The 144,179-nt window shown below is 38.8% G+C and overlaps 1 protein-coding gene and 1 long non-coding RNA gene across 2 annotated transcripts; one reads left to right on the top strand and one right to left on the bottom strand.

Annotated features, from left to right (window-relative positions):
• Positions 1-47,255: 47,255 nt before the first annotated feature.
• On the bottom strand, positions 47,256-75,664 carry LOC132513018 (uncharacterized). Its single transcript, XR_009538415.1, has 6 exons — positions 75,271-75,664; positions 74,989-75,171; positions 73,394-73,476; positions 61,206-61,318; positions 49,778-49,868; positions 47,256-49,577 (listed from the first exon to the last, which is right to left on the bottom strand). It is a non-coding gene; the product is annotated as an uncharacterized LOC132513018 (long non-coding RNA).
• On the top strand, positions 75,310-109,847 carry ZMAT1 (zinc finger matrin-type 1). The gene is made up of 6 exons (XM_060137230.1): positions 75,310-75,595; positions 89,711-89,817; positions 93,902-94,076; positions 95,686-95,970; positions 106,005-106,104; positions 107,658-109,847. The coding sequence occupies exons 1-6, from the start codon at positions 75,310-75,312 to the stop codon at positions 108,970-108,972; spliced, it is 2,268 nt and encodes a 755-aa protein (XP_059993213.1). The 3' UTR covers positions 108,973-109,847.
• The last annotated feature ends 34,332 nt before the right edge of the window (positions 109,848-144,179 follow it).

Here is a 144,179-nt window from a genome sequence, read left to right on the forward strand (position 1 = left end):
TACTTCAAATATATTTCTCCCCCCCGCTCTCCCCTATTGCAACTCCTATTGCTTGTTAAACTTCATAATGTTCTTCAGTTCTCTGAAACTATTAATTTTTTATCATTCTTTTTCTCTCTGTTCTTTGGAGTGGATAATTTCTCATGATGTCACCCCTTTTTGGTGTTATGATTATTGTTTTTGCCATTTCAAATATGCTATTGAGCTTCTAGTGAAATTTCATTTCATTTATTATACTTTACAACTTCAAAGAACCAAATGGAAATTTGGTTATTTTATTTCTTTCTCTTTATTGGGGATCTCTATTTGTTGATTGATTGTTGCCACACTTTTGTATAATTATTTTTAAGTGCTTTCTTTAGCTCTTTGAACATATTTTTAATCACTGCTTTGAAGTGTTTATCTGCTAAATCCAATATCTGGGGACCCTCAAAGACAGTTTCTTTTGGCTTTTTTTTCCATGAAAATGTGTCACAAATTCTTGTTTCTTTGCATGTCTTGTAATATTTTGTTGAAAACTGGAAATTTTCGATAATATATTTTCAACTCTAGTAGTTGTTATTTTCATTGTTTAGTAACAAGCCCAGGCTAAAACTGTCTCAGCTGTGATATTTGGCAACTGATGTCTTTGTTCAATTGTGTATTTGTACGTGTGTGTGTTTGTGTGTGTGTATACACACATTTGTTTCTATTTATAAGGTGAGCTATGTAGGAGTAGCCCCTGGTCTCTGTAGCTTAATGGTCAAACAAGATTGGATACAGTTTGTGCTCAAATATCTCAAGCCAGTAAGGTTTCTGACCCCCGTCATTGTATCTATGTGTGAGTAGAGGAACACATTCAAAGTTCTGGCCATTTTCAAGTCTATATTTTCTGGCTTTACTTTTTCTTTAAAGAATGTCTACAGAGTATTATTCATTATACCCCAGGGTAAAAACTCCCAAATGCCTCCCATATACCTCCTTCCTATACAAGGAAGGCCAGAAGTACAGTGGGCTTCTGGGTTGGTTGAGTCATTAGGTCAGTGATATAATCAAAGGCCCAGATTTTGTCCACTTCTTTGATCTGCTGTCTTAAGTGTTGACTCCACCTGCAGTCTGGAAACAAGAAAGAGGAGAAGTTCCAGCATCACCTCCAGACACCTGGGGGTGGCAGGTGAGAGGCGGCTGGGAATGTTGTTTCTTTAAGTGGATGCTGGTTACACAGTGTGTTCATTTTATGAAAATTATTTAAGCTGCACACTTAAGATGTATGTACCTTTCTGTGTATATAATATACTCAGGAAAAAGTTCTATAAAGTGAAGCAATTTATGGAAAATATTAGCAAAGCAATACAACTGATGGTGTATGATTATGTGGTACTGGTGTATGATTATGTGAAGGTGTTCAAGAATAACTGATACCTGGGAATCTGCCTTATACCATCAATAGTGTCATGCCTGTTTTTGATGGATGGAATTAAATAAGCAGTAAATACCCATTGTTGATAATTCAGACTAAGAGAAGAGGCTTAGGAGAACAGACCCTTCATAAAGAGTACTATTTGCTTAGCTAATATTTCATTTAGCCTCAGATGGAAATAAATCTATTTGCACTTGTTGGGGTGGCCACTTGACTTCCCCTCTCTTTGGAATAAGACTTGGGAAAGACAGACCCAGTCTCAGCAAATATTAGGAATATGCACTATTCTCTCATCTTCTATACCCAAGGCAGGCATTGCTAATTGATCCCAGCACTGTTGCCCATCGTTTCCAGATAAAATCTTGAATTATTTGAAATACAGTGTCAAAGGCAGTTGCTGCCAACAATTGAAGCTGGCACTTGAATGACATTTACTTGACATTTTAGACCTAAACCTCCATCCTTGTCTTAATCTGGAAGGTGCCAAGATATGGATCCCACCTTTGCCAGGGGCACACCCAGAAGACTTGCTATGCCCAGAAGAGGGCACAGAAGAGAAGAGGGTGACAGCTTCTGTCCAAAACTAGAGCTCAACACTCCATGTCTTCTAGACACCATGTCTGTGATCTCAATCCCACCTGCCCTGATTACAGCTGGCTTCTCTGAACCCCAACTGTTCCTCTCCTCAGCAATATCAAAGTCTCAGGAGCATGGCCTTTACTTCTAGATGGAAGGGGCTTGCCAGGATCCACCTGCATAGCCCAAGCATAACAGCACATAAAAGCAGATTCCACAAAAGCACCTTCTAATTTTTATGGCCCAAAGTACAGTTGACTCTTGAACAACACAGGCCCACCTATATGCAGTTGTTTTTCAATAAATACATTGGAAAATATTTAGGAGATTTGTGACAATTTGAAAGCACTAGAAGATGAATTGTGTATCCTAGAAATATCAATAAATAAATTAAGAAAAAGTTTGGTATGTCATGAATGCATAAAATATATGTAGATACTATTTTATATTAACTACCATACATATACAAATATCTATTATAAAAAGTTAAAATTATTAGAGAAATGTAAATCAAAACTACAATGAGATATCACCTCACATCAGTCAGAATGGCCATAATTAAAAACTCTACAAATAACAAATGCTGGAGAAGGTGTGGAGAAAAGGGAACCCTCCTACACTGTTGGTGGGAATGTAAATTGGTGCAGCCACTATGGAAAACAGTATGGATGTTCCTTAAAAAACTAAAAATAGAGCTGCCATATGATCCAGCAATCCCACTCCTGGGCATATATTCAGAGAAAACTCGAATTTGAAAAGATACATGCACCCCAATGTTCATAGCAGCACTGTTTACAATAGCCAAGACAAGGAATGTCCATCAACAGAGGAATAGATAAAGAAGATGTGGTATGCATATATATATATATATATATATATATATATACAATGGAATATTACTCAGTCACACAAGGAATGAAATTCTGCCACTTGCAACAACATAGATGTACCTTGAAGGTATTATGCTTAGTGAAATAAGTCAGACAGAGAAAGACAGATACTCTGCTGTCATTTACATATGGAATCTAAAAAACAAAACCAATGAGTGAATATAACACAACAGTAACAGACTCACAGATACTGAGAACAAACTAGTGGTTGCCAGTGGGGAGAAGAGTGAGGGAAGTGGAAAGATAAGTGAAGGGAATTAAGAGGTAAAAAAAAAAGAAACAAAGAAACACAGATCTTATTAATAATAAAAAAAAACTACTAGGTATATAATAAATAAGATACAAGTTTGTAACGTACAGTACAGGGAATATAGACAATATTTTATAATAGCGTTAAATGGAGTATAATCTATAAAAATATGGAATCACTATGTTTTACACCTGAAACTAATATAATATTGTAAATCAACTGTATTTCAATAAAATTTTTAAATAAAATGTCTATGCAGCTTATAAGTAGACAAAAAATTACTAGAGTAAATTGCTTAAAAACACATGAGTTAAGAATAAGCATTCTGGCTTTACTTTTTGATGGGCCTTTTCACACCTCCTCTGTCCCTTCACACAATCTCAGTATCGGACAGGAGTGTGTGACTAGCTTGGCCCTTCCTATTTTCTGCTTTGAATTCACATATATACAAACATGATAGCAATGTTGGTAGGATTCAGGTAGATTTTGTTTTCCTTTCCTGTATTTCATAGTTTTCCTACAAAATAATTCACATCATTCGTGCAGTTAGAAATAATGATAACTTGATGGAAATAAAAATACCCATTCACTGTGATAGAAAAGTAACTCAATCCATAAAGAAGAAGACCTCTAAGTCCACAGACAAATTGAGGAACAGTATATTGACAGAGAAGTGCTGGTTTACTCATCTCATTGACTTCTACCAACAAAATGTCCCAAGTGTGCAAATTAAAATATCATACAAACTTCTGCCTCTGGAGAGATGGAGTACAAGTACTGTTCTTTATTCCTCTCCCTAAATTCAACTAAAAATTAAGGACATTATATACAATACAAACTTAAGAAGAGTCTGAAAGGTGGAAAGGAGAAGAGAGACTGACTAAGACCTCAGGACCCAAGGAATGACATCATGGTGAGTTCCTTGGGTTCTCTTTTTATCTCATGAAGGAAATATAAAAATAAGACAAGTAATTATTTAAGTTGAAAACAAAAACAATAGAGAAAATCAAACAAATAGCTGGTTCTTTGAAAAGTTTGATAATATTGACAAACCTCTAGCAAGAATGACAAAACAAAAAGAAGACATTTATCAAGAGTGAAACAGGAGACAGAGTTTCAAAACCTGCAGACATCAAAATAATAAGAGAAATATTGAAACTGTACACACAGAAATTTTACTACTTAGATGAAAGTGACAAATTCCTCCAAAAGCACCAACTACCACAAGTCACCCAATATGAAATAAATAATTTGAAAAGCCATATAACTGCTAAGAAAATGGAATTTTTAATTTAACAACTCTCCAAAAACAAAATCTGCAGGCAAAGATGATTTCTCTGGAAGATTCTCACAAATATTTAAAGAATAATTAACACCAATTCTACACAATCTCTTCCAGAAAGAAAAGGGTGGAAGACTTTCAATTCACTTTATGAAGCTAGAATTACTCTGATGCCAAAACCAGGCAAAGAGCACACACACAAAAAAAGAAAATACAGAGTGATAGGAAGTCCAGAGATAAACCCACACACCTATGGCCACCTAATCTATGACAAAGGAGGCAAGAATATACAATGGAGAAAAGACAGTCTATTCAATAAGTGGTGCTGGGAAAACTGGACAACTACATGTAAAAGAATTAAATCAGAACACTCCCTAACACCATACACAAAAATAAACTCAAAGTGGATTAAAGACCTAAATGTAAGGCTGGATATTATAAACCTCTTAGAGGAAAATATAGGCAGAACACTCTTTGACATAAATCACAGCAAGATCTTTTCTAATCCACTGCCTAGAGTAATGAAAATAAAACCAAAAATAAACAAATGGGACCTAATTAAACGTAAATGCTTCTGCACAGCAAAGGATAACATAAACAAAATGAAAAGACAACCCTCAGAATGGGAGAAAATATTTGCAAATGTAGCAACTGACAAGGGATTAATCTCCAAAATATACAAACAGCTCATGAAGCTCAATATCAAAAAAACAAACAACCCAATCAAAAAATAGGTGGAAGACCTAAATAAACATTTCTCCAAAGAAGGCATACAGATGGCCAACAAGCACATGAAAAGATGCTCAACATCACTAATTATTAGAGAAATGTAAATCAAAACTACAATGAGATATCCCCTCACACCAGTCAGAATGGCCATCATCAAAAATTCTACAAACAATAAATGCCGGAGAGGGTGTGGAGAAAAGGGAATCCTTGTACACTGTTAGTGGGAATATAAATTGGTACAGCCACTATGGAGAACAGTATGGAGGTTCCTTAAAAAACTTAAAATGGAGCTACCTTACGACCCGGCAATCCCACTCCTAGGCATATATCTGGAGAAAACCATAATTCAAAAGGATGCATGCACCCCGATGTTCACTGCAGCACTATTTACAATAGACAGGACATGGAAGCAACCTAAATGTCCATCAACAGAGGAATGAATAAAGAATATATGGTACATATACATACAATGGAATATTAGCCATAAAAAGGAATGAAATAGTAAATACCATTTGCAGAGATGTGGATGGACCTAGAGACTGTCATACAGAGTGAAGTAAATCAGAAAGAGGAAAACAAATATCATATATTAACACATATATGTGGAATCTAGAAAAGTAGTACAGATGAACTTATTTTCAAAGCAGAAATAGAGACACAGATGTAGAGAACAAACTTATGGATACCAAGGGGAGAAGCGGGGATGGGACAGATGGGGAGATTGGGATTGACATATATATATATATATATATATATATACTACTATGTATAAAATAGATAACTAATGAGAACCTACTGTATAGCACAGGGAACTCTACTCAATGCTCTGTGGTGACCTAAATGGGAAGGAAATCAAAAACAGAGTGGATATATGTATACATATGACTGATTCACTTTGCTGTACAGCAAGAAAATAACACAACATTGTAAAGCAACTATACTCAAATAAAAATTAATTTAAAAACAGAAAAAATATATAGAGCAATACCTCTCATGAATATAGATTCAGAAATGCTTAACAAAATATTAGAAAATGGAATTCAGCAATATATAAAATGAATTATACATCATGACAAAGTGGAGTTTATTCCAAGGATGCAAGACTAATACAACATTTGAAAATCAATCATTAGTAGTCTACAGAAGAAAAATAATGTGATCAATCAGTGTAGAAATAGTATTTCATAAAGTTCAACACCCACTCATGACAAAAGCTCTCAGAAAACTAGGAATAGATGGAACTTCCTCAACTTGGCAAAAGGCATCTACAGATAACATTATGCTTAATGCAAAACAGAATGCCTTTCTCCTAAGATCAGGAATAAGACAAGGATGTCTGCTCTTGTCTTATTCAATGTACATTCTTATTCAATGTACTATTGAAATTGCCCCTAATTGCACAAGACATAGTTTTTACATAGAAAATCCCAAGGAATATAAAATTTTAAATGTTTAGAGCTAACAGGGGAAGTACACAAAAATGTATTCACATTCACATATTCTTTTTCTATATTGCAATCTCATCCAGGATTTTTATTCTCAGGATTTTAATTTGCATTTCATTAACTAATGTGTTTCGGAATACCTTCAGATATTTATTGGGCATGAATATTGATTATTCTTTAAATGGATATCCTGTTCTTATCATCTGCCGATCTCTTCCTGTTTAATAGTAAGCATGCTTTATAAACTATTGATATAAACCCTACATTGTTTGCAGACGTTTTCTCTTGGATTTTCAGTCAACTGTTACTTATTTTTCCAAACAGAAAATGTTCAAAAATTTTCATTAATTTGTTGATTTTAAAGCAATACAGATCATTGTAATAGAAACTGAGCAATACCCTAGCCATCATCGATTACCCACATTAGAGCATTCAAAGCTCTGGAGCCTTCAGAACACAACGGAAAAGCGTTAGAGTAATTCCAGTTTTAACTACTGCACAAGCATTTACAAGGCTGTTTCCCTGATTTATTTAACCATCTCCTAACTGCTATAATCTGATCTGAAAAACGGGAATAATCACTGGCAGTGTGAATAGCTGCTAAGATTAAGGCAGATAAAATGTAAAATATATCTTGCTTAAAGAAGTACTGTGACTTTTTTTTTTTTTTTTTTTGCGGTACGCGGGCCTCTCACTGTTGTGGCCTCTCCTGTTGCGGAGCACAGGCTCCGGACGCGCAGGCTCAGCAGCCATGGCTCACGGGCCTAGCTGCTCCGTGGCATGTGGGATCTTCCTGGACCGGGGCACGAACCTGTGTCCCCTGCATCGGCAGGCGGACTCTCAACCACTGCACCACCAGGGAAGCCCTATCGTTTTTTAATAGCTGCATAGTGTGTGTACTATAGTTTATTCAACTAATATCCTTTATTTGGGCATTTAGATTGTATTCTGGTGTTTTGTAACTGTAAATAATGCTACAATGAATAACCTTTTGTATATGTGTTTTCATATTGCTAAAATTTTATCTTTAGGGTAAAAATCCAATAAATGGAATTGCTGGGTCTAAGGGTAAATGCAAGGAATGAACTACTGATACATGTAACAACTATGATGGTTTTCCAGGGAATTATCCTGAGTGAAAAAAGCTGATCTCAAAACTTTCCACACTGTATGATTCCATTTATGTAACATTCTTGAAATGACAAAACTTTAGAAATGGAGACAATTTAGTGGTAGCCAGAGGTGAACGAAGTGGGAATAGGAGTACAAGGTTAAGAAGTTGTAGCCAAAAACAAAAAACACCCTAAACAACAAAAAAAGCAACAAGTAAGATCCTTGTGTAGTGGAATTGTTCAGTATCTTGGCTATATCTGTTTCCTGTTTGTAAGAGGTTACCATTGGGGGAAACTTGGTAAGTGGTACATGGATTTCTTTGTATTATTTCGTACAACTGCTTGTGAATTTGTAATCATCTCAAAAGAAAGTTTAATTTTAAAAGTTTAATCTTTAAAAAAAGGATTTTGCAGGTGCCTGGGAGAAGGAAAAGTATGTGACTCAAATAGGTCTTTTATTCTATAGGCAAATAAGTACTTTCCTGCTTCCTGGATGTTTGAAGAGTATCATGAGAGGTGTTTAATAATGAGTCTCCAAACAGATGCAAATTGATGCCCTTGAAAGGAAATCACACTTATATCTAATGATCCATTTTGTTATTCAAGCTGTCATTGTATTAGTTAAGGCTGCCAAAACAAAATACCACGGACTAGGTGGCTTAAACAATACGAATTTGTTTCCCACAGTTTTGGAGGCTGAGAAGTCCAAGATCAAGATGCCAGTGATTCAGTTTCCCAGTGAGCTCTCACTTCTTTTTCAGATGTCATCTTATTGCTGTGTCCTCACATGGTGGAGAGAGAGAGAGAGAGAGAGAGAGAGAGAGAGAGAGAGAGAGAGAGAGAGAGAGAGAGAGAAGCAAATTCTCTGGTATCTCTTCTTAAAAGGGCACTAATCCCATTATACAGATCCCACTCTTATGACTTCATCTCAACTGCACAAAGGCCCCATTTCCAAATACCATCATATTGAAAGTTAGGGCTTCAACATATGAATTGGGGGTGGGGGAGCAGGGACACAATTCAGCTCACAGCAGTCATCATTGCAGTTTCAGAACAAACAAAAGAATTCAGGTAATTGTTTGTACAAAGGACAACTCACTGCCCTCTCTCAGTCTCTCCTACCTCAAGATGGTTGAGCTCAGGTCCCAGGTGCACAAGTGTTACATAGTAACAATGTGAATAAAAGATATTTTTTTAAACCCTGATGCAAAACAACATGGATGACTCTCACAAGAATAATGTTGGTCAAAAGAAGCAAGGCACAAAAGATGCATACATTATAAGATGCCAATTATATAAAGTTCAAATTCAGGCAAAACTAATGTATGGTGTTAGATGGCATGACAGTGGTTACCTGCTTAGGATGGGCCAGTAGTGATGGGGGAGGGAGAGCTCATAAGTGGCTTCTGGATTTGAATATAGTGTTCTGTTTTGTGATCTGGTTGCTGATTACACAGGTGTGTTCACTTTATGAAAATTCATTGAACTGTACTCCTATGATTTGTGTACTTTTCTATATGCATGTGACATATCAATAAAAATTTATAAAAGAAGGTCTGAATGAATGGAAATCTATACCACATTTGGGATACATTGTTGAGGCATCATTTTACACTGGAAAACTTCAGAAACTTGAGCTCAAATAGCTAAAATATTGAGTAAAATTCTTAATTTAGTTTCCTAATACTTAATATAAGTTCCTGTGATACTCACAGCATATGAGCTAAGAGAATGGATGTTTGTGAATTTTAGAAATATCTAAGAAGGAATACCATACGTAGAAGTACATTCTTGTGAGGTATTGTTTACTTCCTTTCCTTTTGTTTTTCTCATTTCCTACCCCTTTTTCAGTAGGAAGCTTCAGCGTGGCATTGTGGCAGGGATGGAAGCAGAAGTGCTTACAGTCAGTGAGTCATCCTATTATCTGTAACTCATTGAATACATTTTGTGTCCCTCGATTGCAAGGGAGAACCTTGGAGGATACTCTTCCATCTCAAGACCAGTGGTGGCTCTAGGTGTGTCTAGGGAGACTGGGCAGCCAGTCTTGCCAATGATTCACCAACCTGGAGTGTGGAACTGAAAGAATAAGGTCACATGACCCAAACACATGCCAGCCAAGTTAAGGTTTATCTCTAAACTATTTGGCAAGAGAGTTGATAACAGCAGGGAAAGGTACAGGATTCAGTGCTAGATAAACCCAACAGTATTGATTCAGATCAGATAGCCTATCAGCTTGGCAGGAATGAGTTTCAGATTATTTTCAGTTCATTTGAAAGCCTTCTCTGATCACTTTGACCCATACAATTTGGAATCAATTGTATTTCCCTTTGTTTTTCCACATGATTTCACTTGTTGCTACAGAGGATAGTGCATATTTCCTACTGTGTGGCTAAGGACCCATTCCCATGGCTTATGACTATGTATGTGCACCAGAGTGTGCTTGAGTCCAGTGTGTGTGTGTGTGTGTGTGTGTGTGTGTGTGTGTGTGTGTGCGTGCGAGAGAGAGAGAGAGAGAGAGAGAGAGAGAGAGAGAGAGCTGAATGAATAAATGTTTTAGACTATATCCTTTGAGGGTTTAAGTGGAAATATAAACCAAGACAATCAGGTTGAAAATATTTATACAAATAAGATTTTGGTAAATTTATATTAATAAACATTTATATTCTTATATATGAAAATTCTTATTTTATCAATACACTGATGGTAATACACATAAAATTTGTCATTCAGCTCTGTTTTATTCCTATAGAATGCAAGGTGTCAGAGAGGGATTTGGCACAACGTATTCTGATGATTGAGAGAAAGACATGATGTTTCCCTGTTTTATAGATGAGGACAGCAACAGGGGAGAGACTTACCCAAATTCCCAGAGCTAGTGATGAACAGGCACCAGCACCCAGATCTCTTGATTCCCTTTCAATGCTTTGACCAGAAGCTCAATTATTATGCTTAGATTCTTTTCACAGGAACTTCTTATCAAGGGTACATTTGTCTTCCAGGGACTCAAAATTATTTATAGATATGCAGTTCATAAACTTTCTGATAACCTAAAGCACGAAACGAATCAGACAAGAAAGCACAATGATTAAATGGCAGGATTATTAAGCAGAGTATCAGGAAAAATCACAAAAGTGTTTTCTGCTTTGGGTCCTGCCACTCTTTTGGCTAATAACTAATCTAGCCTCTCAGAGCTTCAGATTATCTTAAACTGAAGTTGGTGGATCAGATAACCTCTAAGACCATTACATTTCTTACAATCATAAGCAGATGAAAAACTTGGCTATTAAGAAGTTTTTGTCATCTATAAGATGAGCAAAAATTTCCTGGTGCTAACACAGATGGAACTTTCCTCACTACACGTTGGAGGAGGTTTGAGGCTGACCCTGTAAACTGTCACATATGGCTTCAGCATTAGCCACAGGCATTTAATCATCTAGATACTATAAACATAGTTGTGTACTAATCACCCATCTAGTCCTAGTGTTATGTCGATGAAAATTCAATTAACTATCAAGTTAAGAAGAAAAATAAGGGAATTTTATTTGAGCCAAACTGAAGATTATAACCCAGGAAGCAGAATCTCAGAAAGCTCTGAGAACTGTTCCTCCCATTAGAAGTTGAAGGCACAGTCATATACGTTTTCAATACAAAGGATTGTACATCAAAATGACATACTGATATTTTATGTAAAGTTCACCAAGAATACACAGTCCAGGTAAGCATATACAAAGCAAGGAGCAAGTCACTATGACCCCCTACAGAGTTGGGAAAGAATGCTATTCTTTTAAGAAGCTACATTACTAGCGTCAGAAGAAAGAAAAACAAACAATCACGCAGAGAAAGTATTTTATGTTTATTTTTTCTTATCTTGCCTTAAAATATAAATTTTATTTCATCAATTAGAAGTAGAGTATGAAGTGAAGGGGAAAATGACAACAGTTGAATACAAATGCTGTATTGGGCACCTTATATTGATTGTTTCTTTAGCTACTCACAATAATTCACTTATATAAGAATCATTGCTCACATTTTACAAATAAGTAAATAGGTACAGAGAGGTTAAGGGCATTTTTACAGTAACAGTATTAAAGTGCAAAAGCACTTTGTATATACTTACCTCATCACGCAGAATATTAAACATACATATGCTCAATGGTTCAGCTCTGATAAAATTAATTTTAACTGCTTCATGTAGGATATTCTTCAGTGAAGTATTTTTGTTTTCTTTTTCTTCCTTTTACTATGAATATGTGCAGTTGAAGAATTAATGAATGCTAATACAGTGTGATGACACAGCTTTGATTCTTGCTCAGGTGTCTTTTCCACTGTTTGGATATTTGCATTGATGATGCAAAAGAATGGTTGGTAAAACTGGAAATCAGGTTGCCAATAAATTTGGCAGTTTATATAAAATGGGAAAAATTCCTTGAAAAACAAAACTATCTACATGGATCCAAGAGGAAACAGAAAATCTGAATAGTCTCATACGTATTAAAGAAATTGAATCTTTAAATAAGAACCTATCCAAAAAGAAATCTCCAGGACCATATAGCTTCACTGGTGAATTCTTCCAAACATTTCAAAAACAAATGATACAGACGAGGGGAAGATGGCGGAAGAGTAAGACGCGGAGATCACCTTCCCCCCCACAGATACACCAGAAATACATGTACATGTGGAACAACACCTACAGAAAACCTACTGAACGCTGGCAGAAGACCTCAGACCTCCCAAAAGGCAAGAAATTCCCCACGTACCTGGGTAGGGCAAAAGAAAAAACAGAGACAAAAGAATAGGGACGGGACCTGCACCAGTGGGAGGGAGCTGTGACGGAGGAAAGGTTTCCACACACTAGGAAGCCCCTTCCCGGGCGGAGACTGCGGGTGGCGGAGGGGGGAAACTTCGGAGCCGCAGAGGAGAGCACAGCAACAGGGGTGGGGAGGGCAAAGTGGAGAGATTCCCACACAGACGATTGGTGCCGGCACTCACCAGCCCGAGAGGCTTGTTTGCTCACCCGCCGGGGTGGGTGGGGCTGGGAGCTGAGGCTCGGGATTCTGTCGGGAGCGCAGGGAGAGGTCTGGCGGCGTGAAAACAGCCTGTAGGGGGTTAGTGCACCACGGCTAGCCTGGAGGGAGTCCAGGGAAAAGTCTGAACCTGCCAAAGAGGCAGACATTTTCTTCCCTCTTTGTTTCCTGGTGCACGAGGAGAGGGGATTAAGAGCGCTGCATAAAGGAGCTCCAGAGACGAGCATGAGCCGCGGCTAACAGCGCAGATCCCAGAGACGGGCATGAGACGCTAAGGCTGCTGCTGCCGCCGCCAAGAAGCCTGTGTGCAAGCACAGATCACTATCCACACCCCTCTTACGGGGAGCCTGTGCAGCTCGCCACTGCCAGAGTCCCGGAATCCAGGGACAACTTCCCCAAGAGAACGCATGGCGCACCTCAGGCTGCTGCAATGTCACGTCGTCCTCTGCTGCCACAGGCTCACCCTGCACTCCGTACCTCTCCCTCGCCCCAGCCTGAGTGAGCCAGAGTCCCCAAAGCAGCTGCTCCTTTGACCCAGTCCTGTCTGAGCGAAGAACAGACGCTGTCCTGCGACCTACATGCAGAGGCGGAGCCAAATCTAAAACTGAGCCCTGGGAGCTGTGAGAACAAAGAAGAGAAAGGGAAATCTCTCCCAGCAGCCTCAGAAGCAGCGGATTAAAGCTCCACAATCAACTTGATGTACCCTGCATCTGTGGAATACATGAATAGACAACAAATCATCCCAAATTGAGGAGGTGGACTTTGAGAGCAAGATTTATGATTTTTTCCCCTTTTCCGCTTCTTGTGAGTGTGTGTGTGTGTATGCTTATGTGGGAGATTTGTCTGTATAGCTTTGCTTTCACCATTTGTCCTAAGGTTCTATCTGTCTGGTTTTTTTTTATTGTTTTTGTTTTTTGGGTTTTTTTTGTTTTGTTTGTTTTTTGTTTTAAAAATATATATTTTTTCTTAATAATTATTTATTTGAATAACTTTATTTTATTTTATCTTACTTTATTTTATCTTCTTCTTTCTTTCTTTCCTTTTTTCCCTCCTTCCTTCCTTCCTTCCTCCCTCACTCCTTTCTTTATATCTTTCTTTCTTCCTTGCTTTCTTTCTTTCTTTCTTTCTTTCTTTCTTTCTTTCTTTCTTTCGTTCTACATTTTCTCCCTTTTATTCTGAGCCATGTGGATGAAAGGCACTTGGTGCTGCAGCCAGGAGTCAGTGCTGTGATTCTGAGGTGGGAGAGCCAACTTCAGGACACTGGTCCACAAGAGACCTCCCAGGTCCATATAATATCAAATGGCAAAAATCTCCCAGATATCTCCATCTCAACACCAGCACCGAGCTTCACTCAATGACCAGCAAGCTACAGTGCTGGACACCCTATGCCAAACAACTAGCAAAACAGGAACACAACCACACCCATTAGCAGCAAGGCTGCCTAAAGTCATAATAAGTCCACAGAAACCCCAAAACACACCACCAGATGTGGACCTGCCCAACAGAAATACAAGACCCAGCCTCATCCACCAGAACACAGGCACTAGTCCCCTCCACCAGGAAGCCTACACAACCCACTGAAGCAACCTTAGCCACTGGGGGCAGACACCAAAAACAACGGGAGATACAAACCTGCAGACTGCAAAAAGGAGACCCCAAACACAGTAAGATAAGCAAAATGAGAAGACAGAAAAACACACAGCAGATGAAGGAGCAAGATAAAAACCCACCAGACCTAACAAATGAAGCAGAAATACGCAGTCTACCTGAAAAAGAATTCAGAATAATGATAGTAAAGATGATCCAAAATCTTGGAAATAGAATAGACAAAATGCAATAAACATTTAACAAGGACCTAGAAGAACTAAAGATGAAACAAGCATGATGAACAACAAAATAAATGAAATTAAAAATACTCTAGATGGGATCAATAGCAGAATAACTGAGGCAGAAGAATGGATAAGTGACCTGGAAGATAAAATATTGGAAATAACTACTGCAGAGCAGAATAAAGAGTTTCTGCTGAAAGATCAGCTGTTAACCTTATGGGGATTTCCTTGTATGTTATTTGTTGTTTTTTCCCTTGCTGCTTTTAATATTTTTCCTTTGTATTTAATTTTTGATAGTTTGATTAATATGTGTCTTGGTGTGTTTCTCCTTGGATTTATCCTGTATGGGACTCTCTTTGCTTCCTGGACTTGATTAACTCTTTCTTTTCCCTTATTAGGGAAGTTTTCAACTATAACCTCTTGATACATCTTCTCAGTCCCTTTCTTTTTCTCTTCTTCTTCTGGAAACCCTATAATTCGAATGTTGGTGTGTTTAATATTGTCCCAGAGGTCTCTGAGACTGTCCTCAGTTCTTTTCATTCTTTTTTCTTTATTCTGCTCTGCAGTAGTTATTTCCACTATTTTATCTTCCAGGTCACTTATCCGTTATTATGCCTCAGTTATTCTGCTATTGATCCCATCTAGAGTATTTTTCATTTCATTTATTGTGTTGCTCATCGTTGTTTGTTTCATGTTTAGTTCTTCTAGGTCCTTGTTAAATGTTACTTGCATTTTGTCTATTCTATTTCCAAAATTTTGTATCACCTTTACTATCATTATTCTGAATTGTTTTTCAGGTAGACTGCCTATTTCCTCTTCATTTGTTAGGTCTGGTGGGTTTTAATCTTGCTCCTTCATCTGCTGTATGTTTTTCTATCTTCTCATTTTGCTTATCTTACTGTGTTTGGGGTCTCCTTTTTGCAGGCTGCAGGTTCGTATTTCCCGTTGATTTTGGTGTCTGTCCCCAGTGGCTAAGGTTGCTTCAGTGGGTTGTGTAGGCTTCCTGGTGGAGGAAACTAGTGCCTGTGTTCTGGTGGATGAGGCTGGATATTGTCTCTCTGGTGGGCATGTCCACGTCTGGTGGTGTGTTTTGGGGTGTCTGTGGACTTATTATGATTTTAGGGAGCCTCTCTGCTAATGGGTGGGTTTGTGTTCCTGTCTTGCTTTTTGTTTGGCATAGGATGTCTAGCACTGTAGCTTGCTGGTCATTGAGTGAAGCTGGGTGCTGGTGTTGAGATGGAGATCTCTGGGAGATTTTTGCCATTTGATATTATGTGGAGCTGGGAGGTCTCTTCTGGACCAGTGTCCTGAAGTTGACTCTCCTACCTCAGAGGCACAGGACTGACTCCTGCCTGCAGCACCAAGATCCTTTCATCCACACCACTCAGAATAAAAGGGAGAAAAATTAGAAAGAAAGAAAGAAAGAAAGAAAGAAAGAAAGAAAGAAAGAAAGAAAGAAAGAAAGAAAGAAAGGAAGGAAGGAAGGAAGAAAGAAGGGAGGGAGGGAGGGAAGGAGGGAGGGAGGAAGGAAGGAAAGAAGGAGGGAAGGAAGGAAAAAAGAAAGAAAGAAGATAATTAAAATATAATAAAGTAAGATAAAATATAATAAAGTTATTAAAATATAATTATTAAGAGAAAAAGAAAACGGATGGATAGAACTCTAGGACAAATGTTGGAAGCAAAGCTCTACAGACAAACTCTCACACAGAAGCATACATATACACACTCACAAAAAGAGGAAAAGGGGAAAACATCATAAGTCTTGCTCTCAAAGTCCACCTCCACAATTTGGGATGATTCGTTGTCTAAAGGAGGGAAGGAAGGAAAGAAAGAATGAAGATAAAGTACAATAAAATGAAGTCATTAAAATAAAAAGTAATTATTAAGAAAAAAATTAAAAAACAAAACAGATGGAGAGAACCCTGGACAAATGGTGGAAGCAAATCTATACAGACAAAATCTCACACAGAAACATACACATACACACTCACAAAAAGAGGAGAAGGGGAAGAAATCTTAAATCTTGCTTTCAAAGTCCACCTCCTTAATTTGGGATGATTTGTTGTCTATTCATGTATTCCACAGATGCTGGGTACATCACATTGATTGTGGAGCTTTAATCCGCTGCTTCTGAGGCTGCTGGGAGAGATTTCCTTTTCTCTTCTTTGTTCTCACAGCTCCCAGGGGCTCAGCTTTGGATTTGGCCCCACCTCTGCGTGTAGGTCGCTGGAGGGCGTATGTTCTTCGCTCAGACAGGACGGGGTTAAAGGAGCCACTGATTCCGGGGCTCTGCCTCACTCAGGCCGGGCAGAGGCAGGGGCACGGAGTGCGGGGTGAGCCTGCAGTGGCAGAGGCCGGTGTGATGTTGCACCAGCCTGAGGCACGCCGTGCGTTCTTCCGGGGGAGTTGTCCCTGGATCCCGGGACCGTGGCAGTGGCGGGCTGCACAGGCTCCCTGCAAGGGGTGTGTGGATAGTGACCTGTGCTCGCACAGAGGCTTCTTGGTGGTGGCAGCAGCAGCCTTAGCATCTCATGCCTGTCTCTGGGATCTGCGCTTTTAGCCGTGCCTCGCGCCCGTCTCTGGAGCTTCTTTAAGCAGCGTTCTTAATCCCCTCTCCTCGCGCACCAGGAAACAAAGAGGGAAGAAAAAGTCTCTTGTCTCTTCAGCAGGTCCAGACTTTCCCCCGGACTCCCTCCCCACCAGCCGTGGCGCACTAGTCCCCTGCAGGCTGTGTTCACACTGCCAACCCCAGTTCTCTCCCTGTGCTCCGACCGAAGCCCAAGCCTCAGCTACCAGCCCTGCCCGCCCCAGATGGGAAGCAGACAAGACTCTCGGTCTGGTGAGTGCCGGTCAGCACTGATCCTCTGTGCGGGAATCTCTCCGCTTTGCCCCCCACACTGCTGTTGCTGTGCTCTCCTCCCCGGCTCCGAAGCTTTCCCTCACCACCACCCACAGTCTCTGCCCGCGAAGGGGCTTCCTACTGTGGGAAACCTTTCCTCCTTCACAGCTCCGTCCCACTGGTGCAGGTCCCGTCTCTATCCTTTTGTCTCTGTTTATTCTTTTCTCTTTTGCCCTACCCAGGTACGTGGAGGGTTTCTTGCCTTTTGGGAGGTCTGAGGTCTTCTGCCAGCATTCAGTAGGTGTTCTGTAGGAGTTGTTCCACGTGTAGATGTATTTCTGGTGCATTTGTGGGGAGGAAGGTGATCGCATCTTACTCTTCTGCCATCTTCCCCTGGGCTACTGTCCTCAATTCTTTTCATTCTTTTTTCTTTATTCTGCTCTGCAGTAGTTTTTTCCACTATTTTATCTTCCAGGTCACTTATCCGTTCTTTTGCCTCAGTTATTCTGCTATTGTTCCCTTCCAGAGAATTTTTAATTTCATTTATTGTGTTGTTCATTATTGTTTGTTTGCTCTTTAGTTCTTCTAGGTCCTTGTTAAATGTTTCTTGTATTTTCTCCATTCTATTTCCACGATTTTGGATCTTCTTTACTATCATTATTCTGAATTCTCTTTCAGGTAGACTGCCTGTTTCCTCTTCATTTGTTAGTTCTGGTGGGTTTTTACCTTGCTCCTTTATCTGCTGTGTGTTTCTTTGTCTTGTCATTTTGCTTAACTTACTGTATTTGGGGTCTGCTTTCACAGGCTGCAGGTTCGTAGTTCCCATTGTTTTTGGTGTCTGCCCCCAGTGGCTAAGGTTGGTTCAGTGGGTTGTGTAGGTTTCCTGGTGGAGGGGACTAGTGCCAGTGTTCTGATGGATGAAGATGGATCTTTTCTTTCTGGTCGGCAGGTCCCTGTCTGGCGGTGTGTTTTGGGGTGTCTGTGACCTTATTATTTTAGGCCACCTCTCTAGTAATGGGGGGGGATTGCATTCCTGTACTCCCTTTCCTTTTTTGAAGTATATAATATAGTATTATTACCTATAGGTACTTTGATAAGATCAGAGGCAGTGACTGGTCAGCAAGGTCCCTGGTTTTCCAGAACCACTATGTTTCCCCAAGTCAGAGAGTTCATTTTTAAGCCAAGGTGGCCCCATACTGAGACAACAGTGGGATTCTGGATCAGAGGACAAGTGTCCCAAATGTAGCCAGTGTCAATCCTCTGGCATTATGAGTTATAGAGGTCATACTTTTTCAAGGGCTGAAGCTGACATCTCTATAGTGTTGGTGCTATAGGGGCATCATTTCAAAGTTCTTTTGGTGGAGTCCACAGGAATCTCCTAGGCTTCTTGCCTTTTAATTGGCTCACCACAATTAGGGGGACTATCTTGTCACATCTAACGTGGTGTGGTTTATTGATGGGCTTTCCTGCATAGCATTTTATCCAATTGAATTATTATGTTCACCCAAGACCTCATTTGAATGTGGGGCCTATATATGAGACCCATCCTATCACTAAGAGTCATTCTCTTTTTTCCAAGGCACTGGAAAGACATTACCAACATGCCTGAGCTTTCTACTAACTTTTCTGTTTAGCAATAAATGTTCCAAGAAAGCTACCTCTAAAACCCAGTAAAAGAGAAAAAAGTGAATGAGATGCTGAGTTACTCCACCTATGTCTACAAGATTCCGAAGCATGTTTGCTTTGACATTGGCATTTCATCAAAGGCCATGAACATCATGAATTCTTTCCTTTACTACATACTCAAGTGCGTCTCAGACAAGGCCTCCTACCTTGCCTGTAGCACAAGTTGCACAAATGTCAACTCCAGGGAGATATAAACAGCCTTGTGCCTGCTACCCATAAAGGTGGTTGATTACACTGGGTCTGAAGATACCAAGGCCATCACCAAGTACATCAGCCACAGACTTACTGCCCTCAGGAGGATTTGAGTAACAAACACCAAAGGCTTTTTTCAGCTCCACATATTTTTTTAAAAAATAGTAATAACTATAGCCCAGTAAATTTGGATCTATTTTAATTTTTGGTCTTGTGGCATTATGCTGATTTTAAGATGTCATTCTTATAATGAGCTAAATATTATCTGATCTCAAGTTTAATGTATCTGTAGTGAAATTTGTTCAGAAGAAAATAGTGGATTGTGTCCAATAATATTCCATTTTACTGCTTTACTAAAAGGGCAGTTCTGGCAGTTATTTTTCTAGGTAAGCCTTTAAGGGGTTCTGTAAGGTCAAAACTATTTTTCATAATGATGTTATTGTTTTTCCACACCCATCCTTCCATGGGTATACAGTGGAATTTCCAGAAGTGTATTATGTGTGTGATGTCAAATAAGTCAAAATCAAACAGAAAAACAGACATCTCAAGTTAATGATTTTACTGCTTTTCTATGAATGGGAAGATGCAAGAATCTGGGCCCATTGAAATTATTCCTTAGATATGCATCTTAACTATCTAGGGCCAGTATCCAGAGCACAGAATGTTTCATTTTCTCCATCCTGAATTCCCCTCCGGGCACACCTGTAGGGTGTTGCAAGTGGCTGATGGCTTGATGGCTGATAACTTTTGTTGTTTACTGGAATGGTAGGCAGCAATTTTTGTCCACACATTTTTTATATGAACTTGCATTTTAGGTTATCATGTAATTAGTTTGCCAGACTTAGCAAATAAAAATACAGAATGCCCAGTGAAATTTGAACTTCAGATAAACGATGAATAATTTTTTAGCATTAGTACGTTGCATGCAATATTTGGGCTAAATATTGTTACTGAACAAAATTGGGTCTGCTCACCCACGGGCAATAAAGCCAATCTGCTGACACTGGGTTGTGGTGAAACAAAGTGCAGCATTTATTGCAAGGCAGGAGTCCAGGGCAGCTAATGTTCAAAAAAACCTGAACTCCTTGATGGGTTTCAGGGAAGCATTTTTAAAGGCCAGGTGAGGGAGGGGAGTTGCAAGGTATGTGATCAGCTCATGCACAATGATCTGATTTGTTGATGGTGAGGTAAAAGGAAGGTGTCACAGGGGTTAACATTATCAATCCCCAGGCTCCAGTAGGTCTGGGGGCAATGTGCTCACAATCATCAAGTAGTTAATGTCTTCCATTTGGTGGGGTTTTAGCATCTGTAAAACAACTCGGGAAATGTGCAGCAGATACTGTTATCTAGGAGCTAAAGATTCTGTGACTGCCATATGACTGATTTACTGTTAAAATTCCTACCAGTCCTCCTGGACCAACTGCTACTTTTGCTTTTATATGGTCACATCCTTTCAGTCATTCATTCTTGAGCCAGGTTTTTGTTACTCAGGGTAAGTGTGGGAGACTACAGCTTTTCTACAAACAAGAGAAAAGCAGAGGATATTGAAGGCGGGGTCTGTCTTGCGAAGGCCCCATAGGGTCACGCTCGGTTACATTTTCAGTTGATCCACTTGCACTGCAACTAAGTAAATAGCTGGAATTTTTTTTTTTGTCCTTCAGCGGTCAAACCTTTTTAAACTTCACTTTCCTAATGTTTTGTATACTCTCAAATAGTAATGCTAGTGTAAAATTTTCTTGTCACATTGACTCTAAGAGTGATGACATTAGCATTACTTCAGCAAACATGATATTGGGCTTTTTTGAGGTCTAACAGTTCAAAATAACATTTTTATATTTCTAAGCATCTTAGGTACTATAAAAAAACATCAAACATTAACACATGCCCTTTTAGTAATGTGTAAGATGAAATTTTTTTATCTTTTACTTTATTCAAATAAATTACACTTATTGTATTCCAATATAAAATCATCCTAGCATTCTTGGAATGAAATCCCTTATTAGGAGGCACTTGAAGAAATGGAGGTATATTGTGATTTGCATGCTAAATGGATGACATCATTTAAGCCTGCCATACAATCAGAGGTGTCTTGGAAGTTGCAAGTTTGTCTGACATCTGCCATTGCTTTTTTTTTTTTCTAATTTAAAAAAATTTTTAAATGTCTTTATTGGAGTATAACTGCTCTACAATGGTGTGTTAGTTTCTGCTTTATAACAAAGTGAATCACACATACATGAGGATACATATATCCCCATATCTCTTCCCTCTTGCATCTCCCTCCCACCCACCCTATCCTATCCCTCTAGGTGGTTACAGAGCACCCAGCTGATCTCTCTGTGCTATGCCGCTGCTTCCCACTAGCTATCCATTTTATATTTGGTAGTGTATATATGTCCCTGCCACTTTCTCACTTCGTCCCAGCTTACCCTTCCCCCTCCCCGTGTTCTCAAGTTCATTCCCTACGTCTGCGTCTGTATTCCTGTCCTGCCCCTAGGTTCTTCAGAACCATATATATATTTTTAGATTCCATATATATGTGTTAGCATACGGTATTTCTTTTTCTCTATCTGAATTACTTCACTCTGTATGACAGACTCTAGGTCCATCCACCTCACTACAAATAACTAAGTTTCGCTTCTTTTCATGGCTGAGTAACATTCCATTGTATATATGTGCCACATCTTCTTTATCCATTCTTCTGTCGATGGACACTTAGGTTGCTTCCATGTCCTGGCCATGTAAATAGTGCTGCAATGAACATTGCGGTACATGACTCTTTTTGAATTATGGTCTTCTCAGGGTATATGCCCTGTAGTGAGATTGCTGGGCTGTATGCTAGTTCTATATTTAGTGTTTTTAAGAAACCTCCATACTGTTCTCCATAGTGGCTGTATCAATTTACTTTCCCACCAAAAGTGCAAAAGGGTTCCCTTTTCCCGACACCCTTTCCAGCATTTATTGTTTCTCGATTTTTGAGGATGGCCATTTTGACTGGTGTGAGGTGATGCCTCATGGCAGTTTTGATTTGCAATTTTCTAATGATTAGTGCTATTGAGCCTCCTTTCATGTGTTTGTTGGCAATCTGTATATCTTCTTTGGAGAAATGTCTATTTAGGTGTTCTGCCCATTTTTGGATTGGGTTGTTTGTTTTTTTGATATTAAGCTGCATGAGCTGCTTGTAAATTTTGGAGATTAATCCTTTGTCAGTTGCTTCATTTGCAAATATATTCTCCCATTCTATGGGCTGTATTTTTGTCTTGTTTATCATTTCCTTTTCTGTGCAAAAGCTTTTAAGTTTCATTAGGTCCCATTTGTTTATTTTTGTTTTTATTTCCATTTCTGTAGGAGGTCAGTCAAAAAGGATCTTGCTGAGATTTATGTCACAGAGCATTCTTCCTATGTTTTCCTCTAAGAGTTTTATAGTGTCTGGCCTTATATTTAGGTCTTTAATCCATTTTGAGTTTATTTTTGTGTATGGTGTTAGGGAGTGTTCTAATTTCATTCTTTTACATGTAGCTGTTCAGTTTTCCCAGCACCACTTGTCGAAGGGACTGTCTTTTTCTCCATTGTATATCCTTACCTCCTTTGTCATAGATTAGTTAACCATAGGGGCATGGGTTTATCTCTGGGCTTTCTATCCTGTTCCATTAATCTATATTTCTGTTTTTGTGCCAGTACCATACTGTCTTGATTACTGTAGTACTGTAGCTTTGTAGTATAGTCTGAAGTCTGGGAGCCTGATTCCTCCAGCTCCGTTTTTCTTTCTCAGGATTGCTTCAGCTATTCAGGGTCTTTTGTGTTTCCATACAAACTGAGATTTTTTGTTCTAGTTCTGTGAAAAATGCAAGTGGTAGTTTCATAGGGATTGCATTGAATCTGTAGATTGTTTTGTGTACTATACTCATTTTCACAATGTTGATTCTTCCAATCCAAAGACATGGTATATCTCTCCATCTCTTTGTATCATCTTTAATTTCATTCATCAGTGTCTTATAGTTTTCTGCGTACAGGTCTTTTTTCTCCTTAGGTACATTTATTCCTAGGTATTTTATTCTTTTATGTTGCAATGGTAAATGGGAGTGTTTCCTTAATTTCACTTTCAGATTTTTCATCATTAGTGTATAAGAATGCAAGAGATTTCTGTGCATTAATTTTCTATCGTGTTACTCTACCAAATTCATTGATTAGCTCTAGTAGTTTTCTGGTAGCATCTTTAGGATTCTCTATGTATAATATCATGTCATCTGCAAACAGTGACAGCTTTACTTCTTCTTTCCAACTTGGATTCCTTTTATTTCTTTTTCTTCTCTGATTACTGTGGCTAAAACTTCCAAAACTATGTTGAATAATAGTGGTGAGAGTGGGCAACCTTGTCTTGTTCCTGATCTTAGAGGAAATGGTTCAATTTTTCACCATTGACAATGAGGTTGGCTGTGGTTTTGTCATATATGGCCTTTATTATGTTGAGGTAAGTTCCCTCTATGCCTAATTTCTGGAGGGTTTTTATCATAAATGGGTGTTGAATTTTTTCGAAAGCTTCTCCTGCATCTATTGAGATGATCATATGGTTTTCCTCCTTCAATTTATTAATATGGTGTATCATATTGATTGACTTGCATATATTGAAGAATCCTTGCATTCCTGGGATAAACCCCACTTGATCATGGTGTATGATCCTTTTAATGTACGGTTGGATTCTGTTTGCTAGTATTTTGTTGAGGAATTTTGCATCTATGTTCATCAGTGATATTGGCCTGTAGCCTTCTTTCTTTGTGACATCTTTATCTGGTTTTGGTATCAGGGTGATGGTGGCCTCGTAGAATGAGGTTTGGGAGTGTTCCTCCCTCTGCTATATTTTGGAAGAGTTTGAGAAGGACAGGTGTTAGCTCTTCTCTAAATGTTTGATAGAATTCGCCTGTGAAGCCATCTGGTCCTGGGCTTCTGTTTGTTGCAAAATTTTTAATCACAGTCTCAATTTCTCTGCTTGTGACTGGTCTGTTTATGTTTTCTATTTCTTTCTTGTTCAGTCTCGGAAGGTTGTGCTTTTCTAAGAATTTGCCCATTTCTTCCAGGTTGTCCATTTTATTGGCATATAGTTGCTTGTAGTAATCTCTCATGATCCTTTGTATTTCTGCAGTGTCAGTTGTTACTTATCCTTTTTCATTTCTAATTCTATTGATTTGAGTCTTCTCCCTTTTTTTTTGATGAGTCTGGCTAATGGTTTATCAATTTTGTTTATCTTCTTAAGAACCAGCTTTTAGTTTTATTGATCTTTGCTGTTGTTTCCTTCATTTCTTTTTCATTAATTTCTGATCTGAAATTTATGATTTTTTTCCTTCTGCTAACTGGGGCTTTCTTGTTCTTCTTTCTCTAATTGCTTTAGTTGTAAGTTTAGGTTTTTTATTTAAGACGTTTCTTGTTTCTTGCAAAATCTCACTCAGATTTGATGGAGAAATTAAAACCTTTACAGACAAGCAGAAGCTAAGAGAATTCAGCACCACAAAACCAGCTTTACAACAAATGCTAAAGGATATTCTTTAGGCAGGAAACACAATAGAAGGAAAAGACCTACAATAACAAACCCAAAACAATTAAGAAATTAGTAATAGGAGCATACATATCGATAACTGCCTTAAATGCAAATGGAATATATGCTCCGACCAAAAGACATAGACTGGCTTAATGGATACAAAAACAAGACCCATAAATATGCTGTCTATAAGAAATCCACTTCAGACCTAGGGACACATACAGGCTGAAAGTGAGGGGATAGAAAAATATATTCCATGCACATGGAAACCAAAAGAAAGCTGGGGTAGCAATTCTCATATTAGACAAAATAGACTTTAAAACAAAGAATATTACAAGAGACATAGAAGGACACTACATAATGATCAAGGTATCAATCCAAGAAGAAGATATAACAATTATAAATATTTATGCACCCAAGATAGGAGCACCTCAAAGCATAAGGGAAATGCTAACAGCCATAAAAGGGGAAATTGACAGTAACACAATCATAGTAGGGTACTTTAACACCCCACTTTCTCCAATGGACAGATCATCCAAAATGAAAATAAATAAGGAAACACAAGCTTTAAATGATACATTAAAGAAGATGGACTTAATTGATATTTATAGGAAATTCCACCCCAAAACAAGAGAATACACATTTTTCTCAAGTGTTCATGGAACATTCTCCAGGATAGATCATATCTTGGGTCACAAATCAAGCCTTGGTAAATTTAAGAAAATTGAAATTGTATCAAGTATCTTTTCCTACCACAACGCTATGAGACTAGATATCAATTACAGGAAAAGACCTGTAAAAAATACAAACACATGGAGGCTAAACAATACACTACTAAATAACCAAGAGATCACTGAGGAAATCAAAGAGGAAATCAAAAAATACCTAGAGACAAGTGACAACGAAAACACCATGACCCAGGCTTCCCTGGTGGTGCAGTGGTTGAGAGTCCACCTGCTGATGCAGGGGACACGGGTTCGTGCCCCAGTCCGGGAAGATCCCACATGCTGCGGAGTGGCTGGGCCCGTGAGCCATGGCCGCTGAGCCTGCACGTCCGGAGCCTGTACTCTGCAATGGGAGAGGCCACAACATTGAGAGGCTCGCATAGAGCAAAAAAAGAACCAAAAAATCACCACGACCCAAAACCTATGGGATGCAGCACAACATTTCTAACAGGGAGGTTTCTAGCAATACAATCCAACCTCAAAAAGCAAGAAACATTTTAAATAAACAACCTAACCTGCCATTGCTTTTAAGGCAGTCAGTGTTCACATCTATTTCTGAGGCTCATTTGAATACAATCTGTATATAATCATCCTCCCTCGTTCTCCAACTCACACCTCTTTTTCAAAATGAGTTTGTCATAATGTCTTGAGATATGATTTTGCTTCTCCCAAGAAGGGCCTAAAATGCCTTACCAAGACAAAGTATGTCAATGTGTTGCTTGGGGCCTGCTAGGACAGTTGTTCTACCTACCTGTAGAAGGATCCTCTGCCTTCTCCATTCTGCTCTTGAGCCCATTCACTGAGATTTTTTGCTTTGCTGACATGTTACTAAGAAGATTCAGCTCAGTAACAGCCTCCCCTCTGAAACTATGACCATCATGTGTACCACTGTCAGTGACATTCTCCACTATTAGGGAGAACCCAGTCAATAGATCCAAAGATTTTTTTGAGTCCTATGAGTGTATGAAATAATGGTTGTGATAAATTGAAGTGCCTGTTTTTACTGGCACTCTACAAATGTTAAATCGCAGAGTGAGCCCACATGGTTCTCTCTCTTTCTTTTTCCATTTTGTTAGACACATGCTCTAAAATTATTTTTTTGCCCAAATATTACCTGATAAGATTTGTATTTATTCAAATTAGACTCAACATGATTTCAAAAGGTTGCTTGTCTTTAGATATTTTCTCACTTTATTTTCCATTTTCATCATATACTACATATACCTTACTTTATAATTTATTTACCAAATCTGTTAGTTCATTTCTTTTTTATACATTTTCAGAATTTTTCTGCTTCCCTTTGATAGTGTTCCAAGTAAGTTTCAGATTGTTTTCTGTTTTTTTCAAATTAGAAAAGAAATACCAGTCTAGAAATTTTCTAATAGGAAAATCTTTGGGGGATTGCTTTGATTTTACAGATTTATTTAGGGGCAAATTCACATTTGAGTGTTCCTACCCAAGAAGGCTTGTTGCTGACTCTATTCATACTTCCATTTGAAACTCCAAACAGATTTATATTTTTCTTCATTATAGTTCATACACATTTTTCACTGAGCTCATCTCTAGTGTTTATTAAAGGATAAATAAAGGATAATTTTCAAAAAAAGTAAAATCGTGATTCTCATAGAATTATAAAATGAACGCATCTTAATGACTTTATTGTATTCATAATGAGGAAGTTGGGTAGGTGTTATAACTTGTTTAAAAGAGAATCCAAAACACAGACATATTTATAAATCAAGAATATTGAAATAAACCTTTAGATGAAAACAAAACCAGCTTTTTCCACTGGAAAAGAGGATTATTCTCTCCAGGATAAAACTCACTTTCATATCTATAAACAAAACTTATTTTTTATTACTGTATGTTTTCAGGTTGTAAAATAACTCCCGTAGAAGCAGAATGAGACAATGTAGAAATTGTACTATAGACAATGCATAGTTTTCCTTTGAAGCATAATTTTTTCTGTATAGTCTCCTCTTGCTGATAAAATTAATCTCAAAGAAAGATTATTCTTGATCACAGAATAAGGCTGGTCTCATTAGACTTGCTCTGATTATTTTTTATAGGTGCAGGAAGAAATTTAATTTACCAGACAGGCCTCCTTTAGTTTGCTTTGCCAAAATCTTCATAAGGATTGTCAAAATGCACTTTTAAAAGCCTTTTATTATTTCCTTATCCTGAGGCTAGGAATCATATCCAAGAACATCTCCTTACCAGATTTTATCTGCAGTACGTTTAAATTGGATGATTTCTTCTTTTCTTGAGTACACCAAAATATACCAAGGCAAGGCCTTGGTTGCGTAAACAATTATTCCAATTATGTCCCAATAAAAGGAGAAAGCCTTTCAATGAGCCATGGCTATGTCCTCATTTTAACTTGATTACCTCTATAAAGTCCTTATCTCCAAATAAGGTCACATTCTAAGGTACTGGGGGTTATGACTCCAGCATATTTTGGTGGGGGACAAAATCAATGCTTAACAAGGAATGAGTATCAGATCCTAGATCATAAAATGCTGAATGGGTAAAAACAACCTGATGACACAGGCCATCTCCCTAATCTTTACATATGAGGAAAACCAAGCTCATTAGTGGGAGGAAAGGAACATAGACCCAGGTCTCTAGAACTTAAAATGAGTATTCTGGTGATACCATGCCATAGAACAATAGGAGAACATCTCCCTCTCCTAGACCTGTAATGGACAGCTAAGGGACTAAGGGGTGGAGACCGGGACAGGTGTTTAGGATGAGAGCCTTTGTACCAATCTCAGGTTTCCCACTGAAGGATCTTAGAAAAGCCTGTAGGATCTTAGAAAAGAGCTTTATAGCTTTGACTCTTACAGAATGGAGATGCTATTTCCATATCCCAGAAGACTGTGGTGAAGTATCTGTAGAAACCTACATCAGGCACACACTTAGAATTCCCAGGTTCCTGACAAAGCAGATACCTGATAAACAGCCCCTGTTTTGGAGGCTTGTATCAATGGACTTTTATAAAATTAGTTATGATAATAACATTGACTATAATGTTTAGGTCAAGTTTAAGTTAATTTTTAATTGATCAAAACATTTAAACAGTACTATCAGTATCAATTCATAGTCATTCTTTTCAGTTTGCCAAATCCAAAATTATAATTTACCCCTACAGTTTTTTTCTAATAGTTTTATAATTTTAGCTCTTATATTTAGGTTGTTGATCCATTTTGAGTTAATTTTTATATATGGTACAAGGTAAGGGTCCAACTTCATTATTTCACATGTGGATATCCAGTCGTTCCAGTGCCATTTGTTAAAGAGAATGCTCTTTCCTCATTAAATGAACTTGCACCCTTATCAAAAATCAATTGGGCATAGATGTATAGATTTATTTCTGAAATCTCAATTGTATTCCATTGGTCTATATGTCTCTCATGCCAATACCACACTGCTTTGATTACAGTAGCTGTGTAGTTAAGTTTTGAAATTGGGAAGTATGCATCCTCCAACTTTATACTTTTTCAAGACTGTCTTCACTGTTTGGGGCTCCTTGCAATATCATATGAATTTGAGGATTGGCTCTTCCATTTCTGAAAAAACAATTGTTGGAATTTGATAAAGATTTCATTGAATCTGTAGATCGCTTTGGTAGTGTTTCCACCATAGCAGTATTAAGTTTCTAATCCACGAACATGGAATGTCTTTCCATTTATTTCGGTCTTCTTTAATTTCATTCACAAATGTTTTATAGTTTTCAGTGTACAAGTCTTTCACCTCCTTGGTTAAATTTATTCCTATGTTTTATTCTTTTGGATGCTATTATAAATGAAACTTTTCTTAATTTCCTTTTTGGATTGTTCATTTCTGGTGTATAGAAACACAGTGGATTGTTGAGTGTTGATCTTGTACCTTGCAAATTTGCTGAATTTATTAGCTCTAGTAGACTTTTTGTGGATGCTTTGCAATTTTCTACATATAGGGTCATGTCATCTGTGAGTATAGGTAATTTTACTTTTCTTCTTCCCAATTTGGACCACTTTTATTTATTTTTCTTGCTTAATTGCTCTGGCTAGAACTTCTACTACAATATCCAGTAGCAGTCGAAAAAGTGGGTGTATTTATCTTGTCCTGATCTTAGGGGGAAAGCTTTCAGTCTTTCACCATTTATTATGATGTTAGTTGTATTGAACTGTATTTAAATGTTAGGAATGATGTAGGGGAAGTATAGTCTTTCCCATGCTGTTAGTGGGAATTTAAATAGATATAAATATTTTAATGTTATTTATTGGCAAAAATCTTGGAATGTAAATAAATGCATATACTTTGCCTGCAAAATTCAACTTTTATTAATTTATCTTCAGGAAAAGCTGGAAATAAACACAAAGAATGTATTCATGTTTATGTCCATAGTGCCATGATTTTCTTTTATTTATTTATATTTTCAGGGGTTAGTGTGGTGGAATTATGAGCCTCTTCCATTTTTACTACTATAATAATGTTTTTTAAATGCTCTAAGAGATGATGCTTTCAATACTGAAAGGAAAACAATACATAATAATAGTTCCCGCTTCCACAGTACCTAGCTTTCATTTCAAAGGCCCAGGGAATACAGAATTCAGGCTTCTCAAGGCATGACACTGATAGTGGAGATTTTGGCTATAGAGACACCATCCAGGCAGACAGGTACTCTGTCTAGGACTCACATTTTTCCTGAAAGGAAGAATCAATAACTCTTGGTTGCCTCAAGTTCTTCCTAATGCATCATTTAAATTAAGCAGTGGGTGTGGTGGCTTGTCCCTGGTTAAGGAATCAAGTGATGGGTTCAAGTCTTTCTTAGGTCCCTGATTTGCTATGTAATACTTGCATCACTTTTCTCATCTGTGAAAAGCGTAGGTCTAAAATGGCTTTGGAATGGATATAGAAAAGTATTGATGGCAACAGGAACTTTCATGCATAGCTGGTGGCAATACAAAATGGAACAGCTATTTTGCAAGACAGTTTGGCAGTTTCTTACAAAACTAAACATACTCTTACCATATAATCCAGCAATCACACTCCTTGATGTTTACCCAAAGGAGTTGAAAACTTTTGTCTACCATAAAAACCCAAAAAAGCAAACAAAAAAAACAACCTGCACAAGGATTTTTATAGCAGCTTTATTCATAATTGCCAAAACTTGGAAGCAAACAAGATGTCCTTCAGTAGGTTAATAAATAAACTGTGGTACATCCAGACGATGGAATATTGTTCAGTGCTAACTAGAAATGAGCTATCAAGCCATGAAAAGCTACGGAGAAACCTTAAATGCATATTACTAAGTGAAAGAAGCCCATCTGAAAGACTATATACTGTATGATTCCAACTATATGACATTATGAAAAAGGCAAAACTATGGAGATTTGCCACAAAGATCAGTGGCTTCCAGGGGTATGTGTCAGGGGAAGTGATGAAAAGCCAGAGCACAGGATTTTTAGGGCAGTGAAAATACTCCATATGATATTATAATGATGGATACATGTCACTATACTTTTGTCCAAAGCCATAGAATGTACAACACCAAGAGTGAACCCTAAGGTAAACCATGGACTTTGGGTGATTATAATTTGTCAATGTAGACGCATCCTTTTAAAAAACAAAATTAGCGAGTGATGTTAATAATGAGGGACACTATGCATATGTGGGGGCAGGGGTATACTTCCCTCTCAATTTTGTTGTAAGCTTAAAACTGCTCTGAAAAAAAAAGCTGTTTTTTAAAAAAAACTACAAACGTGAGCTGCAGGCACGCCAAAGAACCATTCTGTTCTGTTGACTTAAATCAGAAGACCCTCTGTCCTTGGTCTCTGTGAGGCATACTTGGGAAGCACTTATACTTATGATGAAAGCCTGTCTACTGCATTGTTCCTAACAGAATCTGCATGTCAGAATTGAAGGGGCTCTCAACCCTGTAGAGCCCATTAAAATCATATTCCTGGGCCCCATCACAGACCCGTTCAGATTATCTGAAGATTCTGCTAAGGATCCCAGATGATTCTGATGTGGCAAGACTTTCAGTATTTGAGAACCATTCATCTAAGCCATGGTCTTCATATGCTAGGGCTTTTGGAGACTTCAGTGGAGCCAAAGAAGGGGCTGGACAGAGTATATGTTCATGAAAGACAAGTTATTATTGAAGAATAATATTTCATTGTATGGACATAGCAGTTTGTTTATCCATTCATCAGTTGATGGACATTTGGATTGTTTCCAAATTTGGAAAATTATAAATAAAGCCATTATAAACTTTTGTGTATAAAATTTTATGTATTTACCTTGTATCTCCCTAACCAGAGAAGAGACACCAAAACCACTGCTAAATTTAAGAGATGCATTGGGAAGAACTTGCTGAAAGAGACAACCCAAGAGGGCTATTGATTCTTCCTCCCAGGCAAAGTTTAACTCTAGGTTTAGTATTTAGTGGAACTGCCAAAATATTTTCCAAAGTGGCTATCATTTTACATTCCCACTAGCAATATGTAAGGGTTTCATTTCCTCTACATCCTCACCTATACAAACAATAGTCTAACTTTTTTATTACAGCCATTCTAGTGGGTGTAAAGTGGTATCTCATTGTGGTTTTGATTTGCACTTCTCTGATGACTAAAGATGTTGAGCATCTTTTCATGTGTTCACTGGCCATTTGTATTTATTTGGAGTGATGTCTCTTCAAACCCTTTGCCCATTTGTAAATGGGTTATTTTTTTTTTTTACTGTTGAGGTATAAGAGGTTTTTATACATTGTGGTTTTATATATTGTGGTTTTTATACATTGTGATTGCTTGTTCCTTATCAGATATATGATTTCCAAAATTTGCTCTTAATCTGTGTATTGTCTTTTCATTTACCTGTGGTGTCCTATGCAACACAAAATATTTTGATTTTGATGTCCAATTTAACTATTTCTTTTTGGTTTTTTGCTTAGTGTCATGACTAAGATGCCTTTCTGAGAGTTTTATAGTTGTTGATCTTAAATTTAGGTTGATGGGTTTATAAACTATTTTGAGTTCATTTTTGTATATGATATGAGGTAGGTTCCAACTTAATTCTTTAACACGAGGATATTCAGTTATTGCAATATTGTTATCGAGTCCAAGCTTGTTCTGCTCGCTGCACGACAGGCCAATAAATCGGAGACACGGTGTTGAGGCAGGGAATACGACTTTATTCGGAAAGCTGGCAGACTGAGAAGATGGCAAACTAATGTCTCAAAATAACCATCTTATCGGGGTTTGGATGCCAGTTTCTTTTATAGCATAGAGAGGGTGAGGAGATGAGGAAGTAAAGTAAAAAGGCCATAAGTTTTGCAAATATCCCCTGGAATGGCCAGCCTACAAGAGGGGATGTGTTAATTTCTTCTTTCTTGCAGCCATCCACAGGTGGACAGGGTCCAGATGTTTCCCTGAACAAAGGCACTTTGGTTTAACATTCAGGCAGAAGGGCAGGGTTCCCTGGGTTAGGCCATTATGTATAGACATAGACAGTATCCTTTTAATGAACAAAAGCCATGGGAAGCAAAGTTTAAAGTAAAAGAAACAGATCCAACATGTAGTCAGATTTGGCTCTTCCCTGTTACAATATCATTTGTTGAAAAGACTATTCTTTCCCATTTAATAGTCTTGACAGCCTTGTTGGAAAATCAATTGATCATAAATGTAAGGATTTATTTCTGGACTCTTAATCTATTCCATTGATCTGTATGTCTGTATTTATGCCAATACCACAAAATCTTTATTAATGTAGCTTTGTAGTAAGTTTTGAAATATAGGAAATGTGAACTCTCCATCTTTGTTCTTTTTCAATATTGTTTTGGTTATTCTGGGTCCCCTGTATTTGCATGTGAATTTTAAGGTTACCTTGTCAATTTCTACATAAACATCCGTTGGGATCTTGGTAGGGATCGTGATGAATCTATAGATTGCTTTGGGTAATAGTGCCATCTTAACAATATTAAGCCTTTCAATCCATGAACATGGTTTTTTTTTCAATTTTTATTGAAAGAGAAAGCAAATTCTTTTTCTCAGCCACCTGTCTGGTGGGAAATTGTAAGATAATAACTTACTATGTACTATAGTAAGTACCATAGTAAGTAAATACTTACTGTGTACCAAAGATTATTCTAAGAAATTTATATGTATTAATCAAATGTGTCCTCGTGAACTCCTATGAAGTAGAATTATTATTATCCCTATTTTGCAGATGAAGAATCTGTGGCAAAGGAAATCAAGCAATTTGCCTGAAGTCACACAGCCAAAACATGGTAGAGCCAGGGTTTTTTTTTTTTTTTTTTTTTTTTTTTGCGGTACGCAGGCCTCTCACTGTTGCGGTCTCTCCTGTTGCGGAGCGCAGGCTCCGGAAGCTCAGGCTCCGCGGCCATGGCTCACGGGCTCAGCTGCTCCGCGGCATGTGAGACCTTCCCAGACCAGGGTACGAACCCGTGTTGTTTGCATCAGCAGGCAGACTCTCAACCACTGCACCACCAGGGAAGCCCGAGAGCCAGGGCTTGAATCCAAGCATTTTGACTCTAGAGTACATGCTCTTAAACTACTATACACTACTGCCTATTACCAAGCGTCAGGAGCTTTTCATGGTAGGCATGTTTCTTTAGAGATAAAAAAGTGAGACCAACCCACAATGGTGGCAGGTGTAAGAGACAAATAAAGTGAAACCTGACTGTACCTCTTTCTAAGAGCTAGCAGGATCTTTGCCCTTCCAGAGTATTATCTCAAGTGTCTGGTTAAGAAACAAATCACTCAAAGGTATTTTAGGTAGAGAGGGATTTAATGCAGAGAACTGTTTGCAGAGATGTTACAAAGGGCTATTGTGGCAAAAAGGAGAAAGGGGTGTTACCCAGAGATAAGGAAGCTGTTACCACTCTTGTTGAGCTCTGGATGTGTCCTACCACTGCTGCCAAGCAGGAGCTTCCTCTACCAAGTACCCCATGACCTCATCCCATGACCTTATTTTTCTGTTGTTTCAACACAACATGTTTCACTATTTCACATTTTATAATTTCTTTATACTTATTAGCTTATTTCTGTTATCTATTATTCACTTATCTCTTTTATCTATAAAAATTACCAAATTATTAGTTTAATTTTCTGTTGTCTATTCTTTACCTCCATCTACAGTAACATGGATTCCATGAAGACAATGACTTTATCTGTTTTATTCACTGCTATATCCCTATGTCTAGAGGAGTCCCTGACACAAAGCAAGCTGTTATAATTTTGTATAAGAGAATGATAGATTTAATAAAATTTATATCTGTATTTTACAGCAAGTATGTTAACACAAATCTTGCTTGTAACAATTAATAAGTGATATATACTCTTTATCTTGAATGAAGCCACTGAACAAATGAATCTTCCTTGGTATCCCTATCAAGGTCTAACAAATCAGCTAGTTTGATGTGTTAATTAAGAGAGTTGGTTTCAGGAGATGGAAACCAACTTGAACTGGGTGTAGTCAGGATATATTCTCTCCATTGACCCAGTTTGAGGGGCTCAGCTCTCTGTAATCCAACATCCAAGGTTCAGAGCTCAGTCTTACTACTTCGCCAGGTGTCTAAATATCCCCTTTGATCTGAGACTTGTCCTGAAGACCTTGAGAAAACCCCTTTTTGTGAAAACCAGATGGACATAGGCAAAGGCATTGGCTGGACAGGGTACTGGATGCATATATGGTACATTCCTGTGAAGACAGGCAGGACCTATGTTACAGACCACGTGAGGTCTCCAGTCATGTGAAAACTAGAAAGTAGGTGGCAGGGATTCTGATCCATCTGACACTGTTGCTGGTACTTAAGCTTATTGCATGAATTTGATTCAGTAGGGAGCAAACAGAAAGCAACTTTATTCTTTCTCTCATTGAACCTTTAAATCTGCTTAAGGGAATTATTTCCTCCTCTTTAAGAAATCTTGGAGAAATCTCACAGCTTTGGGTGCTCCTTTCACATGTAACAACAGTTTGATTTCTGTCACAAAAATTTACATCAAGTGTAATATGAAAACTCAAACTTTTACTTTGAAACTACACTCTCTTAGCTCTGGCCTGCTTCAGGCTGAGAAACCCATGACTGATGCGAGAAGTAACATTGGCCTCTTTACTCTTTCCTTTCTCCACTTTCTGCCCTACTCACTAAGTACTCCTTTGAGCACCTACAGTAATGGAGAGGAAAGAGGAAGGAGAATTAAAAGCAGAACAGGGCTTGCTGGCTGGTATGGTTGCCATCTGACATCAGGACCTTCAACATAGTGGATAAAAAGTTGGTGACCCTTCTCACAGGATGTTTTGACAGGTTCTTTGGTGATCCCTCACTGGAAACATCTGACTATGGGCCATGCCCCTTCAGCTGTTATTTCTGAGTCCTCCCTCAGACACTGAGCTTCTGATGGTCTTCTTTGCTGACGGAATCTTGGTGCTTTCTGGATAGTCTTCTTGGATGGGGTCCATTGTAAGATGACCACAGAAGAGTCCCCTTCTGTTGGAATCAGACTGTGTCCTGCTTTCATGGAAAGTGCAGTTTGTTCCCAACATAGCCATAGTATCATTTTGGCACCAGGCTGAGGCCACTTTAGTCACAGCTTCTTCCCTTCCATCTTCCACAGGCAGGACTCAAGTACTGATCTCTTTTAGCCCTCAAACTCCAGAGATATGGGTTAAGATTTTCAGGTGTTTTTTATGAAATCTGCCCTGTGGTGAGGCATGGATGTCCAGAACACTGAAAACTCTCCCTACCAGCGCACATTGCAAGCCTTTTTATCTCCATTTTCTCACATCCTTGAGGTGCATGATTAGCTAAAAATGCTGGGGAATCAATATTACCATCTGCACATCCTGTACTAGTGTCTAGAATCTCCTAGAGGGAGTGGTCATACTTGGTAACCATAGTATTATTCTCAGCCCAGGTAGGTATGCTCAGCTGAAATGTAACATCCATGCTCCTTCTCATCTTATCTGGCATCTCCTAAGCACTGCCCAAGCTTTGCTGGCCCAGGTACCCCTACCTTAAGCTGCTCCATCTTCTTCCCTTTTTCTCATTTTCTCTGATTTCCATTACCCAGACACACAAAAGAAAGATCCTGGATGCTTTAACACTACAAATCATTAATAACCACATCTCCCTCTTTTTTGAGGGAAAGAAGGTTCCTCTACTGATACTTGATTGCCCAGCTTAGGTCGGGTCAAGTCAGCCCTGACTAGGTAGGCAGAGCTATTTAGTGTGCATAGCACTTCTCAGGGGCCCATTACACTGAGAGGTGAGGGTCAGATATCAGATAAAGAGAAGGGTCATAGATTGGACACTATAGTGGGCCATAGATAATAACCAAAGGGGAACTTCTAATTTCCATAGCTACCTCCTTATTTCAAATTGCTTGTCCCTCCTTCACAAGGAAGCAATTTATATCATATTTAGTCTTTCACTCCTTCACTCCTGCTCTCAGCCTATCTTTTTCGATATAATAAAATCACAAAGCAAGGAGTCCTGGGGAAGATGGTAGAATCCCAGATGTGGAAGGAATCTTAGACTGCATCTAAAGCCGAGTTTCCTGACCTAAAGTATATTATGACTAAGTTATCTCAGTACTCTGACTTGTACTCTAGGAAAACATAAGACTAAGGTGGAGACAAGAATGTTTGAGCTTCAAACTGCAGAGAATAAGCAAAGAATTAGGGGAGAGGGTAAATCTATGTTACTGTACACCCTTCATGAATCCCAGGCATACTTGGAGATACTGCAGGTTCTGTTCCAGACCACTACAATAAAATGAATATCACAATAAAGCAAGTCACAGGAAGTTTTTGGTTTCTCAGTGCATATTAAAGTTATACTTACACTATACTGTAGTGTAGTGGCTGATGGCTTGATGGCAGGCAACATTAGTTGCTTACAGAAATGGAAGGCAACATTTTTTGTCTGCATATCTCTTCATTTTGGACCTCAGTTCTCATTCATAAAAGGAGAAAGTTGGACTAACTTATTATTGGTTCCTTCAGACAATGACAATCTATTATGTCATCAGTTGCCTTTCTTATTCTTATGATTTATCCCACCCTGATAATGCCATTAGAATGCAAACCTTGGAGATTGGTTCAAGATGGTGGAATAGAAGGACATGCTCTCACTCCCTCTTTCAAGAACAACGGAATCACAACTAACTGCTGAACAATCATCGACAGGAAAACACTGGAACTCACCAAAAAAGATACCTCCACATGCAAAGACAAAGGAGAAGCCAAAATGAGACGATAGGAGGGGGTGCTATCACAATAAAATCAAATCCCATAACTGCTGGGTGGGTGACTCAAAAACTGGAGAACACTTATTCCACAGAAGTCCACCCACTGGAGTGAAGGTTCTGAGCCACACGTCAGGCTTCCCAACCTGGGGGCCTGGCAACAGGAGGAGGAATTCCTAGAGAATCAGACTTTGAAGACTAGCAGGATTTGATTGTAGGATTTCAACAGGACTGGGGGAAACAGAGACTCCACACTTGGAGGGCACACACAAATTAGTGTATACATCGGGACCCAGGGGAAGGAGCAGTGACAACACAGGAGACTGAACCAGACCTACCTGCTAGTGTTGGAGGTTCTCCTGCAGAGGTGGGGGGCAGCTGTGGCTCACCAAGGGACAAGGACACTGGCAGCAGAAGTTCTGGGAAGTGCTCCTTGGAGTGAGCCCTCCCAGAGTCCACCATTAGCCCCAACAAAGAGCCCCAGGAGGCTTCAGTGTTGGGTCGTCTCAGGCCAAACTACCAACAGGGAGGGATCCCAGCCCGACCCATCAGCAGACAGGCACATTAAAGTTATACTGAGCTCTGCCCACCACAGAAACAACCAGCTCTACCATCCACCAGTCCCTCCTATCAGGAAACTTCCACAAGCCTCTTAGATAGCCTCATCCACCAGAGGGCAGAGAGCAGAAGCAAGAAGAACTACAATCCTGCAGCCTGTGGAACAAAAACCACATTCACAGAAAGATAGACAAGATGAAAAGGCAGAAGGCTATGTACCAGATGAAGGAAAAATATAAAACCCCAGAAAAACAATTAAATGAAATTGAGATAGGCAATCATCCAGAAAAAGAATTCAGATTAATGATAGGGAAGATGATCCAGGACCTCAGGAAAAAAATGGAGGCAAAGATCAAGAAGATGCAAGAAATGTTTAACAAAGATCTAGAAAAATTAAAGAAAAAACAAACAGAGATGGACAATACAATAACTGAAATGAAAACTACACTACAAGGAATCAATAGCAGAATAACTGAGGCAGAAGAATGGATAAGTGACCTGGAAGACAGAATGGTGGAATTCACTGCTGCAGAACAGAATAAAGAAAAAAAGAATGAAGAAAAATGAAGAGAGCCTAAGAGACCTCTGGGACAACCTTAAATGCAACAACATTCGCATTATAGGGGTCCCAGAAGGAGAAGAGAGAGAGAAAGGGCTCGAGAAAATAGTTGAAGAGATTATAGTCGAAAACTTCCCTAACATGGGAAAGGAAATAGCCACCCAAGTCCAGGAAGCACAGAGAGTCCCATACAGGGTAAACCCCAGGAGAAACATGCTGAGACACATAGTAATCAAATTGACAAAATTTACAGACAAAGTAAAATTATTGAAAGTAGCAAGGGAAAAATGACAAATAACATACAAGGGAACTCCCATAAGGTTAACAGCTGATTTCTCAGCAGAAACTCTACAAACCAGAAGGGAGTGGCATGATATACTTAAAATGATGAAAGGGAAGAACCTACAACCAAGATTACTCTACCCAGCAAGGATCTCATTCAGATTCGAAGGCGAAATCAAAATCTTTAGAGACAAACAAAAGCAAAGAGAACTCAGCACCACCAAACCAGCTCTACAACAAATGCTAAAGGAACTTCTCTAAGTGGGAAACACAAGAGAAGAAAAGAACCTACAAAAACAAACCCCCCCAAAATTAAGAAAATAATAATACTAACATACATATCGATAATTACCTTAAATGTGAATGGATTAAAAGCTCCAACCAAAAGACACAGGCTTGCTGAATGGACACAAAAACAAAACCCATATATATGCTGTCTACAAGAGACCCACTTCAGACCTAGGGACACATACAGACTGAAAGTGAGGGGATGGAAAAAGGTATTCCATGCAAATGGAAATCAAAAGAAAGCTGGAGTAGCTATACTCATATCAGATAAAATAGACTTTAAAATAACGAATGTTACAAGAGACAAAGAAGGACACTACGTAATGATCAAGGGATCAATCCAAGAAGAAGATATAACAATTATAAATATATATGCACCCAACATAGGAGAACCACAATACATAAGGCAACTGCTAACAGCTATAAAAGAGGAAATCGACAGTAACACAATAATAGTGGGGGACCTTAACACCTCACTTACACCAATGGACAGATCATCCAAACAGAAAATTAATAAGGAAACACAAGCTTTAAATTACACAATAGACCAGTTAGATTTAATTGATATTTATAGGACATTCCATCATAAAACAGCAGATTACACTTTCTTCTTAAGTGTGCATGGAACATTCTCCAGGATAAATCACATCTTGGGTCACAAATCAAGCCTCAGTAAATTTAAGAAAATTGAAATCATACCAAGCATCTTTCCTGGCCACAACGCTATGAGATTAGAAATGAATTACAGGGAAAAAATGTACAAAACACAAACACATGGAGGCTAAACAATATGTTACTAAATAACCAAAAAATCACTAAAGACATCAAAGAGGAAATCAAAAAATACCTGGAGACAAATGACAATGAAAACACGATGATCCAAAATCTATGGGATGCAACAAAAGCAGTTCTAAGCAGGAAGTTTATAGTGATACAAGCCTACCTCAAGAAACAAGAAAAATTTCAAATAAACAATCTAATGTTACAGCTAAAGCAACTAGAGAAAGAAGAAAAAACAAAACCCAAAGTTAACAGAAGGAAAGAAATCATAAAGATCACAGCAGAAATAACTGAAAGAGAAACAAAGAAAACAATAGCAAAGATCAATAAAACTAAAAGCTCGTTCTTTGAGAAGATAAACAAATTGATAAACCATTAGCCAGACTCATCAAGAAGAAGAGGGAGAGGACTCAAATCAATAAAATTAGAAATGAAAAAGGAGAAGGTACAACAGACACCGCAGAAATACAAAGCATCCTAAGAGACTACTACAAGCAACTTTATGCCAATAAAATGGACAACCTGGAAGAAATGGATAAATTCTTAGAAAGGTATAACCTTCCAAGACTGAACCAGGAAGAAATAGAAAATATGAACAGACCAATCACAAGCACTGAAATTGAGTCTGTGATTAAAAATTTTCAAACAAACAAAAGCCCAGGACCAGATGGCTTCACAAGTGAATTCCATCAAACATTTAGAGCAGAGCTAACACCCATCCTTCTCAAACTCTTCTAAAAAATGGCAGAGGAAGGAACACTCCCAAACTCATTTTATGAGGCCACCATCACTCTGATACCAAAACCAGACAAAGATACAACAAAAAAAAAAGAAAATTACAGACCAATATCACTGATGAATATAGATGCAAAAAATCCTCAAGAAAATACTAGCAAACGGATTCCAACAACACATTAAAAGGATCATACAGCATGATCAAGTGGGATTTATCTCAGAGGTGCAAGGGCTCTTCAATATATGCAAATCAATCAATGTGATACACCATATAAACAAATTGAAGAATAAAAACCATATGATCATGTCAATAGATGCAGAAAAAGCTGTTAACAAAATTCAACACCAATTTATGATAAAACCTCTCCAGAAAGTGGGCATATAGGGAACCTACTTCAACATAATAAAGGCCATATATGACACACCCACAGCAAACATCATTCTCAATGGTGAAACACTGAAAGCATTTGCTCTAACATCAAGAACAAGACAAGGATGTCCACTCTCACCACTCTTATTCAACATAGTTTTGGAAGTCCTAGCCATGGCAATCAGAGAAGAAAAAGAAATAAAAGGAATACAAATTAGAAAAGAAGATATAAAACTCTCAGTGTTTGCAGATGCCATGATACTATACATAGAGAATCCTAAAGATGCCACCAGAAAACTACTAGAGCTAATCAATGAATTTGGTAAACTTGCAGGATACAAAATTAATGCACAGAAATCTCTTGCATTCCTATACACTAATGATGAAAAATCTGAAAGTGAAATTAAGGAAACACTCCCATTTACCATTGCAAGAAAAAGAATAAAATACCTAGGGATAAACCTAGGGAGACAAAAGTCCTGTATGCAGAAAACTATAAGACACTTATGAAAGAAATTAAAGATGATACCAACAGATGGAGAGATATACCATGTTCTTGGATTGGAAGAATCAACATTGTGAAAATGACTGTACTACCCAAAGCAATCTACAGATTCAATGCAATCCCTATCAATTTACCAATGGCATTTTTCACAGAACTAGAATTAAAATTCTTAAAATTTGTATGGAGACACAAAAGACTCCGAATAGCCAAAGCAGTCTTGAGGGAAAAAAACAGAGCTGGAGGAATCAGGCTCATGGACTTCAGACTATACTACAAAGCTACAGTCATCAAGACAGTATGGTACTGGCACAAAAACAGAAATATAGATCAATGGAACAGGAGAGAAAGCCCAGAGATAAAACCACACACCTATGGTCAACTAATCTATGACAAATGAGGCAAGGATATACAATGGAGAAAAGACAGTCTCTTCAATAAGTGGTGCTGAGAAAACTGGACAGCTACATGTAAAAGAATGAAATTAGAACACTCCCTAACACCATACACAAAAATAAACTCAAAATGGATTAGAGACCTAAATATAAGACTGGACACCATAAAACTCTTAGAGGAAAACATAGGTAGAACACTCTTTGACATAAATCATCACAAGATTTTTTTTGATCCACCTCCTAGAGTAATGGAAATAAAAACAAAAATAAACAAATTGGACCTAATGAAACTTAAAAGCTTTTTCACAGCAAAGGAAACCATAAACAAGATGAAAAGACAACCCTCAGAATGGGAGAAAATACTTGCAAATGAATCATCAGACAAAGGATTAATTTCTGAAATATATAAACAGCTCATGCAGCTCAATATTTAAAAGACAAAAACCCAATCCAAAAATGGGCAGAAGACCTAAATAGACATTTCTCCTTAAAGACATACAGATGAATAAGAAGCACATGAAAAGCTGCTCAACATCACTAATTATTAGAGAAATGTAAATCAAAACTACAATAAGGTATCACCTCACATCAATTAGAATGGGCATCATCATAAAATCTGCAAACAACAAATGCCGGAGAGGGTGTGGAGAAATGGGAACCCTCTTGCACTGTTGGTGGGAATGTAACTTAATACAGCCACTATGGAGAACAGTATAGAGGTTCCTTAAAGAACTAAAAATAGAATTACCATATGACCCAGCAATCCCACTACTGGGCATATACCCAGAGAAAACCATAATTGAAAAAGACACATGCACCCCAGTGTTCATTGCAGCACTATTTACAATAGCTAGGTCATGGAAGCAGCCTAAATGCCCATCAATAGACGGATGGATAAAGATGTGGCACATATATACTATGGAATATTACTCAGCCATAAAACGGAACAAAACTGGGTCATTTGTTGAGACGTGGATGGATCTAGAGACTGTCATACAGAGTGAAGTAAGTCAGAAAGAGAAAAACAAATATCGTATATTAACACATATATGTGGAACCTAGAAAATGGTACAGGTGAACCCGTTTGCAGAGCAGAAATTGAGACACAGAAGTAGAGAACAAACATTTGGACACCAAGCAGGTAAAGCGCCGGGGGGTGGGGTTTATGGTGTGATGAATTGGGAGATTGGGATTGACATGTATACACTCATGTGTATAAGATGGATGACTAATAAGTAAATAAAAAATAAATAAAAAGAAAAAAAGAATGCAAACCTCTCTGACTCATTCGAAATTTTAAATTGGCATCAATTTTTCCCTGAACTCCTTTATATATGTACATGTAAATACAGATATGGTAAATAATTTTAGTTTGTCCTCTGTGTGTTAAGGGCATTTATGGGTTTTTTTCTATTTGTTTCTAGCTTCCACCCATGCATTCCACATTGGAGATATTTGCCAACTCCTCAAATTTGAGAAAACAACCTTCTTCCTCCTTCTTTGGCTCCTCCCCCTCTCCCCCTTGATCCCAGTTCCCATCTCCCTGTTTTCCTTCTATTAGTTTTGAGGCATCTGATCAGAGTCCAGTTATCACTGCCTGAGCCCTTTAAATCATGTCCGTGCATCAGAAGAAATGTAAGCCTTCACTCTTGTTCAAACCTGGAGCAAACTATAGGAACCCTCTCTTCTCAGAGGAGGAGCCTGTTTTGTATAATCTATGTAAAGTATGCTTATTAATCTGTTAATTGCAACCACTCAGTTAGGTTGTTTGAAAATGTTGACCATTGACTTAAAACTGTGATTCACTTCCAGAGCTCGAAGTGATATGTTCTCTTGCAACAAATTTGAGCAAGATCTGTATTAATGACCTGAGTGCATGGCCAAGAGGTTCATTAAGAATTTTGAGATCTGAAGATGATGAGACTAGCAACCAGTAATCATAAATAAGAGTGATTTCTGAGATCTAGTACTTGGGTTACAAGGAGATGTTGTATTAAAGTAAACATGCAGACTGTCAGATGTGAAGAGCATGTCTGGAATACCAACCATAACACTCTGCATGACCTCTTCTGACAAATAGCCTTGGTACAAATGAACTTAAGAAAGCAAAAACACTCATTGAAAAGACTTGTCTGAAACAAAGAAATGATCCAAGTTAACAGAAGGCTAAATCATTACTCTATTGAGTGAATTTAGTTTTTCTCTGTAGACATTAGCCAGTTTCTAGTAGTTGGTTGTCTTAGGAGCATGAATTAATTCTCTAATACTGGTAGAAAGTAGGCAGCTCCTAGACTTGTGTGCTCCGGGATGCTGTTGGAGAATTTAGGAGCAATCTTAGTTTACTAGTGCTCAGTGAGTTAATATGAGATCTGGAAGATAAGGTTTCCTGAGTCTTTTCAGCTCTATACTGCCTTTTAGGAAGCTCCCATAACTGCTCTTTGGGTCTGAATTCCCAGTATTGTCAAAGACAGAGCTAACTGTACGAGTAGATAAAAATAATTGTTTCTGTTTTTAATGGGCAAATAGATCATTTGCCCTCTCCTTCTAAGACTCTTTGGGAAACCCAATTCAACCAGAGTCTGTAATCTAACCTTTTGGAATGTAAATAACTCTCTTCAAGGGTCTGGATTTCATCCCCTTTGAAATGTAAACACCTAGCAAAGTCTTCCTGGCACTTGATAGCTTAACCAGCTTTGTCTTAGGCTGTAACCATTTGCTTATAGAGGAGGTAAGAGAGGATTTTCTATTCCTATGGGAAGGTAATTAACTAGAACAAATACCTATCTCAATTCTCAACTGAACTTAGGATGAACTATATGAAAAAATATATATATATACAAATTGTCCTGTTAAGTCCTCTTATAGGAGACACAAGGATACCATAAAACCTGAAGAGTATGTGTTATGTATGGCTGCAATCTATCTATATAAATGTATGTGAAAATGCCCTGACTTTATAGTTTTATATTACAAACTGCCTATGCACACATAACTTGGATGCTTATTAAAAATGAAACATCAATCTTTCTACACTTTGTGGTGAATACTCTGCATTGTTAGCAGGATTTTTATTTACACAATACTACAGACATCCACAGGTTTGAGACATGGTAAAGAATGGGCTAGAAATCAAGGGTACAGGCAATGGTGATCCAGGCAGGGAAATAGCTGGAAACCTGAAATCAAACCCAAACCAAAGGTCAAGGCAAAGATCAAATCAGAAACCAAGCCTGCAAGCAAAAGACATGGGATTGATAGACGCATGTGATGGGGAAATCCTGAGGTCAGGCACAGGTAGGCATGCTGAAGAAATTCAAGGAGGACCAAAATACAGAAAGACAAGGTAAAGAGGGTAGTCAAAAGTTCAAGCACAGTCAGGAACTTTATAGAAGCCAAAATGGGTGGCATGAGCTGAAAAGCAAATATATTGTCCCCTACATTCAGAGACCTGGCCCCAAAGCAAGCTGTCCTGACCAGAGGATTCATATATTTTCTGCAAGATGAATGCCAATTATAGGGCTGGCCTACAGCAGCTAGCAAAAATGTGAGGGAAGATTTTGATTTCCTCTACAAAGTAAGATTGTTTCTATTCTATTGGAACTAATGCCTGCTCTTTTGTTACTTTTTGGTAGTCTGGGGAGACTGAATTTATAAAACAATGTGTGCAGCGAATCTAAAGAGCTGTTGAGTCCAATTCTAATAAGAAAAAAAAAAGAACATAGGGAACTGGTTAAATAAAGTATGCCAACTCCATAAGTGAGAAATGATATAGCTATTAAAAAGTATAATGTAGATCTCTTTTATTGACATGGAAAATATCTACAATATATATTAATGTGTGTATATATATAATTTTAAAAATTCAACCAGTATACACTGGTAAGGCAACAAAATAGTTATTGTTTATGACCAGTGTCTGTTCTGTTTGGTAACTGCCCTATACTGTTTGTTTCATATTTTAAGTATCGTTTTTCTGTATATGCATAGAATGTTCACCAAAAGTCTAACTGTGGTCATCTCTGGGCAGGGGCAGGTTTGAGAGATTCTACTTTATTCTCCTTTAGACAAAGAAACATGCTAATTCATTTTGCCCACTTGCAGCAGAGTGTAGTAAAGTTAATCTCAAACCTCACAGTGTATCAGAACCACTAGACACTTTTAAAACCTACAAATGCTACAGTCCCATTCCCAGAGATTTGTTTTACTTGGTCTTGGGTAGGGATATGAATATATTTTAATGGCTCTCTGGGTGAGTTTAATTTGTACTCAGGATTGGGAATCAGTCAAGGTTAGGAACACAGGCTGGGGAGCTGGACTGCCTGGGTTTAAATCCTGGCTGTGTCACTTATTCTTCCTGTGATAGTGAGCAAAATAATTAATTTCTTTGTGCTTTAGTTTTCGCACCTGTAAAAAAATGAGAATTTTAGTAACATCTAATTCTTAGGGTTGTTGTGGGATTACCACACACACACAACACTTTTATAAAGTAGTACAAGTATGCTTTATAGAGTTTGTTATTATTATAATGCCAATTTATTTTTTAAAACATTGCATTTATCATATCTCTCAGAAGTCATTCCATATTTGCATACGGGACTACATGAAAACTCCTCACCCTGGTATGTCAGCTTTATCTCTCCTTTTACTTCACCTACACTATATCTTAGTTAAATATGAGTAGGGATTTCCAAATCCTTTCAGAACATTCCCACATGTAAAACAAAATGAGTGCTCCATGTCATCATGATGCTCAAATATGCTCAAATAATCATCTGCCCTCAAGCAATAGGAGACAAGACTGATGACTCATCTGGGTTGTGAAATTATGTTAGAAGTGCCTGTAGACAGAGGAGCCAGCATTTTCCCACACAAACATCTACATGCTACCTATTCTGAGCATTGTTCCTGAGGTCTTTTCCTACCTCCAGGCATTGAGAAGGTCTCAGTCTATGACAAGAGGATGATGGATGTGTTTGTGAAAATAATCAATAAACAATCAATAATAAGAATAGAAAAGAGTTTTATTTGAGCCAAACTGAGAGCTAACCTGGAATCCTGCTTCTTAGATTACTCTGAGAAACTGATCCAGAGAAGCAGGGTTTTTAGCACAGTTTTATATCTTGTCAGAACAAAGAACATTAAACAAGTCAGAGATACATTTCTTCAATGTTTAAAAAAAACAGACAAGCACATACACATACAGCACAGCACGTACAGTATGGCCTTGGCAGCTAGGAAGGAAGTCTTATCATCAAAGCAGTACCAGAATTAGCATCCCAGAAAGAAGGGCATTTAATCTTTATTTTTAACGTGGACATTCTTTACTTCTTGTCAGTGTGCCCTTTTCTTTAATAATTAAAGCAGATGTACAGCGTATGTTTGATAGGCCACAAACAGGCATAAAATTCAAGTTAAATCATGCATAAGCCAGAAAGACTTCACTATATCTCAGTATGTAAAAATTTCTTTTATCAGATGGTTACATATACGTTATGATCATAGGTCCTGGACAGTCACTTATAAGTGTGTCTATCCCAGATACAGCAACTATATGGCATCCGTATAACCACTTCTTCCTACACCCATAGTAGCATCAATAATTGAACGTGGTTTTCTTTACCACTGAGTCTTTTTACCACAGTGCTCTGAACAGCTAGACCAAGTGAATCAGATATGGTGCCAGAAATTATGGCAAACCATCCTTTGACTTTTCAAAATCTGAAGCTCATCTATCATTTTGGTAGCATCTTCTGCTTTGATTACTTTAAAGTGAGATCCAGCTTAATTTTAAGGGGTTGGAAAAGTTTCTTCTCCCCTTAACAATCACATAGAAAGCCCTTTCATTTTCTAGAGACAACATAAAGCAATAGTACTTGCTTTTGGTTAAAAAACATGAGCTGTCAGCCAGCAACAGTTATACATTGTAAAATGCAGCACTCATGTCTTCTCTCTTCCATTTTCCTCTGTTGCATTATGTATTCACATTGGCATGTGAGCTTGCATTCTGGCCAAAGGTGTTAGTTAATATGAGAAGGTTCATTTCTTTGAGAGTTTATTAGATAAAGAGCTAAAAGAAAGCACTACCAAGATAGCACTGAGAAGGTAAAAACACAAATCTGGCGCCTCTTTTCCATAAAGATTTCATCTGAATTTGGAAACAGTATGTTGGGAGCTCTCAGAAGCATCTTAGCCCTCTCCCTAGAATATTTTCAGGAAAAACAATTGAAATTCAGGGGAAAAATAACCTGAATATCTTTCTCAGGATAGAATTGTGTTTTCACCTGCTTAGCACCAACTAAGTGATTGAAACAGGATTCAAGTCCTGTCTGGAGGCTCTGACGTCCATTCTCTTTCCAGTGTAAGACACAGCCTGCTGTTAGACACAACACTGCCTGCCCTGATATATCTCAAAATATTTTCAAGAATGTAAATACAGGAGGAAAATAAAAATAAAGCTAACAGGGCTTCCCTGGTGGTGCAGTGGTTGAGAGTCCGCTTGCCGATGAAGGGGACACGGGTTCGTGCCCCGGTCTGGGAAGATCCCACATGCCGCAGAGTGGCTGGGCCCGTGAGCCATGGCTGCTGAGCCTGCGTGTCCGGAGCCTGTGCTCCGCAACGGGAGAGGCCACAACAGTGACAGGCCCGCGTACCACAAAATAAATAAATAAATAAAGCTAACATTTATTAAATGCCTACTAGGCAGGCTCTGTAGGAACTACTTTACATAAAGCACTTTGTAAATAGCAAAGCATTTTTGAAATTTTATTCATTATAGTAAAGGGTAAGTGAGATTTGTTTTTACCACCTGCGAGTACTTTCCTTTATCAGCACCCCAGTACTCCCTTTAGTACTTCTTTAGATTTCATTTCTCCAGTTATTCAGTGTCCTTCTTCTGTTCCCTTACTTCTGAGGCAGAAACTCTTGTGTCTGCACTGGCCTGCCTTTCTCTAGTTGTAGATCTTTCCTTTCTTCCTCCTCCTCATTAAAAATGACTTTCCTATGTCTCATCAACTAATTGCTTAGCTAATACATTTTATAGCAGGATTTCTCTTGGTGCAAATGAGTGATGGAGACAGATGGTTTAAATACCTGAAACTAACACAACATTGTAAATCAACTATACTTCAATAAAAGAAAAAAAGACGGCTTAACACAAAACCTATAGCAAAGGAAGTTACTATTGATGGACTTGCACTCACTGCAGTAGGCCACTGGAGGAAACACCTTGTGGATGGTAGTGAGATTTTGCAGTAAGAAAGACATGGGTTAGATTCTCAGTTCTGTCACTAATGAGCTCTATGTTATTGGGCTAGTCACTTTTCCTCTGGCAATCTCATTTTCTCTGTCTGTAAAAGGAGTGACAAAAAAGGATTGTTACCATCTATTTTTGCACTAAAATTGTGTGATTTTATTAGTAATGCATCTTCTTAACAAAAAGTTATAAGGAGAAAGAGCATTATAAACAGTATATTATGCTGTCTTTTTGCAATTCCCATTAAAAGCAGGTTTAAAAGTCACAGTTGTACAGTGATTTAGGAGCTACAACCTGGATATCTGCATGATAATCTTGGCTCCATCACTTAATAGTGCCACTTAGCTGTGTGGCTTTGGGAAAATTGATCTCTCAGCTTCCACATCTGAAAAAATGGGGATAACATTAGTATTTTTGAATTAAATTGTTGTGTGATATAATTAATGTATGGGAAGCCCCTAACAAACACTAGCTATTACTGTTATAAAGCTCTGTATAAGTCCCAGTATCTTAATCTGTTACAAGAATTCTTGAGAAAAGTAGAAACAACCATCAGAGAGAGGTAGTGTGGAAAAGAAGGTGTATTAATGTTTGTGTTGGGTGGAGGGGCAGATATTAAGTAGTAGTAATCCATGAGCTGAAAGTGACAGGGTAACGATAAGTCCAGATTCTCATCCATATCTTGTGTGTATTTAATGGACTGCTGGTCTTTCCTGTCTTTTACTCGTTTTCCTTTGCCAGTCTCTGTTTTGATTTGCAAGTCACAGAGCCTTGCGCAGCAGGATGGATGATGTCTAATTTCCTTAGATTAACATGGAGTTATGATGAGGGGGTTGTTTTGTGCCATTTAGGTTTTGCTAAGAGTACTGAAACCTTTTCTAAGTGAGGCTTTGGCAGAAGTGAGTGGGTGCTCATCCTAATCTTCCAGAAGATTCATTTTAAAGTCTAGATCTCAAAAATAATTCCAGAAATATCACTTGAAGCAAGATATTGTCTCCCCACACCCACCTTTTCCATCAAGCTTTGTGGGTTTTTAAAAATTATATGAGAGCTATTTGGACACTTTTCATATCTAAGACTCTTCTGCAGACTGCCTTGGATGATTATGGGTCTGATCAGGGGTGAAGCTGAAGGAAAACCTTAGAAGTACACATGTATGATGATTAAGGGTACCAGTTGAGGCAGCAGAGTTGACTTTCCGGGGTTTTATAAGATTATGTATCCCAAGGTGGGCTTTATCATTTTAGCCCATATCATAGGTCGCCAACAAAGTTCAGTGTTTCCATTGAACAAATATTACTTCTAGGGGGAAGCTTTGGAGCCACACAGGAGAGCGCAGCAACAGGGGTGCAGTGGGCAAAGTGGAGAGATTCCCCCGCACAGAGGATCAGTGCCGACTAGCACGCGCAAGCCCGAGAGGCTTGTCAGCTCATCCGCCTGGGTGGGTGGGGGCTGGGAGCTGAGGCTCGGGCTTTGGTCGGATCCCAGGAAGAAGACTGGGGTTGGCTGCGTGAACACAGCCTGAAGGGGACTAGTGCGCCACAGCTAGCCAGGAGGGAGTCCGAGAAAAAGTCTGTACCTGCCGAAGAGGCAAGAGGCTTTTTCTTGCCTCTTTGTTTCGGGATGCGTGAGGAGAGGGGATTAAGAGCTCCAGAGACGGGCCGGAGCCGCGGCTATTAGCAGGGACCCCAGAGACGGGGGCATGAAATGATGAGGCTGCTGCTGCCGCCACCAAGAAACCTGTGTGCAAGCACAGGTCACTCTCCACACCTCGCCTCCCGGGAGCCTGTGCAGCCCGCCACTGCCAGGCTCCCCTGATCCAGGGACAATTTCCCCAGGGGAACACACGGCACGCCTCAGGCTGTTGCAGTGTCACACCGGCCCCTGTCACAGGCTTGCCCCGCATTCTATACCCCTCCCTCCCCCCAGCCTGAGTGAGCCAGAGCCCCGGAATCAGCTGCTACTTTAACCTCGTGCTGTCTGAGCGAAGAACAGACGCCCTCAGGCGACCTACATGCAGAGGCGGGTCCAAATCCAAAGCTGAACCCCAGGAGCTGTACAAACAAAGAAGAGAAAGGGAAATCTCTCCCAGCAGCCTCAGGGGCAGCGGACTAAATCTCCACAATCAACCTGATGTACCCTGCATCTGTGGAATACCTGAATAGGCAACAAATCACCCCAATTTGAGGTGGTGGATTTGGGAGCAACGATATATATATTGTTTTCTGTTTCTTTTTTTGTGAGTGTGTATGTGTATGCTTCTGCGTGAAATTATGTCTCTATAGCTTTGCTTTTACAATTTGTCCTAGCGTTCTGTCTGCCCGGTTTTTTTTGTTCTCTTTTGTTTTTAGTATAGTTTTTAGCACTTCATATCATTGGTGGATTAGTTTTTTGGTTTAGTTGCTCTCTTCTTTCTTTCTTGTTTTTTATTACTTTTTAATTTTTTTATTTTTAATAATTATTTTTTATTTTAATAACTTTTAATTTAATTTTATTTATTTTTCTTTCTTTCTATCTTTTTTCTCCCTTTTATTCTGAGCCATGTGGATGACAGGATCTTGATGCTTTGGCCGGATGTCAGGCCTGTGCCTCTGAGGTGGGAGAGCCGAATTCAGGATATTAGTCCACCAGAGATCTCCCAGCTCCACATAATATCAAACGGCAAAAATCTCCCAGAGATCTCCATCTCAACACCAAGACCCAACTCCACTCAACGACCAGCAATTTACAGTGCTGGACACGCTATGCTAAACAACTGGCAAGACAGGAACACAACCCCACCCATTAGCAGAGAGGCTGCCTAAAATCATACTAAGGTGACACACACCCCAAAACACACCACCGAATTTAGACCTGCCCACCAGAAAGATGAGATCCAGCCCCATGTACCAGGACACAGGCACTAGTCCCCTCCACCAGGAAGCCTACACAACCCACTGAACCAACATAAGCCACTGGGGGAAGACACCAAAAACAAGGGGAATTATGAACCTGCAGCCTGCAAAAAGAAGACCCCAAACAGAGTAAGTTAAGCAACATGAAAAGACAGAGAAACACAGAGCAGATGAAAGAGCAAGTTAAAAGCCCACCAGACCAAACAAATGAAGAGGAAATAGGCAGTCTACCTGAAAAAGTATTCAGAGTAATGATAGTAAAGATGATCCAAAATCTTGGAAATAGAATGGAGAAAATACAAGAAATGTTTAACAAGGACCTAGAAGGACTAAAAAGTAAACAAACAATGATGAACAACAAAATAAATGACATTAAAAATTCTCCAGAAAGAATCAATAGCAGAATAACTGAGGCAGAAGAATGGATAAGTGACCTGGAAGATAAAACAGTGGCAATAACTACTTCAGAGAAAAATAAAGAAAAAAGAGTGAAAGGAATTAAGGACAGTCTCAGAGACCTGTGGGACAATATTAAATGCACCAACATTCGAATTATAGGGGTCCCAGAAGAAGAAGAGAAAAAGAAAGGGAATGAGAAAAAAATTGAAGAGATTATAGTTGAAAACTTCCCTAATATGGGAGAGAAAATAGCAAATCAATCCAGGAAGTGCAGAGAGTCCCATACACGATACATCCAAGGAGAAACGTGACAAGACACATATTATTCAAACTATCAAAAATTAAATACAAATATAAAAAACAGCAAGGGAAAAACAACAAATAACATACAAGGGAATCCCCATAAGGTTAACAGCTGATCTTTCAGCAGAAACTCTGCAAGCCAGAAGGGAGTGGCAGGACATATTTAAAGTGAAGAAAAGGAAGAAACTACAACCAAGATTACTCTACCCAGCAAGGATCTCATTCAGATTCGAAGGAGAAATTAAAAGCTTTAGAGACAAGCAAAAGCTAAGTGAACTCAGCACCACCAAACCAGCTTTACAACAAATGGTAAAGGAACTTCGCTAGGCAGGAAACACAAAAGAAGGAAAAGACCTACAATAACAAACCCAAAATAATTAAGAAAATGGTAATAGGAACATACATATTGATAACTACCTTAAATACAAATGGATTAAATGCTCCAACCAAAAGATATAGACTGGCTGAATGGATTAAAAAAAACAATACCCGTATATATACTGTCTACAAGAAACCCACTTCAGACCTAGGGACACATACAGACTGAAAGTGAGGGGATGGAAAAGACATTCCATGCAAATGGAAATCAACAGAAAGCGGGAGTAGCAATTCTTATATCAGAAAAAGTAGACTTTAAAATTAACACTATTACAAGGACAAAGAAGGACACTACATAATGATCAAGGGAACAATCCAAGAAGAAGATATAACAATTGTAAATATTTATGCACCCAACATAGGAACACCTCAATACTTAAGGTAAATGCTAACAGCCATAAAAGGGGAAATCGACGGTAACACATTCATAGTAGGGGACTTTAACACCACATTTTCACCAAAGTACAGATCATTCAAAATGAAAATATATAAGGAAACACAAGGTTTAAATGATACATTAAGCAAGATGGACTTAACTGATATTTATAGGACATTCTATCCAAAACAACAGAGTATACTTTCTTCTCAAGTGCTCATGGAACATTCTCCAGGATAGATCATATCTTGGGTCACAAATCAAGCCTTGGTAAATTTAAGAAAATTGAAATCGTATCAGGCATCTTTTCTGACCACAATGCTATGAGACTAGATATCAATTACATGAATAAAATCTGTAAAAACTACAAACACGTGGAGGCTAAACAATACACTACTTAATAACCAAGAGACCACTAAAGAAATCAAAGAGGAAGTCAAAAAATACCTAGAAACAAATGACAATGAAAACACAATGACCAAAACCTATGGGATGCAGCAAAACAGTTCTAAGAGGGAAGTTTATAGCAATACAATCCTACTTTAAGAAACAAGAAACATCTCAAATAAAAAACCTAACCTTACACCTAAAGCAATTACAGAAAGAAGAACAAAAAACCTCCAAAGTTAGCAAAAGGAAAGAAATCATAAAGATCAGATCAGAAATAAATGAAAAAGAAATGAAGGAAATGATAGCAAAGATCAATAAAACTAAAAGCTAGCTCTTTGAGAAGATAAACAAAATTGATAAACCATTAGCCAATTCATCAAGGAAAAAAGGGAGAAGACTCAAATCAGTAGGATTAGAAATGAAAAGGAGAAATAACAACTGACACGGCAGAAATACAAAGGATCATGAGAGATTACTACAAGCAGCTCTATGCCAATTAAATGGACAACCTTGAAGAGATGGACAAATTCTTAGAAAAGCACAACCTTCCAAGAGAGAACCAGGAAGAAATATAAAATATAAACAGTCCAATCACAAGCACTGAAATTGAGACTGTGATTTAAAATCTTCCAACAAACAAAAATGCAGGGCCAGATGGCTTCACAGGTGAATTCTATCAAACATTTAGAAAAGAGCTAACACCTATTCTTCTCAAACTCCTCCAAAATATAGCAGAAGGAGGAACACTCCCAAACTCATTCTACAAGGCCACCATCACCCTGATACCAAAACCAGACAGAGATTTCACAATGAAAGAAAACTACAGGCCAATAGCACTGATGAAAATAGATGCAAAAATCCTTAACAAAATACTAGCAAACAGAATCCAACAGCACATTAAAAGGATCATACAGCATGATCAAGTTGGGTTTATTCCAGAAATGCAAGGATTCTTCAATACACATAAGTCAATCAATGTGATACACCATATTAACAAACTGAAGAATAAAAAACATATGATCATCTCAATAGATACAGGAAAAGCTTTTGACAAAATTCAACACCCATTTATGATAAAAACTCTCCAGAAAGTCGGCATAGAGGGAACCTATTTCAACATAATAAAGGCCATATATGACAAAAACACAGCAAACATCATTCTCAATGGTGAAACACTGAAAGCATTTCCTCTAAGATCAGGAACAAGACAAGATGTCCACTCTCACCACTGTTACTCAACATAGTTTTGGAAGTCCTAGCCACGGCAATCAGAGAAGAAAATAAATGAAAGGAATACAAATAGGAAAAGAAGTAAAACTGTCACTGTTTGCAGATGACATGATACTATACATAGAGAATCTTAAAGTTGCTACCAGAAAACTACTAGAGCTAATCAATGAATTTGGTAAAGTAGCAGGATACAAAATTAATGAACAGAAATCTCTTGCATTCACTTACACTAATCATGAAAAATCTGAAAGAGGAATTAAGAAAACATTCCCATTTACCATTGCAACAAAAGGAATAAAATACCTAGGAATACATGTTCCTAAGGAGACAAAAGACATGTAGCAGAAAACTATAAGACACTGATGAAAGCAATTAAAGATGGTACAAACAGATGGAGAGATATACCACGTTCTTGGATTGGAAGAACCAACACTGTGAAAATGACTATACTACCTAAAGCAATCTACAGATTCAATGCAATCCCTATCAAACTACCACTGGCATTTTTCACAGAACTAGAACAAAAAATTTCACAATTTGTATGGAAACACAAAAGACCCCGAATAGCCAAAGCAATCTTGAGGAAGAAAAATGGAGCTGGAGGAATCAGGCTCCCTGAGTGCAGACTATACTACAAAGCTACAAGACAGTATGGTATTGGCACAAAAACAGAAATGCAGATCAGTGGAACAGGAGAGAAAGCCCAGAGATAAATCCATGCACGTATGGTCACTTTAATTTGATAAAGGAGGCAAGAATATACAATGGAGAAAACAGCCTCTTCAATAAGTGGTGCTGGGAAAACTGGACAGCTACATGTAAAAGAATGAAATTAGAACACTCGCCAACACCATACACAGAAATAAACTCAAAAAAAAAAAGAAATAAACTCAAAATAGATTAAAGATCTAAATGTAAGGCTAGACACTATAAAACTCTTAGAGGAAAACATAGGCAGAACACTCTATTTTATAAATCACAGCAAGATCCTTTTTCACCTACCTCCTACAGAAATGGAATTAAAAACAAAAATAAACAAATGGGACCTAACGAAACTTAAAAGCTTTTGCACAGCAAAGGAAAACACAAACAAAACGAAAAGACAACCCTCAGAATGGGAGAAAATATTTGCAAATGAAGCAAACTGACAAAGGATTAATCTCCAAAATTTACAAGCTGCTCATGCAGCTCAATATCAAAAAACCCGAAGAACCCAATCCAAAAATGAACAGAAGACCTAAACAGACATTTCTCCAAAGAAGCTACACATATTGCAAACAAACACATGAAAGGATGTTCAACATCACTAATCATTTGAGAAATGCAAATAAAAACTACAATGAGGTATCACCTCACACCAGTCAGAATGGCCATCATGAAAAAATCTGCAAACAATAAATGCTGGAGGGGCTGTGGAGAAAAGTGAACCCTCTTGCACTGTTGGTTGGAAAGTAAATTGATACAGCCACTATGGAGAACAGTATTGAGGTTCCTTAAAAAACTAAAAATAGAACTACCATACGACCCAGCAATCCCACTACTGGGCATATACCCTGAGCAAACCACAATTCAAAAAGTGTTATGTACCAAAATGTTCATTGCAGCTCTATTTACAATACCCAGGACATGGAAGCAACCAAAGTGTCCATCGACAGATGAATGGATAAAGAAGATGAGGCACATATATACAGTGGAATATTACTCAGCCATAAAAGGAATGAAACTGAGTTATTTGTAGTGAGGTGGATGGACCTACAGTCTGTCATACGAGTGAATTAATTTAGAAAGAGAAAAACAAATGTCGTAACACATATATATGGGATCTAAAAAAAAAATGGTTATGAAGAACCTAGGGGCAGGACGGGAATAAAGACCCAGACCTACTAGGGAATGAACTTGAGGAAACGGGGAGGGAGAAAGGTAAGCTGGGACAAAGTGAGAGAGTGACGTGGACATATATACACTACCAAATGTGAAATCGATAGCTAGTGGGAAGCAGCCGCATAGCACAGGGAGATCAGCTCGGTGCGTTGTGACCACCTAGAGGCGTGGGATAGGGAGGGTGGGAGGGAGGGATATGCAAGAGGGAAGAGATATGGGGATATATGTGTATGTATAGCTGATTCACTTTGTTATACTGCAGAGACTAACACACCATTGTAAAGCAATTATACTCCAATAAAAATGTTTAAAAAATATATTACTTCTACATAATTTCTTCCACTGCACCCCTCCCCAATTCTTTTCACTCCTTAAGGAGCTGCTGGTCTTTTTTCCAGAAGGAATCATCTACTCAGGTCCACTGTACAACTGAGTAAGTATATTTTTAAAATTGTAGACAACATCTCCCCATTTTCTGGCAGACTGCTTTTGTGTCTCTGCTAGTAGCGAGGGTCTTGGGATCAGTTGACTCAGTTAGTATGATACTCTAAACTAGAAATTCTTCTGAGATCTCCAAAAATTTCAGCAAAGCCCTCTTCTATCTGCTTTTTTATTCTACACCCCTGAGACCACACTTGTTCCTGATTTTGAAGTCAGGTGGTCCCAGCATACCCCATATCTGTTACCTCTGCCTGTAATGTTAGCTTTTCCAGTTTCTCATACTTTTATACCCAGAATACTTCCCGTCCTCTGAACCCTGTCTATTGCATGTAATCTCCATCTCTTGGAAGAATTCTTGCAATTGAAACTCGGCTCTCATTTGAGGACATTTCCTTTTCTTGCAGCTTCTATGGGAAAGTTGATAGTTCTTTCAAGCCCCGATACTACATTCCTAGAGATGTCTCTGAGACCCAGTTGCCACTTCGAACGCATTATTTTTATACCCGCATATAAAAACTTCCACTCATGCCATCTGATTTTATATAATCAGCTACCCTTCTTGATCATTACTGTCTGCTAGCCCTTGGTCATTTTCCTTATGTTCATGTCCTTACTATCTATCCTATCCATCTCATCTTCACTGCCTTCAATATCTGCTTATACAAGTCAACTAACTCCCTAACTTCACGGATTCTTGGTTTACTCAATTCCAGTTGTCTTCCCCTTTCTTCCATACCAGGCATACCCTCTCATGGCCACATCCTGGACACAGTCATAATTCATAACTTCTATACTTCTGACATTTTAAACTCTAGTGCTACTTTCTGATTACCACTTCCTACCTTTTCACCTATCTTTCCTTTCTTTCCACTAAAGTTAGTGTATGATCTCATAGAGACCTCAAGTATTTGACATTCTATTTTCTCTATCAGCAATCTCCCGTCTGCATATCTTTCCTTATCTTGCCAGTTCATAACTTTAACCACTTTCTTGTCAATGCACTAAACCCTCTATCATTCTTGACCATTCCACCCGCTTGTTTGGCAGCATTTGAACCAATTTTATTTAACTTTCCATTTTTCCCTACTTCACTTGAGGGTGGTAATCATAGCTTTCCTTAGTTATTTTCCTTAATAGCACATCTCCAAGCACATGTGCCTCTACAAGCTCCAGTTCTACAGTCTCAACTTGGCCTTCAGTGCTAACCAGAAATGCTTCAATGGATTGATTTTAAAAAAAGAAAAGAAATGCTTCTATGTGTGCCTCATTGGCTCTCTCTCCCCTTTAACTCAGTAGTTATTTCAGACATTCACTACTGTCCTTGAGTCCTCTGTTTTCATCAAATGACATCATCTACTTGTCAGAGAAAACAGAGTCCAGAACATGTGATTCCCTACAGTTCATCCTCCTACCCTCATGACAATATCTGTATCTCCACTCATCCTTACAATCTTCCCTAGAAGTTTAGTGGAATGAGAGACCTCCTTTTTCAAAACTAAATCATACATCTGTGTTCTGAAACTCCCCTGCCCTCCTGTGACATTAGGACCTTCCTCCTTAAATTGTCCTTTCTCCTTCCCTTGACATTTCACTATCCACTGGCTTTTTCATTGCAGTCAATAAAGAAGATGGAGATTCTTTGGTCATTGTTTTCACAATCAAGTATTTTTTTAAAGAAGAATTGTCTCTTATAGTTATCTCCACGTTTTTACTTCCCATTCCTTCTTGAACCTACTGTGGACTGCAGGCCTCCCATCCCTCCAGTAAAATGGCTTTACCAAGGCTAATTCCAGCAGATACTTTTCAGTCTTTACCTTATTTGAACTCTTCATCAATTGATACTTCCTACCCTTGATTCTGTGACACCACTTTCTTGTGATTCTCATGAAATGTGCCTAGTGCGTCTCAATTGCCCTTGTTGGCTTTATTTCTCTAACTGCCCCTGATATATTAGCCTTTCCTGTGGTGGGCTTTATTGTTAGCTCATTCTCATTTCACTTTATGCAAGCTTGTTACATGAGCCCAGTCGGGCCCTTAGCCTTAATGGCCACCTATAGGCTGATGATTCACAAATCTCAGCCTCCTGATCTTGTTCCTAAATTGTAGACCCACACACTCAGTTGCTTCTAAGACATTCTTCAGAGCTCATCAAACTGGACATACAAAAGTAAAGTCTTCCCCTTTTTTTCTTTCCTCTTCTTCCACCAAAACTGTTTCTTTCTCTTTCTCTCTCTTTCTTTCCCTCTGGTATTTTCTACCTTAACAAACAGCCACGTGGTCCAAGTCAGAAAGTTGGAAGTCATTTTTGATCACTTCTTATCATTCTCCTTCATCCACTTGGCTGCCAATTCCTACCTCCTAATTATCACTTGGATTTGTTCACTCTTCCTTATTCCTATTGTCAGTGCCTTAATTTTAGCTATTTTTGCATCAATAAAACTGTATCACTGGATACAGATCACTGGTAAATTCTTTTAACCAGCCTTTCCCGTCTCCTAATTAAATTGTCCTCCACAGTGCTATCAAAATGCTATATCTCAAAAACAAACCTGATTCTATCACTTCCCTGCTTTAAACTCTTCAGTAACTCACACCAACCAAAGAATAAAATCCAGACCCCCTGGCATACCACCCAAGACTCTTAATGATTTGTCTCCTGACATTTCCTTCTTTAGCTTCTTCTCTATGTACACCCTATACTTCAGCTGAATCCAATCACCCACTGACCTTTGAATGGACTATAATTTCCCATGTCTCCCTGACATCATGCATGCTCATCTGTTTTGAATTCTGAAATATTATGTCTAAAATACCCTCAAACTGTTCCACTCTTTTTCATCCTTAAACCCCAGTTTAGAAGTCACTTCTCTGTGAAGCCTCACTGAATCCCCTATATTCAGTTAATTACCCAACAGGGATCTCTCTCCTTTCATCCTGGAATATCCTCGTAGCACTCTTTACATGTATCTTAAGCCTGATTACTTGTCTGCCTACTCCATCAGACTATAAACTCCCTAAGGTCAAGGAGTATGCTCTCTTATTCACCTTTCTTTCTCAAACATCTAGTACAATTCCTGGAACATAGAGGATATTTAGTAAGTGTGTGTTGAATTAAATGGATGAATTTGCTTATATCACAGCAAAAGTCTTTCCCCTGTTTTTGTCTTTTCTCTCCAAAAGGACAGAATTCCCCCCCAATTTGGTTTTCCTCTCCAAGAAAGACAGATTTTTCAGATTATAATGTATTCATTGTTTCTCAGAGTTCCCATCTCCATTTCTTCATCCTCTGCCCTATTGCTTAAATAAATGTGCATGTGAAATGGTGGTGGTCTCCCTTTTCAGATATGTTGCATTGAATGATATAGAATGAAGCCTGGGGACAGTGGGTGGGAGCAGAGGCCTCGTGTAGGATTCAGCTGGGCATGTGTACCTGCTTGCCTAGGCAGACTCAAACAAGTTGGAGGAAGAACAGCCTATCCTGATTGTTTTGGCTGTTGTGGAGGGTAAATAAACCATCTTGTTATACCATCTCGACTGTGACATCTATAAAAAACAAACAAAAAAAATAAATGAACAAACCAAAAAAAAAAAAAAACATAGATACAGAGAACAGAGTAGTGGTTACCAGAGGGGAAGGGGTGGGGAGGGCAAAATGAGTATAGGGGATCAACTATATGCTGATGGATGGAAACTAAATTTTTGGTGGTGAGCACACTGTAGTGTATACAGAGGTAGAAATATAATGTTGTACACATGAAACTATGTAATGTTATAAACCAATGTTACCTCAGTAAATAAATAGATAAATATTTAAAAAATAAAACCTCCTTGCCTGAAAATATTAGGTTCAGATACTGAAAATCAAGACAGTAATTCTTTGGTACTATCAAAGAAAGATGTGTTACTCACACAAGTGGGGAAATTCTGAGGCAAGATGCTAGGAAGATGGTTGTTTTGGGAAAATGTCTGGGGGGAGAGAGGGAGAGAGAGATAGAGAGAGAGGCAAGTGCATGGGCATTTTATAACTAGTCATTACCAGAGGGGAGAAGGATGGAGGGAAGGGCAAGATAGGGGAAGGAGATTAAGAAGTACAAACTACTAGGTATAAAATAAATAAGATACAGGGATATAATGTACAGCACAGGGAATATAGCAATATTTCATAATAACTTTAAATGGTGTATAATCTGTAAAAATACCAAATCACTCACTATGTTGTACAGCTAAAAACTAATATAATATTGTAAATCAACTATACTTCAATTAAAAAATATGGAATCCCAACTGGCATGAAATTTAAGAGACAGCTATTAGCATAAAGTTTAAAAGAGGCATCAAGAGGGTGCAAGAGCTTGTGGAGTATGTGTGTAGGCAGGGTGAGCCTTATTAGGATGCTGAAGGAGGCAACAGACACAAATAGGAAATGTGGCCTAGAGGTCACTGGTACTAAATCAAACATCAGTTAGGATACAAATTTTTTCCTGAGGTCTGAGTTAGCACAGCAACCTACCACATTTCCTGTAGATAAACGTATGCTTGAGAGAGATCAAATTTGCAAAACCAACTCAAAATAATCAGATCAGCAATTATTATAACTCCCTGAAAGATAGTACAGCCAGCACCTTCACTGCAGGCAGAAGGAGAAATTCAGGAGAAGAAATCAACCAGGGCCCAGGGAATCTCTTAGAGTACTTTTTTTTTTTTTCAGGCAGTTTCCCTAATTCCTAGTTTGCTGAGTACTTTTATCATGAATTGGTGTTGGATTTTGTCAAATGCTTTTTCTGTATCTATTGATATGATCATACAATTTTTTCTATATTCTGTTGATGTGATGGATTATATATTTTTTTAACATCTTTATTGGAGTATAATTGCTTTACAATGGTATGTTAGTTTCAGCTTCACAACAAAATGAATCAGTTATATATATACATATATTCCCATATCTCTTCCCGCTTGCGTCTCCCTCCCTCCCACCCTCCCTATCCCACCCCTCCAGGCGGTCACAAAGCACCTAGCTGATCTCCCTGTGCTGAAAAATCTTAGAGTACTTTTGTAATATTTATTACTTGGTTTTCTCTATCTGTTGGAATATTCCAAAGATCTTTCCTGTACTATTGGCCCATATTTAAGGCACAAACTTCACCTTGATATGGCAGTAAGTAGTCCAATGCTAACTTTTAATCAGTTACCATAGGAGCTAGAGAGATTTATGCCACATTAAGGGCTTCTAAGGCTTGAGCTGCTTGATATACATGGTCTTCTAGGAGTGATGCCATTGTCTGGGTGGCCTATATGGATTGAGTTTGTGTTAATAAATTGAAAATACCTAAATTTGTGCCTGTTATACCAAAGGTTTTGAAGAGGCCCAATATAATAGGTAAAAAGATAATTTGCTGCTACTTTTTGTGGGAAGGCTAGATAAGAGAAGTTGATTTTCTAATTAGATATAATGAGACCAGAGACTAAATATGCATAAAACAAAGGTCAAGGTGCATAAGGCAGAAGGGGGAGGAATGGAGGAGTAGAATATGCTACCCTACTGAACAGGAGTGGTACCACAGGAGAACCAGTAGCCCAAGGGGGCTTGGAGAGTGGGATTTCTGATGGGAAAATTTAGATCAGTGCAGACATTTGAGGATCAAATAGTCTTAATGGAGGGACATGGCTGTGTATAATATTGATTGATGGTGGGAGACAGGAAGGATATACGGTCCATGAAGGAATTTTTTTTTTTCGGTACGCGGGCCTCTCACTGTTGTGGCCCCTCGCGCTGCAGAGCACAGGCTCCGGACGCACAGGCTAAGCCGCCATGGCTCACAGGCCCAGCCACTCCACGGCATGCGGGATCCTCCCGGACCGGGGCACGAACCTGCATCCCATGCACCAGCAGGCGGACCCCCAACCACTGAGCCACCAGGGAAGCCCAATGAAGGGAAATTTAATGAGGGCAAGGGAATGCTGGGAAGAAATGCAGGGGTGCCAGATGAGGAGAAAATGATGAGTAGTCAATATGGACATCAAACACCTCCAAGGGGACAGGGGTTAGTTGTATAAGTGGTTGTCCAGGCTGGAGCACCAGGTAGCAGGTCCAGCATTATTAGAGGTTTAGCTCTTAGGTAACATGTTGCATAAATATTTTCCAGCAAGTCAAAGAAAGGAGGAAGTGGGAATGATGACTGCGAGATAGTGGAGAGTGAAGTGTGGGTTGTTGGACAAGGGAAAATCATAGCTACTGCAGTTGTGGGGGTCACAATGGAAAATGATGTGGGAACAATTATAGGTACAGTAATCATGGCCAGGTCCCAACTGCTATGCATAGTAGTAGGTAGAGTTTTAGGCCTTTGTGAAGAGATAGTGGAGGTGAGGATCCCAATTCAGGTTTTAGGTACCCAAGAGGAGAATGGTGTGGCACCAGTAGGAATAAATCAGCTAACTTAGAGGGTGCTAGTTTACACCAAGAAGGCAGTGCATGGAGATGGAAAAGAGTGGGCCAAGAACAAATCTAAATAATCTGCAAGGAGTTCTTTGATGCAGCAGGATAGATAATGGGGCCTGCCAATAGGCTTTAGTTCCTTGCAAGGTATTCTTACATGTTATAAGAGAGGATATGAAATCATAGAGATGTAGGTAAGCAGGATGGGTAGGATCTTCATTTAAGCATTTGACAATAACCATGGTGGCACTGGCATCATCTAGGTAGGGAACAGAGGCCTGAATAGATTGAAATTGAGGGATAAGGTAGGAGGAGAGAGAAGAGAGGGCAGTTAGGGAAATTATAGGGGATCCAGGTGGGTATATAGGTGGGGTGGAAGAGCCAAGGGTTGAGTCTGGAGACAGAGAAGGTGAGCCTGGTCAGAAACTTTATTTGGTGGGTTTTGGCATTGGACTGTGTTGGCAGGACATCTTGCAGTGTCAATGTCAAGGCTAGGACTACCAAGTTGTGCTGAGATCATCATTTGAGATGTGTTCATCTACTGGGCAGAGGTCATCATCTTGAAAGTGCTGGGCTGCTGGGCTGAGGGCATCATTTCTGAGGTGATGGTTTGTTGTCTGTGTCCTTGTCCATTACTGGCTTGTGGGTGATACCTGTAAGGAGCCTAGTGGGGCAGGGGGACTAGGAGCTCCTGACATGAATCCTGAGCTACCTTTAAGACTTTAAAGCAAAGTTTTACATTTGGAAAAATATTACAAAAGTGGCTGAATAGTTGCCTTTTGCCCTCCAGGTGTTACGGAGTAACTTCTTATGGGGAAACGGTGAACTGACTGAACACTTCAAACAAGTAGGAGAAAAAGGAGCCCAAGCAGTTTGGCATTGAGCTGAAGTGGTGGAATCCCACATCCAAACCATGAGCCAAATAAGGCACAGCAAGAACAAGCAGAACTAGAATGTTCCACAACTTTGGGCCTTTGGCATATAGTCCCTGGTGTGCTGGGGCTGCCTGTTTATTATGTTGAGAGTCATAGGCATTGTCATCCCAGATCCTGTAGTGGCTCCTCATTTGGTATCACTGTAATGAGGTGGATCCACAGCTGGTATGCTATGTAGCAATACTGGCCCAGAGAACTAAGTTAAGATCTTTCTTCACTGGAAGAGCCACACAGTTGTAAGTAGTATCAGGTGTGGAGACTTCTATTCCTTGGAAAGAGGAACTTCTAGTTGACCAAACTTTAAAACCATCATATTGGGATAGGACAGCAGACTTTTGTGGAAAGCTTCCTTGTGGCATACAGAATAACCTTTTGGGGTGGAGGCAGACTAAATTTTTGGTGAGTCTCATTCTATTATTTGCCCTTCATCCAGGCACCAATTCAGCATGATTTGTGCCAGGATAGAAATGGGGTAATAGAATGGGGATATGTCATTAATTTGAAGGTGCTGTTACATTTGGATATTGTATACCTAGACCTATAAGTGAGAAGTGCCCATTTATGGCTAGAAGGGGGATGACAAATTGTTCAGGAATAAAATGGCCTGTTCAAAAAGAGATCCAATATACAGACATATTTAATAAAAACCTGACTTCAAACTTCTTGCTGGTTGCATGATAATTGACCAGAGTTATGTATTTTCCCTAAACATTTATTTCCCCATCTGTGAACTAGAAGTGGAAGTACATACCATATAAAAGTGTAGTGAAGAGTAAAAGAGAGAATGCACATAACTTAAGCAGTATTGATCCTGGCATTTAACATATTCTCAATATATGTTTGCTGAATATATCATTACTTGTATTCCTCCCAGCCAACCAGAAAAAGAATAAAGGTTAGTGGTTGGAGACTGGGGAAGTTTATTGCATTTTGTCCAATCCAGTACCCTCCTTCTGGCACTGTTATATGAACAGACCCACATAGACCCTCTGCTGGGAAATGGATGGTCTGAGAAGTTTCTCGGTGGCTAAAGTGAAACTGGTTAGCTCTGGTTATGGGTAGTTGACATCCTGGCATCTGCTGCTTCAGTCTGTATCCAGGCCACTTTGCTAAGGTCCCTAAGTCCCTGCACACTGGGGACTCTGTCTGAAGGCCTTTTACATCCACCGACCCTAAAAGCACCATGTGATAATATAAATGCAAAATTGTATTATTTGCATTCATAATAATAATTTAAGAGTGAAGAAAAAGGTTAACACTGAATATGGCTATTAGGGTTTTTTCTATACTTTTTCACAATCTATATTTAAAATAGATTGCTATATATATTGTTTTTAGTCACAGGTCAGTGCCATCTGGTGAAGACGCCCAATATTATAGCTTGGACATCATGTAACAGGTAACAAGGAGTTGAAGGGGCATGAAGGGGTTATATGTGGTACAGGAAATCAGGCAGAGCACTCAAACACTAAATCACATGACAAAAAGTATTCTTTAGATCTTTTCTCAGCTAACAAGAAAGGTGTGTGTGTTTGTGTATGTGTGTGTTTGTGTGAGACCCTGGGGAAAAAGAGAGAGACAGAGAGAGAGAGGGAGAGGAAGAGAAAGGTGTAAGGAGTGTTCAGAAGCTAATGACATACTAAGAGAATATATTGTATTATATATTATATTATTGAAAAAAATATATACTATATATTAACACTATAAATATACTGTGATATATGACTGAACAAAAGATGCAGGTAAAAGGTGTTTATAACCTCATTTTTTTCTGTCAATGATACATATTTAACACCTTTGAATGTAAGAGAAATACATTTACACAAAATAATTTTTTGATTCAATTTAAAACTCCATTTCTTACATTTTAAAAATGTATATCAAGTTCTTTTCCTGATGACCAAATTAATATATTTGAGGCAAGCATTGGAAAATATATCAATATAAGAGGAAATTTTTATGTTGTTGCCTCTCATCTTGCCACATCACAAAATAAACCAATAGCAATATTTGGATGTATAGTCTCCAGATGTGTGTGTGTGTGTGTGTGTGTGTGTGCGCGCGCGCACCTATCCCAGAAAATGTAATTTACCTCCTGTAACTCAGGCATTGCCCATCTTCAAAATGGGAGCAATGGAACCTTCCTTGCATGATCACTGGGAGGAGAAAATGAGAAAACCTAAGAAGGTTTGTCACATTGGGCACATTCAGAAACTGGCCTCACTCTGCTTTCTCCCTCACATAAAGAAGTCACTTTAATACCTACTGTTCCAGTTATCTATTGCTGTGTAACAAACTGTCATAGAATTTAGTGGTATTAAATATTTATTTGGAGTCAGACAGTTATGCATTCGAGTCCCAGTTCACATTGTTTTCAACATTCAGTGGTTATAGGATAAATTACCTAATGGAATTGGTAAAGAAAAGAATATTTTTTATCATTTTCTTTTCTTTCATGTGTTTTCCTAACTCCTGAAATTATTGTATAGTATGATATAGGAGAAAATTTTCCACTGATCTCCAAAAGGAAAAGATGGACAGAGTGACAGAGCATAATAGTGGGACTGCTAAACAGAGAAATGGATTCAGGAGATACATACTGTTGGGCCCATACATAACCTACATCATTTTCATTAATGAACATTAATTATATTAATTGAGTAATATAATTCATTAATTATATTAATACTCCCTTCAAGTAATCATTTTGCTAGCACTATAGTAGGCTTCTAACAGGAACTGTCTAAGGTCAACTGGCTAGCTTATTCTGTCTGCTTGATTGTTTAGTACCTCTTCTGTGGTAGGTGCTCTTTAGTGGGTATTAATATGCAATACAAAGATGTTCACTTTTTGCCTACTCCCATTAGTCCATCCACATAACTCCTCTCCAGATTTTCTTGTACTGGATATTCTATCTTTCTCCTTCCAGGACCCTGACCAACTTGACAAGTCATTCTCCACTGCCTGTGAATTCATATATATTCTTACCTTGGGCCAGTTCTCTTTGAACCAAGGTGAATGACCAGATGCTCTCCCTATAGCGCTGCACATTGGGAAACTTTACCCTTAAAAGGTATGTCTTTCAAGGCTACCTCTGAGCGAAGCTTAGTGCAGCAGCATTCCATGTTCAGCTTGTACCTGCATACTGGGCCAACCCATACATGAATGTTTCTTTCTCCAAGCGAGTCATAAGGAATCTCCCGTGGCCACAAGTGTGACTTGAGACTTGAGTCTCTGATGCAACAGTTTTGCTAACTTGGGAGGCTGGGCCACCCACATCAGTAGTTTAATTGTGCTTTGGGGACCTGCCCATGTCCAATCCCAGCCATATCACTTCCAATTTACAATGAATCATTGCTGGACCCACTCAAGTTTATGATTTTGTGGGTCTGACAGTATTCAGTTCATGATGGGAAATTCTAGCTGTATATTCACTTAGTGTCAAAGGATCAGGTGCTTTGTCTCTACCAAGGCCGAATAATGTGCTGGGGGGGTCTTTTTTGAATGGTATCTAATTCTTCATTGCACATGGCATGCCCTTTCTCCAAGACATCAGAGATTATGTTGTAAATATCCTGCTGAGGCTTTCCATAAAGTACACATCATCTATTCCCTCTACATGTACCTACCTTTAATATCATAGGATCTGTTGGGTCATAAGGCCCAAGCAGCAAGGCTGCATACACCCCAACTTGGACCTACTACAGAGCCTTTTCTCAATTAAGCCCAACTCAAAGTTGGTATTCTTGCATACCACTAAGTAAATGTGTCAGAACAGTACTTCCAAGTTGGAATATGCTGCCTCCAAAATCTGAAGAGGTCTATCAGGTGTCTTATCTATCCTACTTGATGGTGGATGGCTAAAAATGCTATAATACATCCTGTACGTTCATAAGATTGTCCCTGTGTGCCCAACACCACTAGACCCCTAAAAACTTCACTGATGTGAAGCTGTGATGGTTTTATCTCCCACCCTCTGGAACATTATCTGTTTTACTAAGGACTCAAATGTACCTACCAGTTCTTTCTTATCTGATCCAATTAACATGATATCATCTATATAGTGGACCAAAGCAATATTCTGCAGAATATCTACATGTTCCATATCTCTTCAAACTATGTTATAATAGAATTGGAATGTTAACATATCTCTGGGACAAAGGCTTACATTAATTAGGTTGTCCAAATCATGTGAATGTGAACTGTGCCTGGACGTTCTTCATGGTAAAGATGGGAAAGAGCTCATTTGTTAGATTAGTGGCCATGTCCTGTGTACTTAAAGCCATGTTAATCTGCTCTAGCAAAGATACCACAACCAATATGGCAGCTGCAATTGAGGCTAATATTTGTTTCAGTTTGTGGTGGCTTACTCTCCTCCTCCATGGTCCCTCTGGACTTTTTATGGTCCAGACTGATAAATTAAGTGGGAAAATGATGGGCATTATTACCACTGCATCCTCTAAGTCTTTAAGAGTGGGACAAATATCTGCCACTCCCCACAAGATTTTTTAAAAATTTACTGTCTTGGCCAGAGTAGTAGCAATTTCAGAGGCTTCCACTTGGATTTCCCCAGAATAATAGCTTTTTCCTCACAGGCTAAGGAAACGATGTGGAGGTTCTGCCACCTGCCATGTACATTTACTCTAATTATATATTTGTGGATCAGGGAGATGCCAAGCAGATTGTTTCATAGACTTATTAGAACCACAGTGAGTCAGACATGGGATAATTCATATGCTCCCTCTCAAACAGAGAGCCATGAATATGCTTTAGGTCTTCAGGCATCAATGTCAACTAGAACTCCATGTCCAAGAGCCTAAATATGCCTGGGTAATTGTTCCCCAATGTACAATTAGTTAAGTAAAAGGCTATAGGTGTCTTTGGGGAAGGACTCTGTGAACTATCACCATATAAACTTGCTATAGAGTTGCAAGATCCTTACTTCCACGGACCTCACATCTATGCTGTCCCTGGAGGCTGATAAGACAAAATACTGAAGGGAGTAGGTCTGTTACATTGAGTGCTAAAGTGAGAGTCAGCCGGTGTGTATCCCATAGTCAGACCCATCAGTCTTTGTAGGACCTGAAGTAGGTCACATTCTCTGTCATCATGTTCAGCACCCAATAAATGCCAACTCATTATTATAGTGAAGTAAATGTCCTGTGGTGCTTTTGAGTAGTTTTAAAAGACCCTGTAAAAATATTCAGACCCTCACCCAAACACTTCTAGAATGGAGCTATTTTAAAAGAAAATCTTTCTTGAAGAAAAGACTTGTGAGTGGCTCTGTTGAAGAGAATTTCAAAGACGTGGATCTGGTCTGTTCAGTACACACACACACACACACACACACGCACGCACACCAGATATCAGCAAACTAAATTCTCAGACACTTCCTGTATCATAAAATCTCTCTATAATAGAGCTAAATATTTTTTAAATGCTCACGTGAAATACAACCTTTTGCAACAACAAAAAATGGCTACAGTGACACTTATTCTGACATTATTTACATACAGAAAATAATTATTGGCTGGGTAGTAAGATTAGTTCTAATTTAAAAAAAATTTCTAGCTCATACTATTACTTAGGCAATTACTTTTATTTAACTTCATTGTCACTTTAATGCTGAGTAGTCTCTAGCTGAAAGAACAACTCTAAATAGGACCTAAGAGGGCAGTTGATGTCTCTTAAAGCAAGAGCTGCATGGCGATATAAAGAGGATGGATAACATAAAATGTAGAAGTCAGAAGTCAGGAAAGCACATGAAACAAGTGAAGGTGGGGTGCTGAAATTTGTCCCTGACTCCAAACTCCATTGGGTGATAAAGTGAACAATACCTAAACTGTTCTTCCCTTAACCCATCATAGACGATAAACTTAGGTTTAGGAAAACACTTCCCTATAGTTCCCAACCAGTGAGAATTTTCTGTATGTTTATGGAGCATATGGAGCATTAAGAGTGATTCTGGTAGAGATCTGGATGCTAAATCACATGGTAGGATATTCCCCTCAGACCCTCTCTAGACTGACAAGAGAGTTCTCTGTGTGTGTGTGTGTGTGTGTGTGTGTGTGTGGTGTGTCTGTCTGCCTGTCTATGTGTCTGTGTGTCTGTGTGATGGGGGTGGGGAGCAGAGAACAAGAATGAGAATATACTTAAGTGTATACCATGAGGCCAAGACATTAGGCATACACAGATATATTTTCTGTGAAGTCTCTGTATAACTTCCTTTTCATTTAACTGTATAGATATTTGACAACTTTCATATTAATAAAAATATACTTCTACAACATCAATTCCTAATGAGATACATCTTATGCGGTCATAATTTTATCTATATAACTATTACTGCTTCAACAATGGAGAAATATGAAATACTCTTAGTATTCTGCAGATACATTTTATGTGTTTGTACACAATTCAGTTGTTATATCTGTATGTTCATATGTATATATTTTTTGTTTAAAACTTTGTCACATTATACATGCTATTTTATGTCTTTCTTATTTGTACATATCAATGTGTCTATTTGCTTTTCTTTAATTTTACTGTTGTTGAACAACCGGATATTTGATTGCCATTGTTTTTCAGCTTTGATTTATTTGTTGATAAAATTTGAACATCACTGTTCTACTTAGATTCTTTTTTTTAACATCTTTATTGGAGTATAATTGCTTTACAATGGTGTGTTAGTTTCTGCTTTTTAACAAAGTGAATCAGCTCTACATATACATATATCCCCATATCTCTTCCCTCTTGCATCTCCCTCCCTCCCACCCTCCCTATTATGTCAATCACACTAGCTATATGCCACTAAATTATGTTCTAATTATTTTTTCCATTTTCTGATATCTTTAAGTGTATCGTATTTGGTAATAATGAATTTTTAATTTCCCCACATTATTCCAAACAATGCATATTATGTTTCACTGTAGAAATAGCAAAATAGCAATTGGTATGCTTTTTCTTATTGATTTCTCAAATATTCAAAGATATACTCCTTTATTTATTTTTGACCTCCACCTTAGACCCACTTCCACAACCCCCCACCCCTGTCTTCTCTCTATGATTTGGGGAGTTGGTAGTTAAAACTCATTTCAACCAATACTGTCCTCCTCCCTCTGGTCCAGTGATATAAACAAACCATTTCAATCACTAAATTGAAAATCATGGAAAAGTTAGTTACATCCATGAGGCTGAGTGCATTCTTTAAACGGGGTTAATGAGCCCAGTGTAATATAACTGTTGTGAGATGACTGGGAAATTATGGGAAAAGACTAGCCCATAGCAGGCTTTCATCAATTGTTACTCTCTGCCCCATTCCACCTCCTCTCTCTTGTGAAAGAAATTACTTTGGCATTCACTTAATAGCATTACTGTCATAGAGAGCAATGAGAAGTATAAGAGGAAGACAGGAAAGTAGGTGCATATTGTCACAGTGTATAACTCAGATTTGGTGGCATTTTTGTTTTATGGCATGTCACCAAATGGAGTTGGGGAACGTGCAGAAAATTAACTACTTTCTTTTACTTCATGCATTATCCTCTCTCCTCTTTTTACTGTTTGATTGAACAGCAGACACAGAATTTTCCATAGTGCCTAAGAAGGAAGAAGTAACTCTATAATTTAATAAATATTTGTTGACTGCTGTAGTCCAAAGACAGGAAATTGTAACTGTCACACAGAGGTCAGCGGGCTCCAGAAAACCATTGCTAATCTTACAGGTCCTCCAAAGCCTTTGGGTGCAAACCTTGCAGAAGAATGTTAAGGCCACCACAAAAACTCATGTTTTGTATCTGTTGGAGTGCATTTAAAGAATGGCTTTTATCTCCATTCTATTCTAAAATGTTTACCATTGGTGAGACCTAAACCATATTCAGAATCCTGCTGGCCAAAAAGTCTGGGAAATGTAATTCATAGGCTTCCAGCTTCTGCAACACAGGGGAGAGCATAGAAGGGGATGGAAAGGCTATCCAATACTAGCTGACAGTATTCGAAAAAGTCCTCTGAGTTTTAGTCCTCTAACCTTTCTAATTTTAAAAAAATACCTGATTCCCTATATTAAATCATTTCTGTTCGAAATACCTAGTGCAGTTTTTCTTTTGCTGACTGAATCCTGAGTGATGCACACTCCCAGGAGATTCTGACTGAATAGTTCTTATACAGCAGACTGTGATTCGTATTTTCAGAAACAATGGTTTTGAGGGATTACCCCTCGCATATTGGAGTAACACTCCTTTTTATGCTTACCTTGTCCTACTGGCTATTTCAGTGGAATATTTCTTGTGCATGATCTTTCCAGTAGTTTCTTTGATGAGTGAATGCTGCACTAACTTAGAGAAGGACAGGAAAGAACATTAGAGAAACCACCTAATGACTCAGGTAATCTTGGGTAAATTACTGAACCACAAAAACAACATAGAAAATGTCCTTAAGAGCCTAGCACCCCAAGTCTCTGAAGTTGCTATTCAGCTCCAGCCAGTTGTTGCCAGTCAGGAATACACAACCAATACTGCCAAATCTTCAAATGCTTTTAAGAGACTTTTTTCTTTTGTATGAAATGCCCCTTTCAAATGTTGACAGGCAAGTAAATAAATAATTGTGCAGTTAAAACATATCTGTGGGCCAGACCTAAGGACTTAGGGACCTAGGCTTGGGGACCACTGGTTTTTGACCTTTGCCCTAGGACTTTACTGTGCTGGACCATGAGAAGTCAGAAATAAAACAAACTGTCTTTTGTCTCAAAATGGTCCCAGGCTATGGACAAGAGAGGCACACAATAAAAATGTGCACAAGATATAGGTGTAGCACAGAGGAGGGTGGAATTAAGTCTAAGCAGGGACAGGACATGTTACCTGGAAGAAGTGATGTATTATTTGTGTTTCCAGGGGTGTATAAGGATTCAGTAGGAAGGTGCCTAATGTGGGGAAAGGGGCATTTCAGGAAGAAGGAGCAATATATACAATAGCATTACATCATGAAATAACAGTTTTTATAGGAATCTGTAAGAAGATTTAATACAGCTAAATAATAAAGTAAAAGAAGTGTGGGGAGGTGGAGGCAGTGGAAGGGGATGAGATAAGGAAGTAAGAGGGGAGACTAATAGTGCAAAGGTGTGTCCTTTGACTGTCTAACAAGCAAAGGTGAGCTATTGATAAATGGCAGCAAAATGGAAATAGATTGGAGGGTTTGAGATCAGAGAAAAGGAGACCAGTGGGACAGATGTCATAGTTCTGGCAAGAGATGATGAGTACTTGAAATAGGGCAATGGAAGTGAGACTGGAAAGGAGAACATACCCAAGAGAAACTTTTGCACAGATGCACCATGACACACACCCATCAACAGAGAAATGGTTGGATATTGTACAGCATTGACAGTGAGTGAACTACAGCTATATGGATGAATCTCAGAAACAAAATTTTAGTGAAAGAAACAAGCCCCAAAATGCTACCTAGAAAAATATATAAATTTTTGTTAAATTTGAAAACAAGACAACATGGTTTAGGCACACATCTATGGCTAGAATGTATGTAAAAGGGGTATGGAAATAATAACATAAATCAAGATATTGGTTTCTTTGGAAGTTGAGGAAAAATATGGTGAGGAGATTCAAATTATAAGTAATATTCTAGTTTTTTGGTTGGGTACTGGATTCCCAGGTTTTTATTGTAATTTAGATGGGTAGATCCATAGTTAAGCAGGACCTTAGGGCCCATGATGAAATGCTTCATGACCAAGGCTTCTGCTTATTTCTGTTCACTGAGGGCTGTAAGAAAGGCAGGAGAACATATATTTTAGAGATATTTTGGGGGTGAAATAAATTGGTTTCCAGACATTTTTTTACCTTAAATTGGATTTAGATTAGCTCCTCCAACGGAAGAAGCTTCATTGTGTGAGGCCCACGTGCCTTTACATCCCGCGCTTTTCGCCCTTTGCCCTTGGTCACCGTTGCTTCCCCTCCAAAGGGAGGCGGGTGACGCCGAGCCGTGGGGGGAGGGGAGGGGTGGCCCGCGGATCTGAAGCGTTCCTATTGGTGGAGAGAAGGAGTGAGAACGAGGCTTGAGCCAGAGAGAGAAGAGGGGCAAGGGGCGGGGCTAAGAAGGAGGCGGAGACAAAGGAACTTAACTGGAAAGAGACGAAGTGCAATTGTCCGCGCCTCGCTGCGATGGCGGCGGCGCGAAGCACAGCCACACCGCTGGCGGCGGAGTCTTCCCCTCAGGAAGCTACCGTCTCTGCCGCCTCCTCCTCCTCCTACACCGCCTGCGCGGCGGCGGCGGCGGCGGCGGCGGCGGCAGCGGTTGTGACTGTCTCCTCCGCCACCTCCACCCCTGCCTGCTCGCCTGCCGGTGGCTGCGGCGACGGCGGCGGCGGCTTTGGCGGCTCCACTATGGCGGCGGCGGGGAGGGGGGACAGTAGTTTTAAAGTAGACACCCGCCCTTGCCTCAGAGAAGGTGAGTTCCCGTCCCGGGGTGTGGGGGCGGCCCCGTCTCCTTCGCTGCCTCAGTTCAGTCAGTCCGAGATCGGACTGGGCGCGGTTCGTTAGCGCCCCACCCCCCACCTGCTGTGGCGCAGTAAAGGCCAACCTCACCCCGTCCCGCCCCGCCCCGCCCCGCCGTTGTAGCCCCGAATGTGCCAGACGGACGTAGCAGAGAAGGGCTTACCTACCTCCCCCTGCCCCGAGAGGGATGGCCCCCAGGAAAAGGAACTGCAGGTATTCACAAGGCAGGAGTTCGAAGGGAAAAAAATACCACATAATTTCTCTCCCAGTCAGGGCGCTTTAGTATTCTCTGTAGGAAGCTGAGGTGTGATTTGGTGAAAGCAGAGGAGGCAAGGTAGAAAAGTGCAGTGGAACTAGAAGGTCAGGGTAAGGGAAGGGGGACTGACGGAGAGAAGGGGCAGAGATGAGAGAGCAAAGGCCAAAGAAACGAGAGGGAGGAAATCTCCCTTTAGGGAAATTCAGCATCTCGCAGTGGAAAAACTTGCAGTAGTATACGTGAGGAGAGACAACATTAGACATTTGGGGAGGTTAGAGTGTATATTGAGCTTTAAGGTAGGATCGGTTGGATTTTAGGATCGTAGGGTCTGGTGGAGGGGGTTGTACTGAGGAAAGAAGAGAGGGAGAGGCACAGATTTCAGAATTTTCTTTGGCTATTTGAGGGTGTGACCTTATAAAGCAAGGTTTTCATGCCCATCTTTTAGGTGGTTTTGGTTTTAATAAGTGCTTTTGTACCTACCAACAGGTATTACTCCTAACATAAAAAGACTATTTCTTGACTATTTCAGTAGAAGTGGTATTTAGTTCACACAAAGTATATTATATACTTGTAAACAGCCTACTAACAGCAAACTGTAAAATTTGCCATTGAAATGTGTTTTAAAGCAGTATTGGAAATGCTTCTTAGGTGGTTGAGACCAAGTCCACCGCAGAAGATCTCAGTAAAGCATTTTGCCATAGTAAAGTTCATAATTAATTTCCAGGATATTCTGTGTCACTGTATGCTGCTAATTTGCCTCCAAAGTGAAAGACCGTGGACGCCAAAATAGAGTAAAATAATGTAAGTTACTTTTTCTTAGGAGGACACTGCATTAAAATTATCCCATAAAAATAATTTTCTCTTCACATTCTTAAATTATATATCCCATAACCTTTGACTCCTTTCACTTTGGAGGAATGGCAAAGCAGTAAAAAAAAATCCCTTACAATATTTGTCATATGCACATTACATAAATGGCACTTACTAAATATGGAAGTTAGAAATACACTGTAACATGATTTTTTTTAATTTATTAACTCTCTTACTGAAAGCAACTTTTGAAAGACTATTTAGTGCATTCAGTCAGGCTGCATTTGTACAGTTGTTCTGGGATGAAAGTATGAAATCTCCTGGATTTTTTGTTTTTATACCAAAGTTTCTGTCTGTAACCAACAGGAAGGGGAGAACAGTTTTTCAGGGGTGAAGATCACAATTCAGTTTGGCTCTCATGGCCTTTTCACAGTAAGGTTTAGGACCAGCATCTTATGGAAAAATGCCTTTTTGCCTGGCTCTGTGACTGGCTTAGTTGCATTATCTTTGATATGCAAGTATTAATGGCTTTAAGAGATATAAATTCAGAAAGTAGCAGCAATACCCTGTGTGTACTACTGCTAGCTGGTAAAAATGAGGAGAGCCCTTGAATAGGGGTCTGGTGTAGTGAATCTAGCTTCTGTTGTTAGTTTATCCGCTAGATTTTTCTGACCCTGAACAGATTCCAAGCTTCCTGGATTTGGGTCTTGACATTTTTGAAATAGAGGTAATGGAGTAGCCAAACTCGAGGTTGATTTCAGATCTGAAAGCATGAACCATGATTTTGCAGTGCTGCATTGATAATCTTTCGATGGCATTTCCATGGCTGTGCACTGGAACAGTGATTCATAAGCCATAGAAACCTTCATCGAGAGTTATGACCTGAGATTCAGTGAGTAATGAAATCTGTGTTGTAAGTGTTGAGACAATTTACTAGGATATGAGAAACCAAATATAATTGCTACCTAAAAATTATCTCTTACCATTTCATTTTGGGTAAATATCCTTCATTAACTGTTCAGTCCAAACCAAAACTCTTAAATTTTCATCTAACAAATTATGCATATTTGATATAGTACACTGTCCAAAACACTATTAGGTCTCAAAATATTTTTGTTTAGATATTTATAAATGCCATAAATGGTTACCAATTATGATAGTGGCTAAAAGAGAAGAGAGAAAAATGTTTCTTGGTGGTGTGCCAATGTCTTTTGCTTGTTTATTTTTTTAAGTCCTAGTTAGGAGATGGCTCTAACAGGTGGCAAAGAATTGTCAAGATTCAGATTATTACAAATCCACTCCAGATAGGACCATTAAAAGTTGTTTGATAAAGCATTTGCTGATCCATTTTCAACTGTAGTCAGCATTCCGGAGGATTTCATCTGTCTTGGGGTTGGTAATGAGCAAATATCAGTGGAGATTAGAGATTGCCAAGCAGGGAAGATTAGAAACTGTGAAAGGTTACAAGTGGGAAATTGGGCAATCAACATAAAAACAATCAACAAATAAAAGAAATGCCAAGTGAACACACATGAAAAAAGCACATACCTACCCCAAATTCATGGCAAGTGGAGTCATGAGAGTTTGAGGGACCCTTCATATTTCATTCAGTGAAGTTTTTCAAAAATGTTTAATGGCTCAAAACTGAATTTTCATCCAGTATTGATGTTGCCATGTGATCATAGTAAAAATCAAAACAAAAATAAACAAAAACCCTCTTGTTTATTTTCCTCTTCCTTTTAAGAAAAAGAAATTATTAAATGGATTCTCTTTTAGATTGGAGGACATGCTGGCATTTAATTTAGTTAATGATCTGTTTGCACAGCCATTACCTAACAAGACTTTCCTTTGTCTTGATGTTATTCAGTAAGTTCAAGTGCAGCATAAGAAAACCTAGTTAATAGCCTTTCCTTCATTTGTTCAGGAATCATTTATTGAACACCTGTGTGTGTGTGCGCGTGCACAGGCTCACATGCACCTGTGCCAGGCACTTGGTTCAGTGCCCAGAATATACAGGCGCACTAGACACAGCTATATTATAGAGCCCAATAGTAGTGCTTGATAGTAAAATTATAAAATATAAAAATAATTGGGGAAAAAGCAGTTTTAAGGGTAACTAGCCAGACTCCTAAACTATCAAGGCTCCACCATCGTTTATTGTAAATCTGTACTTTGCCCATGGTGTTTCAAATACTATAGGCACACTAAAACACATTATATTATATATCTAATGTTAGTACTAAGGAAGAATAATTAACCAACTGTTAGAATTAATTTTTTTTCCAGACTGAAGCAATTTATTTAACACTTGAAGTTGTTGGCATATTTAACAATCATCAGAGTGTAATACTGATAAAGCATTATATGGGTTAATTTATAAAATATATTCTTAGCAGTTATCTAATAAACAACATTTGTCATTGATTGAGTACCTACTGGCATAATTGCTTTGCTTTCCAAATTGAGACAATCTTCCAGTGTCACATAAAGTATTTTAAACTACTATGAAACATACATTCATTCGCTCATAAACTGAAGATTTTATAAAAAGGGCAAAATAATTAAAATTTTAAAATCAAAATCATAGGTTTTATTTTTCATTGTATTTTATTTTTACAAGAGATAAATAAACTGACACCAAGCATTGTAAATGGATAACCACAACAAAAGCAACAATGATTGCAATTACCAAACACGAAACATACTCATACTATTTCATAATATTGCCATTCAGTCCAGTAATCCTCCACTGTAACAGCTCCTTACTTTGCAGTGAAAATTGATTTCTATATTTTTTGCCTCTGAGTCCCTGTGGGATTTTTCTTTTATTCAAACAAAAGGTCACAAAAATTATAATCATCCTCATCAGTTCACTGAGTCCCATGTAATTAATTTTTTTTATCTTGATCTTTTGTTAGCACTTTTATGAATTCACCAGTTTTCCATTAGAGTTTTGAAAATGCTTATTCATTCAGTTCAGCAGTATACTCAGTTACCAGAACCTGTACTTGTCAGAGTCTTTTCCATGAACACCTTGAAGATGAAACCCTTTTATAGGAACATTTTTGTGAAAGCATCAGAGTACACCCAGAACTGTCTGTAAATGACAAAAGACGTAAAAATGACCACGGTTAAAGATTTGATGAAAGTTCATATTAATGCAATTGACAAGGATATTTAGTTATTTCTGAAATATACATTTTAAAGTAATAACTAGAATTATGACATATAACATTATACCAGAACATATAAGATTTTTAGAAATTTCATGTAGTCTGAAACATTTATATTAATGTATTTCCATACAAATAACCCAAAGGAAGTTTAGTATTAGTTGTTTTTCTTTGTTTTTTTATACTGCAGTTTCTTATTAGTCATCAATTTTATACACATCAGTGTATACATGTCAATCACAATCACCCAATTCACACAACCATCCCCACCCCACCATGGTTTTCCCCCCTTGGTGTCCACATGTCTGTTCTCTACATCTGTGTCTGAACTTCTGCCCTGCAAACTGGTTCATCTGTACCATTTTCACATACATGCGTTAATATACAATATTTGTTTTTCTGACTTACTTCACTCTGTATGACAGTCGCTAGGTCCATCCACATCTCAACAAATGACTCAGTTTCGTTCTTTTTTATGGCTGAGAAATATTCCATTGTATATATGTACCACAACTTCTTTATCTGTTCGTCTGTCGATGGGCATTTAGGTTGCTTCCATGACCTGGCTATTGTAAATAGTGCTGCAGTGAACATTTTGGTACATGACTCTTTTTGAATTATGGTTTTCTCAGGGTATATGCTCAGTAGTAGGATTCCTGGGTCGTATGGTAGTTATATTTTTAGTTTTTTAAGGAACCTCCATACTGTTCTCCATAGTGGCTGTATGAATTTACACTCCCACCAAAGTGCAAGAGGGTTCCCTTTTCTCCACACCCTCTCCAGCATTTATTGTTTGTACATTTTTTAATGATGGACATTCTGACCAGTCTGAGATGATATCTCATTGTAGTTTTGATTTGCATTTCTCTAATGATTAATGATGATGAGCATTCTTTCATGTGTTTGTTGGCAATCTGTATATCTTCTTTGAAGAAATGTCTATTTAGGTCTTCTGCCCATTTTTGGACTGGGTTGTTTGATTTTTTGATATTGAGCTGCATGAGCTGCTTGTAAATTTTGGAGATTAATCCTTTGTCAGTTGCTTCATTTGCAAATATTTTCTCTCATTCTGACGGTTGTCTTTTCATCTTCTTAATGGTTTCCTTTGCTGTGCAAAAGCTTTTAAGTTTCATTAGCTCCAATTTGTTTATTTTTGTTTTTATTTTCATTTCTCTAGGACGTGGGTCAAAAAGGATCTTGCTGTGATTTATGTCATAGAGTGTTCTGCCTATGTTTTCCTCTAAGAGTTTGATAGTCTCTGGCCTTACATTTAGATCTTTAATCCATTTTGAGTTTATTTTTGTGTATGGTGTTAGGGAGTGTTCTAATTTCATTCTTTTACATGTAGCTGCCCAGTTTTCCCAGCCCCACTTGTAGAAGAGGCTGTCTTTTCTCCACTGTATATTCTTGCCTCCTTTATCAAAGATAAGGTGACCATATGTGCGTGGGTTTACCTCTGGGCTTTCTATCCTGTTCCTTTGATCTATATTTCTGTTTCTGTGCCAGTACCATACTGTCTTGATTACTGTAGCTTTGTAGAATAGTCTGAAGTCAGGGAGCCTGATACCTCCAGCCTGGTTTTTCGTTCTCAAGATTGCTTTGGCTTTTCAGGGTCTTTTATGTTTCCATACAAATTGTGAAATTTTTTGTTCTAGTTCTGTGAAAAATGCCAGTGATAGTTTGATAGGGATTGCATTGAATCTGTAGATTTCTTTGGGTAGTAGAGTCATTTTCATAATGTTGATTTTTCCAATCCAAGAACATGGTATATCTCTCCATCTATTTATATCAACTTTAATTTTTTTCATCAGTGTCTTATAATTTTCTGCATACAGGTCTTTTGTCTCCTTAGGTAGCTTTATTCCTAGATATTTTATTCTTTCTGTTGCAGTGGTAAATGGGAGTGTTTTCTTAATTTCTCTTTAAGATTTTTCATCATTAGTGTATAGGAATGCAGAGATTTCTGTGCATTAATTTTCTATCCTAGTACTTAACCAAATTAATTGATTAGCTCTCAGAGTTTTCTGGTAGCATCTTTAGGATTCTCTATTTATAGTATCATGTCATCTGCAAACAGTGACAGCTTTACTTCTTTTGCAATTTGGATTCCTTTTATTTCCTTTTCTTCTCTGATTGCTGTGGCTAAAACTTCCAAAACTATGTTGAGTAAGAGTGGTGAGAGTGGGCAACCTTGTCTTGTTCCTGATCTTAGTGGAAATGCTTTCAGTTTTTCAGCATTGAGGACGATGTTGGCTGTGGGTTTGTCATATATGGCCTTTATTATGTTGAGAAATGTTCCCACTATGCCAACTTTCTGGAGGGTTTTTATCATAAATGGGTGTTGAATTATGTCAAAAGTTTTCTCTGCATCGATTGAGAGGATCATATGGTTTTTCTCCTTCAATTTGTTAATATGGTGTATCACGTTGATTGATTTGCGTATATTGACGAATCCTTGCATTCTTGAGATAAACCCCAGTTGATCATGGTGTATGATCCTTTTAATGTGCTGTTGGATTCTGTTTGCTAGTATTCTGTTGAGGATTTTTGCATCTATGTTCATCAGTGATATTGGCCTATGGTTTTCTTTCTTTTTGACATCTTTGTCTGGTTTTGGTATCGCAGTGATGGTGGCCTCATAGAATGAGTTTGGGAGTGTTCCTCCCTCTGCTATATTTTGGAAGAGTTTGAGAAGGATAGGTGTTAGCTCTTTTCTAAATGTTTGATAGAATTTGCCTGTGAAGCCATCTGGTCTTGGGCTTTTTTTGTTGGAAGATTTTTTTTTTTTTTTTTTTTTTTTGCAGTATGTGGGCCTCTCACTCTTGTGGCCTCTCCCGTTGCGGAGCACAGGCTCCGGACGCGCTGGCTTAGTGGTCGTGGCTCATGGGCCTAGCCACTTCGCGGCATGTGGGATTTTCCTGGACTGGGGCACGAACCCATGTCCCCTGCATCGGCAGGCGGACTCTCAACCACTGCGCCACCAGGGAAGCCCCTGTTGGAAGATTTTTAATCACAGTTTCAATTTCAGTGCTTGTGATTGGTCTGTTCATATTTTCTATTTCTTCCTCGTTCAGTCTCGGAAGGTTGTGCATTTCAAAGAATTTATCCATTTCTTCCAGGATGTCCATTTTATTGGCATATAGTTGCTTGTAGTAATCTCGCATGATCCTTTGTATTTCTGCAGTGTCAGTTGTTACTTCTCCTTTTTCATTTCTAATTCTATTGATTTGAGTCTTCTCCCTTTTTCTCTTGATAAGTGTGGCTAATGGTTTATCCACTTTTTTATCTCCTCAAAGAACTGGCTTTTAGTTTTATTGATCTTTGCTATCGTTTCCTTCATTTCTTTTTTAATTTATTTCTGATCTGATCTTTATGATTTCTTTCCTTCTGGTAACTTTGGGGTTTTTTTGTTCTACTTTCTCTAATTGCTTTAGGTGTAAGGTTAGGTTTTTTATTTGAGATGTTTCTTGTTTCTTAAAGTAGGATTGTATTGCTATAAACTTCCCTCTTAGAACTGCTTTTGCTGCATCCCATAGGTTTTGGGTCGTCGTGTTTTCATTGTCATTTGTTTCTAGGTATTGTTTGATTTCCTCTTTGATATCTTCAGTGATCTCTTGTTTATTAAGTAGTGTGTTGTTTAGCCTCCATGTGTTTGTTTTTCTTACAGATTTTTTCCTGAAATTGATATCTAGTTTCATACCGTTGTGGTTGGAAAAGGTACTTGATACAATTTCAATTTTCCTAAATTTATCAAGGCTTGCTTTGTGACCCAAGATATGACCTGTCCTGTAGAATGTTCCATGAGCACTTGAGAAGAATGTGTATTCTGTTGTTTTGGGATGGAATGTCCTATAAATATCAATTAAGTCCATCTTGTTTAATGTATCATTTAAAGCTTGTGTTTCCTTATTTATTTTCATTTTGGATGATCTGTCCATTGGTGAAAGAGGGGTGTTAAAGTCCCCTATTATGATTGTGTTACTGTCGATTTCCCCTTTTACAGCTGTTAGTATTTGCCTTATGTATTGAGGTGCTCCTATGTAGGGTGCATAAATATTTACAATTGTTATATCTTCTTCTTAGATTGATCCCTTGATCATAATGTAGTGTACTTCTTTGTCTCTTGTAATAGTCTTTGTTTTAAAGTCTATTTTGTCTAATTTGAGAATTGCTACTCCAGATTTCTTTTGATTTCCATTTGCATGGAATATCCTTTTCCATCCCCTCACTTTCAGTCTGTATGTGTCCCTAGGTCTGAAGTGGGTCACTTTTAGACAGCATATATATGGGTCTTGTTTTTGTATCCATTCAGCCAATCTATGTCTTTTGGTGGCAGCATCTAATCTATTTACATTTAAGGTAATTAGTGATATGTAAGTTCCTATTACCACTTTCTTAATTGTTTTGTGTTTATTATTGTAGGTCTTTTCCTTCTGTTTTGTTTCCTGCCTAGAGGAGTTCCTTTAGCATTTGTTGTAAAGCTGGTTTGGTGGTGCTGAATTCTGTTAGCTTTTGCTTCTCTGTAAAGGTTTTAATTTCTCAGTCATTCTGATGAGATCCTTGCTGGGTAGAGTAATCTTGGTTGTAGGTTTTTCTCCTTCATCACTTTGTATATGTCCTGATTCTCCCTTCTGGCTTGCAGAGTTTCTGCTGAAAGATCAGCTTTTAACTTTTTGGGGATTCCCTTATGTGTTATTTGTTGTTTTTCCCTTGCTGCTTTTTATATTTGTTCTTTGTATTCAATTTTTGATAGTTTGATTAATATGTGTCTTGGTGTGTTACTACTCCTTGGGTTTATCCTGTATGTGACTCTCTGTGCTTCCTGGACTTAATTATCTATTTCCTTTCCCATAATAGGGAAGTTTTCAACTATAATCTTCAAATATTTTCTCAGTACCTTTGTTTTCCTCTTCTTCTTCTGGGACCCATATAATTCGAATGTTGGTGCCCTTAATGTTGTCCCAGAGATTTCTGAGACTGTCCTCAATTCTTTTCATTTTTTTTTCTTTATTCTGCTCTGCAGTAGTTATTTCCACTATTTTATCTTCCAGGTCACTTATCCGTGCTTCTGCCTCAGTTATTCTGCTATTGATCCCTTCTAGAGAATTTTTAATTTCATTTATTTTGTTGTTCATCACTGTTTGTTTGCTCTTTAGTTCTTCTAGGTCCTTGTTAAATGTTTCTTGTATATTCTCCATTCTATTTCCGATATTTTGGATCATCTTTGCTATCATTTTTCTGAATTCCTTTTCAGGTAGACTGCCTATTTCCTCTTCATTTGTTAGGTCTGGTGGGTTTTTACCTTGCTCCTTCATCTGCTGTGTGTTTCTCTGTCTTTTCATTTTGCTTAACTTACTGTGTTTGGGGTGTCCTTTTCGTAGGCTGCAGGTCGTAGTTTCCATTGTTTTTGGTATCTGTCCCCAGTGGCTAATGTTGACTCAGTGGGTTGTGTAGGCTTCCTGGTGGAGGGGACTCGTGCCTGTGTTCTGGTGGATGAGGCTGGATCTTCTCTGTCTGGTGGGCAGTTCCACATCTGGTGGTGTGTTTTGGGGTGTCTGTGGCCTTATTATGATTTTAGGCAGCTTCTGTGCTAATGGATGGGGTTGTGTTCGTGTCTTTCTAGTTGTTTGGCACAGGTTGTCCAGCACTGTAGCTTGCTAGTCATTGAATGGAGCTGGGTTTTTTCGTTGAGATGGAGATCTCTGGGAGATTTTTGCCGTTTGATATTATGTGAAGCTGGGAGGTCTCTTTTGGACCAGTGTCTTGAACTTGGCTCTCCCACCTCAGTGGCCCAGCGCTGACGCCTGGCTGGAGCACCAAGAGCCTGTCCTCCATGCAGCTCAGAATAAAAGGGAGAAAAGAAAGAGAGAAAGAAGAAGATAAAATAAAATAAATAAAAAATTAAAACCTGAAATAAAATAAATTAAAAAAATAATTATTAAGAAAAAATATTTTAAGTAATTAAAAAAAAAAAGACGGACAGACAGAACCCTAGGGTAAATGGAAAAAGCAAAGCTGTACAGACAATAATCACACACAGAAGCATACACATAAACACTCACAAAAAGAGAAAAAGGGAGAAAAATATACATATCATTGCTCCCAAAGTCCACCTCCTCAATTTGGGATGATTCGTTGTCTATTCAGGTATTCCACAGATGCAGGGTACATCAAGTTGATTGTGGAGATTTAATGCACTGCTCCTGAGGCTGCTGGGAGAGATTTCCCTTTCTCTTCTTTGTTCGCACAGCTCCCGGGGTTCAGGTTTGGATTTGGCCCCGCATCTGTGTGTAGGTCTCCTGAAGGCTTCTGTTCTTCACTCAGACAGGACAGGGTTAAAGGAGCAGCTGATTCGGGGGCTCTGGCTCACTCAGGCCGGGGGGGAGGTAGGGGTACAGATGTGGGGTGAGCCTGTGGCGGCAGAGACCCCCGTGACCTTGCACCAGCCTGAGGCGTGCCGTGCGTTCTCCTGGGGAAGTTGTCCCTGGATCACGGGACCCTGGCAGTGGCGGGCTGCACAGGCTCCAGGTAGGGGAGGTGATAGTGACCTGTGCTTGCATACAGGCTTCTTGGTTGCTGCAGTAGCAGCCTTAGCGTCTCATGCTCATCTCCGCACCCCTGTTGATGCACTCTCCTCCGTGGCTCCGAAGCTGCCCCCCTCCACCACCTGCAGTCTCTGTCCGGGAAGGACCTTCCTAGTGTTTGGAAAACTTTCCTCCTTCACAGCTCCCTCCCAGTGGTGCAGGTCCCGTGCCTATTCTTTTATCTCTGTTTTTTCTTTTTTCTCTTGCCCTACCCAGGTACGTGGGCAGTTTCTTGCCTTTTGGGAGGTCTGAGGTGTTCTGCCAGCGTTCAGTAGGTGTTCTGTAGGAGTTGTTCCACATGTAGATGTATTTCTGATGTATTTGTGGGGAGGAAGGTGATCTCCGCATCTTACTCTTCCGTCATCTTGAAGCTCCTCTCATATCCCTTTTTAATCACTTCTTTTCCTTTGTTGAATGAAGAATTAAGTCCAAATGCCCTGATGAAGCCAATTATGATTTGGCCTCATTCCAAGCTTTCAATTATTGTCTTTCATATTCTTGTGTATCCCCAGGTACCTTTTCTCCACTCTTTTTATCTGAATTTTATTCATCTTTTAAAGCTTAGTTCAATACCTGTTTACCTCTAGAAAGCTTTTCCCAAACTCCTCAGCAGGAACCCACTGTACCTTATGTCTTATATCACTTATGACATTTTGATCTTGGAATCATAGTTCTTTTTAAAAATAATTAATTAATTAATTTAACTGCACCGGGTCTTAGTTGCGGCACGGGGATCTTTAGTTGTGGCCTGCGGGATCTTCTTTGCGGCATGCAGGATTTTTCAGTTGTGGTATGCGAACTCTTAGTTGCGGAATGTGGGATCCAGTTCCCCCACCAGGGATTGAACCCAGGCCCCTGCACTGGGAGTGTAGAGTCCTCACCACTGGACCACCAGTGAAGTCCCCATGGTTCTTTCTATACACATCTTCCTTACTAAATTATAAATTCCTTGAGATTAGAAGTTATTCACTTGCTGTGTCATTTCCAACATGTGGAACAGTCATGTATTTATAATGGAAAAAAGTCAAGGTAAAACAAAGTTCTGCTCCACCAAATAACACATGTGACAAGTTATTTCGATTTCAGTGAATCCTAATTTCCTAACCTTCAGAATGTGGCAAATATCACTTACCTTGCAGACTTATTTAAAGAACTAAAGGAGTAAGCTATTATCTTGTTTACACATAGAGGGCCTTCAATAAGTGCTCTTTATTTTTTCTTATCTCTTTCCAAAATGTGTACCATAGTACTTTGAAACTAACCTCAGTAAATACCAATAAAGCTAAATGATGTGCAAGACATTGAGGGCCTGAACTTGGGTAGTGTTATGGGGAATTAAAAGGAAGAGATGGATATCAGATAATGTTATAAGCTAGAATTGACATGAAACAGTGATTTTCTGGGGAGCAGAATGGCTGAGATTTTGAATCTGGAATATTATGCCATTTAATAAAGAAAAACAGACCAAGATCTTGTTTGAGAAAATGAGTCAAAGGCAATAAGTCTAGGCAATACCATTCTAAAGGAAAAGTTGTAGGGGTACCAGTAACTTCATGGACTTCATGGAAATTTATCTGGGTCACCAGTAATGAAAGGCTAGGTTAAAATATTTAGCCTTCATATTTCCCAACTTGAGTGTCAGTGTCAAACTTTGACTATTAGAAGTGGGGAAATCTGGAATTAAAGGTTGATCTAGGAAAGAAATGAGTGTTAAATTTTAGGAATTGTTGAACCTCTAAATTAGTAGTTTCCTTTTGTCTTCTTAATGGAAACTTTTCCTCTGTAACAAGTTATATTGCCACCAAATGATAATATTTACTTATTATTAAAGAATTCAATAGGAAGCTCAATATCTTATCACTATGCTCAGATTGCATATAGTAGTTAATTCTGAAACAAGGCAAGTCCTGAAATACATTTTAGTTAAACTCTCTACCTTGCTGACTTTAAGAGTCAAAGTTAGAGAAATCATATATTTTAAAACAACCTAAAAATAATTCAGAGAGGATACTATATATTATAGGGATAAATTTTTAAGTGTTCATCAACTTGTTTTTGACATGTTCCTGGTTACAGTTATTATTATCTTGAGCATGCAATTTAAGTAAGCATTTTAATCCATACAGTGGTACTGAAAACAAAGCTTAGTTGTAGATATCCAACATAACTTTTAAAATAAATACCTCTAAAGGTTTTTAAATAGAAAGTCCTACATAATTCTTGCAAAAATTGAAAGAAAACAGTTGTACAGAAAATAAAATGTTAAATTTTCTCCCTTTCTTCCTTTTCTAGCCCCGCTTCCCAAAGTTAATCACTTTAAAATTTAATTTATATCTTTCCATATTTTTTATATGTGATGTATATTTAATTTTTGTTAGTGTTGGAAATGGATGTATTGTATTTATTGTTCTACAACTTTTTATCCATTTAATATATCATTGGCCTTTCTCTGTGAAAGTATGTGTGGTATCAGCTTATTCATTTAAATAGCCAAATAGCAAACAAAATTTTGATGTTTTGTGATTTATACCTTATAGATGCACTAATAAATTTGGGGGGAATACATTGAGCTGTTAAGAAGTTTAGATAGAAGTGTGGACCTCAAGTGTAAATTCAGAAAATTTTGGCATGTGTTATTTATTACAGTGAGAAACATTTAGAAATAACACTTCTAGATGTTATTATATGAACATTACTTTATATCTTTGGCGGCTTCTGTGAGACTTGTTTGGCCAGATGAATGTGCTAATGTTCGTAAAACAATGGAAAATGTTTGCCTACTATGGGCAAAATTTTTTTGTGGTTCCGTGTGATTTTTAGATAACATTGGAACCATAGCTCCAGATAAGTGACAGTCTTATAACAATGCCTTTTTAAGGATTGTCTACTGTAAAACACAAATTCCAAGGCTTGGTTTTTTAATCCTGCTGCTCATTATTGGTGCCCCAAATCAGTCTACGAAGCTCATGAAGTTACTGGTACCCCCATAACTTTTAATTTGGAATGGTATTGCCTAGGCTTATCATGTTAAATAAATAACACTTGCTATATCCTACATTAGAGGCATATTTATTATGCTCATATTAAATTGCATACTCAATAAGCAAAAAGCTTTTACTGTAGCCTCACAAGCACTCAGGTTTGAGGTGGTATATGAAACAATATGTAGTTGAAGAATGAAAATGATACTTCTAAATGTTCATTTATGTGATATATAGTCTCATTACCCTTTATTTTATTCATAGATATGACTTGGAAAGAACAGGAAAAGACTGAACTTTTTACAGATAATTTTTGTAATATATGTGGAGTGGTGCTGCAGTTTGAATCACAAAGGATTTCACATTATGAGGTAGGTTAAAAATACTGGGAATAGAATCTAAAATAGGTTTTTAAATATAACAGATAAACTTCATATATTATCTGTTTTTGATTCTTATGAGAATCCTGTGTATTATTTCCCTTTGATGGATGAGGAGCCTGGCTCAGAGAGGGACAGTAACTTACTAGCTTAAGTTTGGAGAATTTGGGTTTAAACTTAGCCTTTTTGACTCCAAAGCATGTTTTCTTTTCTTCACATCATTCTGCCTCCATTTGTATCTATCAAGCCACTATATCCTTCGTGTCCTTGTAGTAAATATAAGGGAAGTTTTATAAAGCTCGTGTAGGAAACAGTTAATGTGAATCAAGGGATATTATTGAACTCCAGAGTTTTCCTTTACAGTAAATGAAGGATAAAAACAAAATGAACTCGTCTTGCACTTAATTTAGCTACATGTTTTTAAGCACAGTACCATAGAATTCTAGAGTTAAAAGAGGAATGTATAATGTTCTTACTTCTTTAGTTTATTGATTAGAAAACTGAAACCCAGAGGGATAGTGATTCTGCATAGCTAATCTTGGCATGACTAAGCTTAAAAATGATTTCTTCTAATTTCATATCCAGTGTTCTTTCCTTTCTTTTAGTGTTGTCTCCCATTTCTACATCATATTATGAACTATTGGATTTATTTTCATATCTGGTATCCGTGTTAACAAAAGTACTAGATACATTTACTTAAAAGAAATATAATGCCAGTTCTACTTTTTTAAACACCTCATCTTGTTTTGCCCATTGCTAATCTTATTGGCAACTATATTTCAGTCCTTATGTTGATTGGGATTCAATTACTGTAATTACAGATAGCGAAATTGTGTTGGCTGTGGATTGAGAGGACGTAGATTCAAGTCTTAACTCCACCATTGTTGTGAAACCCTGGGCAAATCACTTTACCTCTCTGAGCATGTTTCTTGAGCCTGCAAAATGGGGGCGTAAGATCTCTCTTACTATACTTGTGAGAATTAAGTGAAATCAGATATGTGATTGTGCCTAGCATATCCTGGGACCCCAAAGCTCAAAGATTTAGAGTTAATAAAGAGAGACATGTAATAAAGGGGCTCTGTGATAACTGTGGTTGGAGCCATTTGAATTTAAATTTGAAAAATCACTTTTATGGGCTTATGAAGTACTATTCAGTGTAGAAAATATACAAAAATATAAGAAAATATGAATCAATCATAATTCTGTTGCTTGTAAGTAAGCATCATTTAATTAACTTCTGTTTATATGATTCCAGTATGCTTTCTAAACACACAGACATATTTTTACAAAAGAGAATTGTATGTTGTTTTGCACTTGCTTTTTCATATAAGAACATATTCTGAACACTTTGTCTTATCATTACATCGTTTTACTTTTCTGTAATAGTTTAATGGCTATAAGGCATTATGTTATGTAATGTTGTAGCATATTTTTAAATTTAAATTTCAGTGCCATCTGTAAGTTTGGTACTTAAGCTTGTTAAATAATCAAATCAAAACTATACATGACTTTCCATATATTTGAAAGCACTTCTGTGCAAATATCCTACTTGAAAAGGGGATTTTTTTTCTCTTTAGTATACAGCTTGGTTAATAGCGTCAGACTATCTCAGCATAGTATTTATTGTTCATGTAAAATAGGACAGTACTGCAGAAGATTTGAATTTTAATGAGGTTGCACTTATTAATATTTCCTTTTGTATTTATACTTACATGTTTAAGAAACCATTCTTTGTTCTTTTGTCATATAGATATTTCTATTTTCTTCTAATACTTTTAAAAGCTTTATTTTTTAGGTTAAAGTGTTTGATCCATCTGGTATTGATTTTCACATATGGAGGGTGGTAACATTATTTTCCATACAGATAACCAGGTATCCCAGCAATATTTATTTAAACAGTCCATCCTTGCCTCACTGATTTGTAGTGGCATCTCTATCATAAGTTAATTTATATATATATTTATAATGTTATTATGTTCTATTGTATTGCTTTGTTTGCCTGTCTCTATAATAATTTCACCTTATTAGTATAGCTTTAAAATATGCCATGATACCTGGTAGGGAAAATTTATATGACAAAAAACTCATTATAAAGTTAAAAGACAAGCCACAGATTGAGTGCTATTTATAACCGATATAACTAACAAAGGATTAGTATCTAGAATATATAAAGAACTATATATCAATTAGAACAAGAAACAACCCAATAGAAAAATGGGAAAGTGTTATAAACAGGCTATAGAAGAGATACTTAACTTCAGAAGTGATCATATGGGAAATGCAAGTTAAAGTGATAATGAACTATCTTATCAAAACCATCATGTTCGCAAAAATTGAAATCTAATAGCACTTAACACTTCAGGAGAATATAGGAAGACAAATCACTCATATATGCTACATTTGGAGTTGTAAACTGCTTCAACATCTTTTTTTAAATTATTTTTTATTGGAATATAGTTGCTTGCTTCAACATCTTTGGAGAGAAATTTTATAATACCTATTAAAGCTGAAAACCCTCATACCTTATAAGCCAAATAGTCCATATCTAGGTGTCTACTTTAAAGAAACTCTTGGACATTATATTAGGAGATATATTTACATATGTTCAGTGCAGAAATGCTTGTGATAGCAAAATAAACAGAAACATAACTGCCCCTTCAGTAGGTAACTTGATGGGTAGCATATGGAGTGGAATATTATGCAGCGTGTAATATGAATGAACTAGAGCTATATGTATCAATATGGGCAAATCTTACATAGTATTGAGTTATAAAAAGTTGAAAAGGATATGAATAGACTGATTTCATTTTCATAAAATTAAAAAAATGACAGTAGTACATAATACTGTTTATGGGTACATGCATATCTAGTAAAAGAAGAGAGGCATAGAGGAAATGATATAGACCAACTTTAAGATAGTGGTTACCTATCGGGAGGAGGGGAGGGATTGTTGGCATGAGGAGATAGGACTGTATGTGTAAAATTTCACCTCTTTTGAAAAGGAGATCTGAAACAAATATAGAAAAATGTTAATAATATCTGTTAAAACTGGGCAGTGGGTATGTACTTCAGCTATATTATTTCCTGTGCTTTTCTATATATATATATTTCACAATTTAAAATGCTGTAGAGAGAGGGTAAGTAGTTGCCTCACAGTATATGTTCAGGAATGTTAGTTTCCCTTCTATTTACACCAACATTTTCGTTATTATGTATTTTGTTCTACATTTGTTCAGAGATTTTTCTAATGTGCCTAACCTAGAAAAGTTAATTTCCTCACATAAAAGAATTTTAGAGGTAAGCAGTACAGGGCTGATGTGACAGCTCCATAACATTATCAGAGATCTAGGCATTTTCTCTCTTTCTACTCTGATGAACTAGCCTCTGTCCTCAAGATCCCCCATAGTCCCAGATGACCTTTAAATCTTAATTCCAGAAGCAGGAGGGAAGAAGGTTAGAAGAAGGGTTCATCCTCCATCCTTTTAGGAGGCTTCCCAGAAGTTCTACCCAGCATTTCAGATTACATCTTATTGGCCAGAATAGAGTCACAAGATTACGTCTTGCTGAAAGGGAGGCTGGAACATGCAGTCTTTTAGCTGGGTATATTGCCTAAGATGTGTAACTAAGGAAGAAGAATAAGTTTGATATTAGGCAAAAAAATCTAGGAGTCTCTGTCAAAAACAAAAACCTAGAAGTTATTGGACTCTAAATTACAGCATTATTTTCATTTTAATTGAGATTTAGAGATTTGAAAGCATGTGAAGCCTTTTCGTAAACTTGGTACACATTAAATATATTTCAATTCACGGGTACTGTCCTCAAATTTGAAGAGGTGTAAATTTGGGGTACCTCTGTTATTGAATAAACAAAGTCATATTATATATATATTTTTTTAGAGTGAAAAACATGATCAAAATGTTAGGTTTTATTTTCAAATGCATGGGGAACAAAATGAAGTGCCTGGTAAGAAAATGAAGATGGATGTTAGGAATTTTCAGGTGAGTGTCCTTTGTTGATGTTGTAATTCGAAAGTTTGAGTTATTGAATCTTTCTAACAAGATTGTGCTTATTTCAGATGCATAGGAGTGAAGTAGTGGACAGAAACAAATTTTGTGATCTCTGCAACATGATTTTTAGCTCCCCAGTTGTTGCTCAGTCTCACTATGTGGGGAAATTCCATGCTAAAAAACTGAAGCAATTAATGGAGGAGCATGATCAGGTATCTCCATCAGGATTTCAGCCAGAGATGGGTAAGATGACATTCACTCTTTAACTTCAATGCAGGGTCTCTCTATAATTTTTTCCCATCTCTGCCATCCATTTTTTATTGGAGAGACTTTTACTCTGCCACAGTAACTTGGTTCTTCTTCTGCCTGGTTAATCTCTTTCTGTATCCTTGTAATTTAATATAGAGATCATAATTGCTAGCTGAATTTTAAGAAATGTTGTGACCTCTCCTTTTCAGTTTATTAAATCCAAATAAAAGCAAGTTATTTGCTATGTTGCTATACAGAAAGAACAATAAGCAACCTGAACTCTCCAGTTTCTAATCAAATTATAAAGTCTTAGCTCCTTCTTACTTCTTCCCCTTGGCATCTATCTCATTCTTCTTTTTTTGCTTTAGTACTTTCCAAAACATTACCTCATAGTGTGTGTTCAGACCAATGTCTTCACCATAATATAGTTATGTTGCAGCATTTTCTGACTATAACTATAGCCAAAAAAAAAAGGTATGGAATCTTCTTCTACCGGATTGCTCATTTCTTTCTTCCTATGAATATAAAGAAAAGGTACTACTAGCATTATCAATCAGCAGTTATTGAGTACTTATTTTATGTTAGATGCCAAAGATACAGAGAACTGTAAAACATTGCTGTTTCCTCCTTCCAGTGATGTTGGGCCGCCAGCGCATGAGAGAACTGACCCACAGATCTCACTTCTGGCCTGAAGTGGCAGAGTACACCCTGGAAAACCCAGCCTGTATTTTGAAAATGTGCCTGTATTTTGAAAATGTGTGCCAGAACAAAAAATAAGATGATCAATTCTCTGGAATAAATAATTTACCACATTCTCACTAGCTTCAACACTTTAGGAATAAAGCATGTCTAGCATGGAAATTTTACCAACATTAATTTCCAACTCATAGTGTAGGCCTCATCAGCATTAAAACATATAGTTTTCTTAATAAATGAAACCAGAATTATTTTTAAATTTATTCTAGTCTCTCTAATTTTTGTATATTTGTTTTTCTGCCTGTCAGTCAAGAGGGACAGAATCAGTGTGCCCTACAAGAGAAAGCATCTTGTAAAGCCTTATCTTTAGTCCCCAAAATTCATAAATTTGGGCTCAGAGAGGAGACTAAATGAAAGAGATCTGAAATAACTGTAAATGTGGAAACATAATTTTATAGCCTTAAACAACTGCATAAATTTTATTTTGATACAGACACCACAAATCTGGACTGAATAGGTGATTTACTTTGCTACTCAAGAAAGACACCAACTTAGAAGTTGGTACCATCTCTTTTACCCTCACTAATTTCAAGAACCATCCTAAGACATCTCTTATGCCTTTATTGATTTTTCAGATGAATAAAATTCATTTGAAATACATGCCTAATGCTGAATATTCTTTCCTGTATCTTTGTTGGAGAAACTTGGTGACAGACTTGTATTCAAATTTCTATTCTCACAGAAGGAAATTCGTTTTAGCCTGAGTACCTTTATCCAACAGCCCTATATGGAAAAAGTCCAGAGATAGTAGGTTTTAAAAAAACTCTAACTTTCCCTAATACTTTATAATGAATGCAGCTCTAATAGCTGGACACATGTTGATCACTTTTCATTATGACTATTTCAGCAGGTGTGCCTATTACTACTTCTGCTGAGTCAACTTTTCTGAAGCCCCTTGTTGTCAAGCCTCCTCCAGGTGGGATTAAAGACGAGACTACGCCTTCCTCTTCCAGCAGTGCTTTGGATTTGAATAATCCAAACAAGTATTGTAAGCTCTGTCCTGCTTCCTTTAATGGTCCATTAATGGCCCAACAACATTATGTTGGGAAAAAACACAAAAGAAATGAAGCTAAGAAGAAGTTTGTAGACAAGATAAGAGAGAAACCTCTTCCAGCAAAATCAGATGCAAATGGTAAATAGTAAAATTATCCCAAATCTCTTTCTTAGAAAGTTTATATTTTATTAAACATATCTGGCTTATGTATATACTATTTTGCTTTTACTGAATACAAGGTTTATAATACTCATGGGATCATAGAATTTTCGATAAGGACTTTTGAGTCCATATAGGCCTGTCTGTTGGTTTTCTAGAAAATGAGACCCAGAAAGGTTTAGATGACACTTACTAATAAAATATAGGTATTACCACGGTTTCATGTTATATCATAGGTACATAAGGAAGTATTTTAAATTAGTATCATGTAGTTATATCATTCGGTCACTAAGTATGACTTAAGTGTCTCTTAGTTGCTAGGCTAGTTATTCTTGGGAATACAAATGAAGATATACTATTTTCCCTGAAGGGGCAAGTGTATAACTAATTGGGTTAATAATACTTCATTGCAAGAGGCTGCAGACATGGATTTTTGTGTACATATTTTTGGTAACCAGAGAAGCCAAACATCATGGTTCAGAAAATCTTTATAGAGGAAGTATATGATTTAGATTGATAGCAGTGGGAAGGAGAGAGGATGAACAAAAGAGCTGAGAAAGAGTGGCAAGAATTCAGGTGCAATAAAGATTCTGATCCTGACTGGAGTGATCCACTTGCTCTTCTAACCATATGTTTTTTCATTTTTCCCCCACAGGCACCATCTCACTACTAGTATTTTTATTCCCTTTTCATATTCTCTTCTCCACCCACTTTTCCTCTACTCACCATTATTTTTCAATTCTTTCCTTACTAGACCTTTTTGCTTAATGTGAAAATGTTCATTACTCCCTCCTTGAAGCTCTATTCTTTGTCATTAGTAACTCCTTATGCTATTGTTCTTTTCCCGTGTTTCTATTTATTTTCTGTTTTCTTTGGGGGCTCTTTTTTAAATTCATTGTCTAAATGTAGACGTTCCCATGGTTCCATTCTTGACCTTAATCTATAACGTGATCTAATCCGTTCCTCTGATTTCATCTGTCATCTGTATGCTTATGACCTTTCTGCAAAGCTTTAGATTCATATATTCAAAGAGCAGCTACCTCTTCACCTGTATACCTCATAGCCATTTCAAATCCACTCAGTCATTCAAAGTAGAAACCTGTAGTTAATTGTAAATCCCTCAGCACCATCTACTTCACTTCCTATATCTAATGAGGCACCAAGCCATGACTGTTTTACCTCCTGAATCTTACTGTTACCTTTTCTCCAGCCATGCTTTTCCCATACTAGTTCAGGCCCTCAACATCTTTTCTAGAGTTTTGCTACTCAAAGTGTGGTTTGTGGCCAGCATTATAAACATCACTTGGGAGCTTGTTAGAAAAAAGAATCTCAGGCCTCACTGCAGACCTACTGAATCAGAATCTGCATTTTAACAAGATGCTTAGGTGATTTGTACTCACAATAAATTTTGAGAAGCATTGTTCTAGAATATTGCCACAACCTCTAACTACTCTCCTTGCCATCAGTTTTGTCTCCCCAGATCTACCCTCGGTTTAACCACTAGAGTGTTTCATCTAAAGTGTACGTCTTTTCATGTCATTCCCCTGCTTAAAAGTCCTTATTTCTCTATTTTCTAAGGATAAAAATCTAAGCTTCATAGCTCTCTACCCTCTTGTCCCTATCTCCTTCTCCAGGCTTATTCCCTGCTACTTCCTGCTATGATTTATGTGGGTCAGAATCTACAAACTGCTTATGGTTTCCAGAAACCATTACCCCATTTCTTGTCTCTGTGCCCTTCATGCTGCCATTTTGCCTAGAACATCTTCATGTCCCTCTTCTCTTGACCAACTCCTACTCATTTCACTTCTTTCAAGCCTTTTCACTTCCTTCAAGGCTTATATTCTGTGCTTCCTTAACCTAACTATCTAATTATCTCTCCCTGTGTCTTTATCTCCCACTAGAATGTAAGGTCTTTGAGGGAAGGGACTTCATCTAACTCATCTGTATTTCCAGTACTAGAGATAGAAACTGGCACAGAGTAGGCCTACCTCAATAGAGATTAGTTTAATATATGAATCAGTGAACTATTAACCTTTATTTATTGAGTGCTAACCCTGTGTTTGTACTATTAAGTTTTCTGCTTAATGTGATTCAACATGTCTCCAAAAGTTACATAGAGATCTGTATTTTTATCTAGGATTTTAAAGAACGTTGATTTAGGCAAGTGTAGAAATAGAAGTGGTAGGGCTTCTGAAAGTCGTAGATGTTTGGAGAAATGACAGACTTCCACTTGTTAGGGTATTTTTCCCATCGCTACGCTGAGGGTGATCTGAAATAAGTGGCTTCTAGTTTGTGGCATTAGGTAAATTGAAACTGAGAAGTGTGTCAGCCATGAGAAATGTGTGCACTTTGGTCACTTCTGAAAGGAGGGTCATTTTAGCACTCTGAAGTTTCAAGGTTATTAGATTGAGAGAAGGATTTTGGTGAAATTTTTATCTGGCTGGGGAGGCGAGTGCTGATCATCAGCATAATTTAATCCAGTCTTTGAAGTCATTTTATACTAGCCTCTGAAGATGAAGCTCAAAGAACAGATTTTCAACCCTGCCTTGACTATTTCATTTTGATAACAGTAAACATTTGAGGATTAAAAAAATAGCTGGAGAATTTAAAGTAGCAAATGAGAATTGCAAAGAACAGCTACAGCAGAAGCCCATATTATAAGTGAGCAAGCGGTAAGACAAAAACAGCTTAACCTGTGCCACTTTAACTATATTCACTCTTCACCCATTTTCTCCCTTCTTTCTGTCTCTGCCTTCTTTACTGTCTGCTATGGTTTATATATGTTTCTACTATATCTAATCTCTTTCCCTTTTTCTTCATCATTCTTACTGCTCTCTTCATGTCCCTCATTCAGTCCAGATCTTATTAGCACAGGAATGGCTACCATAACAATATGGAAATAAAATATGTATGTATTTTTAATTTACTGTATTTGTTTTGTTTATTTTACTAATTTCTAGCCCCATTATTGCACTTAGATGTCTCACCTTCACCTGTAACTCAGCATATCTAAAACTGAATTAATAATCTTCCCTAAAACCACCTTAAATTTACCAAGTTTTCTTTCTTTGCCAGTAGTACCACTATTTATTAGTCACCCACACTTGAATCTTTGAGGGCATCTTTGACTAAATTTCCCTATCTCCTATCCGTCCACAGTCTTATCAGGTCTTTTTAGAACTGTTTCTTCTTCCTTTATCCTTCCATTGCATTTTCACTACCATCATCTCACAGTTTAATGCTGTAACCACCTTCTGGAAGGCTTTACTTATACCTCATTGTTATTCTCTCACTACCTAGTAGCAAGATTTCAACCCAGGATCAATTCCACAGTCCACTTGTTCTACTTTTACATTCAGAACACTGAGTGATGCTATGGAGAATTATATAAGGCTAGAGATTGGGTGCCTCTACAGAGTCTTAGTATCCAATCTCTGTGGCCTTTTAGTCCTACTTAATACTTTTCCTTTTCCTTCACTTTCCTTTCAGCAGTGATTTTTAAGCCTACACCACTCTCCAGGACTCTCTTCTACTGTTCAACACTCCCCCTCCTCACAACATTCAGGCAAGCTTATTCCTTATTTCATCAAGAAAAATGTGGCCATCAAATGTGCATACCAAGTATCTTGCCTTAACCAAATAATCCCTTAACCTTGAGTTTCCCTTTAACTACTACACTTTCCCCTTCTCTTCTTTGCCAGGTTTTTTTGGTTGTGTTGTTGTTTTTGTTTTTCAAATATACTCTTAACTGTCTTTACTGATATTCACTCCTCAACTCATTACCATTTGTTGACACACATTCCCCCAGCCCTCCACACCACCACTGTACCGTTCCACTGAAACTGTCCCTCACGGGGTTATTGTGACTTCTAAATTTCTAAATCCAATGGCCATCTTTACTCCATTCACTAAACTTTCCTCCTTTGACATCAGTCTCTCCTGTTCATCCTTACAACTTTGCCCTTTACTTCTTGATTTTTCATGGTCCCCCTCCTCCTCTACCATCTAGTTTAAAGAGTGGTGCTCTCCAGGGTTTTTATCATTATGTTGGTGTTGCTATGCCCACCCATACATTATCCTCAGGACATCTCACCCACTCTGATTGTCTTAACTAACCCCCATCCCCTGACTTCTCCAAAATTAACCTATCTTCTGTCTTTCAAATTCCCATATCTAACTGCCTATTGGACACCTTTACATGAAAATCTCACAGATATATCAGACTCTGTGTGTCCAAATTCAAACTCACCAATGCTTATTCTCCCACCTCCTAAAATAGTGCTTCCTTATGAAGTTCCAATTTCAGTTAGGATCACCACCCACTCAGTCACCAAACTATGCTGAGAGGTATTTTAGACTTCTCTAGATTCCTCCTTCTCCCTTATCTCCCACATTCACTCAGTCATTAAATTTTGTCTGTTTTAATGGTAAGTATTTCACCAATATCCCTGCTTCTCTCTACCCCTACTGTGACCTTTCTAGCCCATGCCCTCCTCATCTCTTGCCTTATGTAACTGTGGTCTCCTTACTTCCAGGCTTGCTCCTCTTAAAATTACCCTCCATATTGCAGTTAGAGGAGAGATTTCTCTAAAACACACAGCTGACCATGTTACTTACTACTTAAACCACTTCAAGGTTTCCCAGCCCACAGAATAAAAATCTAGGCTCCTTAGCATAATATAAAAGTCTCTTTGATGTGATATACTTTTGCCTCTCCCATTTCATCCCCTTATATTTTATTCTGCAACAATTCCAAATTTTAACTAGTTACTGTAAACACTTCTGTGTTCTTTTCATGCTATTTCCTCTGCCTACAGTACTCTTCTCAACTCTTTTAACCGTTAACTATTTTTCATTTTTCCAAGTTTAACTAAGGCATCATCTCTTCCAGTAGCCCTCTTCAGGCTCCCATATTGTACTAAGTGCCTCTGCTTCATTGAATTCCCATACCTCTTAAGCATACTTGTCTTACCTTTTACCAAATGAGATTGAAATCCTCTGTTCATGTGTCTGTTTCTCACTTGGATTTGTGAGCAACCTGCCCAATTTATTAATCTTGTACCTCTAGCATCTAGCATGATGCTTGGTGCCACAGAGGTGTTTAGTGTTGGTTGAACAGATTATTTGAATTCAGCACATCATGCTCATTTCTGTCTCTTCCATACCTGATATTGTTTTCATCCCCTGGAATTCCCTAACTGCTTTCCTTACAATTCAAATCCTTCTTTTCCTCCAAAGTCCATCACAACTTCCCTCGCTTCTCTAGCTCTTGATATTCTCCCCTTCCTCTGATTTTTCATAGGTATTACTGTTCATTGACAGTTGCATTAATTATAGTCCCTTAACTGAATTGGCCCCCTTGAGACAAGGGATTGTATTTTATTCTGCAATATCCTTCTCAGTGCTTTATATGGGAATGAGTATATGGTTTTTCTCAATATTTGATAATTGTTTATTGAAAGGCAGTGTTGTGTAGTGGGATAAACATAGATTTGGAGAAATGTTTGAAGTCAGTTGCCCAGTTGCACCTCAGATTCCTCAGGTATAAAATGAAAATAAGACTACTTCACAGGATTGAAAGAGGATGAAATGAAGCAGTATATACAGTACCCATCACAGAATAGGTCATCAACAAATGTTAGTTTTCTTGAAATATTTTGTTTTCCTGCCGTAATTTAAAAACATGTAAACTGGACATTTTCTGTTTTTCTTCATAAGCTAAATGCCACATTAAGTTGCATTTTTGCTTGCATGTAGCTCTCAGTTGATTTTCCCCAGTTAAGATACTAGATCAATGGTTCTCATTCTTGACTACATACTAGAATCATGCAGGCAGCTTTTAGAAATCCCAATGCACAGGCCATCGCTAAAATCAATTAAATTAGAATCCCTGGGACCCACACATTAGTGTTTTGTTTTCTCTTTTTTAACTCCCCAAGAGGTTATGATATAGAGCCAAGATTGAGAACCAAAATGTTAGACTATAAAGATATGCAGTTCCTCAATCTATCCTTTGAAAACAAAGACCTTAGTCCAGGGAGTTATGAGATACGGCTGTGATTAGGAGAAAAGTGGGCTCCACAAGTGTTAGCTTATGGATGATTCTGAAAGTTACAGGTTGCAAAGAAGCTTGAGTTTCTGGGTGAAGTCAGAAACGGAATCCTAGCAGGGCTGAGGGGAGCAAAGTTTGACAGGCCCAAGGAGCAGACTCAGATAGGAGAATGGACAGTGTAAGGAGCATAGTAGAGGCAGGTTTCAGTAGGATCAGACCAGGAATTTTTATCTTGGGGCCAATAAATAGACTTCATGTCTTCACAGAAAGGGTTTACACCATTTTTATATATTATTTTCTGAGATGTCTATATCCTAGAAAAAGATAAAGAATATCAGTGTGTGAAAAAGACAAAGGCTAAGGTAATAGAAAGCAGACCATAGTTCCAGAACTGCCTCTGGATCTTTCATATGTGACCTGCAGCTGCTCTAAACTACTATATTGCCTATATTATAATCTTCTGGTATAACTTGTGAAGAAACCAAGGAGGAACTGAGGAGAACATTATATACAATATACTCTATAAGCACTAAACAAATATGTAAAACCTCTGAAATATAATCTGAGTTTATAATCATACTGAAGATCATTGACTTGATAATCTAGGCAGTGGTGCTCAACAGTGTCTGCACAGAAAAATCATCTAGAGTGCTTTCAAAAAGTAAGAAAGCCTGGTTCTACCCCTAGAGATTCGGATTAAATTAGTCTTATGTGGAGCTGTAACATGAATATTTTTAGAGTTCTCCACAAGGTTCCAATGTGTAACTAACCTTAAGAACCACTAGTCTAGAGGAAACCAGGATTCCTGCTTATCTTGCATAACTTGGGTGCCCTCAAAATACATGGTATTGGCCAAGTGAATATGAGCCTTAATTTTCCCACCTGTGAAATAAGGTTAGTAATAATTTCCTGAAAAGGGTTGTTATGAGCATGCAGAGTCCTGGATTTAGTCCTCAGCTTTGCAGGAAGTCCAGAGTCTTCAGAGGTGATCAGCCTCAAATCAGGGACTCCGCAAACCAAAAACAAAATTGGAAGGTGCAGAAAAATAACCAAGGAACTGGAAAGGTATTCCCTTAGTGGTTTTCTCCACACATCCTCTGACAATAACTAGCTGGGGTACTGTTAAAATACACAATCCCTGTCCCAGTGAATCATATTCTCCAGAGGAGGGGGTCTAGGGATCTGTATTTTAAACTCACACTCCAGGTGATTCTTTTTTTTTTTAACATCTTTATTGGAGTGTAATTGCTTTGCAATGGTGTCTTAGTTTTTGCTTTATAACAAAGTGAATCAGTTATACATATACTTACGTTCCCATATCTCTTCCCTCTTGCGTCTCCCTCCCTCCCACCCTCCCTATCCCACCCCTCCAGGCGGTCACAAAGCACCAAGCTGATCTCCCTGTGCTATGCGACTGCTTCCCACTAGCTATCTACCTTACGTTTGGTAGTGTATATATGTCCATGCCTCTCTCTCGCTTTGTCACAGATCACCCTTCCACCTCCCCATATCCTCAAGTCCGTACTCTAGTAGGTCTGTGTCTTTATTCCTGTCTTACCCCTAGGTTCTTCATGACATTTTTTTCTTAAATTCCATATATATGTGTTAGCATATGGTATTTGTCTTTCTCTTTCTGACTTACTTCACTCTGTATGACAGACTCTAGGTCTATCCACCTCATTACAAATAGCTCAATTTCATTTCTTTTTATGGCTGAATAATATTCCATTGTATATAAGTGCCACATCTTCTTTATCCATTCATCCGATGATGGGCACTTAGGTTGTTTCCATCTCCGGGCTATTGTAAATAGAGCTACAATGAACATTTTGGTACATGACTCTTTTTGAATTATGGTTTTCTCAGGGTATATGCCCAGTACTGGGATTGCTGGGTCATATGGTAGTTCTATTTGTAGTATTTTAAGGAACCTCCATACTGTTCTCAAATATAATACAAATATTATATATATTAATATATATTATTGTATCTGTCTTCTCATTTTGCTTATCTTACTGTGTTTAGGGTCTCCTTTTTGCAGGCTGCAGGTTCGTAATTACCATTGTTTTTGGTGTCTGTCCCCAGTGGCTAAGATTGGTTCAGTGGGTTGTGTTGGCTTCCTGGTGAAGGGGACTAGTGCCTGTGTTCTGGTGGATGAGGCTGGATCTTGTCTCTCTGGTGGGCAGGTCCACGTCTGGTGGTGTGTTTTGGGGTGTCTGTGGACTTATTATGATTTTAGGCAGCCTCTCTGCTAATGGGTGGGGTTGTGTTCCTGTTTTGCTAGTTGTTTGGCATAGGGTGTCCAGCACTGTAGCTTGCTGGTCGTTGAGTGAAGCTGGGTGCTGGCATTGATATGGAGATCTCTGGGAGATTTTTGCCGTTTGATATTATATGGAGTTGGGAGGTCTCTTGTTGACCAGTTTCCTGAAGTTGGCTCTCCCGCCTCAGAGGCACAGCACTGACTCCTTGCTGCAGCACCAAGAGCCTTTCATCCACACGGTCACTGGCTCAGTCGTTGTTTTTCAAAGAATGCTGCTACACCATGGTGGCTTGGTCCAGGAATCCTTCTAGCTGCAGCCATGACTGTGCTGGAATCAGCCTTCCTCAAGAACAGCCTCACGGCTGCTAGTGGGAGGCCTTCCTCTCGAGACCTCCAGGTGATTCTTGCCAGAGAAGGCTGGGAAACATTGTAGTTTAATACACTGTCATTCTGGTATTGATTTATGGTAGGAGGAGAAATATATATTTCCAGTTCTGAGGTTTTTTAAAAAAATATCTATCATCTAGGGTATCCTCTTTTTTGTATCAGTAATATGGGAAACCAAATTATAATCAGAAGTGACTTGGCAAGCACAAAATCAGAGCACAGGAAGAGAGGATAGTTTTGAAGAATTATTTATTTAGACTTTGACATAACTGGCTGAGCTCTCCTGGGCCCACCACAGAGTATATGTCAATAGTGAACGTAGTCCTCATGTTCTTTAAAGTCAATTTCTTTCTTTCTACTTGACAATAATCTCCTGTTTCTGTGAATAATCTTTGCTTAGACAAGGCCAATACACTTAGTAATAATTAATTTAGTGGCCTTTAAATGATTAAGTTGCTGTTTGATTTAAAAGAAGATGGTCTTCCCTGACCCTAAAAATCTCTGCAGCCATCAGTTTATTGCCTCTTCCTTAGGGTGGGATTGTTTTTATATTTAGCTTATGAAATTTATTAATTTGCTTCTTCAGACCAAAGAGAAAGTGGAAGGTGATAAGATTAAGAAAATAAAACTTAATCTGTCACCTGCTTCCTGTTCTACCTATGAATCAGAATAGAGAGGTAGCTAGTATATCTATTCTATAGTTCTTGACTCTTATGAAGTGGTAACTAGCAGTTTTGTTTTAGAATTTTGCTTTCAGAATTTATCCTGAGAGTGGGGCTCACTGAACCTCTCTCATTTCTAAAATCTGTCTGTAGAAATAACTTTTGGTAAAGTAATGCACTACAGTGATTTCAGGTAAGAGAGTAAGAATTTTCTTTTATTTGTTTTTAATATTTTGGGATGTTTCAAGTTTTAGTTGGGTAGAAAGAGAATTAGGGGCAAACAAAAAAGAGGTTGGTTGAGGGATTAAGAGGCAAAGATTGATTGGGCATGCTAGATTTGAAGTGTCTGTTGTACTTTCATGTAGCAACAATAAACAGGCAGATAGCAGTTTCTTAGGAAAGAGGCCAAGGCTAGAGAGGCAGTGTGGTGTAGTGTGAAAAATTTTGGACTTTAAATTAAGAGACATGGGCTCTGAGAGGCTATCTTTGTTACTAATGCTGTGTGACTTTGACCAAGTCATTTGACCTCTCTGGGCCTTAGCTTTAAATTGGGAAGGCTCAAGTAGATGATCTCTAGTAAATTCCTGTCCAGCTATGTGATTCGAAATGTATTCCTATTGACCTTATTAACTTGAACTCTCTGTTTTTTCAGCATTTAGTATGAAAACCTATGTTTGTCATATTTGTAATATCACCTTTACATCTTTAGAAATGTTCCGGTCCCATATGCAAGGAAGTGAACATCAAATTAAGTAAGTATTTCTTGCCAAAATGCTCCTGTGATACCAAAGACCAGGGCTTCTGTCAAGTACCTTTGCATGTACTTTACAAACTTTCTAGGCATTTATTTCCCTAAGAGTTGATCCTGGGTATGGTTGGTGATATTTGTAACATATTGTATGTTAGTTCCATCTCCCAGGGAGTTCTCTAGCCATGATAGTAACTGACAGAGCTGGCTAACTGGCACTCCTCCTGACCAGACAGCATTGTCCTTCTTTGGAAAGATGCTAAAGGATCATTCTCAGGCTAACCATATAAATTCAAATAATCCCTGTAATCCCTGGAAGGTTGGCTAGTTCCAGAGATTCAGTGATCCAGTCATCATCCTTCCAATGAGGTATAGTGGTTAAGAAAGAAGGTCTTGTTGTTAGACAGAACTGAATTGGAATACCAGATCTATCTTTCTGCCACATATGTAACTTTGGACAGCTCTGACATAAAGTGGTTATAATGAAATATAAAAATATGTGCAAGGTGCCTGACTGGCACATAGTAGGAGCTCAATACACATTTATTCCAATCTGTTTTGTTATTTTAAGGAGGAGAGGATTGAGTGGACAATTGGGGATCGGATAAGTCAGGTAGTGGGACAGTGGGGCACTTAACTATTGTATATTTTTTGTTGTTGCTTTTAAAATCAAAGCATACTATTTCGGTTACATTATTTTAGTGGAAAATATTTATATTATTGAGTCTGAATACTAAGTAGCTAAGTTGTCTCACTGACCAAATTAACCTTCATTTAGACTCTTTTTTTTTTAACATCTTTATTGGGGTATAATTGCTTTACAATGGTGTGTTAGTTTCTGCTTTATAACAAAGTGAATCAGTCATACATAAACATATGTTCCCATATGTCTTCCCTCTTGCGTCTCCCTCCCTCCCACCCTCCCTATCCCACCCCTCCAGGCTGTCACAAAGCACCAAGCCAATATCCCTGTGCCATGCAGCTGCTTCCCACTAGCTATCTACCTTACTACGTTTGTTAGTGTGTATATGTCCATGACTCTCTCTCGCCCTGTCACAGCTCACCCTTCCCCCTCCCCATAACCTCAAGTCCGTTCTCAGGGTTCCAGAATAAATAGCTGTTACATTTATAGATCTGTACAGGGAACTAATAATCAAAAATTTTTTAAAGCAATGTGACATTCAGATCAGACCATCTTTAGGGCATTAAATATTATTGGTCCTTTCCCACACATCCCAACATGCCTTATATTTTTAAGTACTATAGCAGTGTCAAATATGTCTGCTTCTTTGTACCCATATTTCCATTCATCCCAGGCCTGAAAATTTTTTTATGTGTAAAACATTGTGAGGTGCTTAGGAGATATCTGACTATCCCTGCTGCTTCTCTTTGACATACAAAAAGTCACAATTTTTAGCTTTTATATTGAGGTAGGTTTTAAAATTTTGTTTGGGCCTCTGTTGTATTTGTTTTTTCAAACTAATATTTTTGAAAGCAAAGCAAACATTCCAAATAAAATAATCTAGTAACAAGAACTTTCTACTGTCTTGTTTGCAGAGAATCCATTGTTACCAATCTAGTGAAGAATCCAAAGAAGCCACCAGACTCTTACCAAGATGAAAGTACAGATTACATCAAAGTACAGAAAACCAGAGGACCAGAACCAAAGACTTATTTCAGAAAGATGGAAGAGACTTCTTTGGAAGCCTGCAGGTACAGAGAAGCAGTTGATTCCAGATCCAGACATAGAATGTTTGAACAAATACTCCCATGTGAGACTTTCTGGACATACCCAGGACCATACAATATTTCACAAACAGTGGAAAACCAGTTACCTCATTGCTTACCAGCTCACTCAAAGAACACATATGACTCTTTCCAAGATGAACTGGAAGATTATATCAAAGTGCAGAAAGCCAGAGGACTAGATCCAAAGACTTGTTTCAGAAAGATAAGCAAGAGCTCTGTGGAAACCCATGGGTACAGAGAAGTTGATTCTGGACCCAGACCAAGAATGTGTGAGCAAAGATTTTCATTTGAGACTTCTCAGAACTCCCAGCGACCATACGGTACTTCACCAGTGGGAAGCCAATTACATCACTCGTTACCAGCTCATTCAAAGAGGTCATATGACTCTTTCCAAGATGAACTTGAGGATTATATCAAAGTGCAGAAAGCCAGAGGACTAGAGCCAAAGACTTGTTTCAGAAATATAAGCAAGAGCTCTGTGGAAACCCATAAATACAGAGAAATGGTTGATTCCAGACCCAGACATAGAATGTTTGAGCAGAGGCTCCCATTTGAGACTTTCCAGAATTACCCAGTATCATATAGTATTTCACAGGCAGCGGAAAAGCAGTTACCTCATTGCTTACCAACTCATGACAGCAAACAGAGATTAGACTCTATGACCTACTGTCAACCCACCAGAGACTATTTCCCAGAAAAACCAGTACCCCTGAGCCTTAGTCAACAGGAAAATAATTCTGGCCCATACAGTGTAGAATCTGAAGTTTACAAGCACCTCTCCTCAGAAAACAATACCAGTGACCATGAAGCAAGTCATACACGGAAACATCAGAAGAGAAGGCACCTGGAGGAAGGTGAAGAAAAGCCAGAGAAGGAGCAGTCGAAGCATAAAAGGAAAAAGAGTTATGGGGATACAGATCTAGACAAGGACAAGAGCATCCAGAAAAGGAAAAGAGAGGGAGATAAAGTCAGTTCAGGAAAGCTTAAGCATCGAAAAAAGAAAAAAAGACATGGTGTTCCCTCTGAGAAGGAAGAACATAAGCACAAGAAAGAGAAAAAGAAATCTGTTGAAGAAAAGACAGAAGAGGAAATGCTTTGGGATGAGTCTATTCTTGGATTTTGAACTTTTAGCTTTGTTTACCCAATGAGAAATCGGTTAAGAATAGGGGAATTTAGACAAAGACAGGAACATCCAATGAAGAAAAGGAGAGGTGAATACAGTCAGTGTCAGTTCAGGAAAGCTTAGTTTTTTGTGTGTAAAAATTGAAATTGAATTGAAAGAAAAGACAAGCCTAAACCTAGTCTCTGAGAAAGAAGAACCTAAGAAGAACCTAAGAACATAAGAGAAAAGGAAGCCTGTTGAAGAAAAGACAAAGGTGTCAGTGCTTTAGGATGAGTCTTCTCTTGGATTTTGAACTTTTCAGTTTTGTTCACTTAGGTTGAATTGAAGAAATAAGTTGAAGAGTTTGGTTTTGTTAAATTCATGTTATTGAATTTTCCTAAGTGGACAGTTACTTTAACTGCTAACAAAAGCCAAGTGAAATAAGAGTATTCAATATGCCTTTTCCTCAAGTTATTTTTCCTCATTTATTAAACTGAAAGAAAAATTACATGTTTCCTATGTATAAAGTAATTTTCCTTAATGAGGCTGTCTCTGCTTCTACAAATTGCTGTGATAGTGAATTACTTACCTGTGGGAGATAATTTATTTTAAATGAATCACCAGGCATTACAGAATCCATCCCTTCTTTGGGTTTGTGTTAGTGTTGGTGGTATTTTATTGTTGTTATTGTGTGTTTGTTTATGTTTCTTGGTTTTCTCCAAGGAAAACATGTGAAGCGATTTAGACTGATTTTTTGTTTGTTTGTTAAATCTAATTTGCAGTGTATTTTTGTATTTTCTATTTCTGAAAGTGGAAAATGAAACAGTCTATAGTAAACTAAGATGATATATGGTTTTAAAGAGCTCTAAAAAAGTACTGATAAAAATCAGTCTATATTCTGGAAATGTTTATATTATATTAAAGTGTTTTAATTTCTACGTATTGTTTTATGTAAATGATCATTTCCCAGCTGGATATTATCTTACTTTGGGAGTGAGAGGGGAAATAATTAAACAGTTTGCACCTCTGGGGAGATCACACTATAAAGTTTTAATAGTTTCATTTATCCTACATCTAGCTTAGGAAAAGCTGATATTCAGAGTTGAGCTCAGTTTTAAGTTAGAAAAATATGACCAGCTAAATACTTGAAACTGAAAAAGGAAGAATTTATAAGTGGGAGAGGACTGTGAGGAGGGGGCATTACCTTTATTTATTTATTTATTTAAAATTTATTTATTTATTATTTATTTTTGACTGCATTGGGTCTTCGTTGCTGCGTGCGGCTTTCTCTAGTTGTGGCGAGTGGGGGCTACTCTTTGTTGCAGTGTGCAGGCTTCTCCTTGCGGTGGCTTCTCTTGTTGCACAGCACAGGCTCTAAGCCTGTGGGCTTCAGTAGTTGTGGCACGTGGGCTCAGTAGTTGTGGCTCATGGGCTCTAGAGTGCAGGCTCAGTAGTTGTGGCGCATGGGCTTAGTTGCTCCACGGCATGTGGGATCTTCCTGGACCAGGGCTCGAACCCGTGTCCCCTGCATTGGCAGGCAGATTCTTAACCACTGTACTGCTAGGGAAGCCCAGGCATTACCTTTAACTTGTTTCATCTTGATTATGCTTTTTACTCTGGTGCTCCTTTTTTTTATGTTTTATGATAAACACCTCCTGTAAGCATTTGAGCATCATCATGGTATAGTATAAAGAGTCGTAGCCTGGGAATCTAAATCCCAGGATTCTGGTCTCAGTTGTACCATCAAGTTGCTGTGTGACCTTGTAGAAATACCATCAAAATCCAAACATGGAGTCATTAGGAATAGGAAAAATAGGCTATAGTATTCCCTTGATGTGTTAATCCTATCAAAAAGCAAATAAATTTAGATGGTGATTTATCTGCACTTAGGCAAGGCATTTAATGGTTGTTTTTTATTGAGATTTGAATAAAATGGTAAATATTAACTGAAGCATGATATGATTGTTGGGCTCATACCTGGTTGAATGAATAGTCCAAAGGGGAGTTCGATGGTCCTCAAATTAACTTTTCTTCCAGAATACTGTTGGTATAACATTATTGGTGTTACAATATCACTTCCCCTCTTTTTAAAAAGCCCATCTGGTGTACTGGTGAAAGGAGAGGGGAAAGAAGAACCAGAGTAGAGCAAATAGAGTGTTAATTGGCCACAAAAATGGCAAATTCTCTTTTCTGAACATGTAAAAAAAAAGTAGCATTTTTTTCCACAGGAAGTACAAGATGAGTTCAATTGAATTGTAAGCATTTTTAGAATTGGTAAATTCTTTTGCAGAAGTCCATTTTGCGTTTAAAGCTGGAGGGTAGGAATTCAAACTATATATCGTAAGAATATTCACTAAGATACCAAATTACGATGATCTTTCCAAAATAAATAGATGAATTATTTATTAAAATTAGCTGCACACATCAAAAATTAAAATTTTAGTCAATACTGGGTAAATCATTTAAATTGGTGGTGTGGCAAGTTGGGGGAGGGATAAGGGTGTGGTGTTGAACTGCTTTCTTGGAGAAGTTATCAGTGACCTCTAGTAAATGGTTTAAAACATTTTTAGGACAAAACCCTTTTTTTTGCCAAAAATGGGCTTTATCTTAACCCCACCATAAAATAAATTTTCTGTTAACCAGAAAGTATTATTTTCTGCTTGAATCTGGGGACAAGGACTTGGATCCAACTTTAGCACATTTGCTTTGCTTCCAACTTCTGCCTCTGAGCACTTGAAGGTCAGAGTATGTCAAGTTATTTAAATATATATGCAAGGGGCTTCCCTGGTGGCGCAGTGGTTGAGAGTCCGCCTGCCAATGCAGCAGACATGGGTTCGTGCCCCAGTCCGGGAAGATCCCACATGCCGCGGAGCGGCTGGGCCCGTGAGCCATGGCCGCTGAGCCTGCGCGTCTGGAGCCTATGCTCCACAACGGGAGAAGCCACAACAGTGAGAGGCCCGCATACCGCAAAAAAAAAAAAAAATATATATATATATATATATATATATATATATATATATATATAGGGATCCAAAATGATCTCCACTTCTGGAGTTGAGTACTGAATCTAGCAAGATGAATTTAAGAGCGTAAATATCAAATCCACATTTAGCTATGGAAGACAATACAAAAACATGTTTGAGGAGACATAGTTTTTAAGATATTACGTGGTAGTGGGGGCAAAAAAAGATACTACATGTGAAAACAATGTTGGGATTTTTATTACATGCTTGTTTTGAAAGACTAATAGGCATATATATATATATATATATATATAATCACATAGATCTAAGGCAAGTTATCGAAGTCAGTATTCAGACAAGTAAATTAATAGCACTTAGCTTCATAGGTATATCCTCATTTGAATAGAAGGTAGAGGGAAGCAAATTTTGGCTGAATTTAGAAAATAATTTTCAATAATTGGAGCTATGGAGAAAAATGGAATTGGCTGCTTGGTTTATATGCATGCATTGAACAAATAATAAGAGGTGACTGTTAGCACTGAGCCCGGAAGGAATCTGAGAAAAAAATGAAGAACATAAGTTCTGTTCCACAAACAGCTCACATTCTAACAGAGAAAATGGACCAATAAATAGGAAACTGCAATATAAATTTGATAAAAGCTACAATAGGAGTGATGAAGGATGCTGTGGGTAGCAAGGGTAATAAGCTTAATGGGATGGTAAGTGGGTATTCAGGAAAGGCTTCCCAAAGGAAATGACATCTAAGCAGACCTTTTCCTCTCAAAGACTTACTTCTTTGATATACCCACTTAGCTATCTAACAGGTACTTCAAACTTAATTTATCCAAATAGAGTGCCTGCTTCTGCCATTACCAATCATTCATCTCCCAGTTTCCCCCATTTCTATAAAACCTTCATTCAGTTGCTCAAGCCAAAAACCATTTTTGAGCACCTCTTCACTCCTGCATTAGACCATAAGCAATTCCCCTTGATCATATCACCAAAATATCTCTTGTAATGTCCAATTCTCATCTTCACTGTTACCAGTCTCATCTGGGACATCATTATTTCTTGATCAAACTGAGAAAATAGGTTTGTGAGCAACTGAAACATTGAAAGAAGTCATTACAGGCTCTGAATTACAGGTGAGTGGAAAAAAATGCATAGAATCAGCAAGAGATCAAAAAGTGCTCAGGTGAACTAAGCCCTTGAGGACTTCAGAACTATCCAGCATATAGTTTACTCCAGAAGAACAAACCCACATATAAAATGAAAACCACTAGTGTCAGAAATCAAATTCAACAGGGCAGAAACATTGTGGGTAAGGGGAAGGAAAAGTTCAGATAGCAGTGGATGAAGGAAGAGTCTAGAGAAAGCAGATCCCAGGAAGTATTATGACAACAAAGTAAACTTAAATTGGAAGGAATACAAGAGAGAAGAGACTACAGTAAAGATAGTAAGGAAAATAATAGAAAAAATGAAGATAAATTTTTGAAAATTATACAGATTGATAGAATAGGTAATAGACAGCAATGGAGATACAAATAAATTTGTTGTAATGGGTGCTGTGTTGTGCTCCCCAGAACTGCCCTCTTACAGTATGGCCTTACCAGGACAGAGGCACTCATTTCCCCTTCTGCGGAATTGGCCTTGTCTGAAGGGAACTGACTCTCCTAAGGTAATGCCTTCTGGGGGCAGCCCACATTGATGGGATAATGTAGGTATACAAAAACCAGGCCACCTGTTTCAATTTTGGGCAACTCTGAAAGACCATGGGATCAGCTGAGTCCTTTGTTGGAACTGTATCACAGTTCAGTTTCTCTACTAATCTCCTGCTTCCCTCACAAGTGTTGTTCTTTGGAACATACCCCTGTAAATTACCTACAAACAAATCTCCGTCTCATTGTCATTTTCCCCTAGAAACTTACCTGAGACAGGAGGTACTGGGAGTAGTCCTAGGGAATAGACTCCATTTTGGAACAGGCTATGAGATTCTGTTATTGGTAGTTGGCAAAATACTGGTAGTAAGTTGTTCCTGGCATGCTGTAGCAGTACAATTTTTAAAATTTTCACAGGTGGTAATAGAAAGGAATGCACGTGCAAGTGTAATATCTCAAGCAGTTAAGAGGATTCAGAGAAATAGCCATTATATTGAATTATATGGAATCTGCTGACTTGTTGAGTGACATTGATGCATTGCAGAAAGAAAACAAAAGACTGAGAGAATTAATTACCAAATTAAGGCAAAATGTGAAAGTCAGAAGGCATCCTGGGTAGCAGAGAAAGGGACTTCCATCTCTTCATCTTGAAATCCCACCTCCCCCTGAACCCTCTGAACTTGAAAAGGTAGACCAATTCTAGGATTGCCAGATAAAACAGAATGCTCAGTTAAATTTGAATTTCAAAAAAGCTAATTTTCAGTATAAATATGTCCAGTGAAATATTTGGAACACACACTAAAACAAAATGTCATTGTTTATCTGAAATTCAAATTTAACTGGATGTCCTTGTATTTATTTTTGGTTAAATCCAGCAACCCTATCCATTTCTCCCAATTAATAGCTAGCATTCCCACCTTGCTTCCAGATGATATTTAGCCCTCTGCCTTGCAAAACAACAAGCCCCCTACCCTAGTATCTATCCCCATCACTCCTGCTGGCTACCAGACTGATAACTATGATCAAATCACAACTTAACCTGGCCTAAAAAGTGTTGGTCTGATAAGGTAAAAAAGGGCCTAGGTACACTCTAAGGGAAGGAAAGAACTAGGAGAAGGCTTGGTGGGCTTGAGCTCAAAGGCCACATAATTTGTGGCCATACTGTAAGAGGGCTAGGGATTTCCAGGAAGAGCCCCATAGTGCAGGGGTGGTTACAGATAGAGAGTAAAGATAGAGGGAGCAACCCATCAGAGAATGTATAAGAGAATATGCACAGGAAGAGTAGGGTCAGACCTGGAAGACTTTGACAGAGAGGGTTTTATTCATTAACTGTTAGGTAAAAGGGGTCATTGAGGTTTCTAACCAGAAAAAGAAAATGAGAGGGACTTGGACTGGATGGTCTTAAATGAATCTAATGTGGTCATAAAAAAAGAGTGTTAATGTGAAGCTGGAAAGGTAAACAGGGGAGGAGACCAGATACAGGATCTGTGTGATATCAGGGGCAGGGTGGTATCAGAGAAAACTGGGAGTAAGAGACAGATGAAGAGAGACTGTGAAGTTCTCTTGACAAGACTCTGAAATGCCAGGGCTAGGTCATAGGTGTCTGAGAAATATACGAGTTCAGATGCAGGAAAGTGGGAAAGCAAAGCCCAGCTGCAGACAGGCTAATTTCACAGTGACTGATATCAAGAAAGTCAAATAAGCATCATGATGTCATTAAAGGAAAGAGGTAGCCTTCAGATGAAAAGAAGCTTAATTAAATTACAGACCCAAGTTTCTTGGGACCTTTTAATCAAGTCCAAAGAGAATTAAAAACTTTAAGTACATAACAATTGACCCATGAGACTTGGAGTCAGTAAAGTTTCACTCTGCACCTCAATTTAAGACAGGAACTTGGAAAACAGATGTTTGGGAGTAGCAATGACAAATCATACTCTGGAAAGATAGAAAAGGATTCCCCACAGATCTATAAACAAAATAAAATTATTAGCATAACCTCACTAGAGGTTTGCTCCATTTATGTTTTCTTCCATTTGTTTTTATATACTTTTTAGGTATATTGTGGCAAGACACAGGAGGGAGAATTCATAAAATCTTTAATTGTCTCACTGAGGGTAGAACAATGTGTCAGGAAAATCTAACTGTGTTGTATTTCTTTTCAAAAGATGAGATGTATGGCAGTTTTACCTCACCTGATACATATACAAGGAGGGAGATTTGTTAGAAAGAGGAAGTGTAGCTGGTACCCACCCCACCCCCAGCAAGAGGTGGACAAACAAGAAGTGTGCAGTACTCTTTTGCTTTCATTTAAGAAATAATCTAAGCAAGCAAGAGCTTTATTTGGTTCCTCAAATTTTCAGCCACCATAAAATGGATGAATCTATAAATACCAGGGCAGCTATGGGGAGAGCAAGAGAGAGAGTCATGGCGTATCGAGCTCTCATTTATCCTGAAATACGGCATAAAGTAACCAAGAAAGTAATCATTAATTTGGCTTGTATATACTCCACATCATGTTTTTCTTTTCCAAAGCTGACAGAGCCCTTAATAGGTTGGGTGGAGCAGGGCTCATTCCCATCCTAAAAAAGAAGAAAATCCTATCCTTACATATTTCTGTATCTTATATCTTATATCTGTATCTTATATCCTATATCCAGTGCAGTCAGGAGGTGATTCCTGAGGCTTTCCGTGAATTCACTTCAGTGTAATATTTTTTACTCAATAATTGGTAGCAACCTACCAAGTGCCCAGGTAGTTTATAGTGCAACAGGGGGATAAAAAAAAATATGCATTATGGGGAAATGACATGGAGTAGTGCAGGCATTGGATTCAGATTCAGAAGACCTATGTTTGGAAGACCATTCTAACACTCATTTGCTTTAAGGTAACTAGAAGCAGGTCATTCAACCTCTGAAACCTTACTTTTCCTCATCTGTAAAATGAAGATTTAAAAAACTCACCTCACAAGGTTATTTAAAGATTAAATGAGATAACGTATCAATACAATTTCTGATGCATATTGAACTTGCAGTAAATGTTAATTAAATTAGAATATCAAGTAGAGAGTATTAGGGAGACCATGACTAAGTGCTAAATTACATGGTGGTGATCCTAAGAAAAAGCCCTTTCTAGTGGTCATAGTTGTTCAAAAGTAAACTAGGTTATCTCAAGAAGTACTGAATACTGGCAGTGTTCAACGGTTGGATGATTATTAGGCTAGGTTTTACAGGGTGCTCTGAAGCATTGAATATGGGGTTCAATACCAACCTAACCCTCATTTTTCACTCATAACTTCACTCTTATATTTTTCTACTTTTCTTTATCTACAATTTCATCACTTACATTTTTTTTTACCATCAAGCCTGTCTTTGTGAGCTGCCTTGACATTTTTTTGAAATGAAGCCTGATATAAACAAACAAATAAATTTCACAAAAATTATATGTGGAATTAGACCTGGTAATGAAAAATTCTGTGGTTTCATTTTTTGTACTAGGAGAGATTTGATCGGGAAAGTCTTCCTTCAAGAAAGCTGAAGGAATAAACGTGTCACTAACTCCTTGCATTGATACCGTTTTCAGGCTATTGCTTTGTGGGTAGGCATTTTTTTACTATCAGCTAAGATTTTATAACAGTGGATGTATAACTGAATAATTATACTGCCTTACATTGGTTAAGTTTGAGTTTGTAAAGTATTTTCACATGTCACCTTCATTATCCTCAGTTCACAGATGAGCAAAGTAAGGATTCACGTGATGTGCCCCAAATCGCACAACTCCCTACCTGCAGGTAGTTAATATCTGCATATCCATCATAGTGTGTCTAATTTATCAAGCATCATGTCCTCTGCAAGAGTGGAGTGTCATCATCTACCAAAGATCTTCCCTTATCAAAAACACATGCCAACGCCCAAAGTATATGCCAAGATAAGAGGACTCGTTCCTCTTCCTAAACTGTACTTCCCCCAAAAGAAATGAGACTTTTAATTCCATCAGAAAAGTTTAAATCCTATGGGCTGTGGGCTTCCCTGGTGGTGCAATCGTTGAGAATCCGCCTGCCGATGCAGGGGACGTGGGTTCGTGCCCCGGTCCGGGAAGATCCCACATGCCACGGAGTGGCTGGGCCCGTGAGCCATGGCCGCTGAGCCTGTGCGTCCGGAGCCTGTGCTCCGCAACGGGAGAGGCCCGTGAAAAAAAAAAAAAAAAGATCCTATGGGCTGAAGATTGTCCTTTATGAGAATGCAAACACTCTTCAAAATTTATTTAGCCATTCCCAGTCACTAATTTCACCTGTGGAAAAATGGCAAGAGAGAAAATAGATGGCTCATGGAAGATTTGAATGTGAGGAGAGGGAACTGGAACTAGATTTGAGTATCAGTATTGGGCTAGACAATTTCAGATTTGCTATCTCTTTGAGTTACTTTAATTCTGAGAACCAAATGGAAAAAAGAGGAAAAGTGAATCTCAGAGTAGTTAAGTCCATTACCCAAGATCATAGAGTTAGTGGCAGGGCTGGGAACTGAATCCCCATTTTTCTGACCACTGAAGCTGACCTGAGCTAGGAAGGTCACTATCCCTGGGGAAGGGCTGTCTCAGAATGGCTTCTAGGTACCAAAATTCTGGGCAGGCCCAGGGCCATCTTATCAATTAAGCACAGTAGTCACAATGCCTAGGTCCCATGATACTTTCAGGGGTCCATGAAAGTGGTTTAATTTAGGGGAGTGATGTCACTCAAAATGGTACAGTAGCAAACTCCAGGGCCCTGTTCATCTACAAAAGCAACTAAGCTGGCAAAGACTGTCAGACTCAACTTTCACGGAACTCTAGAATCTAGTCAAAATCTTACAACCAGGAGAAAGTTTAATGAAGAAAGAAGCTGTGACATTTTAGTAAGAGAGAGCTATGGCATTTAAAATAATTCTCTTACCATCCCTATTCCCCAGATCAGCAGCAGCCATGAAGATTCCTGGTGTAGGTTGCTAAGTGCCAGAGAAAATAGTACAGACCTTATTCTCAAAGAATAGTGGTTGTATGCTTTGACTAGTATAGCAGCTCTGTGACAGACCACCTCAGGGGCTTCCCTTTGTTTTCTTGACTTGGAGAATTCCCAGGGCTGAAGTGACTTCCCAGGCAGCATTTGCTGACAGTATTCGTGACGGTTTATTTTATGGGTCAACTTGGCTGGGTCAAGTTTGGTCAAGTTTGACCAATGTTTGGTCAAACATTACTCTGGATGTTTCTATGAAGGTGCTTTTTGTGTTGATGGAAATAATCTATAAACTAAACTATAATAATAGAGGGGAGTTTTATTCGAGCCAAACTGAGGACTATTGCCCAGGAGACAGCCTCTCAGATAGCTCTGAGGAACTGCTTCAGCGAAGCATGGTTTTCAGCACAGTTTTATGTCTTGTCAGAACAAAGAACATCAAACATGACAGAGGTACATTTCTTCAAGATTACAAAAAAGACGGATGAGCACATACACAGTAAGTCAGTATGGCATTGGTGTCTGGGAAAGGAGCCTTATCACTGAAGGAATACTAACATTGATGTCCCAGAAAAGGAAGCATTTATCTCTATCTTCCAAATGGGCATTCTTTACTTCTGGACAAAACACCCTGTTCTTTAATGGTTAAAGCAGATGTACAATGTATTTTTTTAAAGATTTTTTGATGTGAACTTTTTTTTTTTGGCTGCATTGGGTCTTTGTTGCTGCTCATGGGCTTTCTCTAGTTATAGTGAGCAGGGTCTTTGTTGTGGTGCACGGGCTTCTCATTGTGGTGGCTTCTCTTGTTGCGGAGCACAGGCTCTAGGTGCACGGGCTTCAGTAGTTCAGGCACTCAGGCTCAGTAGTTGTGGCTCGCGGCCGCTAGAGCGCAGGCTCAGTAGTTGTGGTGCATGGGCTTAGTTGCTCCGTGGCATGTGGGATCTTCCTGGACCAGGGATCGAACCCGTGTCCCCTGCATTGGCAGGAGGATTCTTAACCACTGCACCACCAGGGAAGTCCATGGACCATTTTATTTAAAAGACTATATTGAATTTGTTACAATATTGCTTCTGTTTTATGTTTTTGTTTTTTTGACCATGAGGCATGTGGGATCTTAGCTCCCTGACCAGAGATCGAAGCTGTACCCCCTGCATGGGAAGGTGAACTCTTAACCACTGGACCATCAGGGAAGTCCCTACAATGTATGTTTAATAGGCCACAAAACAGGCTGTTCTGGTTAGCATAAAGTTTAAGTTACACCATGTATAAGCTAGAATGACTTCCCCATACCTCAATATGTGAAAATTTCTTCCATCATTTGGATGAATTTGACATTGAAATCAGTGAACTTTGAGTAAGGCACATAACCCTCCATAATGTGGGTGGGCCTCATCCAATCAGTTGAAGAACTGACTGACCTCTTCCTTTGATTTTTTTTTTTTGGTCGTGCTGCTTGGCTTGTGGGATCTTAGTTCCCTGACCAGGGATCAAACCCGTGGCCCCTGTAGTGGAAGCTCAGAGTCCTAACCATTGGACTGCCAGGGAATTCCTTCCATATTTTTACTTGCCAAACCTCCACAATTGTGTGACTCAGTTCCTTAAAATAAATAAACATCCTGTTGGTTCTGTTTCTCTGGAGAACACTAATATGGATTTTGGTACTGAGAAGAGAGGTACTGCTTTAACAAATGCCTGAAAATGTGGAAGTGGCTTTGTATCTGAGAATGGATAGAGGCTGGAAGAGTTTTGAAGTGTATGTCAGAAAAAGTCTAGTTTGCCATGAAGAGACTGTTGGTAGAAAAGTGGACATTAAAGGAGATTCTGATGAGAACTTAGAAAGAAAAAAGGAACATGTTATAGGAAACTGAAGGAAAGGTGATTCTTGTTACAAAGTGGCAAAGAACTTGGCCAAATTGTGTTCTAGTGTTTTGTGGAAATTAGAAATTGTAAGTGACAAATTTAGATATTTAGCAGAGGAGATTTTAAGCAAAACGTTGATGGCATTGCCCAGTTTCTCTTTGCTACTTATAGCAAAATGTGTGAGAGAGAGAAAAATTGAAGAAGAAATTAAGCAAAAAGGCATCAGAACTTAAATATTTGAGGAATTCTCAGTCTATCCATATTGCAAAAAATGAGAAAGCATGCTCTGGAGAGAACACCAAGTATGTGATTAGACAGTCACTCCATAAAGAGATTATGGGTATGACTCATGGTCTAATCAGCCATCTCAGCAGAAGCCTGGAACAGAGATGGGATTATACCAGCAGAAACACTGCCAGCTTCGACTGAAGAAGACAGAGATGGGACAAAGTGAAGGAAGACTGTTGGACCTCTGGGATTCTACAGGACAGGCCAACAGATACATTCAACTGTGAACATGTGTTATCCTTCAAGAAAAGGTAGAAATGACCCCAAAGATGGGGCTGTCTCCTTGGTTTCAGCAAGCCAGACCTGGAGCCTCAGGAGTGGCGCTGTTACCCCAGTGGGCCCAGAAAGTAAAGCTTCCAACCCTATGAGCCTGGAGGACAGAGCATTGAGCCAAAGAGGATTATTCTTGACCCTTAAAATCTAATGGAATTTTCTGCCTAGGTTTCAGACTCGCTTATGACCCATGACCCCTTTCCTCTTTCAAATTTCTTCTTTTTGGAATGGGACTGTCTATCCTATGCCTATCTCACTATTATATTTTGGAAGCAGATTACTTAATCTGGTTTCACAGTTTCACAGCTGGAAAGGAATTTTGCTTCAAGATCAATCATCTCTCGAGTCTCCCCTACACTTGATTTAGATGATATTTAGATGAGATGTGGGACTTAGAGTTGAAACTGAGATGGATTAAGACTTTTAGTCTGTTGAGATAGGGGTAAATGTAATTTGCATGTGAGAAGGACATGAAATTTGGGTATCTAGAGGGTGGAGTGCTATGAACTGAATTGTGTCACCTCAAAATTCATATGTTCAAAGTCCTAACAACCCCTACTTCGGAATGTGACTGTATTTGGAAATAGGGTCTTTAAAGAGGTGAGTAAGTTAAAATGTGGCATTTAGGATGGGCCCTAAACCAATCTGACTGGCGTCATTATGAGAAGACAAAATTTGGACACACAAAGAGACACCAAAGATATGTGCACACAGAGTAAAGATCATGTGAGGACAGAATGAGGAGACAGCCATCTGCAAGCCAAGAAGAGAGGCCTCAGGAGAAATCAAGCCTGCCAACACCTTGATCTTAGACTTCTAGCTTCCAGAACTGTGAAAAAAATAATTCCTGTTTTTTAAGCCACCCAGTCTGTGGTATTTTGTTATGAAAGTCCTAGCAAAATAATATAACATTCAAAGGTAAAAGTACTGACTGCAGCAGCCTGGAAAAAAGAACAACAGTCAGGACAAGGAATAGACAGACTGAAAAGCCCGGGAAGGATGAAGTTGGGACAAACAGATATGTGAGGAAATAAGAGCTTTTAAAAGCTCCTGTGTATATCAGGCAATCCAGATGTTCTCCTAATGCCACTGGCATCAGCTACTGTATTTTTAAAATTTCAGTTGAAAGAGAGCCAATTAATATAGTCTAAACACTACTTTGGGTTATAGCTTTCCACAACCTATTAAAAGTTTAAGAGATTTATTTAGTATCTATATTAAAGATTCACCTACAGACATTTTCACATTTCATGATTTATGCTTGTCTGTTATTTAAACTTTTACAGAATATACAGTGATACTTTCATAATTGCCTGATAAATGAATCAATTAAAGGAAAAAGTAGCCTCATCACCATTTTCTCAACCCTTCCATTAGCCCACTCCCACAAATATACTGCTCCTTGCTCATTTCTGAAGATCTATGGTGTGAGATGTTTTACATATGGACCTCCCTCCCTTCCTTTCCTTCCTTCCCTCCTTCCTTCCTTCCTTCCTTCCTTTCTCTCTTTCTCTCTTTCCTTTGTCTGGTTTTGGTATTAGGTTAATATTGTCACTTGCTTCACACAATGAATTGGGAAGTATTCCCTCCTCTTTTATTTTCTGGATAGAGATTTGTAGAATTGATGTTAATTTTTCTTTAAACATTGAATTTTTCAGTGGTATCATGTGGGCCTGGATCTTTTGGGAGAGTTGTTAAATTACAAGTTAAATTGCCTCAATAGTTAGATGGCTATTTAAATTATCTATTTCACATTGGTTGAGTTGTAGATTGTATTTCTCCAAAAATTGGTCAATGTTGTCTAAGTAGTCAACTGATGTGTGTAGAGTTGCTTGTAGTTATTCTCTGATTATCTCTCTTTTTTTTTTTAAAGGCTGTACGGTCTATGGTAACATCTTCTTTTATCCATGATTCTGGTAACTTGTGTCTTTTCTTTTTTTTTCTTTAACAGTCTTGCTGGAGGTTTGTCAATTTCATCTTTTCAAAGAATCAGGTGTTTGTTTCATTCACTTTATTATTCTCACTTCAATTTCTTTAATTTCTGCTCTTTATTATTTTCTTCCTTATTCTGATTTTGGTTTATTTTGCTATTCTTTTTTCTAGATTCTTGAAGTAAGAGCTTGGACTATTAATTTGAGACATTTTTGTTTTTTCTAACTTATGCATTTAGTACTATAAATTCCTTCTTGGTGCTGCTTTAGCTGAGGCCCACAAATTTTGATATGTTGAGTTTTCATTTTCATTCAGCTAAAAATTTTAAAATTGCCCCTGAGACTTCAACTTTGACCCACTGGTTATTTAGAAGTGTGTTTTGTAGTTTTCAAGTGTTTGGAGACTATACTGTTATTTTTTTCTATCATTTATTTCTAGTTTGATTCCATTATGGCCAGCGAACACACTCTGTATAATTTGAATTTCTTGAAATTTGTTGAGGTTTGATTTATGATATATCTTGTTAAATATTCCATAGGCACCTGAAAAGAATGTGTATTCTGCTATTGTTAGGTGAAGTGTTCTATAAACTTCAATTAGACCCTGTTGGTTGTTAGTGTTGTTGAGTTCTTCTATATCCTCCCCAATTTTCTGTCTCATTATTCTATCAATTCTCAAGAGAGGGTTGTTGAGGTCTCCAACTTTAATTGTGGATTTGTCTATTTCTCCTTTCAGTTATATCAGCTTTCACTTCAAATATTTTGTCTATCTGTTGTTTGGTGTGCACACATTTAGGATGGCTATGTTTTTTGGTAGATTTAGCCTCTTATAATAATGCAATATCCCTTTATGTCTCAGAATTTTCTCCCCTCTGAAGTCAACTTTATCTGATGTTAATTTAGCCACTTCTGCTTTCCTTTGATTAGTGTTCATATGATGTATCTTTTTCCATCACTTACTTTCAACCTGCATTTGTTATTATATTTGAAGTTAACTTCTTAAAAGAAGCATATAGTTGGATCATGTTTTTCAATCCACTATGCCAATCTTGGTGTTTTAATTGGTGTATTTAGACCATTCACATTTACTTCAGATTACATTTAATGTAATTATCGATATGTTACATTTTAAGTCAGCCACTTTATTATTTGTTTTCTGTTTGCTCTCTCTGGTTTTTGATTATTAGTTTTATTTTTCCTAAATTTATATAGGTTGCTTGAACAATTTTTAAAACTTTAATTTTTATTTAGAGCTTTTTTTTTTACATCTCTATTGGAGTATAATTGCTTTAAAACAGTGCCTTAGTTTCTGCTATATAACAAAGTGAATCAGTTATACATATGCATATGTTCCCATATCTCCTCCCTCTTGCGTCTCCCTCCCTCCCACCCTCCCTGTCACACCCATCCAGGCGGTCACAAAAAACCGAGCTGATTTCCCTGTGCTATGTGGCTGCTTCCCACTAGCTATCTATTTTACGTTCGGTAGTATATATATGTCTACGACAGTCTCTCACTTTGTCACAGTTTACCGTTCCCCCTCCCCATATCCTCAACTCCATTCTCTAGTAGGTCTGTGTCTTTATTCCCGTCTTACCCCTAGGTTCTTCATGGCATTTTTTCCCCTATATTCCATATATATGTGTTAGCATACGGTATTTGTCTCTCTCTTTCTGACTTACTTCACTCTGTATGACAGACTCTAGGTCCATCCACCTCACTACAAATAACCCAATTTCGTTTCCTTTTATGGCTGTGTAATATTCCACTGTATATATGTGCCACATCTTCTTTATCCATTCATCTGACGATGGACACTTAGGTTGTTTCCATCTCCAGGCTATTGTAGATAGAGCTGCAATTAACATTTTGGTACATGACTCTTTTTGAATTATGGTTTTCTCAGGGTATATGCCCAGTAGTGGGATTGCTGGGTCATATGGTAGTTCTATTTGTAGTTTTCTAAGGAACCTCCATACTGTTCTCCATAGTGGCTGTACCAATTCACATTCCCACCAGCAGTGCAAGAGTGTTCCCTTTTCTCCACACCCTCTCCAGCATTTATTGTTTCTAGATTTTTTGATGATGGCCATTCTGACCAGTGTGAGATGATATCTCATTCTACTTTTGATTTGCATTTCTCTAATGATTAATGATGTTGAGCATTCTTTCATGTGTTTGTTGGCAGTCTGTATATCTTCTTTGGAGAAATGTCTATTTAGGTCTTCTGCCCATTTTTGGATTGGGTTGTTTGGTTTTTTGTTATTAAGCTACATGAGGTGTTTATAAATTTTGGAGATTAATCCTTTGTCAGTTGCTTCATTTACAAATTATTTTCTCCCATTCTGAGGGTTGTCTTTTGGTCTTGTTTATGGTTTCCTTTGCTGAGCACAAGCTTTGCAGTTTCATTAGGTCCCATTTGTTTATTTTTGTTTTTATTTCCATTTCTTGAGGAGGTGGGTCAAAAAGGATCTTACTGTGATTTATGTCATAGAGTATTCTGCCTATGTTTTCCTCTAAGAGTTTGATACTTTCTGGCCTTACATTTAGGTCTTTAATCCATTTGAGCTTATTTTTGTGTATGGTGTTAGGGACGATTCTAATCTCATACTTTTACAAGTACCTGTCCAGTTTTCCAAACACCACTTATTGAAGAGGCTGTCCTTTCTCCACTGTATATTCCTGCCTCCTTTATCAAAGATAAGGTGACCATATGTGTGTGGGTTTATCTCCGGGATCTCTATCCTGCTTCATTGATCTCTATTTCTGTTTTTGTGCCAGTACCATACTGTCTTGATTACTGTAGCTCTGTAGTATAGTGTGAAATCAGGGAGCCTGATTCCTCCAGCCCCGTTTTTCGTTCTCAAGATTGCTTTGGCTTTTCAGGGTCTTTTGTGATTCCATACAAATTGTGAAAATTTTGGTTCTAGCTCTGTGAAAAATGCCAGTGGTAGTTTGATACGTATTGCATTGAATCTGTAGATTGCTTTAGGTAGTAGCCTCATTTTCACAATGTTGATTCTTCCAATCCAAGAACATGGTATATCTCTCCATCTCTTTGTATCATCTTTAATTTCTTTCGTCAGTGTCTTATAATTTTCTGCATACAGGTCTTTTGTCTCCTTAGGTAGGTTTATTCCTAGATATTTTATTCTTCTTGCTGCAATGGTAAATGGGAGTGTTTTCTTGATTTCACTTTCAGATTTTTCATCATTAGTGTATAGGAATGCCAGAGATTTCTGTGCATTAATTTTGTATCCTGCTACCTCACCAAATTCATTGATTAGCTCTCGCAGTTTTCTGGTAGCATCTTTAGGATTCTCTATGTAGAGTATCATGTCATCTGAAAACAGTGACAGCTTTACTTCTTCTTTTCTGATTTGGATTCCTTTTATTTCCTTTTCTTCTCTGATTGCTGTGGCTAAAGCTTCCAAAACTAAGTTGAATAAGAGTGGTGAGAGTGGGCAACCTTGTCTTGTTCCTGATCTTAGTGGAAATGCTCTCAGTTTTTCACCATTGAGGACGATGTTGGCTGTGGGTTTGTCATATGGCCTTTATTATGTTGAGGAAAGTCCCCTCTATGCCTACTTTCTGCAGGGTTATCATAAATGGGTGTTGAATTTTGTCGAAAGCTTTCTCTGCATCTATTGAGATGGCCATATGGTTTTTCTCCTTCAGTTGGTTAATATGGAGTATCACATTGATTGATTTGCGTATATTGAAGAATCCTTGCATTCCTGGAATAAACCCCACTTGATCATGGTGTATGATCCTTTTAACGTGCTATTGGATTCTGTTTGGTAGTATTTTGTTGAGGATTTTTGCATCTATGTTCATAACTGATATTGGCCTGAAATTTTCTTTCTTTGTGACATTCTTGTCTGGTTTTGGTATCAGGCTGATGGTGGCCTCGTAGAATGAGGTTTGGGAGTGTTCCTCCCTCTGCTATATTTTGGAAGAGTTTGAGAAGGATAGGTGTTAGCTCTTCTCTAAATGTTTGATAGAATTCGCCTGTGAAGCCATCTGGTCCTGGGCTTTTGTTTGTTGGAAGATTTTTAATCACAGTTTCAATTTCAGTGCTTGTGATTGGTCTGTTCATATTTTCTATTTCTTCCTGATTCAGTCTTGGCAGGTTGTGCCTTTCTAAGAATTTATCCATTTCTTCCGGGTTGTCCATTTTATTGGAATAGAGTTGCTTTTAGTAATCTCTCATGATCTTTTGTATTTCTGCAGTGTCAGTTGTTACTTCTCCTTTTTCATTTCTAATTCTATTGATTTGAGTCTTCTCCCTTTTTTCTTTTTTTTTCTTTTTCTTATTTTTATTTTTTATTTTTTTTATTTTTTTACATCTTTATTGGGGTATAATTGCTTTACAATGGTGTGTTAGTTTCTGCTTTATAACAAAGTGAATCAGTCATACATAAACATATGTTCCCATATGTCTTCCCTGTTGCGTCTCCCTCCCTCCCACCCTCCCCATCCCACCCCTCCAGGCTGTCACAAAGCACCGAGCCAATATCCCTGTGCCATGCGGCTGCTTCCCACTAGCTATCTACCTTACTGCGTTTGTTAGTGTGTATATGCCCATGACTCTCTCTCGCCCTGTCACAGCTCACCCTTCCCCCTCCCCATAACCTCAAATCCGTTCTCTAAGAGGTCTGCGTCTTTATTCCTGCTTTACCCCTAGGTTTTTCATGTCATTTTTTTTCTTAAATTCCATATATATTTTAATTATGGAATTATTATTTAATTATTCCATAATTATTTTATTATTTAATTATGGAATTATTAATTATGGAATTATTATTCCATATATCATTTTAATTATGTGGATTTATATTGATTGGCATGGATTGACATTCATAATATGATGTATGTCTATAAATAAATCAGTTTACAAAACTGTAAGATAACATCTCATTGTTACTCTTAAATATGGTTATAATTAAATATGAGGCTATATTTGCATAGAATTCTGAAAAAAATATGTACGTTCCAATGATAACAGTGCTTACTCAAGACTAGTAGAGTTTTAAGTGTTTCTAATGATTTTTTTTTCTTTCCTGCATTTTCCATCTTTATCTACAATGAAAGTGTCTTGGTTTTGGAAGTGAAAAGATAAATAATAAACTTCCTAGACCTTTCCATAGGAAAGTGCCTCAGTGTCATAGTGGGGAACATCCCTAAGCCAAGGCTACCACCTGACAATCCCCATTTGGCAGCTCCAGAGAAATTAAAGATGCTTAGGGGAAGAGCAAACACAAGCATGTCTCTCAAATAAACCTACATTCCACAGTCAATGTCTCCACTTCTCTGGATATTTGTGAAGGTCATGAGATGAAAATAGTTTCACAACATGCTTCCTTCTGTTCTCTCCCAAATAAAACTCCTTGAATTGAAACTATATTTAACAACCCAGTTAGCCAAGTAGTGAGTGCCTAAGGGGAGGGAAAGTGTCTGCATGAGATCACCCATCACTCGGCCCCACAGCTTCTAGAAAGGGAGAATTCTTAAACAGAGGCTTTCAGAGTAAAAGTTTAATCACAGTCTCTTTCAGCCTAGGACCCCAGGGCAATCGACACAGGCAGATTAAAACACCTTTGATATATTTTCCCTGTGCAACTAAAAATAATAAAAGGAGAGAAAAATACAGTTGTCCTTCGCTATTCACAAGGGATTGGTTCCAGGACGCCCCACAGAGAGCAGAATCCATGGATGCTCAACTCTCTTATAAAAAATATATAAAATGGTGTAGTATTTTCATATAACCAGTGCACATCCTCCCTCTCATATGCTTAATTTTTTAAAATTAATTTTTATTGGAGTATAGTTGCTTTACAATGTTGTGTTAGTTTGTACTGCACAGCAAAGTGAATCAGCCGTATGTATACATATATCCCCTCTCTTTGGATTTCCTCCCAATTTAGGTCACCACAGAGCACTGGGTAGAGTTCCCTGAGCTATACAGTAGGTTCTCATTAGTTATCTATTTTATTCATAGTACCAATAGTGTATATATGTCAATCCCAATCTCCCAATTCCTCCCACCACCACCCCCATTCCCCCCTTGGTGTCCATACGTTTGTTCTCTATATCTGCATCTCTATTTCTGTTTTACAAATAAGATCATCTATAACATTTTTTTAGATTCCACATATATGCTTTAATATACGACTTTTGTTTTTCTCTTTCTGACTTACTTCACACTGTATGACTGTCTCTAGGTCCATCCACATCTCTACAAATGACCCAATTTCCTTCCTTTTTATGGCTCAGTAATATTCCATTGTATATTTGAACCACATTTTCTTTATCCATTTCTCTGTTGATGGACATTTAAGTTGCGTCCATGTCCTGGCTATTGTAAATAGTGCTGCAATAAACATTGGGGTTCATGTGCCTTTATTTTCTTTATGGCATGGTCCCTGTTAAAATTTTATTTGTTTCTTCTTTTTTTTTTTTACATCTTTATTGGAGTATAATTGCTTTACAATGGTGTGTTAGTTTCTGCTTTATAACAAAGTGAATCAGTTATACATATACATATGTTCCCATATCTCTTCCCTCTTGTGTCTCCCTCCCTCCCACCCTCCCTATCCCACCCCTCCAGGCTGTCACAAAGCACCGAGCCAATATCCCTGTGCCATGCGGCTGCTTCCCACTAGCTATCTACCTTACTGCGTTTGTTAGTGTGTATATGCCCATGACTCTCTCTCGCCCTGTCACAGCTCACCCTTCCCCCTCCCCATAACCTCAAATCCGTTCTCTAAGAGGTCTGCATCTTTATTCCTGCTTTACCCCTAGGTTTTTCATGTCATTTTTTTTCTTAAATTCCATATATATTTGTTAGCATACGGTATTTGTCTCTCTCTTTCTGACTTACTTCACTCTGTATGACAGACTCTAGGTCTATCCACCTCATTACAAATAGCTCAATTTCGTCTCTTTTTATGGCTGAGTAATATTCCATTGTATATATGTGCCACATCTTCTTTATCCATTCATCCGATGACGGGCACTTAGGTTGTTTCCATCTCCGGGCTATTGTAAATAGAGCTGCAATGAACATTTTGGTACATGTCTCTTTTTGAATTATGGTTTTCTCAGGGTATATGCCCAGTAGTGGGATTGCTGGGTCATATGGTAGTTCTATTTGTAGCTTTTTAAGGAACCTCCATACTGTTCTCCACAGTGGCTGTATCAATTTACATTCCCACCAACAGTGTAAGAGGGTTCCCTTTTCTCCACACCCTCTCCAGCATTTATTGTTTCTAGATTTTTTGATGATGGCCATTCTGACTGGTGTGAGATGATATCTCATTGTAGTTTTGATATGCATTTCTCTAATGATTAGTGATGTTGAGCATTCTTTCATGTGTTTGTTGGCAGTCTGTATATCTTCTTTGGAGAAATGTCTATTTAGGTCTTCTGCCCATTTTTGGATTGGGTTGTTTGTTTTCTTGTTATTGAGCTGCATGAGCTGCTTGTAAATTTTGGAGATTAATCCTTTGTCGGTTGCTTCATTTGTAAATATTTTCTCCCATTCTGAGGGTTGTCTTTTGGTCTTGTTTATGGTTTCCTTTGCTGTGCAAAAGCTTTGAAGTTTCATTAGGTCCCATTTGTTTATTTTGGTTTTTATTCCCATTACTCTAGGAGGTGGGTCAGAAAGGATCTTGCTTTGATTTATGTCATAGAGTGTTCTGCCTATGTTTTCCTCTAAGAGTTTGATAGTTTCTGGCCTTACATTTAGGTTTTAATCCATTTTGAGCTTATTTTTGTGTATGGTGTTAGGGAGTGATCTAATCTCATACTTTTACATGTACCTGTCCAGTTTTCCCAGCACCACTTATTGAAGAGGGTGTCCTTTCTCCATTGTACATTACTGCCACCTTTATCAAAGATAAGGTGTCCATATGTGCATGGGTTTATCTCTGGGCTTTCTATCCTGTTCCATTGATCTATCTTTCTGTTTTTGTGCCAGTACCATACCGTCTTGATGACTGTAGCTTTGTAGTATAGTCTGAAGTCAGGGAGCCTGATTCCTCCAGTTCCTTCTTTCGTTCTCAAGATTGCTTTGGCTATTCGGGGTCTTTTGTGTTTCCATACAAATTGTGAAATTTTTTGTTCTAGTTCTGTGAAAAATGCCAGTGGTAGTTTGATAGGGATTGCATTGAATCTATAGATTGCTTTGGGTAGTAGAGTCATTTTCACAATGTTGATTCTTCCAATCCAAGAACATGGTATATCTCTCCATCTATTTATATCATCTTTAATTTCTTTCATCAGTGTCTTATAATTTTCTGCATACAGGTCTTTTGTCTCCTTAGGTAGGTTTATTCCTAGATATTTTATTCTTTTTGTTGCAATGGTAAATGGGAGTGTTTTCTTGATTTCACTTTCAGATTTTTCATCATTAGTATATAGGAATGCCAGAGATTTCTGTGCATTAATTTTGTATCCTGCCACTTTACCAAATTCATTGATTAGCTCTAGTAGTTTTCTGGTAGCATCTTTAGGGTTCTCTATGTAGAGTATCATGTCATCTGCAAACAGTGACAGCTTTACTTCTTCTTTTCCAATTTGGATTCCTTTTATTTCCTTTTCTTCTCTGATTGCTGTGGCTAAAACTTCCAAAACAATGTTGAATAATAGTGGTGAGAGTGGGCAACCTTGTCTTTTTCCTGATCTTAGTGGAAATGCTTTCAGTTTTTCACCATTGAGGATGATGTTTGCTGTGGGCTTGTCATATATGGCCTTTATTATGTTGAGGAAAGTTCCCTCTATGCCTACTTTCTGCACGGTTTTTATCATAAATGGGTGTTGAATTTTGTCAAAAGCTTTCTCTGCATCTATTGAGATGATCATATGATTTTTCTCCTTCAATTTGTTAATATGGTTTATCACATTGATAGATTTGCGTATATTGAAGAATCCTTGCATTCCTGGAATAAACCCCACTTGATCATGGTGTATGATCCTTTTAATGTGCTGTTGGATTCTGTTTGCTAGTATTTTGTTGAGGATTTTTGCATCTATGTTCATCAGTGATATTGGCCTGTAGTTTTCTTTCTTTGTGACATCCTTGTCTGGTTTTGGTATCAAGGTGATGGTGGCCTCGTAGAAGGAGTTAGGGAGTGGTCCTCCCTCTGCTATATTTTGGAAGAGTTTGAGAAGGATAGGTGTTAGCTCTTCTCTAAATGTTTGATAGAATTCACCTGTGAAGCCATCTGGTCCTGGGCTTTTGTTTGTTGGAAGATTTTTAATCACAGTTTCAATTTCAGTGCTTGTGATTGGTCTGTTCATATTTTCTATTTCTTCCTGATTCAGTCTTGGCAGGTTGTGCCTTTCTAAGAATTTGTCCATTTCTTCCGGGTTGTCCATTTTATTGGAATAGAGTTGCTTTTAGTAATCTCTCATGATCTTTTGTATTTCTGCAGTGTCAGTTGTTACTTCTCCTTTTTCATTTCTAATTCTATTGATTTGAGTCTTCTCCCTTTTTTTCTTGATGAGTGTGGCTAATGGTTCATCAATTTTGTTTATCTTCTCAAAGAACCAGCTTTTAATTTTATTGATCTTTGCTATCATTTCCTTCATTACTTTTTCATTTATTTCTGATCTGATCTTTATGATTTCTTCCTTTCTCTTAACTTCGGGCTTTTTCTGTTTTTCTTTCTCTAATTGCTTTAGGTGCAAGGTTAGGTTGTTTATTCGAGATGTTTCCTGTTTCTTAAGGTAGGAATGTATTGCTATAGACTTCCCTCTTAGAACTGCTTTTGCTGCATCCCATAGGTTTTGGGTCATCGTGTCTCCATTGTCATTTGTTTCTAGGTATTTTTTAATTTCCTCTTTGATATCTTCAGTGATCACTTCGTTATTAAGTAATGTATTGTTTAGCCTCCATGTGTTTGTATTTTTAAAGATCTTTTCCTGTAATTGATATCTAGTCTCATAGCGTTGTGGTCGGAAAAGATACTTGATATGATATCAATTTTCTTAAATTTACCAAGGCTTGATTTGTTACCCAAGATATGATCTATCCTGGTGAATGTTCCATGAGCACTTGAGAAAAATGTGTATTCTATTGTTTTTGGATGGAGTATCCTATAAGTATCAATTAAGTCCATCTTGTTTAATGTATCATTAAAAGCTTGTGTTTCCTTATTTATTTTCATTTTGGATGATCTGTCCATTGGTGAAAGTGGGGTGTTAAAGTCCCCTACTATGAATGTATTACTGTCGATTTCTCCTGTTATGGCTGTTAGTATTTGCCTTATGTATTGAGGTGCTCCTATGTTGGGTGCATAAATATTTACAATTGTTGTATCTTCTTCTTGGATTGATCCCTTGATCATAATGTAGTGTCCTTCTTTGTCTCTTGTAATAGTCTTTGTTTTAAAGTCTATTTTGTCTGATATGAGAATTGCTACTCCAGCTTTCTTTTGGTTTCCATTTGCATGGAATATCTGTTTCCATCCCCTTACTCTCAGTCTGTATGTGTCTCTGGGTCTGAAGTGGGTCTCTTCTCGACAGCATATATTGAGTCTTGTTTTTTATCCATTCAGCCAGTCTGTGTCCTTTGGTGGGAGCATTTTGTCCATTTTCATTTAAGGTAATTATCTATATGTACGTTCCTATTCCCAAATTCTTAATTGTTTTGGGTTCATTATTGTAGGTCTTTTCCTTCTGTTGTGTTTCTTGCCTAGAGAAGTTCCTTTAGCATTTGTTGTAAAGCTGGTTTGGTGGTGCTGAATTCTCTCAGCTTTTGCTTTCTGTAAAGGTTTTAATTTCTCCATCAAATCTGAATGAGATCCTTGCTGGGTAGAGTAATCTTGGTTGTAGTTTTCTCTCCTTCATCACTTTAAATATGTCCTGCCAGTCCCTTCTGGCTTGCAGCGTGTCTGCTGAAAGTTCATCTGTTAACCTTATGGGGATTCCCTTGTGTGTTATTTGTTGTTTTTCCCTTGCTGCTTTTAATATGTTTTCTTTATATTTAATTTTTGACAGTTTGATTAATATGTGTCTTGGCGTATTTCTCCTTGGATTTATCCTGTATTGGACTCTCTGTGCTTCCTGGACTTGATTAACTATTTCCTTTCCCATATTAGGGAAGTTTTCAACTATAATCTCTTCAAATATTTTCTCAGTCCCTTTCTTTTTCTCTTCTTCTTCTGGAATCCCTATAATTTGAATGTTTGTGCATTTTATGTTGTCCAAGAGGTCTCTGAGACTGCCCTCAGCTCTTTTCATTCTTTTTTCTTTATTCTGCTCTGCAGTAGTTATTTCCACTATTTTATCCTCCAGGTCACTTATCTGTGATTCTGCCTCAGTTTTTCTGCTATTGATCCCATCTAGAGTATTTTTCATTTCATTTACTGTGTTCATCATTGCTTGTTTCATCTTTAGTTCTCCTGTGTCTTTGTTAAATATTTCTTGTATTTTCTCTATTCTATTTCCAAGATTTTGGATCATCTTTACTATCATTATTCTGAATTCTTTTTCAGGTAGACTGCCTATTTCCTCTTCATTTGTTAGGTCTGGTGGGTTTTTATCTTGCTCCTTCATCTGCTGTATGTTTTTCTCTCTTCTCATTTGCTTATCTTGCTGTGTTTGGGGTCTCCTTTTTGCAGGCTGCAGGTTCTTAGTTCCCGTTGTTTTTGGTGTCTGTCCCCAGTTGCTAAAGTTGGTTCAGTGGGTTGTGTAGGGTTCCTAATGGAGGGGACTACTGCCTGTGTTCTGGTGGATGAGGCTGGGTCTTGTCTTTCTGGTGGGCAAGTCCACGTCTGGTGTTGTGTTTTGGGGTGTCTGTGGACTTATTATGATTTTAGGCAGCCTCTCTGCTAATGGGTGGTGTTGTGTTCCTGTCTTGCTAGTTGTTTGGCATATGGTGTCCAGCAGTGTAGCTTGCTGGACGTTGAGTGAAGCTGGGTGCTGTTGTTAAGATGGAGATCTCTGGGAGATTTTCGCCATTTGATATGTGGAGCTGGGAGGTTCCTTGTGGACCAGTTTCCTAAAGTTGGCTTTCCCACCTCAGAGGCACAGCACTGACTCCTGGCTGCAGCACCAAGAGCCTTTCATCCACACGGCTCAGAATTAAAGGGAGAAAAAGTAGAAAGAAAGAAAGAAAGAAAGAAAGAAAGAAAGAAAGAAAGAAAGAAAGAAAGAAAGAAAGAAAGAAAGAAAGAAAGAAGGAAAGAAAGAAGGAAAGAAAGAGGATCAAATAAAATAAAATATAGTAAGTTAAAATAAAATAAAGTTATTAAATTAATTATTAAGAAAAAAATTTTTTAAAGAAGAAAAAGAAAAAAAAAAGACGGACAGAATCCTAGGACAAATGGTGAAAGCAAATCTATACAGACAAAATTTCACACAGAAGCATACACTTACACACTCACAAAAAGAGGAAAAGGGGAAAAAATAATCTTGCTCCCAAAGTCCGCCTCCTGTATTTGGGATGATTCGTTGTCTATTTGTATTCCACAGATGCAGGGTATATCAAGTTGATTGTGGAGCTTGAATCCGCTGCTTCTGAGGCTGCTGGGAGAGATGTTCCTTTCTCTTCTTTGTTCACTCAGCTCCCGGGTCTCAGCTTTGGATTTGGCCCCGCCTCTGCGTGTAGGTCGCTGGAGGGCGTCTGTTCTTCGCTCAGACAGGCCGGGGTTAAAGGCGCTGCTGCTTTGGGGGTTCTGGCTCACTCAGGCCGGGCGGAGGGAGGGGTGTGAATGCGAGGTGAGCCTGCGGCGGTAGAGGCCAGTGTGATGATGCACCAGCCTGAGGCGTGCCGTGCGTTCTCCCGTTGAAATTGTCCCTGGATCCCAGGACCCTGGCAGTGGCGGGCTGCACAGGCTCATGGAAGGGAGGTGTGGAGAGTGACCTGTGCTCTCACACAGGCTTCTTGGTGACGGCAGCAGCAGCCTTAGCGTCTCATTCCCGTCTCTGGGGTCCACGCTGTTAGCCGCAGCTCGTGCCCGTCTCTGGAGCTCCTTTAAGCAGTGCTCTTAATCCCGTCTCCTCGCGCACCAGGAAACAAAGAGGGAAGAAAAAGTCTCTTGCCTCTTCGGCAGGTCCAGACTTTTCCCCGGACTCCCTCCCGGCTAGCCATGGTGCACTAACCCCCTGCAGGCTGTGTTCACACTGCCAACCCCAGTCCTCTCCCTGCGAGCCTCAGCTCCCAGCCCCACCCGCCTCAGCGGGTGAGCAGACAAGCCTCTCGGGCTGGTGAGTGCCAGTCGGCCCCGATCCTCTGTGCGGGAATCTCTCTGCTTTGCCCTCCGCACCCTTGTTGCTGCGCTCTGCTCCGTGGCTCCGAAGCTGCCCACCTCCACCACCTGCAGTCTCCGCCCGCGAAGGCATTTCCTAGTGTGTGGAAACCTTTCCTCCTTCACAGCTCCCTCCCACTGGTGCAGGTCCCATCCTTATTCTTTTGTCTCTGTTTATTCTTTTTTTCTTTTGCCCTACCCAGGTACGTGGGAAGTTTCTTGCCTTTTGGGAGGTCTGAGGTCTTCTGCCAGTGTTCAGTAGGTGTGCTGTAGTTGTTCCACATGTAGATGTATTTCTGGTGTATCTGTGGGGAGGAAGGTTATCTCCGCGTCTTACTCTTCCGCCATCTTCCCCGTCTCTCCTATTTAGAGTTTTTGAGTGTATGTCTTTGTATAGCTTTTTTGTGTATGGTTGCTTTTTGTAGCACATTATATATATATAACTTACCACGGTCTACTGGAGTCACCATTTTACTAGTTCAAATGAAGTACAGAAATTCCATCTCCCTGTATGTCCCTTTATCCTAACCCATTTATAGTATAATTGCCTTAGTTACTTCATCTACATACATTTAGAATTATATGATACAGTATTATAATTCTTGCTTCAATCATCAAACATAATTCAGAAAACTCAAGAGAAGAAAAAATGCCTACTGTGTTTACTTACACATTTGCTTGCTGTTCTCTGTCTTCCTTCCTGATGTTCAAATGCTCCTTTTATCATTTGTTTTCTGTTTAAGGAACTTCTTTAGCCATTATTTTAGAGTATATCTGATGGTGACAAATTATTTCCCTTTATTGGAGAATGTCTTGATTTATCTCCTTCATTCCTAAAGGATATTTTCCCTGGGTGTAGGATTGTGAGTTGACAGGGACGTTCTTCAACCAGAAAAGAAATAATGAAAGAAGGACTCTTGGAGAATCAGGAAGGAATAAAGAAGAGGAGATAGAGCAGAAATATGGGTACATGCAATAAGCTATCCTCATGAATTTTATAAATTATATTCATTGATTAAATATATTTGCTATCAATATGATAGATATTGTGCTAATACGTGACTATAAAGGAATTTGCTAATCAGTAGAGAGAAGGACATAATAGACCAACAACAACAAAAAAATCACCTGAAAAGTAAAATGCATTTCCAATAAACATCTGGAGAGACACCAAATCACATTAACTGATGAAATACAGATACGGAGAGTTATAATTAAAAAATAGACTGTACAGAAATGTATTCAAGTAGTTGCAAAACTGAAAAAAAAATACAAATATATAAAATATTTATAAATACTTAAAGGTAGATAAACACATCTGTATACACAGAAAAATACATCTGGAAAATATTTACTAATGTATTTACAATGGGTATCTGTAGGTCTATCTTCTTATAGATGGAATATATATAATTATATATATATAATTATATGTATTCCATCTATATATAGATGGAATATATATAATTTGATATCTAAATATACTTTTAGCTGCTTAATATTTTGTAATTAGGAAATTTTATTAAGAGAAATGTAATAACTAATAACCACTGACAATAATTTTACATATATTTATTGTTTTAGAAAATTTTTCACACTGTACTGTTTCATTAAAAAAAAAGATCACAACTCTTGACATGACAGTTTATCTGTCTATGTGTGTGTGTTTCTGTCTTACACTTCCTTCACCCCAAAGTTTCACACAGTCTCATATGAAGATTTCTCCTTAGCTCATTCAGGGGCTAGGCTTCCTTTATGAAGGCATGGAGCTCAGAAAGAGATTACTGCCAGGGGGGGTTGAAAATTCCACTGAATTGAAAATTGCACTGAAGCCCAAGTCTCCACTTCATTCCCTCACCTTTCAAAGCCTCCTGTTCTGAGACTTTCAGAGCTACAATTATAGCTCTGACCACCAGGGGGCATCTATCTACACTGAATACTTTTTTTTTTTTTTTTTTTTAAGGAAAGGGCATGACGTTTTCCTTCCTACTCTCATTCCGGTGGTCCACCAAACTCTGTTTGCAATTTCCTTTATATATTTTAGGTCTGTTTCTTTGGGTTTTTTGCGGTACGCGGGCCTCTCTCTGTTGTGGCCTCTCCCGCCTCAGAGCACAGGCTCCGGATGCGCAGGCCCAGCGGCCATGGCTCACGGGCCCAGCCACCCCCCGGCACATGGGATCCCCCCGGACCGGGGCACGAATCCCGTGTGCCCTGCATCGGCAAGCGGACTCTCAACCACTGCGCCACCAGGGAAGCCCTTAGGTCTGTTTTGTTTGACCTCTCTGGGATGTGCTGGAATTATTTCCTGACATGTGGCTATTTTCTGTTCTTTCTATTACTTTACCCTACCTTAAGAAAACTCCATATATTGCAACAAGAATTTATTAAAGCTATGCAGGGCAGGGTCATCCCCATCCATGGAACTCAGTTCCAGTCTCTTTTGTCCCCTGTAGCATCTGAATGACCTCATACAAGCTCCTGAAACTCAGTAAGCATCAGCAACCACAGAGAGGACAAGAGCCTGGTGATTCAGGGTCCTCTCATGAGGAATACATGAAGGAAGAAAATGTAATGCAGCAGGCTTACATGCCTTTGGAGTTCCCTGGATTTATAGCTACAAGTACTTGGGACCTTGGCTTCTTAACTGCAGTTGGTGTCCTCTGCAAGTGTGCCTCAGTTGGAAATGATTTCCTGGGTGTTAGGCTGGTAGCAAACTTAAGCGGCAGTAATTACAGGAAGTTAAGTCTCCTCTGACTCCCAGGGCTCTCCTCCTCTATGCCCTTGGGGAAGGGACTTCCGGTTAGGACTCCATCTTCTGTGGCCCTGAGACAGAGTTTGAGGCCTGCTGTCTCCTTCCTTGGCAGCCCTCTTTGATATTCTCCAAACCTCCAGCACCAGACCCACAGATTCTCTTCACGAGCAGCCTGTGAGGACGGTGGTGACAGATCACTGCCTTCAGGCCACCGGATGGGTGAGTTGGTCAACATGAGACCTTGTCCTCAGATCTCCATAGGGCTGGAGGGGTTCTGAGTTCCCTCCGTAACCCAAACCCACAGGACCCCCAACAATCTGACCCCCCTTTAGAGAAGGGGTGGAGAGGGCCCAGGCTGACTAGTTTCCACTCTCTTGAGGAAATGGGCCAAGTAGGCTCTGACACACCCATCCTGACTGCACATGGAAAACCTCCCCTCCTATGGAAATGGCCATGGCTGAGGTGAAATTTTCCCCCTGGTTAGGGAAAAGGCCTGAGTCATGTGACCTAGGGCTTGGAGAGTGGAGATGGTCCCCTAATTGGGGGTGGGGTTAGTATAAGCTAATATTCTTTGGATTTATACTAAAGGTGGGAGAGGGTCAGGGAACCCACAGTTACCCTTGAATTTTCACACCAACCGTTCAGGGTATAATATATTATCCCCATAGAGGTGTCTCCAGGCTTGCTTTATGGCCCAGCATATAATCTATTCTGGAAAGTTTTGTGTAGTTAATTGTTATGTACAGTGTTCTATTTCAATTAAGTAAATTTTGTTACTCATGTTTAATTTTCTACATCTAACCAAATTTTCGTCTGCCTGTTTTATCTGTCACTCAGTGAGTTATGTTAAAATGTCTCACATGACTGTGGATTTGTCTATTTCTCCATTGCTTTTATCAATTTTCTTTTATTATTTATTTAGGCTGCGTTGGGTCTTTGTTGCTGTGCATTGGCTTTCTCTACTTGCGGTGAGCGGGGGCTACTCTTTGTTGTGGTGTGCGGGCTTCTCATTGTGGTGGCTTCTCTTGTTGCAGAGCATGGGTTCTAGGCACGCAGGCTTCAGTAGTTGCAGCACACAGGCCCTAGAGCACGTGGGCTTCAGTAGTTGTGGCACATAGGCTCTAGGGCACACAGGCTTTAGTAGTTGTGGCGTGTGGGCTCAGTAGTTGTGGCTCATGGGCTTTAGAGCGCAGGCTCAGTAGTTGTGGTGCACGGGCTTAGTTGCTCTGTGGCATGTGGGATTTTCCTGGACCAGGGCTTGAACTTGTGTCCCCTGCATTGGCAGGCGGATTCTTTTTTTTTTTTTTCGGTATGTGGGCCTCTCACCGTTGTGGCCTCTCCCGTTGTGGAGCACAGGCTCCAGACACGCAGGCTCAGCGGCCATGGCTCACGGGCCCAGCTGCTCCGCGGCACATGGGATCCTCCCGGACCGGGGCACGAACCCGTGTCCCCTGCACCAGCAGGCGGACTCTCAACCACTGCGCCACCAGGGAAGCCCCGGCAGGTGGATTCTTAACCACTGTGCCACCAGGGAAGTCCCTCAATTTTCAGATTGCATATTTTGGCTCTATCAAGAGGTACATAGAAATTTAGGATTTAATTAATATATTCTTGATGAATTGATCCTTTTTTCTCTAGTAATGGTTTTCCTTAAAGTATACTTTTTCTCTAATTAATAAAGTTTTACAAACTTGATGTGTTTTGACCCTTTTGGAAATTTCTCAATCATGATTTCTTCAAATATTGCTTCTCCACTGTTCATGTTCTTTGCCTCCAGGGCTCCAATTAAACATATCCTGTTAAATCTTTCCCCCTTTCTTTTGGGATTGCCACCTATTGCCCCCAATCACCACCTCAGACTCAGAGCCACTGAGCCCCATCCCTAACTCTGCAGCTGACTGTGAACAGACAATATGATGCTCCCCAGCAATCTCTTGATATCCAGAGGCTCCACTTTGACCCTGGTATGGCTACAGCAGTAATTGTAGGGCAGGTGAGGGCAGAGGGGTCTGTCTGGGAAGGATGCTCAGGGATAGTAACTTGAGGAGGTGCTGGTGCTAGAGCGGAACCAGCCAGGAGGCTCTCAGCTTCTGTTTCCCTCCTCCTGGCTTCCTGGAGACTTGATGACCTGTGATATTGGAATGGCGGGAAACCCTAGAAATGGCATGGCCACCTCCCTGCAGATCCATCCAGGGAATACGCCCAAGATGAGGACTTAGGCCCAATGCTGGGGCTGGTGGAGATGGTGGGAGAGTTTAGGTAGAAGAGGCAGATTGGTCTCAGGTATCCCCTGCTGGCATCCTCACTCTCTTTCCTCATCATAGCTTTTGTCCTTGGACCTGAGCAGCAAGAAACCCTACCAGCTGCACGGCCTATCCAACACTATGCCGAATGCTTCCAACACCAAGAACTTGAACCTCTCCAACACTGAGGTGAGGTGTGGTACCCAGTTCCATCTTTGAAGGGAAGGTGGGAAAGCTAATAGGGTGGTGACAGAGGAAGGGAAATGGATTTGTAAGGAAAGGAAGGGACTAGGGGTGCACGGCCATCCTGGCTTTGTTTCTCTGGTCCATGTGCTTCCTCCCAATAATTACAGGTGAAGTCTGCAGGGGAGATGGACAAGGGCCACCGGCTAGAGCCAGAAAGGATGTGTGTAGACAGAAGCCCCCCATGCACCACCTTCCCTGATAAGTCAACCAACATAAGGTCAGATGTATTCTCAGTTGCCCGCAGGATCCTGAGCTACACATGACAGTGCCTGTTTGCAGGGAGCAGCTGACCTGGTCCTATGGGAGGACCACAGTCCCTATGCTCTCCTCTCTGTGTCATAAAGTTGAAAAAGTTTCAACCAGCATCCAATGGGCCCCCAACCCAACATGTGCATATTTTCCATTCCTGCCTAGGATGCCTGGGCCATTCCAGGGCAGGTGATGGAAAGGGCTGCAGCAGGGGTGCCATTTCCCCTTTCTTTCTCTTTTTCCAGACCCCCACCACAGTAGAACTTCTTTCCCTTCCCTTTGTTTTCTCTCTCTCCCTTGTCTCTAGGCTCTTATGTCTCTCTCATCTCTCCCCTCCTACCTTCACTCCCTTTCTGTTTTCATCCCCCTCCATCACCCTCCCTGAGCCCCGCCTCACTCACCTCCCTGCCCCAGCATCCTGGGCCATCCATGGGGGGAGTCCAGGTCTTGGTCCAGGTCTTGGCAGAGTGCTGGACCCCCAGTGAGGTAGCAGAGCCCTGGGCTCCCACTCCATTCCCTCTTCTCTCCACAGCCTTTAGTGGGGCCCGGGAGGAAGGAAGGGAGGGGAAGGAAGCCCTGCAGCATGGGTTTGAAATGCTGGTCCCTGTGGCACTGGAGAAGGGAGTCCGAGTAGCCTGGGTGGGAGCTACCCAGGCGAAGGAGAGGAAGGGAGGGAGGGAAGGAATATTAAAGTGAAGGTACTGAGAGAGATGAGGAGACAGTGCCTTTCAGACAGTAAGATGACAGATGCTCAGTGCTCAACAGGCAAGTGGACTGAAAACCCCTAAAATCAGGAGCAGAGGTGGGCAAAGGGTGCTGCTGGATTGGCCAGAACACACTGATCTCTGTTTATGGTATTACTGTTTTAACTCAAAGGAAGCATTGCAACCTTGAACTATCAACCACCTCTTCTCTATTTTTGGTTTTGGACAGGCCATCAGAGAATGTTTCCCGAAGTTGTTACGCCTGGTAAGTGCCTACGTAAATCATTGTCTCTTACGAATGTCGGTGGCCTCTGCACCTGCCTTCAAGCCCTTTGGGTCTTGCCTAGATCACATATTAGCATCAGAACCTTAACCATTTTGGGGGACATGGACTCCTGAAAATGACATGGATATACTTGCTGGAAAAATACCCATAAATACACAAACGCACACACACAAGTTGAATATAACACTAGAGACTTTCAGGACCTCATGATGAAGACATCCACTGTAAGCTTTCCCACGGAATTTCCAGGGCCCTTTCACACCTGACCTCTGACCCTCACCCGCCTGGGCCCATCCTTTTCCCGGATCATCCAGGGCCACTCCCTTGGTCTCTACTCTTGACTTCTTCTTCCTTTCTCCAGGATGGCCAAGAGTTACTGTCACCAGTTATCAATGATGTTGACACCCCCTACGTAATAAAGCCCTGAAATGTGAGGGAGAGGATCAAACAACATTTGGGGTGTTGTGGGGAGGCTTTATCCACTGCTTACTCTCAAATGCCTTTTGATTCCAGGAAAGCTATAAAGGATCTGAGACACTGAAGAGTATGATCCTTTACTTCCTGCAGCAGTAAGTACCCTTGCCACCATGAGGAATAGAGAGGGCTGAGACTGGGCCAGGCCACCCAAGCACAGGTCTGCTCACAGAGACTTTCATGTCATATTTGGGGCTCAGATCGTACAGACAGCCTGTCCTCATTGCTCTCCCACAGGTATTACTTGATCTGTGACTCTGGAGACCGATATGGTCTCCTCGGTGCTTATCACCACAGGGCCTACTTCTCCCTGACGATTCCCTTCCACCCCAAGGACACAGCCCCATGAGTATCACAACACAGGCTCTGCTCCCAGGCCATGTGGCTCCCCAGCAGACACAGGTCAGCTCTTGCAAACACCCACCACCCACTGTTGCTCTTTGTCTCCTACAAGCAGCTTGTGTGAGTACTTCAAGGACAGCAGGAATATGAAGAAGCTCAAGGACACTTGTGAGTGGGTGATGAGAAGACTGGATTGGAAAGGGCAGTGAAGGAGTCAATCATAGGGCCCAGGGCGTGGCAGCCCCTGACCTTCGCTCGCTTCCCCTCCCCTCAGACCTGCGGGTCCAGCTGCTGAAGCACACAAAACGTGTCATTGTGCACATTCTCTGTGTGTTGCCCAAGACTCAGCATGCCTTCAGCTCCTTCGTGGTGGATATGTGGTTCCAGACGGTGAGCGCCTGCTTCCTCCCTCGGGTGGGCCCAGGAACCACAGGTGGGTAGGAGGTGGAGGTGGTGACTGGGCGCCTGGGCTCTTCCCTTTCAGGAAACGATGTTCTGCTTCTCTGTCAGCGGGGTGTTCAAGGCAGGTGAGTGTGTATAGACCCCCAGCGCAGATGGCCCACTGCTGCCTCCCCCTGGCCAGGCTCACTCCCAGAACCACCCAGCTTCCCTGACCCCTTCCCTTCCCTTGCATTTCCTTTCCATTCCTTCCCCTTCTCTTCATTTCCCTTCCCCTCCCCTTCCTTCCCTGCCCTTCCCTCCCGTCCCCCCACTCCCCT

Source organism: Lagenorhynchus albirostris, chromosome X (genome assembly GCF_949774975.1).
Source record: "Lagenorhynchus albirostris chromosome X, mLagAlb1.1, whole genome shotgun sequence".
Lineage (NCBI taxonomy): Eukaryota > Metazoa > Chordata > Mammalia > Artiodactyla > Delphinidae > Lagenorhynchus > Lagenorhynchus albirostris.

Coding starts and splice junctions, on each gene's coding strand:
- ZMAT1 (XM_060137230.1), top strand. CDS start 75,310: ATGGCGGCGGCGCGAAGCACAGCCACACCGCTGGCGGCGGAGTCTTCC. Junction 89,818..93,901: donor AAAGGATTTCACATTATGAG/GTAGGTTAAAAA, acceptor TGCTTATTTCAG/ATGCATAGGAGTGAAGTAGT. Junction 94,077..95,685: donor AGGATTTCAGCCAGAGATGG/GTAAGATGACAT, acceptor TGACTATTTCAG/CAGGTGTGCCTATTACTACT.